At 22.4% G+C, this 137,099-nt stretch overlaps 34 protein-coding genes across 45 annotated transcripts in view; 17 read left to right on the top strand and 17 right to left on the bottom strand.

Annotated features, from left to right (window-relative positions):
* LOC122715883 (homeobox protein MSX-2) overlaps positions 1-12,754 on the top strand; it is a 33,933-nt gene extending 21,179 nt beyond the window's left edge. The window contains exons 2-3 of the mRNA XM_043938421.1: positions 3,674-3,902; positions 12,517-12,754. Coding sequence (XP_043794356.1) covers positions 3,674-3,902; positions 12,517-12,754 — 467 coding nt within the window. The remainder of the gene's footprint in view (positions 1-3,673; positions 3,903-12,516) is intronic.
* An 11,059-nt stretch (positions 12,755-23,813) lies between these two features.
* LOC122715891 (pro-corazonin) lies at positions 23,814-25,854 on the bottom strand. Its single transcript, XM_043938430.1, has 3 exons — positions 25,807-25,854; positions 24,026-24,244; positions 23,814-23,942 (listed from the first exon to the last, which is right to left on the bottom strand). Exons 1-3 carry the CDS (start codon positions 25,849-25,851, stop codon positions 23,838-23,840), a joined length of 369 nt encoding a protein of 122 aa, XP_043794365.1. The 5' UTR covers positions 25,852-25,854; the 3' UTR covers positions 23,814-23,837.
* A 2,548-nt stretch (positions 25,855-28,402) lies between these two features.
* Positions 28,403-30,180, bottom strand: LOC122715884 (mitochondrial fission regulator 2-like). Its single transcript, XM_043938422.1, has 5 exons — positions 30,043-30,180; positions 29,634-29,821; positions 29,386-29,522; positions 29,069-29,312; positions 28,403-28,824 (listed from the first exon to the last, which is right to left on the bottom strand). Exons 1-5 carry the CDS (start codon positions 30,049-30,051, stop codon positions 28,665-28,667), a joined length of 738 nt encoding a protein of 245 aa, XP_043794357.1. The 5' UTR covers positions 30,052-30,180; the 3' UTR covers positions 28,403-28,664.
* A 1,868-nt stretch (positions 30,181-32,048) lies between these two features.
* Positions 32,049-39,697, bottom strand: LOC122715850 (ER degradation-enhancing alpha-mannosidase-like protein 3). Its single transcript, XM_043938374.1, has 17 exons — positions 39,564-39,697; positions 39,439-39,484; positions 38,989-39,089; positions 38,686-38,725; positions 38,471-38,583; positions 38,211-38,364; positions 38,003-38,131; positions 37,741-37,912; positions 37,445-37,602; positions 37,279-37,383; positions 36,840-37,184; positions 36,551-36,715; positions 35,718-35,816; positions 35,303-35,620; positions 35,022-35,235; positions 34,804-34,916; positions 32,049-34,342 (listed from the first exon to the last, which is right to left on the bottom strand). The coding sequence occupies exons 1-17, from the start codon at positions 39,683-39,685 to the stop codon at positions 32,594-32,596; spliced, it is 4,143 nt and encodes a 1,380-aa protein (XP_043794309.1). The 5' UTR covers positions 39,686-39,697; the 3' UTR covers positions 32,049-32,593.
* A 971-nt stretch (positions 39,698-40,668) lies between these two features.
* On the top strand, positions 40,669-41,973 carry LOC122715851 (multifunctional methyltransferase subunit TRM112-like protein). Its single transcript, XM_043938375.1, has 3 exons — positions 40,669-40,891; positions 41,154-41,255; positions 41,662-41,973. Exons 1-3 carry the CDS (start codon positions 40,814-40,816, stop codon positions 41,854-41,856), a joined length of 375 nt encoding a protein of 124 aa, XP_043794310.1. The 5' UTR covers positions 40,669-40,813; the 3' UTR covers positions 41,857-41,973.
* A 2,998-nt stretch (positions 41,974-44,971) lies between these two features.
* Positions 44,972-50,298, bottom strand: LOC122715747. Of its 3 annotated transcripts, XM_043938172.1 has the most exons (11): positions 50,150-50,298; positions 49,679-49,823; positions 49,344-49,463; positions 48,840-49,039; positions 48,346-48,555; positions 46,693-46,858; positions 46,430-46,499; positions 45,941-46,100; positions 45,664-45,801; positions 45,450-45,563; positions 44,972-45,323 (listed from the first exon to the last, which is right to left on the bottom strand). In XM_043938172.1, the coding sequence occupies exons 1-11, from the start codon at positions 50,221-50,223 to the stop codon at positions 45,101-45,103; spliced, it is 1,620 nt and encodes a 539-aa protein (XP_043794107.1). In that variant the 5' UTR covers positions 50,224-50,298; the 3' UTR covers positions 44,972-45,100. The 3 variants fall into 3 exon arrangements, with proteins under 3 accessions (XP_043794107.1, XP_043794109.1, XP_043794108.1); XM_043938174.1 differs by lacking the exon at positions 48,346-48,555 and having other exon boundaries at positions 44,973-45,323; positions 50,150-50,292; XM_043938173.1 differs by lacking the exon at positions 49,344-49,463 and having other exon boundaries at positions 44,974-45,323; positions 50,150-50,289.
* A 651-nt stretch (positions 50,299-50,949) lies between these two features.
* Positions 50,950-53,075, bottom strand: LOC122715875 (HIG1 domain family member 1A, mitochondrial-like). 2 transcript variants are annotated; one of them, XM_043938414.1, is made up of 3 exons: positions 52,834-53,075; positions 51,440-51,582; positions 50,950-51,222 (listed from the first exon to the last, which is right to left on the bottom strand). In XM_043938414.1, the coding sequence occupies exons 2-3, from the start codon at positions 51,573-51,575 to the stop codon at positions 51,038-51,040; spliced, it is 321 nt and encodes a 106-aa protein (XP_043794349.1). In that variant the 5' UTR covers positions 51,576-51,582; positions 52,834-53,075; the 3' UTR covers positions 50,950-51,037. The 2 variants fall into 2 exon arrangements, with proteins under 2 accessions (XP_043794349.1, XP_043794347.1); XM_043938412.1 differs by having other exon boundaries at positions 52,891-53,074.
* Positions 53,076-53,768: 693 nt separating this feature from the next.
* On the top strand, positions 53,769-57,894 carry LOC122715784 (exocyst complex component 1). Of its 3 annotated transcripts, XM_043938233.1 has the most exons (12): positions 53,769-54,103; positions 54,162-54,476; positions 54,658-54,812; positions 54,889-55,116; positions 55,387-55,623; positions 55,756-55,996; positions 56,088-56,305; positions 56,395-56,585; positions 56,664-57,031; positions 57,154-57,299; positions 57,395-57,589; positions 57,663-57,894. In XM_043938233.1, exons 1-12 carry the CDS (start codon positions 54,097-54,099, stop codon positions 57,813-57,815), a joined length of 2,454 nt encoding a protein of 817 aa, XP_043794168.1. In that variant the 5' UTR covers positions 53,769-54,096; the 3' UTR covers positions 57,816-57,894. The 3 variants fall into 3 exon arrangements, 2 of the variants coding, with proteins under 2 accessions (XP_043794168.1, XP_043794167.1); XR_006346908.1 differs by having other exon boundaries at positions 53,769-54,476; positions 57,408-57,589; positions 57,663-57,804; XM_043938232.1 differs by having other exon boundaries at positions 53,769-54,476.
* A 315-nt stretch (positions 57,895-58,209) lies between these two features.
* Positions 58,210-59,095, bottom strand: LOC122715887. Its single transcript, XM_043938426.1, has 3 exons — positions 58,937-59,095; positions 58,462-58,631; positions 58,210-58,364 (listed from the first exon to the last, which is right to left on the bottom strand). The coding sequence occupies exons 1-3, from the start codon at positions 58,980-58,982 to the stop codon at positions 58,296-58,298; spliced, it is 285 nt and encodes a 94-aa protein (XP_043794361.1). The 5' UTR covers positions 58,983-59,095; the 3' UTR covers positions 58,210-58,295.
* Positions 59,096-60,209: 1,114 nt separating this feature from the next.
* Positions 60,210-64,886, bottom strand: LOC122715829 (GTP-binding protein Rheb homolog). Of its 2 annotated transcripts, none has more exons than XM_043938331.1 (7): positions 64,705-64,886; positions 64,506-64,623; positions 63,701-63,819; positions 63,262-63,333; positions 60,739-60,946; positions 60,525-60,654; positions 60,210-60,440 (listed from the first exon to the last, which is right to left on the bottom strand). In XM_043938331.1, the coding sequence occupies exons 3-7, from the start codon at positions 63,747-63,749 to the stop codon at positions 60,351-60,353; spliced, it is 549 nt and encodes a 182-aa protein (XP_043794266.1). In that variant the 5' UTR covers positions 63,750-63,819; positions 64,506-64,623; positions 64,705-64,886; the 3' UTR covers positions 60,210-60,350. The 2 variants fall into 2 exon arrangements, with proteins under 2 accessions (XP_043794266.1, XP_043794265.1); XM_043938330.1 differs by having other exon boundaries at positions 64,506-64,626.
* Positions 64,887-68,080: 3,194 nt separating this feature from the next.
* On the bottom strand, positions 68,081-69,000 carry LOC122715893. Its single transcript, XM_043938432.1, has 2 exons — positions 68,744-69,000; positions 68,081-68,336 (listed from the first exon to the last, which is right to left on the bottom strand). The coding sequence occupies exons 1-2, from the start codon at positions 68,998-69,000 to the stop codon at positions 68,081-68,083; spliced, it is 513 nt and encodes a 170-aa protein (XP_043794367.1).
* A 911-nt stretch (positions 69,001-69,911) lies between these two features.
* Positions 69,912-71,282, top strand: LOC122715869 (probable NADH dehydrogenase [ubiquinone] 1 alpha subcomplex subunit 12). The gene is made up of 3 exons (XM_043938406.1): positions 69,912-70,030; positions 70,241-70,323; positions 70,948-71,282. The coding sequence occupies exons 1-3, from the start codon at positions 69,936-69,938 to the stop codon at positions 71,187-71,189; spliced, it is 420 nt and encodes a 139-aa protein (XP_043794341.1). The 5' UTR covers positions 69,912-69,935; the 3' UTR covers positions 71,190-71,282.
* Positions 71,283-72,111: 829 nt separating this feature from the next.
* LOC122715774 (outer dynein arm-docking complex subunit 4) lies at positions 72,112-76,092 on the top strand. 2 transcript variants are annotated; one of them, XM_043938214.1, is made up of 3 exons: positions 72,112-72,135; positions 72,436-72,580; positions 75,708-76,092. In XM_043938214.1, the coding sequence occupies exons 2-3, from the start codon at positions 72,449-72,451 to the stop codon at positions 76,008-76,010; spliced, it is 435 nt and encodes a 144-aa protein (XP_043794149.1). In that variant the 5' UTR covers positions 72,112-72,135; positions 72,436-72,448; the 3' UTR covers positions 76,011-76,092. The 2 variants fall into 2 exon arrangements, with proteins under 2 accessions (XP_043794149.1, XP_043794147.1); XM_043938212.1 differs by lacking the exons at positions 72,112-72,135; positions 72,436-72,580 and adding an exon at positions 74,764-75,000.
* LOC122715776 lies at positions 74,419-74,769 on the top strand. Its single transcript, XM_043938218.1, has one exon. The coding sequence runs from the start codon at positions 74,419-74,421 to the stop codon at positions 74,767-74,769; it is 351 nt and encodes a 116-aa protein (XP_043794153.1).
* LOC122715775 (exosome complex component RRP42-like) lies at positions 76,089-78,263 on the top strand. Of its 3 annotated transcripts, none has more exons than XM_043938217.1 (7): positions 76,089-76,234; positions 76,648-76,649; positions 76,760-76,956; positions 77,198-77,363; positions 77,459-77,653; positions 77,810-77,965; positions 78,097-78,263. In XM_043938217.1, the coding sequence occupies exons 3-7, from the start codon at positions 76,805-76,807 to the stop codon at positions 78,196-78,198; spliced, it is 771 nt and encodes a 256-aa protein (XP_043794152.1). In that variant the 5' UTR covers positions 76,089-76,234; positions 76,648-76,649; positions 76,760-76,804; the 3' UTR covers positions 78,199-78,263. The 3 variants fall into 3 exon arrangements, with proteins under 3 accessions (XP_043794152.1, XP_043794151.1, XP_043794150.1); XM_043938216.1 differs by having other exon boundaries at positions 76,108-76,234; positions 76,478-76,649; positions 77,459-77,621; positions 77,832-77,965; XM_043938215.1 differs by having other exon boundaries at positions 76,110-76,234; positions 76,478-76,649.
* A 282-nt stretch (positions 78,264-78,545) lies between these two features.
* Positions 78,546-79,709, bottom strand: LOC122715858. Its single transcript, XM_043938388.1, has 4 exons — positions 79,558-79,709; positions 79,029-79,286; positions 78,834-78,935; positions 78,546-78,735 (listed from the first exon to the last, which is right to left on the bottom strand). The coding sequence occupies exons 2-4, from the start codon at positions 79,275-79,277 to the stop codon at positions 78,604-78,606; spliced, it is 483 nt and encodes a 160-aa protein (XP_043794323.1). The 5' UTR covers positions 79,278-79,286; positions 79,558-79,709; the 3' UTR covers positions 78,546-78,603.
* Positions 79,710-80,487: 778 nt separating this feature from the next.
* LOC122715931 (probable oligoribonuclease) lies at positions 80,488-82,253 on the bottom strand (the record flags this gene model as incomplete). The annotated part of the gene is given in 6 exon segments (XM_043938528.1): positions 80,488-80,602; positions 80,680-80,735; positions 80,738-80,906; positions 80,994-81,163; positions 81,231-81,263; positions 82,236-82,253. Coding segments are annotated over 6 exon segments (561 nt in total), but the record flags the coding sequence as incomplete, so codon positions are not given.
* Positions 82,254-82,313: 60 nt separating this feature from the next.
* LOC122715710 (phosphorylated adapter RNA export protein) lies at positions 82,314-84,329 on the top strand. The gene is made up of 4 exons (XM_043938094.1): positions 82,314-82,452; positions 82,708-83,323; positions 83,393-83,668; positions 83,753-84,329. The coding sequence occupies exons 1-4, from the start codon at positions 82,339-82,341 to the stop codon at positions 84,016-84,018; spliced, it is 1,272 nt and encodes a 423-aa protein (XP_043794029.1). The 5' UTR covers positions 82,314-82,338; the 3' UTR covers positions 84,019-84,329.
* A 1,536-nt stretch (positions 84,330-85,865) lies between these two features.
* LOC122715709 (GON-4-like protein) lies at positions 85,866-91,386 on the bottom strand. 3 transcript variants are annotated; one of them, XR_006346893.1, is made up of 13 exons: positions 91,072-91,386; positions 90,458-90,642; positions 90,110-90,309; positions 89,713-90,030; positions 89,455-89,647; positions 89,224-89,349; positions 88,507-89,136; positions 88,283-88,439; positions 87,637-88,192; positions 87,321-87,549; positions 86,439-87,161; positions 86,143-86,348; positions 85,866-86,065 (listed from the first exon to the last, which is right to left on the bottom strand). XR_006346893.1 is itself a non-coding variant. In XM_043938091.1 (12 exons), exons 1-12 carry the CDS (start codon positions 91,217-91,219, stop codon positions 86,298-86,300), a joined length of 3,516 nt encoding a protein of 1,171 aa, XP_043794026.1. In that variant the 5' UTR covers positions 91,220-91,386; the 3' UTR covers positions 85,866-86,297. The 3 variants fall into 3 exon arrangements, 2 of the variants coding, with proteins under 2 accessions (XP_043794026.1, XP_043794028.1); XM_043938091.1 differs by having other exon boundaries at positions 85,866-86,348; XM_043938093.1 differs by lacking the exon at positions 91,072-91,386 and having other exon boundaries at positions 85,866-86,348; positions 90,110-90,341; positions 90,458-90,589.
* Positions 91,387-92,834: 1,448 nt separating this feature from the next.
* LOC122715809 (ejaculatory bulb-specific protein 3-like) lies at positions 92,835-94,494 on the top strand. Its single transcript, XM_043938282.1, has 2 exons — positions 92,835-93,097; positions 94,151-94,494. Exons 1-2 carry the CDS (start codon positions 92,935-92,937, stop codon positions 94,300-94,302), a joined length of 315 nt encoding a protein of 104 aa, XP_043794217.1. The 5' UTR covers positions 92,835-92,934; the 3' UTR covers positions 94,303-94,494.
* Positions 94,495-95,800: 1,306 nt separating this feature from the next.
* On the top strand, positions 95,801-98,073 carry LOC122715808 (ejaculatory bulb-specific protein 3-like). The gene is made up of 3 exons (XM_043938281.1): positions 95,801-96,039; positions 96,180-96,311; positions 97,808-98,073. The coding sequence occupies exons 1-3, from the start codon at positions 95,922-95,924 to the stop codon at positions 97,999-98,001; spliced, it is 444 nt and encodes a 147-aa protein (XP_043794216.1). The 5' UTR covers positions 95,801-95,921; the 3' UTR covers positions 98,002-98,073.
* A 203-nt stretch (positions 98,074-98,276) lies between these two features.
* On the bottom strand, positions 98,277-100,639 carry LOC122715807 (cyclin-dependent kinase 10). The gene is made up of 6 exons (XM_043938280.1): positions 100,506-100,639; positions 99,811-99,965; positions 99,120-99,720; positions 98,745-99,041; positions 98,526-98,659; positions 98,277-98,460 (listed from the first exon to the last, which is right to left on the bottom strand). Exons 1-6 carry the CDS (start codon positions 100,513-100,515, stop codon positions 98,425-98,427), a joined length of 1,233 nt encoding a protein of 410 aa, XP_043794215.1. The 5' UTR covers positions 100,516-100,639; the 3' UTR covers positions 98,277-98,424.
* Positions 100,640-101,355: 716 nt separating this feature from the next.
* Positions 101,356-104,411, top strand: LOC122715805 (BTB/POZ domain-containing protein 9-like). The gene is made up of 10 exons (XM_043938278.1): positions 101,356-101,944; positions 102,014-102,166; positions 102,246-102,435; positions 102,535-102,790; positions 102,851-102,983; positions 103,067-103,204; positions 103,272-103,402; positions 103,531-103,659; positions 103,745-103,934; positions 104,049-104,411. Exons 1-10 carry the CDS (start codon positions 101,615-101,617, stop codon positions 104,250-104,252), a joined length of 1,854 nt encoding a protein of 617 aa, XP_043794213.1. The 5' UTR covers positions 101,356-101,614; the 3' UTR covers positions 104,253-104,411.
* A 559-nt stretch (positions 104,412-104,970) lies between these two features.
* On the top strand, positions 104,971-108,155 carry LOC122715806 (ankyrin repeat domain-containing protein 13C). Its single transcript, XM_043938279.1, has 9 exons — positions 104,971-105,689; positions 105,790-105,831; positions 105,946-106,050; positions 106,126-106,257; positions 106,341-106,552; positions 106,728-106,859; positions 106,959-107,120; positions 107,175-107,575; positions 107,703-108,155. The coding sequence occupies exons 1-9, from the start codon at positions 105,566-105,568 to the stop codon at positions 107,716-107,718; spliced, it is 1,326 nt and encodes a 441-aa protein (XP_043794214.1). The 5' UTR covers positions 104,971-105,565; the 3' UTR covers positions 107,719-108,155.
* An 867-nt stretch (positions 108,156-109,022) lies between these two features.
* Positions 109,023-110,210, top strand: LOC122715867 (thioredoxin reductase-like selenoprotein T homolog CG3887). Its single transcript, XM_043938404.1, has 4 exons — positions 109,023-109,258; positions 109,390-109,519; positions 109,595-109,778; positions 109,857-110,210. The coding sequence occupies exons 1-4, from the start codon at positions 109,125-109,127 to the stop codon at positions 109,967-109,969; spliced, it is 561 nt and encodes a 186-aa protein (XP_043794339.1). The 5' UTR covers positions 109,023-109,124; the 3' UTR covers positions 109,970-110,210.
* Positions 110,211-111,653: 1,443 nt separating this feature from the next.
* LOC122715963 (P2R1A-PPP2R2A-interacting phosphatase regulator 1) lies at positions 111,654-113,946 on the top strand. Its single transcript, XM_043938581.1, has 5 exons — positions 111,654-112,363; positions 112,478-112,541; positions 112,751-113,151; positions 113,228-113,368; positions 113,451-113,946. The coding sequence occupies exons 1-5, from the start codon at positions 112,248-112,250 to the stop codon at positions 113,746-113,748; spliced, it is 1,020 nt and encodes a 339-aa protein (XP_043794516.1). The 5' UTR covers positions 111,654-112,247; the 3' UTR covers positions 113,749-113,946.
* Positions 113,947-116,332: 2,386 nt separating this feature from the next.
* On the bottom strand, positions 116,333-119,353 carry LOC122715962 (anaphase-promoting complex subunit 7). Its single transcript, XM_043938580.1, has 7 exons — positions 119,294-119,353; positions 119,043-119,171; positions 118,196-118,519; positions 117,712-118,121; positions 117,160-117,574; positions 116,781-117,055; positions 116,333-116,647 (listed from the first exon to the last, which is right to left on the bottom strand). The coding sequence occupies exons 2-7, from the start codon at positions 119,109-119,111 to the stop codon at positions 116,425-116,427; spliced, it is 1,716 nt and encodes a 571-aa protein (XP_043794515.1). The 5' UTR covers positions 119,112-119,171; positions 119,294-119,353; the 3' UTR covers positions 116,333-116,424.
* A 751-nt stretch (positions 119,354-120,104) lies between these two features.
* On the bottom strand, positions 120,105-123,032 carry LOC122715964 (ubiquitin-like-conjugating enzyme ATG3). Its single transcript, XM_043938582.1, has 6 exons — positions 122,759-123,032; positions 121,841-122,029; positions 121,225-121,503; positions 120,912-121,061; positions 120,611-120,738; positions 120,105-120,456 (listed from the first exon to the last, which is right to left on the bottom strand). The coding sequence occupies exons 1-6, from the start codon at positions 122,828-122,830 to the stop codon at positions 120,294-120,296; spliced, it is 981 nt and encodes a 326-aa protein (XP_043794517.1). The 5' UTR covers positions 122,831-123,032; the 3' UTR covers positions 120,105-120,293.
* A 22-nt stretch (positions 123,033-123,054) lies between these two features.
* On the top strand, positions 123,055-128,680 carry LOC122715932 (centrosomal protein of 112 kDa-like). Its single transcript, XM_043938530.1, has 13 exons — positions 123,055-123,058; positions 123,788-123,967; positions 124,270-124,892; positions 125,200-125,682; positions 125,772-125,980; positions 126,084-126,246; positions 126,626-126,917; positions 127,230-127,462; positions 127,582-127,722; positions 127,826-127,990; positions 128,066-128,223; positions 128,364-128,499; positions 128,575-128,680. Exons 1-13 carry the CDS (start codon positions 123,055-123,057, stop codon positions 128,656-128,658), a joined length of 2,871 nt encoding a protein of 956 aa, XP_043794465.1. The 3' UTR covers positions 128,659-128,680.
* Positions 128,681-128,812: 132 nt separating this feature from the next.
* On the bottom strand, positions 128,813-129,980 carry LOC122715749. The gene is made up of 5 exons (XM_043938176.1): positions 129,717-129,980; positions 129,477-129,609; positions 129,213-129,336; positions 129,016-129,133; positions 128,813-128,870 (listed from the first exon to the last, which is right to left on the bottom strand). The coding sequence occupies exons 1-5, from the start codon at positions 129,847-129,849 to the stop codon at positions 128,851-128,853; spliced, it is 528 nt and encodes a 175-aa protein (XP_043794111.1). The 5' UTR covers positions 129,850-129,980; the 3' UTR covers positions 128,813-128,850.
* On the top strand, positions 129,918-131,339 carry LOC122715748 (ER membrane protein complex subunit 8/9 homolog). Its single transcript, XM_043938175.1, has 5 exons — positions 129,918-130,271; positions 130,635-130,711; positions 130,787-130,856; positions 130,929-131,023; positions 131,119-131,339. The coding sequence occupies exons 1-5, from the start codon at positions 130,062-130,064 to the stop codon at positions 131,288-131,290; spliced, it is 624 nt and encodes a 207-aa protein (XP_043794110.1). The 5' UTR covers positions 129,918-130,061; the 3' UTR covers positions 131,291-131,339.
* A 133-nt stretch (positions 131,340-131,472) lies between these two features.
* Positions 131,473-134,260, bottom strand: LOC122715933 (DNA primase large subunit-like). Its single transcript, XM_043938531.1, has 7 exons — positions 134,008-134,260; positions 133,603-133,934; positions 133,249-133,476; positions 133,033-133,170; positions 132,433-132,811; positions 131,924-131,980; positions 131,473-131,480 (listed from the first exon to the last, which is right to left on the bottom strand). Exons 1-7 carry the CDS (start codon positions 134,159-134,161, stop codon positions 131,473-131,475), a joined length of 1,296 nt encoding a protein of 431 aa, XP_043794466.1. The 5' UTR covers positions 134,162-134,260.
* A 419-nt stretch (positions 134,261-134,679) lies between these two features.
* LOC122715861 (nuclear receptor 2C2-associated protein) lies at positions 134,680-135,638 on the top strand. The gene is made up of 3 exons (XM_043938391.1): positions 134,680-134,815; positions 135,192-135,282; positions 135,360-135,638. The coding sequence occupies exons 1-3, from the start codon at positions 134,754-134,756 to the stop codon at positions 135,636-135,638; spliced, it is 432 nt and encodes a 143-aa protein (XP_043794326.1). The 5' UTR covers positions 134,680-134,753.
* Positions 135,639-136,835: 1,197 nt separating this feature from the next.
* The window catches only part of LOC122715750 (sterol regulatory element-binding protein 1), a 4,689-nt gene continuing 4,425 nt past the window's right edge, over positions 136,836-137,099 (bottom strand). Inside the window, exon 8 of the mRNA XM_043938177.1 lies at positions 136,836-137,099. This exon is cut by the window's right edge and continues 123 nt beyond it. Within this exon, the coding sequence (XP_043794112.1) occupies positions 136,869-137,099 (231 nt within the window). The 3' untranslated portion in view covers positions 136,836-136,868.

Below are 137,099 nucleotides of genomic sequence, written 5' to 3' on the forward strand. Positions count from 1 at the left end.
TCAATTAACGCTCCTTCACCGTGTATATTTATATTTTAATTGAGCAGGCATTATCGACGAGATTATTTCGTGTCTCGCAAAATTCTACGCTTCTACGGAAGACGGTATTTTTGGATAAGGGTGGAGGGCGGCCGGCGGAGGAGGGGATGTAAATGGCGGAGTAAGAGGGATGGATAATGGAATAATATCCACCTGATGGCCGTTTACCCTTTAACGATGATTCCTCGGTTTCGAAAGAGAAACAGAGAGAGAGAGAGAGAGAGAGCAGTTACGCGTCAAATTGAATTTCACGGGAAATTTTCCGCCTCCCGCCATTTTCTGCCTCTCCTCTTCCGTAGAAACGCCATTCGGATCATTATCCGTACTAATCGTTAATTTCGAAGCGATGTTCAATACCCACTCCATCCTGATTAAATTGGAAAATTTTGTTTTCTTCTCTTATCTACATACTAAAAAAATCTATATTCGCTTTTTTAGATATTGAAAAGAGGAAGAAACACTTTGTTCGATTATCGTGCATTCGTTTCGGTGTGAAATCGAAAAAAGAAAAAAAAAAAAAAAATAGAAAGTAAAAGTTGATGCAAATTATGATCAAATTATCTCGCTTACGCGCAAAATCCCCCCCTGGATTTTATCTTACGTACACTCGCGTTACAAGAAAACAAAGAAGCAAACGCGTGCGAGGGGGACGGCGTTTCTCGCGATTTCTCGTCTTCGATTATTAATTCGTTTTTATTACACGTGAAACGAACAACTTAATCGGGGGATATCGGGCCCCCTTTAATCGGGCCGCTATCTTTATTGCGTATCTGTGACAGAGGCCCGTAGCGGTCGTCAAGAGTGGTTTTCGCGGTATATATACCGAGAATGCGTAATCTTTTCCATATTTCAGCGACATCTGGGCCACGCTCTCATCTCAAAGTAGCTTCCCCTCTCTGCTACGTCCACGGGGTGTTTTAAAATTACAGATCGATCGAATAAATTCTCTTACTACAAACGATTCTCAAACGTGACTTTTTTCCCCTTTTCTTCTTAAATTTCCTCGACATAATTCTCCGGATGGATGGAAAGTAAGAAATAAGGGAAGAAGGGGGGAAAAAACGCGTTTAATTTAAAGCGAAAAAATATGATAGAAATATCTCGAGATCGGGAAAAATAACAGGGGAGAATTGATTGACTCGCACTTTTCAAACATCCTGTGTAAGATGGTCGACGTACGATATCTCATCTGTATTTGTCAGTTTATTTGCCACTTTTAATAATCTCGCCTTTGCACCTTTTCACAGTTGAAACGCGACGATTCCGCGTCGATAAACGTCGTTTGGACGCACGCGATTCTTTCATCGAATCGATGAAATTACACGTTTTAATCACACTGGAATAACGTTGATGGGGGAAGCCTTTTCTTTTCTTTCTTTCTTTCTTTCACGAACAGGCGAGAGATTTGACGCGATTGGCCGTGTTGTTTCTTTTTCTTTTTTTTTTTTCTTTTTTTCACGATCCAGCAATTACCTAGGAGAAATAATTGGAAGTCGTTTCTGCTTAGTTTACGCGTGAAAATGAAGATTTGATGGAAATGTGTCGTTGATTTGCATATCAGAGAGAGATGTAATTCGATTTGCCGCGAGACGCGTACAGTTTCGTGGAACAAATTTTCATTCGGGATTTGATGTAAGGAAAAATAAAGAACAGTCAAGTACAACAATATGAATCGGTGATCGAGTTTTATCGTTATAAAATTCGAAGATCGCGCGTTGCTCGATTAAATAATGATAACTAACGATGACTAAATGATACTGGAATTAATAATTATTACAAACGTATCGTTGTTTGCGTATCGATATTCTAACTACGTAATTTAACTACGTATAATTTTTATCGTACTCGTAATAGTCTCCAATTTACAAATGAAAAAAAAAAAAAAAAAAAAAAGAAAGAAAGAAAGAAAGAAAATGAGCGAGCGACGATTTCGTCTTGGAATCCCGCGTATAATGTATTTATCGCATTCTTCGTTCTCATTATTACATACCGCGTATCATGTTTCGAAGCATTAAATCTACCGGTATGCATATCGCATTAAATGCACTTTCTGTTATTCATGCGCTATTACTACGACAGATAAATGCTTAATGACGTCGATAGTCACGCTTCAAAGAGAACGAATTACGGAAAACGATACGACGTTCCGTATTTCGAATTATTTCGCTAACGAGAGTAAATTATGAAAGAGAGACAGAGAGAGAGAGAGAAAAAAAGAAAAAGAAAAAAAAATCGTAGGACGCAAAACACGTGTACGACACGTCATATACCTTATAAAGATGGACACCATCGCGTTGCAATAGTTTCGAAATTATTATTTTGCTTTCTGGTTCCTCCGTTCATTTTTCATCGAAAAACGAAGAAAACCAAGGAAAAGGATTTCTGTCACGTTCGAGCGATTCGGCTGCTCGGTGAACCGACTCTAATGCCCGTTCGATGTAAATCATTATCCAACTCGATCACCACTTTGTAACCCTACCAACGATAATAATTTGATTAATCATTCCGTGGCTCAAGAATTTATCTCAATTTTCTCATCCTTTAAAACCACCGCCCCAATCTCCCCTAATACAACGATTCTCGAATTATCTCGTTCGAATTCCCAATGCTCCGATCAACGCCAATAACAACGCGATACGAAGGAGAAACAGGTGAATAGGCGAACTTTTATTGTTCCAATTCTCTCGTACTCGCCCTATATTCCGATAATCGGAGTGTCGTTCCGATATCGACGCGACACGAAAGTTTGCCCGCGCTTTAAGTTAAGAACCACCCTTTTTCCTTAAATCTCCTCGTATTCCCCCTTCCAGGGGATATTTCCAGGATATTTCCAGGTCCAGGTATCGAATAACTCGCGGAATAATTAGCGAAAGGATGAACGTCGACCCGATAAGGCTGGAATCTCGTGCGCGAGTTTCAACCCCCCCCCTTCTCCTCGATTTACGCGGCTAGTTTCGCGTAAGTGGACGATAAAGCTTCATTTTGATTTCACCGCTCGTATTCGTGCACCGCTCGTTGGGGGTTTCTTTGGTAATGGAAGTGGGCGCGATCCTATCGGGGCTAACGGTAATTTTATTAATACCACCTTCCATCGAATCGCGAAACGCACCTGCTGGCGATCGGCGTTACAATTTGCACCCGGCAAATCGTTCCGTGTAACTCGTAAGCCCCGTTTTTTTACGATTCTATAATCGTTCCTCTCTCTCTCTCTCTCTCTCTCTCTCTCTCTCTCTCTCTTTGTCCTGAAAAGAGGGAGAGCGTGTGTAAGTAATTCTTTGAACGGCGTAAACTCGGCGTCGCCACTTTATCCTGGAATTTTAACGCTTGCTCGAAACGCGCCTCGCGTCTTCGTTCTTTTTTCTTCCTATTCGCTTTTTTTTGGAACTCGAATATGTGTCATTTTGCACGATGATATAAGAAAGATGTAGGGAGGATTGTAAAATTAATTTACAGTTTTATTCTTTTCACTTTTTTCCATCGAGTTGTTAATTTTTTGGCTCGAATTGCGATTGGATCGGCAGATGTCGCGGTTGCAACACTTTATTATGAACGTGAAATTATTACACGGTTATAAACGGTGGATACAATTTTGAGGTAGAGTTGTAAATTGTTGGATTTTTCGTTTTGTCGACAGTAGCCGGAGCGTTTCCAAGGAGGATCGGGCATCCTTATCAGAACAGGACGCCACCGAAGAGAAAGAAGCCGAGGACGAGCTTCACGAGGTTGCAGATCGCCGAATTGGAGAAACGTTTTCACAAACAAAAGTATCTTGCATCGGCTGAACGGGCAGCGTTGGCTAAAACCTTGAAGATGACCGATGCCCAAGTGAAAACATGGTTTCAAAACAGACGAACAAAGTGGAGGTAAGTTTCCACATATTTCCGATTCTGTTGATCCTTTCCCCTGCGAATTATTCTAAATCTCGCGCTGGCCGGAGACAAACGTAACTTTCCACTCTCTCCCGTGTTTTATCGAATCCCCCGTTCGAAAGAACGCAAGAAAGAATATTTAATAGACTAGGTGTCGATAAACTTGTAACTCGTGGCTCCTGTGTCATTCGTTCTTCTTCCATTCGGGAGAGAATAATAATTAACAGGAAAATCTCAAGTTCCTGTCACGAATCACCTTTCTCGAACGATTCATCGAATCTCTGGAGAGGAGTCGAAAGGGAAAACTCGAGGTGGAGACAAATTTTCCATTCTCTCCTAATTTATCGAATCTCGCATTCGAAATATAAGAAAGAATATTCAATAATCTCGATAAACGTAATAAATCTCGAACGATCTTTCCATTTTCTCGAACGATTCATCGAATCTCTGAAGAGGAGTCGAAAGGGAAAACTCGAGATGGAGACAAATGTAACTTTCCATTCTCTCGTAATTAATCTCATGTTCGAGAAAGAATATTTAATAATCTCGATAAACGTAATTTCTGGTTCCTGTGTCGATGAATGATTCTTCTTCCATTCGAGAGAAATCGAAAGAGAATAATGATTAATAGAAAAATCTGAAATTACTGTTAAAACTCTACCACGAATAACTTTTCCATTTTCTCGAACGATTCATCGAATCTGAGGAGAGGAATCGAAATACAAGAAAAAATATTTAATAATCTCGATATTTAACGTAATTTCTGATTTTTCTGTGTTGATGAATGATTCTTTTTTCATTCGAGAGAAATCGAAAAAGAATAATAATTAATAGAAAAATCTCAAATTACTGTTAAAGTTCTACCACGAATAACTTTTCCATTTTCTCGAACGATTCTCGAATCTCTGAAGAGGAGTCGAAAGGAAAAACTCAAGCTGGAGACAAACTTTCCATTCTCTTGTAATTAATCTCATGTTCGAAAGAAAGAATATTTATAATTATAATAATCTCGATAAACGTAATTTCTAATTTTTCTATGTATATATAATTTTTCTATGATGAATGATTTTTCTTCCATTCGAGAGAAATCGAAAGAGAATAATAATTAATAAAAAAATCTCAAATTACTGTTAAAGCTCTACCACGAATCGCCTTTCCATTTTCTCGAACGATTCATCGAATCTGAGGAGAGAAATCCAAATACAAGAAAGAATATTTAATAATCTCGGTGTCGATAAACGTGATTCCTGTGTCATTCGTCCTCCATTCTTCTTCCATTCGAGAAAGAACAGGATAATTAACAGGAAAAAAAAATCTCAAGTTCCTACGACGAACGATCTTTCCATTTTCTCGAACGATTCTCGAATCTCTGAAGAGGAGTCGAAAGGGAAAACTCGAGACAAATGTAACTTTCCATTCTCTCGTAATTAATCTCATGTTCGAGAAAGAATATTTAATAATCTCGATAAACATAATTTCTGGTTCCTGTGTCGATGAATGATTCTTCTTCCATTCGAGAGAAATCGAAAGAGAATAATAATTAATAGAAAAATCGCCTTTCCATTTTCTCGAACGATTCATCGAATCTGAGGAGAGAAATCCAAATACAAGAAAGAATATTTAATAATCTCGGTGTCGATAAACGTGATTCCTGTGTCATTCGTCCTCCATTCTTCTTCCATTCGAGAAAGAACAGGATAATTAACAGGAAAAAAAAATCTCAAGTTCCTACGACGAACGATCTTTCCATTTTCTCGAACGATTCATCGAATCTGAGGAGAGGAATCCAAATACAAGAAAGAATATTTAATAATCTCGGTGTCGATAAACGTGATTCCTGTGTCATTCGTCCTCCATTCTTCTTCCATTCGAGAAAGAACAGGATAATTAACAGGAAAAAAAAATCTCAAGTTCCTACGACGAACGATCTTTCCATTTTCTCGAATGATTCATCGAATCTCCGGAGAGGAGTCGAAAGGGAAAACGCGAGGTGGAAACCGCGGTTGGAATGTTAATAGCGGGTCACAACAACGTGCTTCGTATCGGTGAGGAGGCATCGAAAGTCCCCGGTATTGGAGTCTCTTCAAGATAACGGAGGACGAAAACACGTCATTTAGATAAAACGGGGCCCGTTCGTGGCGCGGGTCCCCCGATATCAGGGGCGTCTACGCGGCGAGACGGGGCCCAGAGGCATTTATCCGAGGGGGGGTTCCCCTCCCTTTCCTTTTCTCTCCCTTCAACCAATTTCTAAAACCGTTCCTTCGTTCTCGTTCCGGGAAGTATCATCCACCTTTGGATAATTTGACAAACAACAAAGTTTCCTCTCGTTTCCTCTCTCGTTTCGTTTCGTTTCTCAGCTCTCGGTGTATTTTTCCTCGGGAGGAAGTAGCCAAGATCGTGGACCGTGGTTTTTAGTAGGTATCTGGTATACTTTGGTATACCAGAGGTGTTCGACGAGATAGAATAGGCCACTTTTTCTTTTTTGTCGAAGCGTGTAAAGACCAGGTCGTTTAAAATTCTTGGAACGATTCTTTGGGATTTTGATCGGTTAACGATATTTTCTCAAGAATTTGTTCAAGATTGGGAGAAATTGGGACGAGACAACGAAACATGAAATACGAAATATTGTTTTTATAAATACAATGGTTTGGATTTTAAGATATATTTTACGAAGAATTATGTATTTCGAAAAAAAATATGAGGAAACGTTCAGCGACTTTTTCCTTTCCATCTCGGTTTTATTAAGAAAAAATAATTGATCAATCAAATGTATTTAAACTGCTAATGTTTGTAATGCGTTGTAACGTTTCTCTAAAATTTCGGAATAATTAGAGTAAATATTCCGTTTTATAGCATTTTCTTTCTCTCTCCCTCTCTCTCTCTCTCTCTCTCTCTCTATCTTAGTTTCGTCAAACTCAATAAAATTCTTTATCATCGAAAAGTATCGAGCTCTAAATTTCCCGCGAGAGTTTCATTTGCCTTTTTTATGGATAAGAGTGGACGAAGTTTAGCAGAGGCAGCGTGCCGTTACCTCTACTGCATTGTTCCACCAGCAATAAAGGGGCAAATAGGTAAAAACGTGGAATGTAAAACGCGGCCAATAAAAACCGGAAGAGAACGCCTTTAGAAGGTTGGTGTAACGACCTAATAAGAGATCGATAACAGGACTGGTCGCAAAAAAAAAACGGGTTCGATGCCGTTGCATCGGGATCTCTTGTCTTTCTTGTCGTTTAAAACTGCGATATTGCATTTGTCGTAAAGCGCGCAGAAATGAAAATTACGCTTCTTACTTGGAAACCGGCCAATGGTAATTTTCTTCTCTCGCCGAGTAAGATCACGAACGCAATATTGTATCTTCTTAGATCTATTCGAGCTAGTTAAAAAGAGAAAAAAGAAAGAAAGAAAGAAAGAGAGAGAGAGAGAAAGAAAGAAAGAAAGAAAGAAAGAAAGAGGAAGAAGAATTGCGTAAGAATTGATCAATCAAACGAGAAAAGATCGATGGATGAGTTTAAATTCGTTAAAAAAGAAAGAAAAAAAATTGGGGAAAAAATGTTATTATTTATAAGAGTTTGAATAAATTTTAAAATGGAATTTGGCCTGGTTTCGTCGTATTCGATTTCGATTCTTCCTTATTTTTCGACGATCTTGCGATCGTTTTTTTCTTCGAGTTTACTTGGAGAAGATACGAGCGTTTTTATTACGTAGCGCCGTGGCTCGAGAAGCGAGCGTGAAATTCGATTTGTACGGCGACGACACGTGTTATCCGTCTCAATGCGTTCAGAAAAGGAAATGCGGTGACAGGTGGACACGTTTGTCTAGATGTCTCATTGTCGAATTAAATTTCCATCTGAACGAATCGTAATCGGCGAACGTAAAAATTATTACACAACATCGCGTATTGAAAATCGAACAAATTTGACAACGACTTAAATTACACGATTTTTTTGCAAATCGATTTATCGGTTAAAAATTTTTCAATGGATAATAAATTTAATTCCCCTTTCAAGGAGAAGAAGTTTCTTCGCGATGCGCACCAACTTTCGTCGTGAAACGATCCTGAACGTCAATCAAATCAAATTTCAAAAGAGAAACGCTTTTTCCTCCGTTCCCCTTCCTATCTCGTGTTTCCAAATTTAGAAAACGAAATAACTTTCTTCCTGATGCGATTAAAGCAACGAAACATCTCCGTTTCAATCCGAATCGATCTCTCCACTTGTAAATTCGGGTCGAAAGCTGGGAAAACCTTCTATTCTCGTTATTATAAAACGATACGTCCAGTGATGTTTGAAAACTCGATATTTAAAATCTCGATGAGAAATAAGGAATGTGGAATCAAGAAAAGACAAAGATAGAGAGAGAGAGAAAAGTATACGTGATATAGAATAGAAAAGAGGAAGAGAGAAAAATACGCTTCCTTCCCTCGGTTCTGTACATCCGCGACGCGGTCCAGCGAGCAGCTGCGTTTAAAGTAACGAGATGACTGTAGGCAGAGATGAGATAACTTGGTCTCAATAATTCAGATACCTAACAGCTTAGCCCTGTCCCGTACATAATGCAGTCTATCCACCCCATCGTGCACCCTCGTCCGCCCCTGCTTTGACTGCCAACTCTTCTCTCTCTCTCTCTCTCTCTCTCTCTCTCTTCCTGCCTCCCCCCTTTGCCGGTTGACGGTGGCGGATCGCACCCCTTCGTCGTCTCGCGCGAGAACCAGTCCGGTCACAGACTCCTTCCTCTCCGGCCTTCTTGCCGCCGCTTTTAAAGTGTCAAACCCTCTCGAATCCGCGATTCCGGATTCCGTTTCGATCTACCGCCGTTCGCCTCGTTAAACATTCATCGTTCCCCCGTGTTGGATCACGGCCGTAACCGGTCGAACACGAGCACCGTCGCCACGCAAAATCAATCGTTCCTCCTTTCTTCTCCTTTTTTTCGGGGATGAAAATCCCTCCCTCCCGAAAAGGGAACCGCTTTTCTATCAAATTTTTCTCGGTCTTTTAACATGTTTCGGAACAAGAGAGGAATAAACGCGGAGATGAGAAATCGAGTGGAAACTTTCGTAAAAAATTCTATGAGAAGCTTATTATTAAAGAATATAATTTTAAATATATCGATGAATCACGGAGGAAATTGCCGTTATTGCAAATTTAAACGGATTCAGCACTTCGTAATTTAAATTCGTCTTCCTTTTTCGTCGAGAAGGAATTATTTTCTCTAAACGCTTCGTTTAACACTCTCTCCCTCTCTGTTGGATTAATCAAAATTCCTCCTCGAATTAGCGAAGGTAAAAATGAAACGGTGGTTAAAATACGGGCGGATAAATGGTAAATCGGTGTGCACGTATCGTGGATTGGAAATGAAGTTTAGAAACAGGCGGGGCGAGCGTTGGCCGAAAGTTATAGTTGACGATAGGGGGATAACGATAAGAGTAATGCGCGCGAGGGAATACGGTTGTGCCGAATGGGGAGGGGGGCTGCGTGGCGGGGGCTGCAAAATGTAATCGGCACGGCGCCCTCAATTATTAATTGGTAACCGCGTTAATTACTTGCACGGGTGTAGGCGCGCGTCCTGTCGCTCGAGCAACGGCGTAGCAGCGCGATACGTTTCCCGCGCGAATCGTAAATCGGCCGCCGTGTTACGATAAAACACGGCGAAATTAAATCTTATCGTCGCCTACCGAATCCTATATTTCTCTGTCCAACGGAGGACAAACGGAGTAAATGATTCGTTTTTTGTTTTGTTCGTTTTTTCCTTTTTCTCGTCGAATTTTTAAAAAAGGAATACACAGAGAAGAGAGGCAAGTGGCTACCGGTCTTTAATTCTTGGTTGTTGGTTGTTGCGCAAGGGAACCAGTTTCGAGAGATTTACGATCAAAGTGTACCCAGTTTGAAAGATACGAGTAATTATTCTATATAATTTTGTATTTAAATTAATATCTAATAACGTGTATCGTAACTCGGTGAATAATTAATAGGATTTGGATAAACGCGACGATAAAGATTGTGAAGAGAAATTTAATAGGGGAAGAAAGTTTATTTAAAATCTACAACTTGTTGTTGAAGATATGTAAGCGTATTAAACGGATCTCGAATTTGGAGTAATTGGAAATTGATACGAGGGGATACGAGTTGGATGAACCCTTCTTTTTCTTTCCTTTTCTTTTTTCTTATTTTTAATCGTAGCTTTATTTTCGACGCCGCGTGATCGATCGAACATGATCTTGCATCGATGGAGAGGAAAGTGATTCACGCGATCGTAATATACTCATTACCGATAACGAAATTTAAATAATTATAAAATATTATATCTGTACACGTAAAAATTTACGAAATACTGTTAAACGACACGCTCCGGTCATTAATTTTCATCGTTATTAAACGAAGCTGAAACTGTGCCTAACAAGTTTTTCCACTTACACTATCGGTATTATAGCTTCGAGATTAACTTACGATTTAAAACGCGACTACCTCGATTGCAATTAACCGTAACCAATCGCCATTCGTTTCCCCCTAGAACGATAATTCAACAACAATCTTAAAGGAAATCTCGTGCACACGATTAGAAAATCGTAGAGCCCCAATTTTAAACCTTGATAAGAATGAAATATATATATATATATATATACACGCGCGACGAAATATAGGAAAAAGTTGAAAATAACAAAACGCGATCGAAATCGTACGAAATCGAGAAGAAGGATAAATATCCAATTTATTTTCTTCCAAATCATACAATTGTATCTCGTCATCTCGATTCATAAACTTTTCATTTATAAATTTCCCCCTTACATCTCGAATAAATACCAGGAAAATCAACAAGAACGATAATCCCATCCTCTCTACAACTAAGAAAACTCCCTTTCAAAAATTCATCATTCTCCTCTCTCCCTATATCTCATTCTGCATTATACATCCGTCGAACGCAAAATCGTAAATTCTCATCTTCGTTTAATTCTCCTTCCGATATCTCAACAATTTAAGGGTGAAATCGTAAATCGGGGGGGCGCGAGCCGCGGAAAGATAACGCAGTCGTGTGCCCCTGTGCCCGCGATCTCTTCCTATATATATGTGTGTATATATATATATATATATATATATACAATTATCGCGACTCGGTAGTAACGAGGATAAAATAAACGAACCCGATCGAATGTTGATTGCGGGCCGGGGGGGATCGACCGTTATCTGAAATCTCTCTGCTCGACATCGTCGGCTGTTCTAGTCGTTAATCGTCCGACAACCGATCGAGTTGTGTCCCGATCGAATCCCACCTCGTTCCTTGATACATCGGGGGCTACCGAGGAGGAAGAGGAGGTGGAGGAGGAGGAGGAGGGGAGGGAGGCTTCCCCTCCTCCCTCGTCGCTCAACGGGGAAGGAGGAGGGAGGGGGAGAGGAAAGGTTGAAACCGCTCCACACCGAGAGATAAACAAAGGTACAACGAAACCGTTTAATTACCGAGGACCGGAGATTAACTCTAATGGAACGACGGTGTTTCGTGGCCCGTATGGAAACGGCTCGCTGATTGGCCGCGTTATCCGGTCTGGCGCCTTTCAGACTGAGCAACTTTTCGGCTCTCCCTCTCCTTACAGGACGAGGCCTCTAAGATTTCAGAAGTCTCTTTAACGCCGATCCAATTGATCCTTGATATAGGTCGTTGTGTTTTAAATTCGTGAGAGGCGTCGAAGATGTTACCATTCTTTCTCGGTGAGAAAAGCTTGGATAATTCTGAAAAAAAAAGAGAGAATTGTAAGAAAAATAGTTGCTTCCATTCGAAAGAAGCGAATTTCAAAAAATTCTCTTTAACATAGATCCAATTGATCCTCGATATAGGTCGTTGTGTTTTAAATTCGTGAGAGGCGTCGAAGATGTTACCATTCTTTCTCGGTGAGAAAAGCTTGGATAATTCTGAAAAAAAAAGGGAGAATTGTAAGAAAAAAAGTTGCTTCCATTCGACAGAAGCGAATTTCAAAAGTCTCTTTAACACCGATCCTCGATATATCGGTCATTGTGTTTTAAATTCGTCGAAGATGGAATGTTACTAGTAAAGGATCGCTTTCGGTGAATGAAATCGTTCTTTCGTAATCCTGAAAAAAAAAAAAAAAAGGAAAAAAAAGGGAGAATCGTAAAGTATTCGTGCGTAGGAGGGTAGAAAAAGCTTGGATGCGACAAAAGCGGATCTATCGACGTTGGCAACGGGTCGGCCATTTTGTGGTTCTCTAATAGACTTAGCGCTAGAAAACAGGCAGCCACGAGCCTCCCCTCGCCGAGCTAGCGCCGCGCCACGGACGAATCGAATTAACTTTATTACGTTTGTCTTCTGTTTTCCGCCCCAACAACCACCGGTCTCTTTCCACCCCACAGTTTCTCCCTCGTGCGCTCTCCGCCACACCTCTCTCCCGTGCCATTCAATCGAATGGACCTTGCGATCTCGTGACTTTTACTTTTTACTACCTGAAAAAAAAAAAACCAATAACTTTGATTTTACAATCCTTCTTTCCCTCGTAATTGGTTGCAATATTTACAAATTACTCGAAGCGGATTAATCGTTCTCCCTTCCGTCTCGAATAAAGAGAGCACGGTGGTTGATCTTCGATCCTCTTTCCATCTGTTTCCAGGAGGCAAACGGCGGAGGAGAGAGAGGCTGAGAGGCAGGCGGCGAATCGGTTGATGCTGTCTCTTCAAGCCGAGGCCCTCGGCAAAGTGGCGTACCCGACGACAGTGGCCAGCCATCCAGCGGGAACCACGGTTCCCAGTCTAGACAGGCAGCAACCACCCACCGCCCTCGCCCATCCTGTGGGTCAATGGGCCTCACCGTACGGCCCGCCGCAACCTCTCGCCGAACCGATTTGTTGAACGATTCGCAAAGATTAAACAACGAGACTCTGAATTGCCTGAGTGAAACCTGTATTAATTGCGTTTCCAAAAGATGGAATCGTTTGTTCTCGGCGCAGGAGCAGCAGTTATTTTGCGCTTAATAACGTCGAAAGAGAATCGAAGTGATATCTAATTGATTTGAAATCGAATTGGAAATTTCTGTTTTCTTTTTTTATTTTTTTTTTTTTTTGGAAATCTCTTGTAGCGAGATCAGAAGAATATCGATCGAGTGTTGATTTATTTAATTTCGAAGGAGGAGGAGGAGGAGGAGGAATCGTTTGATTTTACGCGTTATATTGGTTGGATTATTGCTTGCCTTTTCTCGTTCTCGCATCTCTGCTTCTCAAGTTTCTTTTTTTCTTCTTTTAATTTAAACCGGTTAAATAACTTTTATCGATACAATCGGTAAAAAAAAGAAAGAGACGCGAAAATTGAAGCAAAAGCAATTTCAGAGGGAAAAGTTTCTCAAATAGAATCTCGTTTTATACCAAACCACCGATATTAAATATTATCACCAATAATTTCCAGTAATTCAATTCTCGAGTCTAACGCGTCGTAATTTCTCCCTTTATTGTTATAAATCTACATTGTGGTGCACGTAACGTCGCAACGCGAAGGCAAAAAGAAGTTGTTTAGAAAAATTTGCCGCCGGGACGGCAGCTAATTGCCGAACCGTAATTTGACGTGACGCTATTGACAGCGAAAAAATAAGGGACGAGATGGGGAAGGAAAGCGAGGAGGGACGGAGACGAGAGACGGATTCGTCTTAATTGCTCTATTTCTAGATAATATCAACGTCTTACCGGGATGACGGCCAATTTTATCGACATGTTTAATTTAACGAACCGAGGGGGGGACCGGTGGAAAGCTAAAAAAGAAAAGTTAAATAATTACGGATCGCTCTCGTTCCTCCACCATCCCCCCTGAAAAACTCGAACGCTCGAGGAGGAGGAATTTACCCTCGTCAAAGCGGCAGACGCGATACGCAGGGAAGAAAATGGAGACACGGAGGGGGGATGGAAGGAAAGGCGAAGACAGAAGAGCGAAATCCGGACAGGTTTTCCAAGTTTGCGAAATTCTTCGATTTACGATCTCAAATTGACCCTTTCGACGACGGGTGACCGAACAAATCTTCGCGCTCTCCCCTTTCTCCATCCAAATTGACTTCGCAAATTTATTATACCCAACGTTATTCACCAACGCGATCGAGAAATGATTAACGAATATTTGAGAAAAGACAAGCGCCAAAAACTACGAAACCAAATAATTAATGTTAACGCTTTTCTCTCCTTTCCTTTCCTTTCCTTTCCTTTCCTTTTCTCGAAAGAGAGAGAAACAGATTTATATATATATATATATATTTTTTACATTAATATATATATAAAACAGAGAAGGAGAAAAATGAAAAGAGGCTCGTCGTTTGAAAAAAAAAAAAAAAAAAAGTTTGAAACGTGGTTACATAACCGAAGAATTTCGTCCCAACGTCGATTACAGCAATAATTCAAATACTATTGCAGATACTATTTCTCCAAATTCGAAACATCCTCCTCGAATGGTGCGACTCAATTCGAAAGATCGATACGACATATCTGTGTATATATTAGCGCGATAGTTTGTAATTAAAAGATATTACGATGTGTGTACGACGTTGATCCGTTTATCCTGCGATCGACTTGGCGGCGGGCGAAACGGTGTTTTCGTTTCGAACATTTCGCGCGTAAACGCGCGCACATACACACACACTTGACACACGAATCGGGTGAGAACGATCTTACGAAGATCGCGAGAGAGAGAGAGAGAGAGAGAGAGAGAGAGAGAGAAAGAGAGAGGATTTATTATTTTTACGAACGTCGAACGTCATTGAAAATTCGATGATCATTTTAATCCCGCTCGAATTTTTACTCTTTAACTAATCTTTAAATTCTCTCGCGATCTTGGCGCGAACGTTACACCTGCGTACAACGACACACGCATACACCATTTTGTACATATTATTCTCTTAGGCGTGACAAAGGATCATAAAGAGTAATTAAGGGTATGTTAACGCGAGAAAAAAAAAGATATTGATAAGTTATAAATATTGGTATAGCTAAGTATCGTTAAGATTCGTGGTCGTCATCATCGAAATAAAGAGCGTGTAAGTCTGTCTCGATTTACGCATTTATTTAATTTAAGAGCAACCGTAGAGTTATCGATCCTAGAAAGAACGATGTGATGTTATGTAAGTACGTGTAACGTTGTATATAATTGACAGATGGAAAAGAAATAATGCATATATATATATATATACATAAAAATGATTTAACCGGTACTTGTATACGTTGATTGTACGAAACTTCACGAACTCATTATAGACGAACACACGATAGGATATCACGAAAATCTTTGGCTTATTACTATTTATTCGTTGAACGAATGATTTTTATCACGTTTGTCGATGATAATATTATCGTGTAATGTTTTCATTCTATTTGTTTCAAACGTTGATATCGGTATATTATATCCAGTTAACAGTCCTTTCGATGTAAAATAAGAGAGGGGGGGGGGAAGAAAATAACAATTGGCGAAACGATCTTCGAACGACAACAACCTGGAATAAATCCATTTCTCTTTTCGCAAGAATATCTTTTCTCAGTTGAACAAATTTTTTCGATCCTGATACATTTTATAAGGCACACTGTATATATTTTTTCAATTGTATCGCACAGAATAAATTTATATATGGCCCAACATGAACAAAAAAAAAATAGTTCTCTAGTATTCTTCATCATCATACGTATTAAAAGACGGTGTTGAATTTCTCGATCGAGAGTTTCGCAGCTCTTATATCGTAACATCTCTCTCTCTCTCCCTTCGACAATTTGAAGATCGGCTTTGAAAAGAAAAGAGACGGAGAATAGAAAATGACAAAGTCGAATTCCATGAAATTCATTTCCCAGAAAAATCGAACTATCGCAATTGTACCGGATGCGAGAAAGATTTAGAAACTTTTTAGATCCTTTTAGTTCAAGTAAAATACTTAATTCTACTCTCTCCCCTTTTTTTCTATTAAATTTCATTCTTTTATCTTGAAAATTGACCAAGTTACAACTACATAATTTTCTGATGAGCACATTTTTCTAAAGATACAGAAACTGATTATCATTGAGCCTCTTCTTGCATCCAATCGTCCTCGGTTGATTCCTTAATCAGGAAGCGTATGGAAGAACAAACGAAAAAAAGAAAAAAAAAAAAGAAAAGAAATATAAGGGGAAAAGATGCTTGCGATATCCAAGTAGAGTAGTGTCTCTCTTAAAATCTCGATCCTTCTTCTTTCCTCTCTTTCGTTATTTCGTTAACTAAATACGCGGGGAGAAAGAGAACGGGGAGAGTCGTGTTCTCTCCCCCTTCGATCGCCCTAATCGTTGTCTTTCCGCAGCGAATTATCCCACTTCAGCTAGGAGAGCTGCTTGTGCCGGATGTGGCCACGTTTACTGCCTATAATTGCAGAGAAGACGCGGCGCTCCGTTCCGCCCAATTATTTGGGGACAAATGCCCGCCAAAAAGGAAGCCTTCCTAGGGACACCCCCTCCCCCTCCCTGCCCCTGGATCGTCAAAATTATTTGTAAGCAGCGAAAGGTAAGCACTTTTTCTCTTCTTCTTTCATTCCGGTTCTCTTCTTTGCTCCGTCAGACTCTGAATACGTGTCTGTAATGTATTAGAAACGATACTTTTTATTTTATAAGAAACATTTCTATTTTCTATTTTTTTATTTTAAATAAATCAATAAGTATTAGAAACGATACTTTTTATTTTATAAGAAGCGTTTCTATTTTCAATCGATTGATTAATTATATTTATTTATTTTTAAAAAAATCACGTGAGTATTAGATACTTTTTATTTTATAAGAAACATTTCTATTTTCTATTTTTTTATTTTAAATAAATCAATAAGTATCAGAAACGATATTTTTTATTTTATAAGAAGCGTTTCTATTTTCAATCGATTGATTAATTATATTTGTTTATTTTAAAAAAAATCACGTGAGTATTAGATACTTTTTATTTTATAAGAAACATTTCTATTTTCTATTTTTTTATTTTAAATAAATCAATAAGTATTAGAAACGATACTTTTTATTTTATAAGAAGAGTTTCTATTTTCAATCGATTGATTAATTATATTTGTTTATTTTAAAAAAATCACGTGAGTATTAGATACTTTTTATTTTATAAGAAACATTTTTATTTTCTATTTTTTTATTTTAAATTAATTAATAAGTATTAGAAACGATACTTTTTATTTTATAAGAAAAGTTTCTATTTTCAATCGATTGATTAATTATATTTGTTTATTTTAAAAAATCACGTAAGTATTAGAAACGATACTTTTTATTTTATAAGAAACATTTCTATTTTCTATTTTTTTATTTTAAATAAATCAGTAAGTATTAGAAACGATACTTTTTATTTTATAAGAAGAGTTTCTATTTTCAATCGATTGATTAATTATATTTGTTTATTTTAAAAAAAAATCACGTGAGTATTAGATACTTTTTACTTTATAAGAATCGATTAATCATTATTTCTTCGTTTCAAAGAAATCACGATATCGCGCGCCAGTCGTCTTATTTACTCCGTCCTGACAGAGGAAATTGAAAGTGAACCCGTTTCCGGCCGGTCGACGTTCATTCAGTCCTCCGAAACTCTGATGATCGTCCGTCAAGCGCCCTGTAATCACCGTCGACCACCATACTCCTGCGGTTTTTCTAGTTTCCAACGTAGTTGCCGGTGTCCAATTACCAGACGAGTCTCCAGCACAGTCTCCATCAAAAAGTTTCGGCATTCGGTTAATTCGGCTTAAACTTTGAACCGCGCTTGAACATCGTGACACGTGAAAAAGGAAAAAAAAAAGAAAAAAAAAAAAATGAACAACAATTTAACAGAGAACTGCGAATATAATATAACGCAAGGGATAAACGTAACTTCTTCTAACGTGGTAATAAATACTCACTCGATCGCGTGAATAACATTCGCAACTGTACCCTTCTTTGCGGCCAATGCGTGCATGTGTACGTGTGTACGTGCGCATATGCGGCGGCGGAGTGGGGAGGAGAGGGGGGAGAATGGTTTTCCATCGTGCGTGGAAACACAGCGTAGAGGGAGGAATAATTGTTGAGCATCGTATCGCCTCGCCAGACCGAAGCTAATATTGGATTAGTTTTTAATTCGAGACGACCCTCCAATTTCGTCTGTAAAACACAAGCAAAGTATAATATATATACGCGTGTAAATACGTGCGCACGTGTAATATTCTATACTTCTAATTTTCTCCAAGGAATTAACAATCACGAATGATGGATTTTTTTAATTACTTCTTCGAAGAAGAAGAAGAAGAAGAAGAAGAAGAAGAAGTGATTAAAATTAAATCTCTTCTTTGCTTCGAACACGAAGGAGATAATCGATGAGCGATGAACAGGATCGATACAATGATCTGGCAAAAATCTGTCACCTGCGTATTCGAGATGAAATTCTCCGGTGGGTTTGAAATTTTGATCGTCCATCATCCAATCTCGCTTTTTTTCTTTTTTTTTTTTTCTTCCCCTCTCTCTCCATTTTTTTCATGGTGGAGACCATGCATAGATCATAACGGGCACGCACATATACCTGGCGAAACCTGGACGGAACACAACATGTTTATAAAATCATGAGGAGCACGGTGTATCCTGGATATTTACGAAACCGGCATAAATTTATCGCGATTGCCCTTTTAGTCGAGTTTCCCGGAAACCGAATCGGAAAACATCGCTTTTTTTCCCCCTCTCCTTCCTCTGGTCGTCGAGGGAAATGCTCGATCCCGAATAAAGTTGATGGTGGTATCCATAACCTCGATGAAAATTCATGATTTTTCGTGATGAAAAATAAATTCAAATCGGCGTTGAATTTACCTGTGACGCGCACAATCTCCAGAATCGTTTTATTTAAATTTTCTTATATTTACTTATATTTATTATATTTATTATTACTTATATATATATATTATATTTATTTATTTATTTATACTTACTTAGGTCTGATTCATACTATACGAGGAATACAATTTTTCATATTTCGCGTAGGACGAAGGAAGGGTCATTTCGTTTTCGTTACAACAGGGTTAACTATTGACAGTGGTGGTAGTTGGATACCACCGGTTTCGATCAATTTTCGTAGTCATTAAATGTTCCATGCGTTTCCTAAAACACTGTGCCTAAACGGAGCCCGTTTCCTGTCTGTAAATACGACCTGTTCTTCGTGGCCATTTCTCCGCCTGTATTTATATTTTTATTTCTGATCGTTTGCGGTCGACATCGTAGACCGAGACCGAATAGAAGGTGTGTTCGAAAATCGAGAACACGTTCCGTCTTCTTTTTCTTCTCTCTCTCTCTCTCTCTTTCTCTGGATAACAATGTTTCCTGTTTCGTTCAAACTTTGCCCTTTCTTTATCTCGTTGATAACACGACGTTCGATAGATTTTGAGAAGAAAGAGAAAATTCTCGAGGAGAGATCGTAAAAAGCGAAGATTCGAATGTAATGTAAGAAAATTACTGTAATCGTAAGTGATTACATTGAGTATGGAAAGTTGACGATCGATACCTGCAAAAATGATTGATTGATGAAATTATAAATTAAATTAATTTTGTACAGTAAGTGAGTTTTTTTAAATGACAAAATTTCGATGAGAAACTCTTAAAATTTTCCGCCTGTCACTTTTTCACGAGTTATATTTTTCTAATGTAAAATCGAAATTTTTGAGAATTTTTTTTTTTTGTCCGAATTTTAATAACAGAAAAATATGATATTGAAAGGGAAATGGCATTCAAAATTTTGTTTCAATTTTTTTTCGAGATAAACAAATATTTTATACTAACATATATCTTTCTGTAATGCGATATAATTTTATATTCATTTCTTTTTTTTTTTTTCTTCATTATTCCAAATCAAATTATAAAATTTAATATATTTATCTGTTTGGTATTTATTCTTAAGCTGCAATATGAAAAAAATATATATAAAATATATATACGACGTATAAAAGAATAAAAATATGTGTAGAATGTATATAGGACGTAATAGTATGGTCAAAATATTTCCATTTTGTCTATTAAAAAGAGTTCGGAAATCAACGCCATCTCGCGTTTGGATCCGCGAAGCTTCGACTTGTTACTAGCATAGCAGAATATGCAAGGAGGTATTCGTGACGTCACATATCGGAGAAGGAGAACAATATTGTGGGAGAAGGATAAAGAAGACATGCCACTATTTTTGGTTATGCAGCTCCTAATACCTCCCACTATTCCGAAAGTATAGGATTGAAAATTAAACAATTATTAATTTTCTATTAAAAATTTCTATACCTTTAAGCTTGTATCTTAAAGTTAGAATTTTAAACAAGTTTCTCGTGTGAATTTTAATGTGAAATTCTTTTTAATTAATTATATATTAATGATTAATTACGTCGTATCGAACCGACGCCATTGATGCGCAATAAGTTTTTCATTAATTTCTTATTAACGTAGGATTTATTCTTAAATGTAAATATATATATCTGAAATGTTATTTCATCCTTTACTTTCACGTATAATTTATATTCATAATTTTGCTGTTGTTTAAACGAATAAATAGATTGTTTATTAATCGATTACGAAGCGAGAGTTTGCGATTGCGATTTCTCTGTAATAATCGTATTAATAAATAATTAATTAGAAAGAATTTCACAATAAAATTTACATGAGAAACTTGTTTGAAGTTTTAATTTCAAGATGCAAGCTTAAAAATACAGAAATTTTTAGTAAAAAATTAGTAATTAATTAATTTTCAATATAGTATTAAAAATATTCGAAAATATTAGGAACTGCATAACCAAAAATAGTGGCACGTTTTTCTATCCTTCTCCCACAATATTGTTTTCCTTCTCCGATATGTGACGTCACGAATACCTCCTTGCATATTCTGCTATGCTAGTAACAAGTCAGAGTTTCGTGGATCCAAACGCGAGATGGCGTTGATCGAATTTTTTTCAATTCTTCTATATCATATAAGCAAAATGCATTGAATCTACTTTATTGACAGTTCATAGAACTGTTAAAGAAGAAACGGTGCAACAATTTTACGATCTTTAGAAATAATTATTTCAAGAGCATTATAAAGGAAACAGTGATATAAATTTTTTAAAACGGAGAAAACAATATTGGGAAAAGAAAAAGAAAATTTGGAAAAATTGGGAAAAGAAAAAGAAAAAGAAGAAAAAGAAAAGGAAGAAAAAATGCAAAAATAAAAAATAAAAGGTAAAAGTATATATAAAATATATTTCGACGTATCGAAAACATATAATGATATATTACATAGAATAGAAGTAAGTACATACACGTGTACATTTATAATTAGATCTTATAAAATAAAAATCTCCAATGTATGTATATATTGAAAGAAATTGTTTTTCATTAGCAGTAATAATACAAAGATCTCCCACAATATGATCGAAACATCGTCCAAAAAGAATCTACTCAAACTAGAACCGATAATACGATCAAATGTTTCAAGGATCAAGAAAAACAATCCATCCAATGTGAAAGTAATAAAGGCAACGAACAAATATGATGTCGAGGACGGAATTATGCTCGTCAAACGGTTTGTTTCGTACTTTTTCGTGCTTGGTACCATACGAGGGCTCCCTTGTCGCGCGACAAACGACAGCCGACAGACGACAGGTCGAAAAAGACGACGTTCCTCGCACTAGGAGGCTTCCCCATTTAGGATGATTGCCCGATTTTATGTATTTATACCGGTGTTATGTTGCAACCTTCTTCTGTATAGTTGATATTCGTTTTCGTGTCGCGAGCTAAACGTAAATTTAAAACTCGTAATGCGACGTGATATCTCGGTGAAATATTACCTCGGATTTTCTAGTTGCCATCCGCGGAACAAACCGATCTGAAATATGCACGCGGCACGAGACCGGAAATCTGGACGCAAATGCTATCAGAGGACTCTTTTACGTTTACGCTATTTTTACCAGAAAATGTAATTGGTCCTCTTACGATTGAAAATCACTGCTTCCAGCTAAATTTTGAGAGTAAGTTGCGCATCAGAGATTCGTACATCTATTTATCAATATTTTTCAGGGGAAACAAATATATTTTGAAACAAAAATTTCGATCGAAATAAGAATTTTATATGTTAACAGGAAAAAGAAGAAAAGGAAAGAAATGTATTTAAAAAGGAAGAAAGAGAAAGTGTGATGATATACGCACACGCAGGCGTATAAAAGAGCATTATCAGCAAATGCAGTGGTCGTGCATGCGTATTGCAGGCACGGCAAGCACCACCCTATAAAGGACATTGGCGTAGGGTTGTTCGGTTATTCCCGGGGGTATTAAGGCAGAGAAGCGTTTTCGTACGGGCACGTGGCGGTGTGTGGTTGCTCCATGACTGGATGGAGGAAGAGGGTCACCTATGGTTGTTGGTGCCAGTCCCATGGCACGGTGACGACGCTTTAATATTTAATGCGATTAAACTCATTTCGTCCCGCCTCCCGTAATTGGTTTCTGATTAACAGCCAAGTTTTAAGTGCATTGCCCGTGCATGATAGTTATACGCGTCCTGACACTATCAACTAATAACCATGAGTGCTTCTCTTCTCTGTAACGTGAAACACACTCGCACGTGAACCGCCATTATTCTTGCATTTATAATTAGCACCGCATTTTATCAATTGCATCGGTGGTCTCCCGTTCCCATCCTCGAAAATTAGCAGCCAATTCTCGATCAACGATCTATTCTATAATCGGGCAAAAACGAATCATGTTATTGGACAATATTGGAGGTATACGACGAAAATGAAAAACTAATATTATCTCAAATATATTTATTGATAAAAAAATATTTTCTTCGTTCGACGGAAAAGAATTCGAAAGATTATATAAACTTGGCTTTTGATTCAATTTCCTCTTTCAAAAATCGTAGAAAATATTTTTTACCCCTTAATCTTTTCCTTAATCGTCGTAAACATAAAAATCATCCCCACTCCGATAATGATTGGTTATCAAGCGTACAACCGAAATAGAAAGTCTTCGAATTTCAGGCGGCGAATTGCAGTTGGAGATAAGTTGTCCTAAGGGATAATCCATGGACTCAGCAGGTGTCTCTATTCGCCAGGGTTTCACTCCATCTTCCGTTGACAGACAAAATCCCCTACGGCGTGCAGTACCAACCCGCCGCGATCTATCCTATTGACCGTCTGTCCAATTAGGACAGCGAAAACTTAATTAACCGTTCGGATGGACCCGATGAAAACTGGATGGGCCGCGGATACCCGCGAGGAGAACTCGATAATTAATACAAATCCAGATATGCTGGCGATTCCGATAAAAACAATTTGCCCGTTAACCATGATTGATGAACGATTACGCTTTAAATCGAACCTGTATTATATATACTGGTGGAGGTGAACTATACACGGGATTGAATAATTGATCACGATCGACGATAGGAACGTGGCCTGTAATTGAGCCGACGAAAATAGAAACGAGTGTGGGAAATCAAGCGAAGACAAGTTGTATCGGAAACGAAGAAGAGGCGAAAGAAAAAGCGTCACAGAAAAGTTCAGTGACACTCGATGCTGCTATTGTTTTTCTTCAATCTCCAAGATGGATCAAATTAAATTTAAATTTCACTCGAATGTAAAATGCGTTATCTTTTTTTTTCTTTTCTTTTTTTCCTTATTTTCTTCTTCTTTATTTTCTTCTTTCTCGTTTTTCGCGTAGCTTGAAGAATTTTAGCATTTGATAAAATTTTTATATCTTTATTGAAATTGAAATTACCGATATATAGATATATAAATATCGAACTATATATATATTGTACGTATATAATATATAATATATAATATTGGCTGTAATATTTTAATCTTAACACGAGTTATAATAATAAGTGATAAATAAACGAGATGGTAAAAATTTTCGTTGAAGATATTCTTTATTTGGTGATAAATAAGGCGTAATCGATTAAGCTTTTACGACTAAAAATTACAATGTTGATATTATTAATAATTATTATCGGTAGGAGCAGGTTGTCTATGATCGTTGATCATATTTTCGGAGAAGCTTCTTTTTGGAAAGTTAAGCAGTTCACAAGGCATTTGAAACAGCTGTAAAAATAAAAAGTTTTCAATTACAATGCGAAAGAAGAAAATATTTTCTTCCCATTTTTTTTTTCTTTTTTTTCATTTACTTGATTATTGATATTTCCTTGAAGCAATAATCTCAATTTCTGTAACTCGCAGTTGGCAAAAACATTGTCCGATTGAATTGGATTCCTATTCACAAGTTCCTCCAACGATGTGGATCTTTTTCCATTTGTCCAGCCATGACTATACGTAAACATTTGACACATAACTATCGTTATAGTCAATGATAAGATGAACAAAATTAGGATTTGAGAGTTAACCATCTGAAATATTGAAAAAAATATGTTTATTTTAAAATGATATACTATCCGTTTAAAAAAGGGAAAATATATAGAAATTAATTCTTCTTTTCTTAATATTGAAAAAAAAAATCATTACATTTCTATTCTTGATATGATATTTCATCGATTATAATTTTTCAATAAAATTTAAAAGAATTTAAATAATACCTCTATAAAGAATCTTAAACATTTTAAAAAATATAGAATGGATGCCAAAAATTCTTTGTTGATTCCAAATAGACAATTGATACTTTTTCAAAGTTATGTAGAAATCATTGTGAACTTAATTCTTCTTGTCATAGAAATTGGTATCGTGCGTATTTATCAAGTACTGTTACGCCATAAATCAAAAAGAAAAGTGTATTGCGAATTCCGATCAGGCTTATTTTTCACCAGTTTGAATTCATATCTTTTTCTGTGGTCGAACGAACGAAAAACGCAGTTTTAACTCGTGATGCGCAACGAGTGCTAATATAAAACAATGGATTGTTCAAGTGTCACGGTTGACTTGCTGGATCAATGATCCATTCCAACAATTTAAGATCTCATAAGCCAGGCTATTCGATTTCTCGGTCACCTGTTTTACTTTTATTTAACAATGTAATTTATTTTAACAATGTAACGAGTGCAATCTAACTTGTAACTGAAAAAAATTAGTTTCTAACTAAAAACGTAATTTTTTTCTTAATAATAATAATAAAAAAAAAGATTTCACGGAAAAGAAATCATCACAAAATATTCAACTGTAAGAAATCCAAGAAAACCATAACTTTTAATTATTTCGTGATTTACTGTATACACTGCTCTCTGTTCGATAATGATATTATAATGATATTTCTTTGCGAAAAGACTCGTAAATTGCTCGTTTGCATTCTTATCCAAAAAAAATGATTTGCAAATGATTTCACAAATGTTAAAATGCATTTATTTAAAATTCACGTGGCCCAATCGAAGCCGTTTTAACATATTCAATTTGGATAATGTCTTAATTAAATAAAGACTATTCCTCTCATTTTCATGAATATTTTAAAATCATGATTCAATGAATAAAAAAAAAAAGACAAAGAAAAACTATACATTTATCTCCGCGTTCACTGACACGCGGTGCCACATGAGATTTTTTCGAAAAATTTTAGAGTATCTTCGTACATTTCCACGTGCTAATTTTAAAAGAACCATTAACTCTACACGCATCCCTGGTCATTAAGATAAAAGTAAGTGCTACTAAGTGTCTTATGGATAAGAAACGTGACCAGCATCTTTGTCGCATAGAAACGAGACGTTTTCAAACTTATTGTTAAAAAGTTGCAAAATGCTTCTTCATTATTTTACACTGTTTTATCTTGAATAATGAAAATCACAATCTTAACAATGAAATTAATAAAATGAAAAAAATTGAGACTTATGATTATTAAACAATAGTTTAAATTTACAATTTAAAAAAAAACGAAGTCACAAAGAAAACGCAATTTTATATACGTGTATATAAACGTGTATATAAAAAATATATATAAATATTACCTTAAAAATATACATAAACATACCTTATACCTTAATAGCTTTATGCAACAATACTTAGAATACAACATAAAATGTTCAATGTTGTGATTTCAAGATACTGTCAGCCATGATCCTTTGAAACAGCTTTATATAAGGAAATCCTCTCATACCCTTTATTCGTAAAACTCATTAAAAGTTTCCCTCTCTTAGTCCTTTATACTCTTATACAATATCAAAACTTTCAACTTATTAATAATAACTAGTAATCAACAAAAATCAACAAAAGCATTAATAATTATTAGACAAAAATTGTAATAAGTTCAGTAGACCATGAGAAATTGTGTAATAAATTTTCATTGAGCTATTGGAAGTTTCTAGAGGATTATTAAATGTTCAAAATGATGATCTATACAAGATAGAAAGATGTCTCTATATATTTATAATTATTAAACAATTGATGCATTAAAAAAAATTTAATTACGTCGTAAAGAATTAATTAAAATTTCTTATCTTTCTTAAAATTTTAGTTTTTATATTTTTAAAAAATTGTTAGATTTTTGAAAAAAATAAAGTTTAAAATATTTTTAAATATATATATATATATATATATATATTTAAATATATATAATATACATTTCATATATTTAATCCAAAATTTATTAATAATTCTATTTCAAAAATATTGTTAAATATATTTCTTTAAAATTAATTACATTAAATTGCAATTGATATTTTTTGATCATTGAAATATTATATTAATATTTATTTAGATAAACTATCAACAATCGTTTTTTAAATAATCAAAAATCAATTTTAATAATAAATTCAATATTATATATAAAAATTAATATAAAATATACAAAACATTATATTAATATTTATTGTTATTTTTCAATTATTTTTCAATTATTTTTGTGGTAATAATATATAATATATAATATATATTGTTTTTTTATGTAAATAAATATAATAAAACAATTAAAAGAACATCATAATATTTTGTGTGTTGAAGATAATTATTATGATTTTTAATATTTCATGTTTTTATAAATAAGGTAGAAAAAAGCTAGAAAAAAGTATATTGTTTATTGTTTAACAATAACATTTATTTTTTAATCGTTGATAAAAGCTTCATGTATAAAACAGATCTTCCATACAATATTTTTAAAGTACACTCAGTCTCTGCTATAATATCTTTTCTAATTGAGATTCTTTACATGCATTCATATGAGAAAATCAAAAATATAAATTTTATGTTATTTTTATAAAGAATATTTATAAATTAATTTAAATGATAACTTGAATCAATCAAAAATTATTATAATCTTCATACAATATTATAGTTCTTAAATTCTTTATAAAAGCAAAGTTGAATAAACTTAAAATTTATCACAAAATATGTATCAAGATCTTAATATTAAAGAACAAAGTTCGTGATCTTCATTATGCATCTTCATTATGCGTGCACATATTGAATATTCATTTCTTTACAATTATGAAAGCATATTTTAATAAAGTAATCACTATTATTAATTATTATATTAACTAGCCTGTGCTAATGATTTTATATATTGAGAATATTCGTATAGCTTTCTATGGCACAATATAAAATATGAAATGATTTTTTAATATCACAATAACCTTGTTTAAGAAATTAGATAAAATTTAAATGAACTTAATGTTAAATGACATAAGTTTGTTACACATTAACTAACTACATCTTAAATTAAAATCTATTTCTTTTTTATTATAATAAAACAAAAATAAAATTTTTTCTTAAAAAATAAATCTAAATAATATTGAATTGTAAACTGTACATATATATAGCAGAAAATTTTATAATTTATCATTAATTTTTTTACAAAATTAAAATATGTAACTATTATAATTTTATTATATATTTATTATATATATTTCCACAACTTATATGAAATTAGTCTATAATAAATAATTTTAAAAAAAATTGTGCTTCATGAAAAAATATTTAAATATTTCTATTTACAGAATATACATTAAATAATTTTTCATTACTAAATAATTTTCTCTATTAAAATTATTATTATTTAAGCAATAATTATTTTACTTATATTATTACTTATTATTAAAATATTAATATTATAGAATAATTTAAATATGCATTATTTTTGTTTTCAAAAAAATTATAAAATTATTATTAAAGCAAATTAAATAAAGTTTTGATATAACTATTTTACATTTTATATTTTATAAAACAAAAAAATTCTAAAATAATATTCTGTAAATTTAAAGGTTTAGATAGAATGGCAAATGGTTGTTCATTGCTCTTCATAAAAAGAACAAATTCTAAAACAAAATCATAAAATAAAATTCTAGATTTTATGCTAAGTTCAAACATAATTTACTGATGTTTGGTATAATTATTTAAATTTGTAAAAAAATATAAATTTTTAATATATAAAATATGACATACATACATTTTAATAATTTTTTTTTCCACAACTTCAATAATATGCTATATGTATTATATATTTATTGAAAGAAAAAATAGTTATATTTTATGAAAATTTAAAAATATCAATTTCTTTTTAACAGTTTACAATCCAATATTTTTATCAATGTCAATATAGAATATATTATCTTTGGTTATATATGTATACATATATACGTATATACGTATGTATACATAATAATTTTTAAAAAAAAGATATTAATTTTTAAAAATTAATTTCTGATACTACAAAATACCAATAATCATAAGTTCAGAAATGTTCGACAGATTCATTTTGTTATTTATATAATCTATAACTACATATTAAATATTGCAACCAAACTGATTAATCAAACTCATTATCTTATTATTAATATCATTCACAATGTCCCATGATACCTTCATTCCACACATTGATAAACATTCAATCTACTTTCACACATCACTTGAGAAAGAGTCATTCAATGTCAAATTAGCTGAAGAGTTTCTACTATCAGTTGAATTCATTGCAATGTAACGTCTTCTAAGTATTTCTTGCAAATCATTACATGGACTGTTGTCTCGTTTTATACGAAGAGGTCGTCCTCCAGGTGATCTAAAAAAATATATATAAATGCAATTATAAACTAATGTTCAGGAAATATTGTATCTAGGATGAATGATGACTCAATCACAAAGATGATTCTAATAAAGAATTAAACTTCAAAAGAAAAAGTTTTTATATTTTTGATATATTTTTAAATGTTAAATCACTTCTTTTCTACTTATATCATCAATATATTATATAATATATATATATATATATATAAACTATATTAATAAAATAAAAAATAATTTACCTAGCAATTGGTTTTAATTTAATACTATCAATATCTTTTAATACATCTGTCATAGAAATTTGAGAAGCAAATGGACCTCTTTTGCGATCTTCGACTTTATGATCTTGTAAACTTGCTCTTCTTGCAATATGAGGAGTCGGAGGTGGTAATGGTGGTGGTGGTGGTGGTGGTGGAGGAGGTTGTTGTTGTGACTGTATTATGTTTTCACTATCCATCCCATTTGTTAAAGAAGCAACAGATGTATCTAAATAGAACTTAAGTTAAAATAAATTTGAAACATAAACAATAAAACAAATAAATATCTCAAATATACATACATCTAGATTGTTTATTACTTTTAACTATTGCTGAAACTTGTTCCCTAAGTTCTTGAAGCTCTTGTTCTAAAGCAAGTAAACGAATTTCAGATCCAAAACTAATAGGCTCCAATAAATCTGGTCTGACATTAGACAATCTATCAGTAAAACACATTGTTAAATTATTAAATATAAATTAGTAAATGTATTGAATTAATACAAAAAAAATTTAATATGTATATGTATATATAATATGTATATATATAAACCTTGCAGATCCATATCCATTTGTATCAATATAATCACCACTAGTTTCTTCATTAATCATAGAGCTTGTCATTGAATGCAAGGGTGTAACACTAACATATATTTTTGGTGGTGGTTTCAAAGGTAACATTGAACCAATTCTACGAACAATGCTTCTTCTTTTTCCATAATATTTTAATGGTTCATTCATCTACAACAAATATCAAATTTATATACATTTAAAAATTAATAAAATTATTAACAAATAAAAAAATGTAAATAAAATTCTTTTTTAATTTAAAATAATTTATTAATTTAAAATAAGAATATATATTTCACATAAATTTCTTAGATATTAATGATTTGAATGGTTAGTAACACATGGTAATCATATATTACATGGTTTGCATACAAGTAAAAACAATTTCTTACCTTTGACATTTTTCGTTTTTTTATAAATTTTTTATTTTTTTATTCACTTGTTAAAACGAGATACATATATCGTACACTTAATAGAGTATATTAAGGTCATCCAAAATTCAAAATTAAAATAGCTTCTTCCCATTGACGCAAAGCCAACATCTGACGACAGGTTGTCGTAACACAAAAGCGCAAACTCCAATGAAAAGCGGCTTTAAATAAAACAATTATAGCTTTAATAACAAGAATCACTAAAATTTTTGTTTATATTTCTTTTACTTTTTATTGCAGTTATAAAACTTGCTTTGTATTATATATATATATAATACATATAATATATATTATATTAATATTATTATATTATTATTATTATTATTATATTATATATAATATATTATATGTTATATATTATATATGAATTAATATAAATTAATTTTTAAAGAATATTATATTGTTCATCAAATATTTGTTGGTATTATTTATTATTTATTTCTATTATTTTTCAATGTTAGTATTTATTCATGTATGACATAGATAAAAAATTGATATAGATAAAAAAATTATTCTATAATTTAGAGACAACATCAAATAAATAATTATTTGCATTTGTTAATTAAATAAAGTAATTTATAAAATAAATAAAATCATTCATATATTATGATTGTAATAAATAATTTATATATTTTTGAAAAAAATAATTTTTCTTTAAAATCTATAATAATTATATCTCTTTTCTTTTTCATTAAAATTATAATTCATTAATACTAAGAAAAATTTCATATTTTATTTGAGATTATAAAATTTTTATGGGAAGAATTAAAAGAAAATATTACGAACTTAAATATTGATACGAAAGAAATTAATAGTTTAATTTAAAAAATATTTACATGAATATGCATTTTCAATACTTAATCGTTCAAAAAATTTCTTCATTTCAACAGTTTATTCACATTTTTAAATGTCACGTTCTATTTACGTACCAAAAACTTTTAACAGATTTGTATCATATACATACATTCGTTCTTCTTTTTCATTTTCATATAATAAACAACAAATTATGTGTGTATATATATACATATATAAGTTTATGTATGTACGTATACATACTATACACACACACACATACATATATATATACATATTAATTCTATGCAAAATAGTAATTACTTTAATTACAATAAATTTTGCAATGTCTATTTTGGCTTTCATCATACAAACTTTTATATATTAATTGTAGAACACATACTTAATATACACTTATTTATATAATATTTACATTCATAATCAAAGTTACATTCTACAAAGTTGATCTAATAAATTTAAGATATATGTACATGATATATATTCTATCCCATATATCCTAAATTGATTTGATTTAAAACATATGTATTTCTTGTGCATTTTATATGGCACATAGTAAACCTAAATTGTTATATGATAAATTTGAAATTATTTTACAAAATATAATTTGTATTACAAGCAAAAAAGAATATATAGTGTAATTTTCAGAAAACCAAAATTTTTACATAAATCCTATTTGATATATTGCCACTTTCATTGTTATTATTTTTCCTATATATCACATAAATATATATGTACATTGTCGTTTGTACAATTTTTTATATACATATGTAAGGCATAGATTAATAAACAGATTTACATAAACAGAAATTGCAATTATATCACTTAATATTCAATTAAAAATATATTGTATCTTTAAAATTATCAAAATAATTATAATTATTATAATAAAATTATTATAAAGAAAAAATTTTTTTAAAATTGTATCAATAATTTATACATTTGTTTCTTTGTTTAATAAAATATAACACATATTTTAATAAAGTTAATATACTACTATTGTATTTAAAGAATATCAGTTTTATACAATTATTTATAGTTTGAAACTATTTAATCATAATATCATTATCTATATTTTTTTAAAATAGAAGTTAAAATTATACTGTAAATGAATAGCATAATATTCATTATTTGTTGAAATATTAATTTATATTGTCGATCATGGCACATATTTGAAGTACAGAAACATAAAGAAATAAAATTCTAAATATATATAATAGTAATTAAAAATTCTTTATCTGAAAAAATATGCTGTCACATTATACTGTAATGTGCACAAGAAATATATGTTTAAATTGTACATATAAAATTTACATTCATTAGAATTTTAACAGAATATTCGGTCACAACCTCATTAGAATAAATGTTTTGTGCAAACTGTTATGTATTATATGGCTTTTTTATAATTTTATTAATTTATTTGAATAAAAAGTAAAATTGAATTCTTTTATAAACACCTGTTCTATAGACTTAAAGTATTGTTCTGGTCATTTGTATCACTTTCTTTTATTTGATAATTAATATTTTTCTAAATTAAATTTCATATGTATAAAATATTAAAGTTCACTGCATATGTTTAAATTTAATGCAAAAATATTAGATGCAGTGTGATTAGAATTGCCAAACTTGTTGTATTTAAAAATTTGCACTTAACTTTTTATTTAATATTCAATATTAATATTTTAAAACTTAAAAACTTTCATTATAATTCATCATCGATATGTTTGCTTTTGTGTTTCTGTACATTAACTTTCTTATTTGTAAGTTCATTTATATGTTTTTCATTATGTTGTAGTTTATTTTCATCTATAGAATTGTAATTTATATTGATAGTTTCAAATTCTTTTGGAACACTAATAAAATCTTTATCTTCTTCTTTAGAAGTTGATATATGATTTTTATATTCTTTAGGCAGTTTAGAGGATATAATTTTATAATTATTTGTATTTAAATGAATAGAATTTGGATTATTTTCCTGATTATATTGTAAATTAACTATTTCTTTTCCAATCTTTTGGAATACATTATTTTTATCTTTGTCTATTGTTCTACTGTTTGTATTTATTTGTGCATCTTTTACTTGAAAATCATTGTCAGATAATAAGGATTCTTTATGTATTTGTTCATCAGCACTATTATTATTAGTAATTGTTTCTTGAAATTCGATATTATTTGATTGTACATTTTCTAGAGAGTTTGTAATCTTGGTAAAATCTGCTAAAGAATCTATATTTTTTGTAAGATCTTTAATTTTATTTTTTATAAATTCAATTTGATATTTTATTCTATTTTTTAATGTATTAGTTTTACTTTGATTTTGAGAAGAAACATTTAAAACTACTTTATTTGAATTAGCAGCTTCTTTACTTATATTATCTGTTACATCTCTTGAAATTTCAATATGTTCTTTATATTTTCGAATATTATTTTGTTCCGAATTTTTCATAGCTTTTTCTATTTCTGCTAATATAAAATATTCAAAATCTTCAAATTTTCCCACTTTAAGATCATCATTTTTCTTAGACATTTTAGAAATGTCTTTAGATTTTATTTCTGTTTTACTATTTTCATTATCTACCATAAAATCTATAATTGTAGAATCTTGATCTTTAATTTTCTTTAATACATCCAATTTTTCAAAATTTTTCAAATCATCCTGCCAATTATCAATTATCATATCATAATAGAAATTTTTATCTATTATTGATTTTTCTAAATTTTCTTCTGTTCCATCAGTTAATATTTCACGATATTTCTTATGAACACGATCTAATAGAGCAAGATGTTCACTTATAATTTCATCTTCCATGTCAAAAATACCTGGTAACAATTGTTTCAAAAACTTATAATTACCAGCTTGCGCGATATTAAATTCGAAAATTTTGAACAATTGTTCAGTATTTGGATTCTCAGACCGTATTGTTTTTAGCATTGTTGTGACTGTTTTCATATTTAAAACCATGATATCCATTTTTGTTAATAAATATTGTTTTAATAATTTTTGCTTATTAATATCCATTAATTGGTCCATTTTCATAATGGACGGATTTGGTACGACTACAGCTAATTCTTCTAAAAACCACGCAACTTTATCTCGTAAAGATATTTTTAATATGTTACTATCCCCATTTCGTGACTTTATTATCCAATTGTAATAACTTTCTAATATAAAACTTCTGATTTGTAAGCTTGTCTTTTGTTTAACATCCAAATATATATGATTAACAAAAAATTCTTTCATCTGTCGCCATTGTTTTTCTATTAATGTGTTATCCTCTGATTCTTTCGTGAGTGGAACAGATATGTAAGACGACGTAATTCTTACTTCCCCGCCAAGTGCATCTTTGATAATTTCAGCGCGTAGATTGTAAAAAAAGATTATGTCCTTATCATCTTCTTCATGTTTAATCACAGGAACCATATCCAAATTTGTGCCACTGCTTGGAGATGTCTGTTATAAAAAAAATATCTCTCGATGTTTAGGTTTATTTTATAATTTGTATAAAAAGAATTATAAAAATTTGATTTTAAAAAATTATTTATCTAATGACCTGAAATATATTTGTTACAAATATACACTAAATTAATACATAAAATAAAAAAGGAAAAATAAAAATATAATAAAAACATAATATATATAATNCATAATATTCAGTATGAATAAAAAATATATCTTTATATCGTTTCAATATAAATATCATAAATATTAAGAAATATCTATGTTTTTGTGATTGATTTTGAAATAATATTTGACACTGCCATCTTATATCATGTAACATATTTGTAATAAGAATAAAAGATTTTATCCATAATAAGTTATAACAAAATAACTTAGTATTGCTTCATATGAATTAAAATCCAAAGGAGAATGTATTCAATAAAAATTACTGCAAAACACCAAGCAATACAGACCTGTGGTGTCATTTGTCGCGTAAGAAAAGATTTTAATGATCCCTTCAATCGTTCAAACATTGATAAATCAGTAGGTGCTTTCAATTGAGCATCTTCTTTTGAAAAAAAATTTCCTAAAAAAAAATAACAAAATAGATGAAATATTTGAAATAATAAAATATATATAAAATATATATAAAAATATATATAAAATTAATGTAATCTTACTAATATCTTACCAAGAGTAACTGTAAGATCACCATTTGCCATGGCAATTGCTTTTAATAATTCAGAAGCCTCTATACTAAACAAAAATACAACTGGAATAGCTACATCATCTACTTCTTTTCCATCTCCTGACATTGCAAATATAGGTGAAGTTGCGGCGCTGGAACCATCTATATTATCCAATACTATTCCAGCAACAGCACCTGCTTGTTGAATGCGTCTCGCCTATCATATTTAAATAATTAAATAAAAATTCTTTTACAATATATTTTTTATAATATTGAAAATTTACCTTTTCAATAAACATACAACTACCCCGACCCATTATTGCTATTTTGCCTGTCAGTTTATCTGCATTATGAAGATCAGTACATGCAGTTGATGGAAATGTAAAAACAACTTTTCCGATTACTTTGTTCAATCCTTGTAATTCTAATCCAAATTGCGCTGGTCCAGCTAATAATGTAATTATTTGAGGTGGATTTGTGTTTGGTTTTACAAATGTAACAGCTTGTGGTTTAGTATCAGATTGTTGAGATTGCATTTTACTTATTTCAACCATTTCTTGCATAAATAATAATCCTTCTTCTGAATCTTGTGGTGTTTTTGCCTATAACAAATTAAAAATTATATAATTTATAATTCTTAAAATTATAATAAACAAAATATTTAAATATGTTAATAAATATAAAAAAATTTTATTTTACATTAGAAAATGTATGCAATAATTGCACACGTCCATCTGCCAAAGTTAAAGTTGTTATTCCCATGTCACTCAATAATTTTAAATGTTCCAAATTATTTGCCTATAGTAAAAAATAATAATTTTTAATATGTATTTAATATTTAAATTGTATATAATAGAGATTTAAAATTATTAGAGATTAAAATTCGAAACTGTTTGGTTGAAATGAGAATCTTGTTTTTTTTTTTTGGAATCGGATCAAATTTTCGGAAGTATTTTATAACTCGAAAATATATTCATTTAAATTAAATTTTGGAATTAAGTTTAAGCGCATATTCAATAACATTTTTTATATTAATATATCGTTTTTTGATTTTTTTTTTATAATTTCAAAGTTTTTTCACAACATATAATTTTTCTTTATTTCAACATTAAAATGATATTTTTTCAAATAATTTTTTTTTATTGCTAGTAATATTTTAACGGTAAATAGAATAAAATTTGATAAGCAATATTGAAAAATATTAAGAAAAATTTTAATAAACTTTTACATATGAATTTAAAATCTATTTATAATTTTATGCATTATTTTTGCTTTATATTTTTATCTTTCATTATTTTATTATTTTACATTGTTGAAAAATAAAAATAAAAAATATCTAAAAGATAGGAAATTCGAAACTATAATCGTGGCTGACTTAATTCTGAAATAATATTGAGTTCTCGAAATTTCCGATCTTCTAAAATGCTAATATATTATCCAATTCCATATTTTCAAATTCACTAAATATATATTGAAATCCTAACATTTTTAAGCTCTTTTGCATAAACATCTATACAATAATATTCCTTCACCTGAAATTGTGCAGCATTCAATCTTCTTTTTATTGCACGTCTGGGATATACATCTTCTACCATGTTTCTTAAAGGTTGTCTTACTGATGCAGGAAATAAATGTAGACTGTTAGGACAAGTACGATCCATTTCGTCCACATGTACAATATCTCGTTCAAAATCTTGCTTTATTTTATAAATTATAAATATTAAAAAATATCTGAATCATATCAATCTTATATAATTTTTTAAAAATTGATAATTTATATATTTTGATACAGATTTAATTAAATTTATTTATTATACTTACCGAAGAAATATTAGTTCTTATAGAAGCAAGTGTTAATGGTAATAGGTGTCCCTCAGTTGTAAAAATAAATTCATCCAAATCTAAAAGTAGTTCGCCTGGCTCCGCAAATAACAGAAATAAATATTTAAAAGTTTCTGATAATACGAAGCTATCCATTGTATCATCATGCTTATTAGTTCTAACATCTGATACAGCTGCATAACCACATGGTACTCTGGCATAAGTTTGTAGACTTTTGAGTACCTTACGCCCAACTCCTAAATAATAATGATCGCCAGTAGCACGATATAAGAAATATGTTGATTCTAGAAATTCTGGTCTTAATGGATGATGTCCCCAATGTACCTAATTATATAAATAAAAACATACATATATTAACATTTAATTAAGATTTATTTATTCATCTTAAAAAATATAAAATATTACAAATATTAAAAACCTGAAAATCAGTAGTAAATGCTTCTGGTATAAAATTATGTCTCTGCATAACTTGATACAACATTTCATGTGTTTCTACAGCTGGTTTAATATCGCCTTTTAATACCTAAAAAATAAAAATAAAAGAATCAAATAAATATAAAAAAATCAAATAAATTAATATTCACCTGCAAACCAGGCCAAAAGGCTAATAAAGCATCCATAAAATTTTTTGAATTTGTATTTGGTCTATGCATATGTACATCCAATAACATTGGTCCTTGGCTTACATATTTCATTACAGCTTGATAATGTTTATTAAAACGACCAAGATATTTTTCATCACCTATATTATAATTAAAAATTTTTATTTTTAATTTTAATTTTTTATTTTAATTTAATTATATCTTATTATATCATTAAAAATTTTATAATAAAATTATAAAATTATGAATTTTAATATTAAATGATAAATTATAATTACCTAATAAAATATATGCTTTAAGACAATATTCATAGTAGGAGTCTATACCTGCTCCTACACCAGAATCTCTTCTTACCCAATCACCGGAATGTACATTTAACACAGACCCCATTAAATCAGTACCACGATGACGCATTCTCCATAAAACATCCATTGCTTTTTGTGCTTTTTCCTATTTAATATACAATTATTATTATATTAGTTTTATATTATATTAACATTGAAATTCATTTTTATGAAATAATATTACAAAATATTATACTTCAAAAATTGGTTCTCCTGTTAATCTTGATAATGCTGCCATTTCTAAAATCATACTACCTGCACAGGCAGTACATGTTTCTCGTGATACTTCTAAAGGTACATCTTTCATACCATATTTTAAATTTATCTAAAAAAATTATATTGATGAATATATTTTGAAGAATACAAAAAGAATATTTTATTATCAAAATAAATTAAAATATTACTCTGCCATAGGGTATTCCTGTAGTTGTATTAAATGCAGGTAAAAATCTATATCCCAAATCTTTGGCTAAATTTAAAAGTTCACCTCTATACCATGGCATTATATCAGCTCTTTGCTGTAAATATTCTGCTAATATATGACCACTTAAAAGACCCCTATCAAATAAATTATTTTAAATTAATAATAATAATATTAATTATTAAAAAATTAAATAATTGTATAAACTATAATAATATATTTAACAATCATAAAGCATATTACCCAAGCATTCTAATATTAGTTTCAAATAGAGAAACAATAACATCAGTGTCAAAGCTAACATCTCTGACAACAAGTTTAACTGCATGTTCAAATTCTTCCAAATCTCCTAATACCTAAACATTAAATACATAAAAATGAATATAAATTATATTTTGTTATATATATTATATAATATATACATAAGAAACTTATTAATATAATTTCAATATTCTTACCACAAGTGTATCTAAGGTATCAACCAATGTAAGAGAAAAACTGAAAATATACATATATATGTATATATATATATATATATATATATCTATAATGTATTTCTTTATTATAATTTTTTAAATAATAAATATTAATAATAATAATAATAAATAATAATCATTTAAATATATATTATTAAAGAATTTATTAGTATTTAAAAGTATAATAAGCTATTTTTTAAGTAAAATTTATAAAAACAATTGATTTATTAAATTTAAATTTTACTTCAAATATATAATAAATATATAATAAATTTTTTTCCTTACTTTCCCAATGTAGAATCTATATCACCTCTATTTGGTTCTGATCCTCTATATCTTCCTTTACAACTTAATGGCATTAATTCATCAGCAGGATATGCATTATCCTAAATATAAATTTATTATTTATTTGAATGTTTTATTTGAATTTGAATTTGAATGTTATTTGAATTTAAAATGATTTTAATCAGAAAATTATAACACTAATACTATATATTTTAATATCTTATAATAATTAAAAAATTATATATCTGATTCATAGTATAATAAATTTTATTACTTTATATTTATATATATTCATAATTTATAATTTATAATTTATAAATTCATAATTTTATAATTTTATATTTTATATTAGTTTCATTAAATTTTTTTAAATATTTAATTTATATTTATTATATTATATTATATTTATTTATATTATTTGAAAAATAAAATTTTTTGTACAAACTTTACCATATAAGCATTGTATGCATGACAAAACATATCTCTAGCTTCTTCTCTGCAAGTATAAAAATATATGCAAAAAATACATATAAAAATGTTATTATTTTAATATAAAATTAAAAAATGATACAAACTTTAATGCTTTCCGTTCTTCTTTACTCATATATTCCAATGGATCATCTTCAGATGCAACTAACAAGGCTTGTATGCTGCATCCAAACATTAGTAATCCCCAAATAAATAAATCACAAGCCATTTTCTTTATATTTGAAAATATATTCCTTTTGATGTCAAGATCTTGTATTTGTAATAGCACACATGTTTTTTCTATATACTTTGTAATTTATTTTATCAAAATATCATTATTGTATAATAACAAAATAATATATTAAAGTGCAAATTTTATATGCACTAAACGTTTAACACGTTTTTTATTGATATCTATCTTTCTGTGTCTTCTGTAGCATTTTTTGATAATTATCACAAATATCATAAATTTATTAAAAATACATATTATTACAAATAAAAAGAAAATTTATAATATTTAATTATTAATATCTATTAGATATATTTTTAAATGTGTGTAGAAGAATTAGAAATTGAAAAATCAAAATATACTTGTTCTAGGTTATACAAGTTTTTAATTATTTTTTCGAGTAGGTTGGTGATGTGTCAAAATATGATGGCAGATAATAGTAGAAATATATTTAAATATAATACATAAAGAGATAAACGGCAAGAATAACAGCTGATTGCGTATTTTCATCAAGGCCAGATGATGTGGCTAGTGTCAGTTTGCTGTTTAAACTATTTTTCACTTCGGACTATGATATATACGTGTCGGTTACACCATATGTTTTGTAATTTATTATACTTTTGTATCGAATAAAATTTTGTTTAGAATTAATTCGATATAATTATTTTAGAAATATTTGAGAGAACCTAATAAAATATAATAGATTATTCCCAAATAATATAATAGTATTTTTCCTAAGAAACTAACCTCTCAAAGAAAAGTGCAATTAAATAGAAGAAATCACGTGATCCTGTCAAATAATTTATTGCAATAAATATCAAATTTAAATTCTTATAATCAATTTTTTCTATTTAAAAATTTAATTGAACAATTTTTATTTTATCCTATTTTTTTTTTATTTTAGATATAACACAATTAAAATATAAAAACAATTATGAAAATATCATTTTCATAATAAAATATTAGTTACATTGAATTGCGTCTTGAAATTGGAACGTGCATAAGCGAGGAAAAGCCGGCATTAAAAGTATCGTGTAATGAACTTATAATATAAAACTTTAATAAACGAAATCATAATTTTTTCGAATTATTTCAATTAACAAAATAATTAAATAATATAATAAAAAAATGAAGCTTTTAACGCATAATATGTTAACTTCAAAATGCTTAAAAGGTGTAACTGTTGGATATCCCCTTGGAATTGTTGTAAGTTTTACATATATATATAAATATATATTATATATATTATATATATATATATATATATATATTTTGAGGTTAATTTAAATTAAAATTGAATAAAATATTTTGTAAAAAAAAAAAAATAAAATATTTTAACATGTTTATGTTAAAAATCGCATATAACATACTATTTATGATATATTTTGTTTAATATAAAGTAAATATTCAATTCAATTTAAAAATTTTTTAATAAAGAAAGCATTACATTTCTTATATAAAATTGTAGGCAAAAGATATTAAAGTCTCAGAAGTAGATTTCAATTCAGAATTTATCGCAAGAATAATTCCAAAACTTGATTGGGCTACACTTTGGAAAGCTGCAGAAAGTGTAAGTTTTTGTATTTATTTATATAAATAATTGGAAATAAAGATTATTGTTAAAATTTTTAACGTATTAAATATATAAAAATATATAAAATAATTTAAAAATTATGAAATATTTTAAATATCATTTAAAATAAAATATTTTTATTTATAGTCTTTATTAAATTTTTTATTAAATGTTAAATATATGAAAATTTGTTTTAAGTACGAACTAATTTTTCTGTAATTATTTAGTATTATATGAAATAATTATGACTTAGATTTAAAATCATTCATTTTTTTTTCTTTTTCAATTTAAAATTTTCAATATTATCAAAGTATATTTATATCTTTTTTTAAATGTAAACAATAATATTAAAAATCTGAGTCACATATACCAATGAATAATAATATATTATATATCAATGCAGATAGGACACGTTGGAGAATTACCACAGACTCTGATTCAAGATTTTGAAACAAACGAGGAATTTTTAAAAAAAGTTCATCATGTATTACTTGAAGTTGAAATCATTAATGGAGATCTATTATGCCCGGAATCTGGTAGAAAGTTTCCAATCAATGATGGTATACCAAATATGCTTTTAAATGAAGACGAAGTTTAAAAAATTAATATTACAATACATAAATTAGACACTATCTTTATATTTTTTTTTTCAATCAATGATAAATATTTATATGTTGTACATAAAATGTTTCTTTCTTTTTTAAAATATACATAGTTTAATTTTATATCTTTGTTATTGTAATTAGTGCAAAATAATGTAACATAAAAACAATAATTTAAAAACTATATATAAAAAAATAAATAAAAAAATAAATAAATATATATTAAATTAAAATTATATTGCATTTTTTTAATATTTTAGATTTATTTAGTAATTACATTATATACTATACACTATATACTAATTACATTATATACTTATTTAGTAATTACATTATATTACTTAATATTTTATGGAATAAAATAACATATAATCATGTAAATAGTATGATTATATATATATATATATATATATATATATATATATATATATAAAAGAATTATAAATAAATTATTACACAAAATTGGTTATAGAGATTTTTATTGTACAGATATGTGTAAATACAATGTAATATAATTTGCATTATTGCAATATTTCATATATAATATTTGTATGTATGTAATATTTATATTTTTAATTATGAATTATTTTAATTCATTTTAAAATGTATTAATTTTTTAGTTTAAATTATCTAGGACAAAATTCTTAAAGCTAAATATGATTTTAATATAATTGTAGCGAACTATATTAAACACAAAATAATTCTGAAAATATCTAAATATATAGTTTTTTCATGTGTTCACATTGCATAAAGTCTATTAAAAATAGTTTTGTTTCTGCAAATAAAATAACATATACACGAGAAAAATTGCATGGAACTTGAAATCTTAATTGTGAAATAGAGTAACTTCATTAATATATAATGTCATTTTTTGCATATATAGCAAATATCTTATGCATTAATACAAGAAAATCCATATCAGATTAACAAATCTCATATGATAAAATACATTTATTATTTTAGGGACAGATTTTACTAACATTTATTGCATACAACCTTCTATTTAATTCATTTCTATGTAATTTAAAATAATGAAAGATATTTTACTTTTCATTTTCTATTTCATATTAATATTTTATAATGAATTTATTGGATGGAAGAATTCAAAGAAATAAATTTGGCATTTTATATTATTGACTAATAGTTACTTCACAATACATAATTACATAGTTCATAATACATAAGTTTAAATACACAGAATACAATATCTAATTGCATTTGAGAGAATGTCTTTCATATTGAAATATCAAATTACAATAATTATCTAATTAAAGAATTAATTTATTTTATTTTTCAGCATATGTATCAATACTCAAAATATAATTAAAATAGATTATTTTATCCCTCCTAATTTCTCCAAGTCAAAAAGCTATAAAAATAGCCCTAATGTTTCAACCACAGCCCATCTCTTATTAATTTTTATTCACATATTAAATTTTCTCAAAGGCAGGATTATTTTAAATTAAGCTATGAAAATACTTTTGTACATTTATTTAATTATAGCATATATAAAGTTTTATTTTTCGTTTAATTTATCATTAAAAATCCTATTTTGGTTATGGCCTATCATATGTAATAATTATCTTGGAATTGCATTTTGGATATGCAATTTATATCTATTGTATATTGTAATATGATTTAGCATATAAAACTAATAATTTTTCAAATATTTGTCACATAATTAAATTTTTTTATATTTTAAATTACCTCAAATATTTTATAATACTGAATGTATCAGTTGTGATGCTAAGAACTAGGTCCTTTGGCAATTTATGATTTTTACAAATAGAATTTAAGTATTAGAGTGGTAAAAATTTTATAATCTTAAAAATTTTAATATGATAATATAGTATAGATTATAAAGACTTCTAAATTATTTTTATATTTGTTAAAAAGAATTTAATATTCTTTTATATTTTATAAATTATTTTAACAAAAATATAATATAAATGAAATATAATATAAATTTCACTAATATATAATAAAATTTTTTTTCTATTTTTATAAATTAAGAATTTAGGAGTTAAAAATTAATTTTTTAAGTTTATTTTTTAATTTTTTAAATTATTGCAAAGAAAAAAGAATATATATTAATTAAAATTAACAATATATGAATTATATTAGAAAATATTTTTTTAATTTGTATTTAATTTTTTAAGATTTCAATAATTTTAAAAATACTAATAATTTTAATTTTTTAAAAATAAAATTCTTGCATAAATTTATTGAAATTAATCAATGTATATATTACAAAAAATTTTTAAATAAAATTAATATTATAATAAATATTTATAATATTTATAATAAAAATTTATAATATTATATTAAAATAATATTATAAAATATTTTATTTATAAAATTAGTTACTACTATTAATATTATACTATTACAAATATTAAATAAATTTCATATTATATTTGAATATAATATGTTATATTGAAATTATTAAAAACTTTGTTTATATTTTGAAAGAAGTTAAGTATAATTTTATGTTTAGATATAATCAAATAATTTAATTTAATATTAATAATTTAATTTAATTTAATATTAAAAGTTTTTTTCAATTATCTTTTGAATATTTCGAAATTTGGTCATATTTAGAAATTTTTGTTTATATACATGTTAAAATGCACAAGATATGTCAAAAATGGAAGCATCATGATTTTTCCAAATTGATAATATATAATACTAGAATGATAATTATATACTTTTTTAAATTATTAAAAACATGTTTATCTAAATAAATTTTTGAACATTCATTTAAATATTATTTTATCTTCTTTTTTATCTTGTAGATAATTTGTTATTCATTCTTGGTATATAATAAAATTAATTAGTATCTCATGAATATAATATAATGAATATAAAACAATTATTAAAATGTAACTAACTAAAACAAAATTAACAAAATAATATTTATGTAATTATGTAAAAAAATATATATAATAAACATTTAATGAATGAATTTGAATCTAATTATAATATGGAATTAACAATAATTGTTTACTTAAATTAATATTATTATTGGAAATTTTAAAAAATTAAAAAATAAATATTTTGATTAAATAATTTATAAATAATTAATTTTCAACTATATACTTATATACTTACTTATTTATAACTAAAAATCTGTATAATTTATTAAATGAAATTATTAAATAAAAAAAGTAATTTATACAAAACTGAAATATAAATAAATTAACAAACATAAAAATTGACAAAAAAGCAGTTGCACATATTTCATTTACCACGACTTTCTGTGTTTGAAATATTTCTTTGAGAATAAATAGATCCTTGAGTTAATTCCCTCAATGGGCCTTTTCTCAATTCTGGATTAGGTCCTTTGGCAACATAACGATTTCCAAAAACCAAACTTGCATCATGTCCATTAGCTATTGTTTTATTATATATTTCTTTACTTAATAAATTCGGATCTGGTCCTGACCAGGGTGCATAATCAGGTCTAAAAAATTTAAAATAATTTTATTTATTATTTATTTAAATCATATAATAATTATAATCATATAAAAAATACAAATTTATTATAATTTATTAATTATTAATATTAGAAAAAAAATGTTTAACTTACAAAAGTAAATCATTATTAGCTCCTTTTGGTAAATCAGGATTTGGTCCAACTGATTTTGTCAAATATGGAGATTTGTATTCATTGTCTTCTGTTGTACTGGTTCCTCGAGAAACTCTAAAAATATTATTGAACATTATATTTTTATAATGAATATTAAATATAATTATTTTAAAAAATCATAGATATGGCAAAATATAATAGAATTTCGCCTTACTTTGGTATTTCTATTTTATTTTTAGATCGTTTAGATTTTTCCGAATCTGCATCCTTAACTATTTTTTTAATTGGTGATACAGTTAATTTTACGGCTTCAGTTATTGGTGGACTATCTTTTCTTTCATCACTTTTACTACTGTAATATTATATATTTTTATTTAGATAAAACATTTGCATGAAGTATAAAATTGAAATATTGTTTAATTAGAAAAAAAGTTTAAAATTTCCATTACATATATAAAAAATACGAATTTCTTTATTTAGATATATATTACCTTTGACTACTTGATGTACATAAAGGTCTTGTAGCTTCTTCTGTAACCATGATGTCTAATATGTGTATTGCTCTTTCTTCATCATAATCAACGCTATCCATAGCGAGCATTATTACTCTTTCTGGCACTGATTTATATTTTTCCACTAATCGCATTTTCACTAATAAATCATAATTTAGAAAAATTAAAATATTGAAATTAATAGTTTAATTCTTTGTGATCCGAATCATATTTGATGTTTTATCCTAGATTTATATTTGTAAATTTTAAATTACTTTTAAAATTTACTTCATAATTTAATTATATTTTCATATTTTATACTCAATACATATATTTTATACTAATAATTCATCAATATTGATATTATGTCTATAAAACTAAATTATAATATAAAAAATACATTAACAATAAAACAAGATTTTCATATGAAACTAAAAAGAATTAAAATATTGATATTATTAACATTATCAAAATATTAAATATATTTACTTTTATTTTTTTCTTCTAAACTTTTCATACGTGGTGGTGGGGTAGGTGCAATTTGTTGTTCTTTTTTTATCTGAAAAAATATATAAATATTTTATCTATAATATTATGAAATATTTATAAAATAAAATATATTAACATTATAAATATAAAAAAATATAAATATATAATTATAAATTATACAAAAATATATAATATATAATTATAAAAAAATATTAATTTTTTATATGATGTACAATTAAACATAAAAAGATTTGATATATTACTTGTTCTTCTTCCTTTTTTCGTAATGATTTAGGAGCTATGGGATTTCGTTTCTCATAACCCAAATCAATTAATTTTTCAGAAGCTTTTTGAACATTGTTATCACTTTGTTCCAAAATATCAAGCAACATAGTTTCTTCTACTTTTGGAAATACATTTTTCAGGTACCTGCAATGTAGTATTTTAGTACGTAATATTTATTAAAACTATTTTGTAATACACATGATATAAATATAAACAGTCTACAATATAGAATGAATATTGTGAAGATTTACTTATAAATTAAAAAATAATAATAATAATGATTATTAAAGAAAAATGTATACATTAAAATATCCATTTAGTGATTAATAACTAAAAATTATTAAATTATAATAATTAATAATTAATAATTAATTAATAAATTATAACAATTGTATGCACATATAATTGATAATTTGATAATTTGAATAAAAATATTATTTCGAATTTATTAAAATTAGTATAATAATTAGTATAATATAAATCTAAAAAAAATAAAATTATATATTTTAACTACAATCTCAAATATAATATTTCAAATTATAATATAACGTGCACATATTATCATGCTTTAAACCACATTTTTGTTCAATAAATGTGGTTTATTGTATATATGGTTTATTGTATAAATGAGTTTTATTATATTTATATAATAAAATTATATAATAATTATATAATAATATTATATTAATATTTTTTTTCATTTTGTTTGATAATATTTATTATTAATTAAATATTTAAATAATTGAAACTTATATTATTGTTATTTTTCTTAATTTACATGTATAATACTGAATATTTTTAAAAAACTCATTTATTATTATGAAATTTTTATTATAACAAACAAATAACATAAAAGGAAAATATGAATTTTTATTATAATTATTAAAAATTAAACAAAAAATGCATTGATGATATGAAACCAACCTATCTATGATCTGTGTAAATTTTATATTATCCAACATATGGTGTATTGTAAACCAGGAAGAAACTGAAATGAAAAATGAATTCGAAATAACATTATATATAAAAAAATTAAATATAAAAATAAATTAAATATAAATTATAATAAGAAAAAACGAAACATACAAATTAAATTATTCAATAATTTAAAAAAAATTACTAAAAAATTATTGGTTTTTTAATATCATTCTTTAAAAAACTACTCAAAATATAGATTTATCTACTATATAGGATGTAAATTTTTGCAACATATTACTATTATTGCTTAGTCAAACATTTTGCATTCTCACATTGATTAATTGCAATATTATCACTTATAAAATTATACTTAACAAATTTTAACACATTGCAGATAAATAAATTTATAATTTCTAATTCTAATTTTTATTTATTAATAAATTATAGAAGATAAAAATTGAATTTGATTAAATGAGAAATATTTGATTGTATAAATAGTCTGCAATGTGTAATAACACATGCTATCACTACACAGCATTGTATATACTTATGTACAGAAAATGTACAGAAAATACATCAGATATTCAAAATAAACTAATATGTATAATGTTTTTTTTGCTATCTGATATATTTCTTTGCAACTATCACAAGATACAATATCAACATCTAGCATCCATATCTGGTAAAATTTAAATTATTAATATAGGAAAAACCTAAGTTTCATTTTTGGGGAGTTAGGGGCTGGCCGAGTCCCACGAGGTGGACTCAATGTTAAAGTTGCATGTATAGCATGTGGTGGTAATCGCCATCTTGGTATTGCATAGTTAGAATGCACTCCCATAGGTGTGCATGGTCCTGGCGCACAAAGAGGATTCTTTTCCACTTGTAAAGCGCTGACAACCAAAGCTGCTCTGTTATGGTATCTGAAAGATATCAGCTACCACCTTAGCACTCTAATTGTATAGTGCTAATGAAACTCAATGAAAAAAACAAACTAATATATATCAATACATATCAGAAATATAACTAAATATAAAAAATGTGTATATTAATATAATTCAAATTTAAGGATATAAAAATTTATATTAATGGACATAAAAGAAGTTAACCAAAATTTTTGTTAATAATGATATATGATAATATAAGGATTTAAATATATATTATAATTTATACATATACATATATATTTATGTATATATTTACTTACTTTTTTAAAAGAAGTCGAATATGAGTATCAGAAACTGTTGGAAACATTGCATTGATTTTAGCAACTTGCAATTCAGAATCTGAATTCTGTGTTAAACATGTTTCCATATTTTTTATTGGTGTTGAAGATCCCAATGTCATATCTCCAAGCCTATTTGTCATTGCACTAACTGATTTTAGAGATAATGGAGTTTTCAGATCCTACATAAATTATTTCCTTAATTAATTATTATATTATAAATTAAATATTGTTAAATATTTTATATTTAATATTAAAATATATAAAATAATATATTTAATAAATAGATAATAATAAAATTAATATAAAAATATTTAATATAAGTTTCATATAAAATAATATTATTTATATCATTATTTATTTTTATATTGATAATTTATATAAAAAAATATAAGAATAATTAATTCAAAATTTGACTTGATTTTAAGTTAAATATCAAAATATCAAATAATATGTAATAATGCATATAAATTACAAATTACTTACCTGCAAACTAGGGGGTAAAAATGCAAGTTGTGGATTATGATAAGGAGACGGTGTAGGATAGATTTGAGGAGCTCTATGAGCTCCTGCATAACCTAAATGTCCACCTCCGTTTCCTCCAGTCTATTTATTTTAGTTGTACATATTATATTTTATCCAAATGCAGCATGTGTATATGATAAGAATACATATATTGGTAGTGCAATTAAAATTTTAATATATGCATGAATATAATTTTAAAAACTCATATTTTTTCATATATAAAAATATATATGTTCATTATATGATGATTTAATAAATCTAACATATTTAATATATAATAGAAATTATCTACTAACCTGCATAGGTATATCTTGGGAAGTAATAGTTGTAGCAGAACTCAGTGCCATTGAATTTTGTGATTGTATATACTGAGAATACTGCCAATATCTTACTCTTGGATCTTCCCATGTTGTTGTACGATTAAAATGATTTATAAAATATCTGTAAATATTTTATATATATTTATATATTAATTAATAATTAAATTATGTTATTATACTATTTATCATGTAATAATTTGATCATAATTATTTATAATTATTAATATATTATTATATCCCAATAAAACAAAAAATATTAATGAAGAATAATTATATAATAATATTCTTTTTTATCAATTTATATTTAACAAACAGTTAAATGACGAAACAAATCATGATAATTGCGTAATATTAGTTATTTATAATAAATAAATAATTTCATTAATATTTGTTTTTTCTAATATCAAATAATAAAATAACATAAGTTTTTATAACAAATGTACATACGGACGACCACTTCGAATATCATATCTGCATTCCCAACCAGGTGGCAATTGACTTCTATCACTTTCTTCAGCCATCTTTACGTATTTTGATAACTTAAAATAAATTGTTCCGCACCTAATATTGCATATTTATTATTATAGTTAGAATTGATTTTAATTATATGAGAATACAAACAAATTAATTAAAATTAATTATTATATATAATATTATATTATATAATATTATAACATATTTTACCAATCATTAAACATAAAAATTTGAAATATTATTAATTCTAAATATATTTATATGTTAAAAATATATTATTTGACACTAAATAATTGAAATTTATTCTATATTATATATTCAGATAATATTTAATAATATTTTAATATAAAATAATATAATTAAGTGCTTTTAATTTAATAAGATTTAAATAATTTTCATTCTTCAAACATATATATAAATATTTATTAATATTCATTTTATATAAAATATAAAATATTGATTTAAATAAGTAGAATTATTTTATAAAATACATAATTTAAATTAAATTTTAAATTTTTAAATTTAATTTTTCATATTGATTTATTTTATTAGATTTTATTAATTCTTACATCATTTATATTCTATTTAAAGAACAATAAATTATACAACAAAAAATTTCTTTAATAATAGAAATATTTTAAAAAATATCAAATTATTATTTCATATAATTACATAACATTTTTTTACATTGAATATAATAAAAATTACACAGATTGTTTAAGTTTGATATTTATTACATATACATTTATTACATGTTTTTTGGATATTTTATTAAATAATAAATATTGCAATTTGTTCTTTAAAAATAATTAAATTTCTAATATTAAATATCTATTTGTTTTTAATGTCACATAATGAATATCATTCCTTTTTTTTCTTCAGTATAAAATCATTATACATACTATATATCATTCCTAAACCAATAATACTAAGAGCTGTAGCTTGAGCTGCAACTCTTAGCTGTGTTAAATATATAGAAGGATTTACTGTTTTTGTTTTCCATTTATATACACCTATTCCACATATAATAGATAAACCTGTTAAACCTATAAAAAAAATCTTATTTATTTTCATAAAATAATATTAAATTTGAAAAATTTATTCAGATTATTTATATTTTAATTATATTATAGTGAAAAATAAAATAATTATTATTAAAAAATACTGATTTTTATTATTTTTAATATATGTTTTCTTTTATATTCTTAATTTATTGACAGAGTAAATAAACATACAATAATGAAATAATAATTAAAAACATACCAGCTACAGCAAATGGAGATCGTTTTACTAGTGCATATAATTTTTCTGTCATGGACTTTTCATTTTCTAATGTTTGTCTAAGAGCTTCTTCTGGAATTTCCATTAATTTTGTTTGTTTCCAAATATTTTCATCCATTGTTCACCTATATAATATTATTTATAAATTTAATAAAAAAAATATAATGCACATATATAAGATATTTTATATGAATATTATATATTACATATAATCATATATATTTATCTATGTTATTATATATATAATATAATATATAAATATATATAATGTTTTTATAAAATGATATTAGTAAAATGATTTTGAAAGTAATATTTTTAAAACATATATGTATAATTTATTTAGATGTACATGTAATATTATTAAATAGTTATTAATTAATATAAATTTATATAATAATATAATTTATAAATAGATATATGTAGTACATATAATAAAAAATACAATAAAAAATAAAACTTAAATAAATTAATAAAAAATAATAATATATATAATACAATGTTTAATAAAAAATAAAATTAAAAATCACTTATACTACATATTTATATTCATTCAATTAAATATTTTATTTTAAATTTTAAAAATTTTTTTTAAAAATAAAAATATTAATAATATATAATTACAATAATTCTTTTAATGAATTAATTTTGCATTTTGTCATATAATATTGCATATCTTATATATAAATTTTATATTGAAATATAATTTTTTAAATTTCTATTATAAAACGTTCTATTATTATAAAATATATATATCCGTTCGCCTATACATATACATATATTTAAAACGAAGACAGACGAAGGTGATAATAAACAGAACAGTTTCACTTTATCTATATCTCTATCTAATCATTTTCAATTGCTTTTAATTTAATAAATAAATTTTGATAAATTTTTGTACGATTTTTGAACAATTTTTGTTTTGGTTTCTCTTTCATGAATATATTAACATATATATATATATATTTAATATCAGCATGTATATAAACCAAATACTCTGATGATATTTAAAATGTTTCGAAATAAGAATTTTATTTCATAATAACTTTAAATTAATATTTACTTTGTACTAAATAATAATTTGTACTAATAAAATTCATATTGATATTTTAAGATATATATAAAAAATGATTTATATTATTTATAATATATATTTATATATCTTTGTTCAATTTTTTAAGAATGAAAAACAACTTTAATATAAAATCATTTTGGTAGATATATCATATTTTACATTATATTTTACATAAAAATTAAATTCATTTAATTATAATAAGTTGTGATTATTTTTTATAGTTTTTATAAAAAATAATATTTATCAAATATATAAATTTCGTCTTAAATTTATCACTTATTTATATATGAAATAAAGATTTTACCTTTATTATTTAAAAATACATTCACAAATAATTTATAACATATGTAAATTTCCTCACCGTTCTATGTCTTATGACTGTCATGACGCAACTGCACTTATTTCATGTATGAATACCCTACCAGACTGTGAATTTCTCTATTTTTTTATATATGTTAAAGATATTACACATTTTAAATAGCACAACTCTTTTTAACTTTATAAATTTTTTAAAATTTTATAAAATTTAATATACAAACATTACATACAATACACTATCTTAAATAAAGTATTTACATAGATATATTATAAATACCTTATAAAATCACTAATAAAATTCTATATTGACAATAATTATATAATGATTAATTTTTATTAGATTAATATTTATAATTTTTTAGTAATTATCTATTTTTATAATTTATTAATTTTTAATTAAAAACGAACTTGTATTTTATAGATTAATTTAATGTTTAAAGAAATTTTTATACGAAATTTAAACTTTTTAATTTTGATTTTATTAAATATATTATATATTTATTATATATTAAGTATTATTATATATTTATATATTAAATAATTAATTATAAAGTTTTAAAATTATTTGTAATTTTTGTAAAAATTGTTTTATTAAAAGCTTAAGTTCAATGATTTAAAATATATAACAATATTATATGCATTAATATTATATGCATTACTATTATATCCATACAAATTCAAATTTAATAATCATAATATATTTGTAAATTTATTTTTATTTCTTGTTTAATCATTTTATATTTATATTAATATTAAAATTATACTATATTTTTTATTAATTAACAATAAAATAAAGATCATATATTAAAATTTCTTTATATATATGGATTTATATAAGTATATTCATGTAAGTTACTTATATATATATCTATATAATACTTATATCAGTAAAACAAGAATTTGTCAGATTTTATTTTACAGGATTTTAACAAGTTAAATAAACTGTGATTAATATTATGATTTGAAATGAAATTATATTCTCCTAAATTTATAATAAATTATAAAATTAAGAAATATGTATTTAAAATTAAAGTATACTAACCTGTTAACTATCATATTATGAAAGTATTTAAAAAATATTTATTATTAAGGCTTTTTAAAGTTAATAAACTTACATTTGTTATTATTTTAAAGTAACATCTTTTATATTTTATTCAAAACATAAAACTTTAATCATAATTATGGCTGCAATAAGACATACATTACAAAGAGAAGTATTCACACCTAGCGATGAAAAATTATTAAGTATATGTTATGTAAGCAAGGCATATAAAAAAAAGAAGATGAGTTTTTTATGTTTAATTACAACTACAGATTCACCAGCATCTTTACTTTTATATCAAGTAAAAAAAAATGACAAAAATATATTTAAGAAAAAACAATCTTGGTCTTTAAGCGATATACAAATTGTGGATGGTGTAAAAAATGATTCTATGGATATAGAATTACATATTGATAAAGTATATAAATGGTCAGTGACAACAGCACAAGAACGAAGAACATTTATAAGTAATTTATATACTTATTCATGTAATTTAGCTCAAAGACCACAATTTAGAAATATTCCCAAAGAATGGCTCATAGATCCTAGTTCATTAAAAGAAAGTGATAGTATCACTTTCACTCCAGGTAAAAATAATATTTTTCTTTTTTAATATTATAAATATTATTATATTATAATATAATATTATATATATACATATTTTGTAATCAATTTATTATTTATTTGTGTTACAACAATTTGCATTTTTTTATGATTATATATATATATATAATAATTTTAATTAATTTAATATTGCAATATTTTTAGAACTATTAACGTCCCCTATTTCATCTGATTATCAACCTATCACTGAAAAAGAAGCTGCTGATTTAGAACAAATGATGGAAGATTGTGAATATGCAGTTTCTAATGCTGAACTTTTTATGGAAACTCTTTCTAAAGATCTTTCAATTCTTGATGGGGTAAAATTATAATTTTAATAATTTTCAATAATCCATTATATATTTTATTCAAAATCTTTTTTATTAATAAATATAGGAAAATGTGCAATCAGTTTTGGCATCAGAAGCTCGTGTAACTCAATTAATGAATAGTATAGAAATAGCAATAACTGAAGCTTCTATTGTTGAAGCTCGTCTAGCTGCTTATGATGAGGCCCTTGGTAGGATTAGAGAAGTTATGGCACGTGTAGGTCAAAAAAATCAAGCTATTCATACAGCTAATAATAATGCACGACTTTTATTAGATCAATTGAACACAGTCATTGTAAGTAATTTTCATAAAATTTATAATTTAATTATTTTATTCTAAAAAATTAACTATATATAATAGTTATATTAATTTTACATTAAAAAATTTAACATATATATACACAATTATCATTTTATATATATATTAAAATAATATATATTTTTTATAATAATATATTTTATTATATATATAAAGTAAATATATTTTTTAATTTTTATATTATATGTAAAATTCTAATTTTATAATAATTTTAATTCTAATTCTTTTATAAAATAATTTTATAAGTCACAATTAGATATTTCATCAACTCATCAACATATTTTGAGTGAAGCTGAGCTTCCAGGAGAAAAAGATGTACTTAGCCAAGCAGGTGCTGCTCTTTTAAAAGCAATAACAGCTCCTCTACCACCAGGACTTGATAAATTAAGTGCAGTAACAGAACAAAAGAGACGACTTGATAAACTTAGAATAAAATTTTCTGTGATTGTAGCTAGACATCTAAATAATCTCTTTATACATTTGGTATATATATATTTATATAATATATATAATAATATAGATTTAATTATTATATGAATAATTAAAATATCAATAATATATAATATAATATTAAAATATATAATAATATAATATTAAATTATAGTGTTTTTATAGGGTAATGATATTGGAGATATGTCAACATCAATGACTGATTTAATTCTTCCAACACATCAAGCAGTTCATTATGAACTTGAACCATATACAGAATTAATGCAATTATTAAGAGCATTAGATAATAAAGCTTTTGTACAATTAACTAAAGTTTATACAGATACAATGAGTAAACTATATAAAAGAGATTTGAAAAGATTTTTTGAGGAAGCAAGAAATAAGCTTATTTGTAAACGTTTTCAAGGTATATATTATATTTTTCTCTTTTCTATTATATTTTAAATTTTTATATTATAATATTATATTATAATTTTTAACAAAAAATACTTTTTAAGCAAATACATCAAAATCTAGTGGTCAAAAAGTAGAAGATTTATTGAATCCTGCACCTATTTGTTTATTAAGTGGTGAAATATGGACACCTGTAGGAGAAGGAAATCTTTTAGATTCAGTTCTTGATTGTATGCTTTCTCAAATGCAACCAGTTTGTCTTGCAGAACAAGCTTTTTGCATTTCTTTTCTACAATTAGATTCTGTTCTTTCTCCATCAAAAGTATGTAAATTATTTTAGTAGAAATTTATTAAAATATTTAAAAATTAATTACATCTATTTGTGTTTTATCTAAATATATATCTAAATAGAGTAGTGAAATGGAAGAAACAGATAATGTTAGCAATGGGGCTGCAAGTCCAGGATCAGTGACTTCTACAGCAAGTAAAAAATTAGAAAGACAAGTAAATGAAGAAGTACGTGCAACAATGGCAGCTATATTTCCATCACTAGAAAGTGAATTAAATAATTTTATTGCCTTTTTGGATAAAATAGATAGTTTGTAAGTCTTTATAAATTTTGATTTTTAATTTTTTTTTTAAATTTATTTAAAGAAAACAACTAATGAAAAAAATTTCAGTTGGTGTATGTATGTCTTAGTACGTTTATCACAACATGTTATGTCAGCACAAGATATTGGTTCATTTTTATCTATGACATTTGCTTCTGCTCTAATTCAAGTTAAAAGAGCTTTTGATAAATTCATGCAAACACAATTACAATCAATTCTTTGTGATACTAAAGTTAATCGTAGAAATAAATGTGGTATATTACCATATGTAGAAAATTTTGAATCATTTGCACGAACAGCAGAAAAAATTTTTAAAAATTCAGATAGAAAAATTGATCTTGAGAAATGGTATACTAAATTAGTAAGTACAATGTTTGATGCTATTGTTATTCATAGCAGGGAACATCATAAAACTCCACAAGAAGTTATTAAAATGGGTAAGTTATTAAATATATATTAATTTTATTTTTTGATGAGTTATTAAATATATATTAATTTTATTTTTTAATTATTCAATAAATTATTCAGTAAATTAAATATTGTATTGTATTATTTTCAGAAAATTTTCATCATTTATATGATCTTTTATCACAATTAAAAATATCTGTTCTTGATCACGAACGAAAGGAAGCTAAACAAAAATATCAGGATGCTTTACGGGCATATGTTACACAATATTTTGGAAGACCTTTGGAAAAACTTAATGTCTCTAATTTACATTTTTTAAATTTATTTTACATTTTTACATTTATAATTTCTTTTTATCTTTATATATTATAATATATAACATGTATTTATAGTTATTTTTTGAAGGCGTGCAAGCAAAAGTTGGTGCTGGAGTTAAAGAATCTGAAGTTAGTTATCAAATGGCCTTTAGTAAACAAGAACTTAGACGTGTTGTAAAAGAATATCCCGCCCGAGAAGTTAAAAAAGGTTTAGAAAATTTATATAGAAAAGTTGAAAAACATTTGTGTGAAGAAGAAAATTTATTACAAGTAATTTTAAAATATATATATGTTATTTTTCTTTTTCTGTACTTAATTATTTATTATATATTTATTTATTTAGGTCGTTTGGCGTGAAATGCAAGGTGAATTCATTGCACAATATATTTATATAGAAGAATTAATTCAAAGATGCTATCCAGATAGTATGGTAACTCTTGAATTTACTATACAAGATATTTTAGAATTTTTTTCAGAAATAGCTCGATCTCACTAAAAAATTTGATAATTTAAAAATTGTGAAATTTTATCTATTAGAAACAATTATATTTATTAGATTTAAATAACATATTAGCAAAATAATAATTTTTTCTATAAATAAAAATGTAAATATTTAATTTTTATTATTTAAACTTTTGTTAAATTTAAATCTTTTTGATAAATAAGGACATAATGAATTTATTTATTTAATGAAATTTAATTTAAATATTTTATTTCTTAATAATTTCTTAATAATTTTTCAATATTTTTCAAAATGCATTAAAATAATTTTAAGTTATACAATTTTAAATACAAAAATGTAAACAAAATAAAATATATATTTTAAATCACCAGAAAATATTTCCCTTTTTCTTTTTATATATATATATACATATAATAAAAATTAAATATACTATAAATAGAAATATTTTATTAGTTTTTACAATACAATAATTATATTTGCTATATGTGCTATAATACTATATTTAAATTCATTTTATTCAGAATCTTTATCTTTTGGAGTTGGTGGAAGAAAGTTAAGCCAAAGTACACCAGTTATTCTACCCTAAAAATTAAAATATGAATATTTTAAATATTTTAAAATTAAAATATAAGAATAAATATAATTTAATCAAATTTAAAAAACTTATATTAATACATACAAATGCTATAGTTGCAACAAGTATAACAACACCAGCTATAAATTGTATATTATATTTAGTTCGAGCTTTAGCATTTGCTTCTTTCCATGAGCCACATGGTACAAGCACTTCATCCATAGATGGTGGTTTAACATTATCAGGAATTTTATTACCATGATAAAATCGTATATCTTAAAAAATTTTTAAAATTAATATTTTAAAACTTTTATAAGTAAAAAGTTAGTATAAGTAACTTTTATAAGTAAAAATGTTTTTTGTAAAATTATAATTTTAATTGAAAGTATTAATAAATTGAATCAAATAAAAAAAAATACATATATATATAAATTAGATTTTAAAATTATTTACTATATATTTTTAAGCAATATCAAATAGAAGAAATTAATATTATGTAAGGTTTCTTTAATAATAAATTATTTCAAATTATTTAAAATATAAATATTGTTATATAATAATATTATAATTATTAACTTACTACTTCTTGTGTTTCGAGTAATTGATTGGAAAAGATATCGTAACATTTTTATTCTTTATTATTCAACTTTTAATACTTAATACGTAGATTTTCGGACAGCATTAAAGAGAAGGTTGATGAAATAAAACGTTCAATACTTATTGCGCATGCGATTGTTATTAACATACAATAGCTAGATAGAAAAATCACTTGATAATTCTGTTTCATAGAATCATAAACGAAGAATAAAATAGATGTAACATTTGTCTCATAGGATATTAGGATTCCTTTTCAATTTTATAGTGGATGATTCTCAATGATTTGATTCAGATTGAAAATATAAATATATTAATAATAATGATTGGAATTGAAAGTAAATTTCAATAAATAAGAAATAAAAAAAATATTTTGTTACATGATTATATTTACATAAATTATTATATTACTATATTATAACTATTATATTGTAATACATTATAATGAGACTAATATCTTTATTTTTTACATTAAAGATTAATATATATTCTAATTAAAAAAGAAAATAATAAAATTATATTTAATGACATTTTATAGTATGAATCAAGAGCTTCAAAGACAGGATAAGGTAAAGTAAGAATTGAGAATCAATGTCATTTCAGTATCATTTTTGAAATTTTAAAGAAATATTTTTAATACTCATAAAATGATGCTGATGATGATCAATTTTTATTCTATCTTTATTCCTCTCTTGCTATCTTTATATTTTTATTATGTTATCTTTATTTTATAATTTCATTTATGATATTTTAGACATTTTAAATGTATAGCGCTTTTTAATTCATTTCTGTCTATTTCTTCTCCTTATCTATATTTCTGCAAAATTTATCCTCAAGAGATACTTCCGTTATCATATAATAGTAATAAAAAGTTAACAAAAAAAAAATAAAAATATTTGCGATTCCCATATATTTTTATTTTTTATCAAATATTCAATTAATTTTTGCTTTATTATATAACATTTATAATTACATATTAAAAATTGTTTGTAATGAAAATTTTTCAGCATATTTCAACAGATATAAATGTTTTAAACAATTACATAAATTTAAGTCAATAAGTATTTTATTTTTAAAAAATTGTATCTAAAATATTAAATTTTATATTTATACGCAATATAAATAAACATAGATAATTCTATTTTTTTTTGTTAAATAGTGATTACAAAAATAAATAATGAAAATACTTATAATTGGATATTTCTTCAAATAGACGATATTTATAATATTTTTAATTTATATAACAAAAAGAGACATAATTGTTTTACATGTTCTATTTTATATTTTTGATATTTTTTACATTTAATTTGTTTTTGGACGTATATTAATACAATGCCAATTTTGTTATTTGGTTTTATACATTTACATTATATTATAATGTATGGTTTTAGCAATATAGTTCAAGAAATAATGCAATTTGATTTTTCTTGTACATTTCCATCTGCTTTTTCAATTTCAATTAATAGTGTATGAAAAATATCTGCAACAGACTGAAGCAATATTAAAAAATTAAATTAAAATTTTTCTAAATAATTCAGAAAAGAAAAAAAAAGAAACAAATAAAATAAGCTTACCTCATTTTGTTTTGCACTTGTTTCTAAAAAAGCTGCATGCCAAGAGTCTGCCAATCGCTTACCTTGTTCTGTTGTTATCATTCGGTCAACATATAAATCTGTTTTATTTCCTACTAATACAATTGGAACACTGAAATTTATAAAGAATATTTTTAAAATATTATTATTACTAATTTTTTTATAAATTAATAACATAAATAATAATATGACATACTGGACTTTTCCTGTTATATCCAATAACTTGTCATAAATAATTTGTACAACTTCAAAACTCTTAGCACTGGTTATGCTATATACTAAGACATAACCATGAATGTCCATAGAATACTGTGTTGGAAATATACTATATTCATCTTGACCTGCTGTGTCTACCAATTTAACTTCATAATCTTGACTATTTACTCGAGTACTTTTTGTAAACGCTGGAATATACATTCAAATTATTTGTATAAGAAAATAAATTAAAATAAAATAGTAGAACCCCCACATCTTTTAAATCTTTATATCAAATTTTTAATAAATTGAATTAATCTTTATTAACAAAAAGCTTACATTTTTTTTATTATTATATGTAATTTGAAGAAAAATTTAATGATAAGATGTAAGGTGCTACTATATTACATATACAATTATAAATAAATTTTGTATAATTTTTAAATCTTATATAGAATAAAAAAACTAATAACTCAAGAATTCATGCATATTGCTAATAATATATCATGCTGTAACAATATTAATTTTGTAATGTTAATAGTACTTCCTAAATTATATACAAATCGCACATAATGTAAATTAATTCAATTAATAAAATATTTTCTGTACTTGAACATTACTTGTATATAAAGTACAATAAAATAAAATTGACTAGTATTTCATGAAAACCAAACAAATTCATGAAGATCTCCAAATTTTTATATTATAATTCTATATAACACAATTAAAATTTTTAATTTATTTGTTTGTTTAATGTGTAATGTTAATTATGAAATTATTAAATAATATATCAATTAATTATTAAATAGACAAAGTATATGTTATTTATGTTGTATAAGTAATATATTTATATATATTTTTCATTTAAATTATATTTATTTTTTAAATGAAAAATTATTAAATCTACATAATCTGCACATATTTTATTTAACTTACTTATTTTGCAACAGTAAAACATTTGAAATCACAATAATGCAAAAAATATATAATATTAATTAATATTTACAATCAATATTAATATTAATATCTTAAAAAACAAACAAGAATTTTATATATATATATAAAAAATATTTTATATATATATATAATATTATATATAAAAAAAAAGTTTAATTATTGCAAAAAATTAGAGTTAACTTACTTAATAATAATTTTAACTAGTTTCTTTGAACATAAGAATTTTGAATAATTAAATAAGCAGAAATTTCATTAATAATTTATAAAATAAAAATGAAATATAAGTAAAATATATAATAATATATAAGTAAACACTTTTTAAAATAATTTTTTAACTTTTTTTAATTATTAATTTAAAATATATAATAATAATATAATAAAAAAATATATATATAATAAATAAAAAAAAATAATTTTAGTTATTTTACATGTAAAATAATCTTATTAAAAGCAAAATTTTTAAATACAACATAAATATTAAATCATGAATGTTATATATAATATTAAATTATTACCTTAATTATTGTAAACAACAGTTACTAAAATATATAAATTAATATGTTCATATATCATGGAGAAAAAGTATTGTATATAGCATATGAATACATATATAATTAAAAAAATGTTATCTATAAATACAATTAAATTTTAAATTTTAATAAACTAAATATATTATAATTTATATAGAGTGAATTTAAAAGAATAAAATTTATATATTTAAAAAAAAAAAGAAAAAATTCTATTATATTTTTATAATTACTTTTTACTATTATTAATGTGTAAACATTTATATATGTTATAAATATATATATATATATAAAACCAAATTTAAAAAAATCTTATTATAATAAAAATTATAAAAATATTAAAAGAGATATATAAGGTTATATAAGAAAATTTTTTGCAAGAAATTAATACTTAAAATTAATATATATTATTAATATATTTTATATTTTATATTTATATTTTATATTATATTATATTTATATTTTATATTTTATATTATATTATATTTATAATATATTATTAATATATTATTAATATATATTATAAATTAATTTTTAGAGAAGGGGGGGGAGGAAGGGAGAGAGAAAGAATCTTTTAAAAATTTATATTCAATTTTGAAACTGAAGTATTAAAAAAATATATCTTTGAAATATAGAAAAGTAAACTTTAACTTTGTCTTGCATAATTTTCTTATCTGAGTAAAATTTCTATTGAATAAAAATAAAATGGATTTAATATATTCATCAACTTATCAACAAATTATCAACTTTTTATAGATTCTTTATATTATAAATAATAAAAATTAAAAAGAAATATTAATTTAAAAAGTTGATAATTAATTTTAATATAAATATATTAAAGATTTTTATTTTTATTTCAAAAAATTTTTTTTACTCATTAAAGTACATTCAATAAAATATTTACTCATTCAATAATAAGTTTTCATGAATCTATTGCTTGTTTACAGCATGAATTACTAACAAAATGTGCAGAAAATACTACTAACAGTGTCATTAGAAATCTTTGAAGTAGCGTGTAAGACGATACAGGTACTTCTTACTATTTTCTATAGTAGGATCATATGAATCCACGAACTGTCCCTCGACGAATTGTATACTCAGTGATGACTTGCCTATTAAGATTAATAAAAAAAATTGTTATTCAAAATATATTTTTAAATATCATATTGTATATATAAATACTTTAAATATATAAATATATTTATATAAATATTTTTTAAAATTGAAATATAATTTTTACTTTTATGATATAATAAAATTTCATTTTTTATTTAATTTTTAAAGATATATACAAATTTAATTAATTATAAATAATAATTATTAATAATAAATTTAATTATAAATAATAATTATTAATAATAAATTTAATTAATAATTAATAATTATTAATTATATAATTATTTATCAAATAAATTAGCTTTATTTACATAATTTATTAAATTATTAAAATAATTTAATTACAATAACAAATTATATTACCTACGGATCTATAACCCATAATAGCTATTTTTCTTTGTTTTGGTGGCATTTTTTAGCATTTATAAATACAAACGCTATGACTGTAATCCATAAAGTCTGGTACATGCTCCAATTAAAATCTATATATAAAATAAGAATAAGAAATGTTAAAATAATATAATTTTAATATAAATATATAAAAATATATTTTTTGTTAATAAATAAATGAAAATAAAATCCATTTTTATAAATTATTTTAAAAATTATCAGATTATAGCATTGTGATAAAAAAATTCTAACAAACCTATATATATATCATACATAGTCTACAAATATCATACATAATATTCTTAATTCATAATCTTAAATTCATATTAAAATAATATATATTATAAATATTATATATTTATTAATATATTTTATTTATTATTAGAAAAATTTTATTTCATAAAAATAATTAATTATAATTTAAATCTCAATGATAAATAAAACAAAGAAATCATAGACATATATATGTATATATTTAGAAATCATATTTGATATATGAAAATAGTTGATTACTTTTTTAATAAATATTTTTCAAAAAATTATTAAATAGAGAAAAAAGGGGGGAAAAAATACATATAATTTACATAAATATATGCATATATATTCTCTCATTATGGAGGTATTATAATGGATAATAGACTTATTAATTATATTGCAAAATTACATACTTTTATTTTGTAATGGAAGAATTGCACTCATCATAAATATATTTTTTATCGAATTACTATTTTATTATACGAATTATTATTTATTATGCATATACACATGCACTACTCACCAAAAGAGAAGAAATACATTAGATGCGTTTCATATTAATCAACATATCGACTTCTATTATATATACATCAAATAATTAACCAAATAAAAAAGTTGATATTTATGTGACGTTTTAAATACTACTGGAAAAAAAAATATATGTATATGTATATTTATATTATTTTTGTATATACTACGATAGTTTTAAATTAGTATCTTACATAGAAATGTAATTTTTGTAAGAGGAAGTTAGAAGCAAACGATGAACTACGCACTTTGAATATTATGTACAAAGAACTTCACACTTCGTTTAACATTAATTACCATTATATATTTTAAAACATAATCGCTAAACTTTTAAATATTTAAGAAAAATATGCTTATAACGTTCTCTCATTTATCAAATTATATTTATTAAAAAATATATAATAATAGATATGACTATGAATGCGTACTAGCGGATATTTCAAACAAACACGCCATCTATTCGAATAATATAGAAATTAATAAATTTAAATTTTTTGTATTTCATTTCTTTTGTAATTATTTTGTTATTTAATTTTTATAATATATTTTTTTGTAAAATATTTATTTATTTATTTATTAATAATAGATATTATTTATTATTAATAAATTTATTTATTTATTTATTAATAATAAATATTATTTATTATTAATGAATATTGTGAAATAAATTAAAGTTGTAAATTACAAATTTTATTAAAATGAAATTCTTTAATATCTACAATAATTAGAATTTTTTATTCAGTAAAATTTTTATTTTATTCGGTATTAAAATTATTAATTAATTATTAATTAATTATATTATATAATTTTATATATTTATTAAATTAATCAGTAATATGTATTTCAAATCAATTAATGCGTATTTTAAAAATTGATAAAATGTATAAAATTTATTTATATATATTATGAAAAATCAAAGTAAAACCGGTTCAGATTATATATAATAACAAGCCAATATCAATGAAAACTTTCTCTAGAATAAAGAATCTAAAAAAATAAAATAAAATAATCTTGAAGAATCACAATTATAAAATATAGCAATTTAAAAGTATATAAGTTTATAAATATAAATATTATAATTTTCTTTTTTTTCTTTTTCGTTATATATAAACTTTAATATTTTACTTATTATATTAAAAGATGTATTTATTGTTACTATATATTTCTTTCTTATTCTTTTTTAAAACAAACACATATTTTTATTTTATATATTTATATATATATTATATTATATTATATATTATAAATTGTATACAATTAGATGAAAGTTGATTTCATAATCAGTTTATTTTTCTATGTGAAAATATTTTTTTATTAATAAATATATTTATAAATTAATAGAAAATAGTCATAAAATATATAATTTAAAAAAATCAAAGAAATGAAAAAAATTAGAAAAAAGTATATAATTCAACATAATATTATTTGTATAAAATATTTTATAAATTGGAAATTCCGAATAACTAAATATCCAAATTAAGATGCATTTTTGAAATAATTTCATACAGTTCTTTAATTTAATACAATATAAATAATTAAAAATATAAAATCATTAATATAAATAATTAAAAATATAAAATCATTAATATAAATAATTAAATTAAATAAAATTAATTAAATCATATAATATAAATAATTAAAAATATAAAATCATTTCATTTAAAATTACATATTTGTTTTTATTATAAATTAAGATTTTTATCTTCTAAAAAATAAAAAAAAATAAAATTATATTTCAATTTTGTAGATTAGAGACAAAAATTTGAATTATAAAAATTATAATATTGAATTAAATAAATGAATATTTATTAATTATAATTAATACTTTGTAGTTATTATTATATTAATTATTCTATCATTATGATTTTAAGAAAAAAGATTATTATTTCATTATAGTTTCATAAATTGTTGTTACTAACTATTTTAAATAAACAATCAAGTAAAATATTAATTTTTTTTTTAAGCAAAAGATATATTCTAATTCGAAAGTAGAAATCGTTAAATAATTATATACTTCTACATGTTTATACTTTCCTTTGTAATAACAAGAAATCTAATAAGAATATCTATGAACAAAAGAAACGAAAAGAATTCCGAGATTCGAAGAAAAAGAGAGTAGGTAAGCGGATAGATATAAGGACAACCTACTTTATTGGAATTATTAGTTTGTTCTATGATCCACATCGGAGACAACTATTAGAATCTACAAATTGACGTTTTATCATGAAAATAAAATTGTCACAAGTAAATCATAAATATTTTAATATATAATAATATGATTATTTTACATTTTAATCATTGATATTTTAAAAAATCCATATGGTGATAATTTTTCTTTTTATAGATATCTCGTGCATAATTTAAAAGTTGTTCTTCAAGAAACATAACTTTTGTTTTTAAAATTGTAGTGATAATTTTAATAATCAACGTGTAAAATATATGTTTTTAATTCAAAATTTAACAAACATAAAAATATTTAAATTTTAATAAATTTTATAAATTATATAATTTTTTTTAATGATTTTTAGCTTATTTTAATTTTAACGACATTGTTGGTTACTATATCTCAAGGACTTCTCTTCGGATTGTAAGTAAAGTTAAATTTTAATTTTGCAAATCTTGAAAAATTATTTTTCAAATTTATTATTATTATATTTAATATTATATCAAATTAATTATTATTTATCAAATATATTTTATTTATATTTCTTTTAGATTTATATCAAATTATATTAAATTTAATATTTTAGATTACTTTGAATTAGCTTAACTATTTATATTATAGATATTTAGTAAAGAAAATATATTATACATTGACAATTTATATTTTATAGTCCTAGGAATGTATTAAGAGATTTTTTGCAATTATTAAAGGAAAGGAAAGAAGTAAAGGAAAATCTTCATATAGATCATTACCATATGTATTATTATCCAATAGAATATTCAATATTTGAACCACGATTAAAAGCACCTAAAAAATACGAATTAGAAGAAATACATAAGTAAATTTGAATTTTTCGTATTTTTGATATATATATATATATATATATATATATATCATATTTATATAAACAATAAATAAACAAATAAACACTATTAATAATTTTTTAAATAATTATTAATAATTTTTTTAATGAAAAACATCTTTAATTTTTAGCAATCATTTGGCAACACTTGGATGGTCTAATCATGAATATAAATATATTCCTGAACCCAAAATTAAAATTTCTTCTAGTTTATATGATTTGTGGAAACAATCTGTGTTCTGGAATCATGAAAGTTTTGATTGATACACGTAGATATATATACAATATTTACAATATTTATTTTATTTTTCATTATGTAATATATATTTTTCATTATGTATATTCAATATGATATAAATAAAATTTTATGTAAGAAAATAATAATTTTATAAATAAAATAATATAAATAAAAAATAATAAAAAAATTTTATGTAATAAAAAAACAAATATATCAGCATAATTAATATTTTTAATATTTATTATATAACATATTATATTTAATTTTACCACATTATACAAATATTACCATAATTACAATTATTTTTTATTCATAAAGTTTTAATTTACCATATCCAGATTCTTGCATCTTTTCAAAAAGTGTTTTATAAGAAATTTCTAATAATCGAGACATCATCGATGGCAGTGGCAACTTTCTCTTCTCGATACGAATATTTTGTTGTTCTACATGATCTTCATAAAGTTTAGCCATAAGAAGTATCATATACTTACGATCAGTTAATCGTACAATATGACTTCCCATCACTTTCTCTAATCGAAATTTAACTGGTGGATAATTTATTCTATAACAAATGTGTCGATAAAATTTAAAAAAAATAGTAATATTTTATTATTATAAACATTATATTATAAATTTTATTATTATGAAATGAAAATTAAATTAAGCACATATTTATATATACGCATCTACGTAGGATTTAGAAAGGATTTAGAATTTATAATTGTATTTAATATTATACAAATAATTTGATAATATTATTTAATTTTTTTTTGTTTTTAACATTTTGCTTTTTTTATTTTGTTTTTTATTAAATAATTTTTATTTATATAATTATTAAAATTATCAAAAAGCATGTCTTGATTTATATATAAATTTTTAATGTAAATATAAAAAATTGAAATATAAATAATAAAAATATATAATATAATAAAATAAAAAATTATGTGAGCAATAAAAATTATAACTTACGCATATCTTATATGTTCGGTTTCCCACCATTGTAAAGGAACATCATAAGGATCGATGGCGGAGGTAAATACTGTTACATCTTCAGCTGGTTTTTTAAGTTTTTTTTGTGTTTCTTTTTTTTCATCATCTTTTTTATCCTCCTCTTCTTTATTTTCTCTTTTAATTTTAGTCACTTTATCTTTATATTTCTTCTTTTCTTTATGATTATTTTTTTTCTTATTATATTTATTTTGCTTTTTTTTTATTAACATTTGCATAATGAAATGATTATTTTTATCCTATCTTATTTTTGTCATTTGAAACGAAAATTAATTAAAATTAATATTTACAAAAAATATATTAATTTTTTAAATTATTAAATAATATGATTATTAATTGATATTGATATAGTTAAACTTAAATTTTGTAAATGAATATAGTAAATATATAAAAAACAAACGCATTCAAAATTACAATCTAAGAAATTTAAAAAGATTTATTTAAGAATTTGAAATAATGGTATTTATAATAAATTAAAATAAATAATTTTAGATATAGATAAAATAAAATAAGTATTATAATTATTATAATAAATAATTAAATAAAATTTATTTTATTTAATATTTTTTTAAATATTAAATAAATTAAAATATATGTATTGTAATATGCAAACATAAAAATAAAATATTGTTTATTAATATTTGATACATATAAAAATTATTTAAATTAGTAATTAAAAGTAAATTAGTCTTAAAAATAGATTTATAATTAAATTTAATTATTTATATATTTCTTTAAACTATTTCCTAATACGAAATATATATATGAAATATATATAATATATATAAATATATATAAAACTTTAAAATTTTATAAGAAATATCTATTTATAATTTTCTTGTATTTAAATATATAATATATATATTTTTTTAAATGTAAAATCAGACAAAAATACAATAAATTATTTTAATTTATATTTTGATAATTTTATACTCTATTTTCATAAGATTGATTATATATTTATAAAATAAAAAAGACATTTTGTTATACATATTATTGTAAAAAAAACATTTATATTGTATAAAAAGTATATGACATATAAAAATTCTTATTAAACTTAAAGTAAGACATCTATAAAATTTATATAGTTAAAGTCACATGTTTGTATGAATATATATATGTAGATGGTGAATGTATATCTTTAGAAACAAATATGGCGAAACAGTTAGGAGTGGATAAAATTTATAATCTATGGAATATAATAAAAGCAAATGGTGGTATTTTAAATTCTGTTTATACTTTATTCAGGTTATTATGATATTATTTATTTAAGTAGTATTTATATCAATTCTATTTATAATTGCCTTATTAAAAAATTCTACACTGGCAAATCTAATTTTGTAGATATTTATAAATATAAAATTATTGATTTTAATTGAATATTGCAAATTATTTATTATATAAATATATAAAAATAGTTTAATGTGAATAATCATGTTACATTCCAAATATTTTCAGAATGGATACTTTAAAAGCAGGTACGTTAGTGGGTGAAGACAAATATGGAAACAAATATTATGAAAATAATTCATTATTCTATGGTAAGTTGATGATTAAATGATATAGATTATATGGATTATATGATATAGGTTCATTTATATATAGATCATATATTCTGTAGTCTGAAGAATATATCAATGACTTATTAAAATATTACATTAATTTGTCTTTGTATTGTTTGTTTATTTATGAAATTTAAATTTTTATATTTAATTATAAATATTTAATTATATTAATTAATTTATGATTATAATTATTATTGTTTATTTATATATATATGTTTATTTATATTATATAAAAATCACTATGTTTAAATTTGTTAAAAATAATATTTATCTATTTGAATTTTTAAACTTATGAATTTCTAAACTTATTTTTTTTAAACGTTAAAAATATACTAAAATATTTATATATATTATAATATTGTATATATTAAATTATTATTATATCATATTTTCTTATTTCAATTAAATAATATATATTTATATTAATAATATTATATATTATATTAATAAATATATTTTTTTTATAACAAGATTTAGTTAAAAAAAAGAATATTAATATTATTGATAATTATTGAATAAATTAATTATTGACATATTATTGAGTAAATTTCTTGAAAAATTATTTATAATCAAAATTTTTATTATTGTTATATATAACAGGTAGGAATCGATGGGTGATATATTCTGAAGCAGTTTATTTGGATTATGATGGATCTCAAGTCCCAGCAGAATGGTTTGGATGGTTACATTATAAAACAGATTTAATTCCTTCTAAAGATTTAAGTCGGCCAAATTATAAATGGATGGCAGATCATAAACCAAATTTAAGTGGTACCAACAAAGCTTATATGCCTTATAGTACTACAAAACCAAAAATTATACCATGGAAACCATCACAATAATATATAATTTATTATATAGAGTTGCTTAAAGTAGTTATAATGAAAACAAAGATAATATGTAATTAAATGTAAATAAATTATTTATATAAAAAATATTATAGTAAATCTTGATATTTATAATCATTTAATATGTTCTTTTTATTATTGATTGTGTTCTATATTCTATTATATATATATATGTTCTATTTATTACTGATTAATTAATCGTTATTAAAATCTTATCTATTAATAAAATTTTGTTATATACTTTTATATATATATATTATTATATATATATTTTATATTGAACTTAAAACTTCAAATTATTTATTTTTTCATTAAAATTGAAGTTCTTGTCAACTAATTTTAAAAATAAAAACTATTTTATTAAAAATTTCTTACTTTATAAATTTTAATTCTATTAAAACTATTATTACATATGCATAGTTTTTTAATAATAAATTACAAACTATTTTAATTTAAACATTTTTAAATTTATGAAGTAAAATAAGCATTATTTATCTATAATTTATTATTTATTTTAATAATTATATTCTTAATAATATTCTTAATAATTAATTATATTCTTAAATATTAATTACATTCTTTTAATAAAATTAAAAATTTAAAGAATTAATATTAATTATTATTTAGTTTTATAAAAATTAAAAATATTAAAAATACTATATATTATAAAAAGTATAATTTTATTAAAATTATTATAATTTATAATATAAAATATACTACAAAAATAACGAAGAATATTCGCGTTTTATTTGTTGATAAAACGTCGTAAAAAATATTTATCTTTATCCTCTATTACTACTCTCATATTGATTAATCCTGATTAGCAAGAGTAGGGAGACATAAAAAGTATAGACAAAAAAGTTTGGAACGTAAATTAAAGTTTATATCATCTGATAAGAATTCATATCAAAAAAATAAAAAATATGAAAATTTGTTTTATGTAAGTAAAATTATAAAAATCACTTACTTAAAAAAATTGTTTTTTATTTAAGAATAATTTAAGGATGAATGATATATCAAATGTCTATAAAAGATAATTTCTTAAAATATTTTTTTTTCTATAAATGTATTTTTGTATTAAAATATGTTTTGATATTTTGAACATTCAATAATTATTTTTTTTTTATTTAAGTGCTTTATTCAATAATATATATTAGATATAATTACAAAAATGTTGAATTTTTATGATTAATATATAAATATATTAATTACATCTATAAATGTTTGACAAATATTATAGGTTTTAAATCAATATGGTAAATCATGGCAAAGTAAAATCGCAAGTAAAGTATTTCATTTCAATAGAAAAAAAATTATTTGTAGACGAAGCGATGGTCCATATAAAAAATGGCAATTATAATAAGGCTATATATCTCTATAATAAAGTAAGTTTTAATTCTTAAAGCATTTTTATTGCATATTTACAATCATAAAAAAATAAAAGTACTTCTCTCTTGATCTTCATAAAATACATAAATATAATAAAATATAAATAATGAATATAAATAAAAAAAATATAAAAAAATATTATATTTAAAAACAAATAATTAGAAATAATTAATTAAATTATAGTAAGAAAAATATATAAAATATAATAAATATAAATAAATAAATAATAAAAATAGAAATATAATAAAATACGAAATTACATAAAACAAAAATATAATTATATAAATATTATACGATTTATAATTATTTAAAAATATGAAAAACTTATATTAATTATTAATTTTCATATAAAAATTTATTTTTTATTTTTATTTTTATAAGAATTATAAATATATATAATATATTTTATATTATTATATAATTAAATATATATATATATTTATAAGAATTATATAATATATTTATATATTATATTTAAATCAAATTTAAAATATTTAAGACAAATATTTACTTTAATTTATATTGTATATTATAATATAATATTATAATTATAATGTAATAAACTGAGAATTATGTATTATCAATTATTTTTTCAATATACTATAGATATATTATTATTTTATATAAAATATACTATTAAAAGATATATATAAAAAAATATTATAACAATGATGAAATGAATATTAATTTATTATTGATTTTCTTAAATTTTTATTTTTATAATGTTAAATAACGTAATCATATTACAAATACCAGCAAAACATTCATAATAGTTTATTTTTTAGATTTTACTATAAATCCATAATATAAAATCCAAAATAAGCAGCTCGTTTTTTTATTAATAAAACATTACGAAATAATCATTAAAAAATATTTAATAATTTATTCTATAATAAGATATTTAAGCATGATAAAATAAAACACTTAATGTATTATGATTAAATTTATTTTTTTATTTTTTGGTTAATTTTTTTATATTTATCTTATCTATTATATATATCCTTTATAGTATAATATAATATAATATTTTTTATATAAATAAATAACAATAAATAAAATATATTTTAATATAATTAAAAAAAATGAATATTTTTTATATATATTCTATGAGAAAACGAAAAATAAATAAATTTTTTTTAAATATCTTTAAAACTTCATACCATAAATTAAGAATCAATTTCTATCGAAGAAATTTTTGAATGTTGACAGCTAAACTAAATGGTTTCTAACAAGTACTAAGATTCCTTGAAATTCTTTTGTACATATATGATCAGAAATTTTCGTATGAATTGTTGATTGTTTCTAAGGAAACAAGACGTCTTCACAAAGGTGTCGATAACCACACGTCTCTTCCACACGCAATACACGAAACTAGTATCTTATTTCTTTATCGTGAATACATCAAGTATATTCGTTTTATCAATTACAATTTATAAAAAAAGACCAAACAACTCTAGTGATATTTTTAAATATTTTCTAAATAATAATTCATATATAATATATATATAAATAATAGTTAAATACTTTTTAACAATAAAATATTTTTTGAAAAAAGAAGATAAATAAACTAAAAAAATATATACAAAAGTATATTAAAAGTATAAATTTTTCTTTTTATTTTTTCATTCAGCAATCTTTTTTTTTTATATTTTATTTTATATATTTACTAAAAAGTTAAAATAAGATTTAAGAAAAAATTTAACTTCATTATATTACCATAACTAAAAAAAGAAGAATAAAAAATAAAAGAAAAATTTAAGATTATAAAATATAATTATAAAATAATAATAATAATTATAAAATAATTATAATTATAAAAATATAAAACCAAACGATGAGTGATATAATTGTATCAGAATTTACGAACACCCACAACGCCATCGATGCGAAAATTATGGGTTTCTTAAATCCAATTATGCACCATCATGATTTATTACAAAGTTACGTGCGAGCGCTCGCGGAAAACATTTCAAATTCAAAACAGTTTGAGGAATCGGATTCAAATTTCAGTAAAATTTCATCTTCTTTAGAACTTTATCCCAATATTGAGTCTACCGATGATAAACAGAACTATATTAATAATGACAAGAAAAAGAAGAAAAAGGATAAGAAACAACAAAAAGGAAATAAGTCTAATAAATTATCAATCGAATCAGAAATGAATATTCAAAAAAGAAAGAAATGATATCGACAGAATAATGGTACTCGGCATCAAGAAGAAATATATACTGATAAAGATCGTGCCGCCGCAGTAAATATGGGAACTAAAGATATTAAACAATCATTGAAAATAAAGCAAAAACAAGATCGCAATTTACAATTGCCAGAAGATACTGAACCGACAGCTATATTAGCTTTAGGATTGCGTGAGATGCGAATTGGTGATGTTAAAATAGCAATGAATTGTATTAATAAGGTTCTTGTTGATTCTCTTTTCTTTTTAATAAAATATATTATTTTTATTTTTTCGATACAATTTCGATACAATTGTTTATCAATATGTAATTGTATTTAAAGTTTATTTTTAAATATTCAATTATTTATTATAACAATTTTTTTTATTAAAATAGTTTATTTAATTTAATAAAATACTTTATTTTAATAGAATAAAAAAAAAACATTATCAAATAAAAATCTATTTTAGAATAGGAAGTTAATTAAGATAATTTAATGAAAAATTAATTGTATTTGAGAAATTTCAATTGATATTCTTTTATTAATTTGTTTTATTACATAAAAGAGTAAATATAAGCAAATATTTAGCAAAATATAAAATTCTACTTTTTTTAAACAAATATATTTATATTAACCATTTATATTTACATTTATACGCATAATTTTATATAAATTTTAAATTTTATTATTAATGAATATATTTATTTATTAAATTAATAATTATATATATATATAATATATAATATATATATACATTGATTAATATACATATATATGTATATGTATATTAATTTATTAAATTTTTTGTAATTATACAATATAAAATATTAAAACAAATCATTTACAAAATTATTTCTATATAAAACAATTAAAATTAATATTTTAAATATAATGTATTTAATTATATATAGTATAATTATAATTAATATATACTATTGTTTTCACTAGGCATTGGATCTTGAGCCAAATGATAACAATGCATTAATAGCACGAAGTAAATGTCACCTTTTATTAGGAGAACCACAAAAAGCATTGCAGGATGCAGAAAATGCATTACAATATAAAATGAAAAATGCAAATATGGCTAATGCAATATATTGTAAAGCAGAAGCTTTATATTATCTTGGTGATTTTGAAATGAGTCTTGTATATTATTACCGTGGCATGAGAATCCGTCCAGAATACGGACAATTTCGTCTTGGTGTGCAAAAAGCAAAAGATGCAATAAAAAATATATTGCATAAAAATTAAATAGTTATTTTATAAAAAAATGATTATATAAAATTTTTTTAAATTGATTGAAAATTTTAACAAATTATTAATAAAATATAATAAATATTTTTAAAAATATGTATGTTTATATGGAAAAGACATATTAATCTTAAAAAATTATATCTTATAAAATATAGTGTAAAAATTTAAGAAAAATTTAAGAAAATTTAATAATTGTGTGTATATACACACAATTTATTTACGTACGTAATGAATGTTTTTTGTTCATAATATAATCGATATATAATAATTCATATTTATAAATGCTCACATGTAAAAAGAATTTATTGTAAGATTTATATTCTATAAATAAATTAATTTTTATTAATAATTAAATATTATTAAATATTTCAAATATTTTTACAATTAAGAATAATATATTTATGACATTGTTATAATAATGTTATTAGAATAAAATATAATATGTATTAATGTATTACTTGCAGGTTAAATAACCTCAATTGCATATTTGTAATAACATTGTTAAAATTATTTATTACATTTGTTTTTTAAGTTTAAGATTAAAATTAGTTTAAATATTTAGAAATTAAATATTTTATAATGGCAGAAGTTATTTTAAGTTCTGGTGAAAAAACTTTCATTCTTCATGGAATAGATGTAAGTTAATAGATATAAAAATAAATTTGTATAATTTGTATAATTTATTCTTAGCAAAAATTATTTTATAATTACTTATAATTATATAATTTTTTAATTTTTTAATAAAGGCAGACTTTAGAAATGATGGTAGACGACAATGTGAATATCGATCAATGGAGATTGAAACTAAATTAATGCCACAAACTCATGGATCAGCAAGATTACGTATAGGAAATACAGATATACTTGTTGGCATCAAAGTAGAACTTGATATACCTCATGCTGATAAACCAAATGAAGGAAAATTGGAATTTTTTGTTGATTGGTAATAAATAACATTTCTCTTATAATTGAATATCTTGGATATATTTAACATTTCGTATTAATTTTTAAATAATTATTTTATTATTTTTTTTAATTAAGACTTTAAATTTAATTATTTAATTTTGAATAACCATACATTTTTCTTAATTAAATAATTTTATAATTTAATATATTAGTTAAAATAATAAGTATATTTATTTTGTTAATTATTTTACATTGATTATAATACTATAATATTTTAGTTCTGCTACTGCAACTCCAGCATTTGAAGGAAAAGGTGGTGACGATTTAGCAACTGAAATAAGTAATATTTTAACAGCTGCTTACCAAACACGCAATGCTTTTGATTTGAGAACATTATGTATTTTACCTCATAAAAAATGTTGGAAAATATATGTTGATATCTTGGTAAATAAAATTAAGCTTAAATATTAACATTTTTTAACATTTAAATAATTTACAATAATAAGAATAATAATTTTAAAAATAAATTATATATGTAGATTCTTCAGTGTGGTGGTAATCTTTTTGATGCAGTAGGAATTGCAGTTAAAGCTGCATTAAGTAGTACAGAAATACCAAAAATTACAGCTGCAACTCTTGATGGTGGAGAACCAGATATTGAATTATCAGATGATCCTTACGATTGTATTCAATTAGATACGAGTAATTATCCAATTATTGTAACACTATGTAAAGTACGTTTTTTATATTATTATATTATATTATATATTATTATATAATATATTATTTATATTATTTTATATTATATTTTTATATTATGAATAATTTGAAAAATATTCTATTTTATTTAAAAACTATCTCCATTTTAAATTATTTAAATTTTATTATAGATTGGTGATAATTATATTATAGATCCAACTTTAGAAGAAGAAGTATGTAGTGCAAGTAGCATAATCATGTCAGTATTACCAAATGGTAAAATCTCATCAGTAATTAAATTAGGTTATGGAAGTATTCAACCTAGCACTTTCAAGAAAATGTTACAAGTAATAATATTGTCCTATGTTAATTTAATTAAAATTATACAATAATAATAATAATAATAATAATAATAATAATAATAATAATAATAATAATAATATATACATATATATCAATAACGAAATTATATTTTCAGATGGGTGAAAATATAGGATTAAATTTAAATGAAAGTCTTATGAAAGCACTGAAAGAAGAAAGTCAACTTGGACAAAGACAAGTAATAGGATTTCTTAGATAAATGTATATGTATAACAGATATAATTAAATATTTAATTTCAAATATAATTTAATTTTAAATATAAATTTAATTTTCAATTTTTGTCATTTATGTTGTTTCTATGTTATATGTAAAATAAATGTTTTTTCTTTATGCCTATTTTAAATTTATTAATTTAATATCTAAACAAATAATTTTGTTTTAACTAAAATTATAAATATATTTATAATTATATATAAATATAATTTTTATATATTATATATTATATAAATATTATTATATAATTATATAAACATATATTTATAATTTTATTGAATTACTACTTTATTGTAAATAAAGTATATAAAATAAATAATATATTCTAAATATTACTTAAAATATAAATAATATATTCGAAATACTACTTGACAATAATTACAATAATTTTTATATAGGAGAATTTTCAAAACCATTTGTAGCAAATGTTTTTGGTTTTTCTAAACCTTTATAATTTTTTGTTCCTGGAATTGCTGCATCACGTGTCTTTATTATTCTCCAACCAGATTGTTTCATCCAAGTCTATAAAAAAATATTTTAATATTATGTTCAAAATCTTAATAAATCTATATTAATAAATTTCTTATTAATATATGTATTAAAAAATTTTTATGACATACACATGTATTATATTTAAAATAATACCATCCACAATAAATTCCAACAATAGTCATCATAAGTTTGGATGTTGTGTTACGTATAACAGTTGCAAATGTTTTACCCTATAATTAAATAAAAATAAAAATAAAATCAAGTAATATTTTTTTTTTACTAATATTACATAATATAATAAGAAAATGATTTTATCTATTTACTATAAGAGGACTTAATAGTGCTTCAAATTTGTTAAAAGGTAATTTATAAAGCCTTCGAAATGGATTATACAATTGCTTGTAATATTCCTTTGTCATTAATGGCTCATCTGGTGCAAGAATTTGACTTTTAAGGAAACGTGCTCTCCATTCACGTTCTTCTTCTAACATCCCAATCAAACGTTCTCTTTCACTAGTTACACGACCACCAATTGACATTATTTTTACACCACATTTAGAATAAGGTGCCATTGTGATTAACTAAAAATTATAATAATGTAATTCATATTAAATAATTATTAATAATCATATATATATTAATCATATATAGTATATTGATATTATAATTTATACATATATATAAAAATAAACAACTTTTTATAAAATATATACTTATATATATATATAACTTATATATACTTATAAAACATATATTTTAAAAAAATAATAAAATAATATTAAAATTTTATAATTTTTATATATAATATATATACATAAAATATATATAATTATTCATAAATTTGATACTTGCAATGTAATGATATAAAATACACAAAATAATTAAATGAAATTATATAAATGTTAAAACAAATTATCAAAGCCAGTTACAAAGATTGCGTCACAGAATATATATTGAATATAACCTGTAATTTATTTAACAACCATGCGCATTACGTGTCTATTAGCCGCGAATATAAATTCACCAGAAAAGATTTTCAGAAAGAAATGAAATATTACATAATACTAGTAATAATGAAATTATTAATATTAAATTTTTTACTTCAATTTTTTTTTTATTTAAAAACAATTATTACGATTAATAAAATATTTGTAAAATAATATATATTATTTTTTATTTTGATTTAAATTTTATTGAATATAAAATTTTATTAAGATTTGAATTTTATTTATTGTATAGACTATGCTTGTGTTTACATTAATATTTATTTATTTTTTTCTGCATAAATATTTTATAATTTTTTAATTAATTTCTTATAAGTAATAAACTTGTAAATATTTAAATTAATTATATATATATAATTAAATTCATAATATTATTTCATTTTGATTAAGCTAAATAATTCAATTAGAAAATATATAAAAAAAATTATTTTTTTATAAAAGTAAATATAAATTGATCCTAATAAATTTATTTTTTTAATTATATTTTTTTTAATCTTTAAATTGAATAAGTTTAATTTAATAAAAAAAAATTTTTTCCTTATTTTATGGTTTTTAATATTCACTTTATATACATACATATATATATATACACATACATATATACATATTAATTCTAAAATTTGTATATATTTCAATTTGAGTAAAAAGATTTTATAAAAAAAAATTATTTTAAATATTAAATGTAATAATTAACAAATGTTATTTATTATCTTGGTATTATGAAATTATTGTTTTTATAAAATTATATTTATAATTTCATATTATCTTGTAATATATAAGAATTAAATATATTATTTTTATAATATTATAATTCTTTTATACTTTCTTTTATATCAGATAATGCTCTATGATTATGATCTTTTTTTAAAATAGATATATTTATATTCCACCTCCTGAAATTAATACAATTATAATTCATTGAATGTATAAGATATAATGCATGAACAAATATATGTAAAATATACATTACTTAATTAATTTTTTAATAGTAGAAGTATCAATAATTCTATAATGTAAATAGTTATTAAAATTATAAATGGCATATATTTATATAAAAACATATGATCTACATAGACTGAACTTTCTGCTAATGGACATATTACTTCTTTTACATATATTTTTAAATATTTTAGTAGAATTTGCTCAGCATCTTGTATAGTAATTTTATTTAAACATGATTCATAAATTAAATCATATCTAAAAATAAATATAAATATTAAATATAAATATAGATTTATATATTATTATATTGAAACTATATATGTCTGTTATTTATTTATATACAAAATTACTTTTTGATGAGTTGCTAAACACCAATCATCCATATTATTTAATATTTCATCTAAGTGATGTATAATAATATTTAAATCTTTGCTTACAGTTTTTAAATTTTTGTCAGTAATTATACAAGCTATTTCTAAAATTTGAAATGTATTTATATCAAGTCCACTCATCTGAAATATACATAATAAATTAAAATGTATTCTATTATGCGAAATATATTTAATAACATGAACATACTTCCATATCTAACCAAATAATATAATTATTTTTCTTTTCACATTTGTGGAGAATGTAGGTGATTTAGTTGTTTAAATAAAATTTTCAAGATTTAATATATATATATGCAGAGAATAATAATATAATATATGCAGAGAAATTTAATTTAATTTAAGTGATAAATAATATTTTTTAGATAGATTTAAATTTATTGTTTTTGTTATAAAATTTTAAATGATTTTTTTTATTAATAATAAAAATGATAAAAATGATAAAAATGATAAAAATGATAAAAATATAATTATAAAAGTAATTGTAAAAATCTAATTAAGATTTATCTTACAAATATGTATATTATTTTTTAAAATAAAAACATTAACAATTGTAGATATATATTTATACGTACTTAGTAGTACTAGTTATTAAATTAATTATTTTATTATATATTTTAAATATTTATTATTTATAATGAATATTTAATATTTGTAATATAGTTTAAACAATGTTTTGTTTAGTAAATTATTTTTAATTTATTTTTATATTATAATATAATATATTTAAAAAAATATAAAAGATTTTTAATAAAAACCATTATTTAAATAATGTGAAATAATTAATTGAAAATAATTTTTCAACCATTTTAAAAAAGATATAGAAATCATTTTTGTTTGTAATAAATTTAATTTTTTTTTCGAAAAAATTTAATAATTATAAAAAATATACGAAATTGCAATTTAAATGCAAAATTCAAAAGATAGGATATGAGAACTACATCTATAAACTATATCAGTGTCAAAAATTTAACGATAATAAAATTCACTATAAAAAAAATGATAATACAATACTATAAATTTATATATATTGTTATTATAAGTTTATAATTATTAATAAGTTTATAATTATTAATAATGTAGTATTAATAATAAATGCAAATTTTTTAATTAAAATTTAAATTTATCTTTTTATTGTGTATAAAAATTTATATTAATAACCGAAAATCAAATTGATCTATAGAAATCACTAAACAAAATGTAGAGAATACATAGCGATGGTGGTGGCAATGATGGAATTGTGAAAAAAACTGTCGTTAAGATTGCATAGAAAAAAAGATCCTCTACGAAGGTAGTGTATGATTATAGTTTCATTCAATAATTATTTATTGAAAAATATCGTAATTTTTGAGAAGAGAAATATGGAAGCAGAACCTTTAGAACTTGAAGATGGTGAAGTTATAGATAATGAGGTAAAGAAATATTGTATAATTTTACATTTTATATGAATCTAACCTATTTTAATCATAACGATTATCGTATTCTAATATTAAACTTTGTAGTTAAATTAGAATTAATTTAATTGATGTATTATTTGAATAAAGTATTCTTTTATATGTTATTTAAAATTTATAATATTGCAAAATTTTTTTATCTTGTAAAATTAAATTAATTTTTTATAATTTTTTATAAGCTATATTTATTAATTATAATATACTTTTATTTAGACAAGCGATATTGAAACGTATAATGTTTTAAAAAGACCTCATGCAATTTCAAATAAAGAAGAAAATATAAAAATGGGTTATAGTGATGAATCTGATGATTCTGCAGATTCTGAAAGTGATTCTGATTCAGATTCTGAACATATTAAAAGTAAAAGACCTAAATTAAAATTAAGACGTTCTAGAAGTATGACAAAAAATTGGTCGGACAAAAATGATAAATATAAAATATGGTGTACTCAATTACAAGAAGAATCTTTAACAGAAGATCTAATATTATGTGGTGTAACAAAAAAGCGAAATCAAGAACGTAATGTTGAGAGTTATAATATTCCACATCATTATTCTTATAATGGTACATGGAATATGGAGCATCACAATAATAATAGTTCAGAAGATGAAAAAGATGGAGAAAAGAGACTGACAAATAAAAGAACAAATTCAGATAGAAGTAATATTAAATTGAGATTAGGAAAGAAACGTAATTCAATGGATATAGATAACCAAAAAGGAATTGCACGTAAAATTGCGGATTTAAGTACAACAGTTGAATCAACTGATGCAGATGTTGCTACTGATATAACATCAAAACTTAATGAGAAAAAAGATCTCCTTATAAGTAAGAAATTTTTTGCTATTTTAAATTAATATATGTATATACTTAGTTATTTAAATCTCTATTTTATAGGAAGAATTGTAGATATAATTGGTAAAGAAAAAGCTATTGATTTTTTTCAAAAAACTAAAAAGATTGAAGAAGGAGGTGGTATGTTAATAATGAATGGATCTAGAAGAAGAACTGCAGGAGGTGTATATTTATGGTTAGTGAAAAATGATGAACATATCCCACGAGAAAAAATAAGGGAGATATTTTATTATGATAAAAAAGAACATGCTGAACAAAGAAAAGCTGATGCTGCTGCAAGAAGACAAAAAGCACAAGAATTAATAAAATGTCTAGAAAGTAAGTTATTTTATTATATCATAATAGAAAGAATAAAAATTTTTTAAAATATAAATATAATAAAAATATGTTTAATGTTTATAGATGGTTCAGAAAAAGATCTTCCTGCTTTACTAACAAAAGCAGAACTTTCTACAAGAGAAATTGCAGAAGAAGCAAGATTGAGGCGTGGAGAAGGTATGGATAGAATGCCACTGGATTCTGATCGAACAATGACTAATCCACCACCAAGTCCTGTAACAGATGATCCAGATCATTCAGAGCATCCACTTGTACAAAGGCATGTTCAAAACTATGGAGATGATTTCCTTGATATTGGAATAGACATAGACAGTATGGAAGTACTTTAAAATATTACTTTGGAATATGTATTGCGCAGATAATTTGTACAAAATGAAGTTCTTTACAAAATATCTATACACATATATTATGTGAATATATTTTACATAATTTGTACGTTTGCCTATAATATATACAGATAAAAATCATGGATGATCAAAAATTGATCAATCCAAATCTATTGCAACGACGTTCCATATTGTGATAAAATAATTTATCAAGTGTACATATTATGGTAATATACTTTATTATTTTCTCAAATTTTGAAAAACAAAAAATATTTGTATACTCTTTTTTTTATGTTTCATTTAACAGGTTTCTATTTATTATTAAGATAGATGTAAAAAAATGTAAGAGACGTAACAAGTATGAAATTTTGTAGAAATTATAACATAATATATACTTAAATATTATATATTGTGTTGTTATTTTTATGAAATTTTCATTGTTGAAAATTGTTTATGTATATAAAAGTCACTATGAAAATAAATATTAGACTATTTGTACTTTGTATAATATATTAAACAAATTGTCTCATATATAAAATTTTACTTCATATATTATGTGCGTAACAATTTATTTTTTCAGTTATGAATATTATACAATATATAAATTTGAAAAAATTTAGTTAAATAAAAAAATCATTTTATAGTTTTATTAAAATTCTTTTATATAATAATTAAATATTTAAAATAATTATTTCATTATTTTATCATTAAAATAAATTAAATTCATTTAAGTAATTTTTCACATACTAGAAAAATCCAGTAAAATAAGACTGAATTGTTTCAAATTTTTATATATTTGGTTTTTAAAATTTTAAATCTATATTAAATTTATAATGAAAAAAACAACAATATAATTTTAAATATATTAATAATTTTTTTATTTTTTGATAATTTTATGCATTAATAATTATGCAATAGAATTTCACATATTTGTTTTATATATCTGTTACTAAATCATACAATATAAAGGGAACAAAAATTTATACATTTAAATAAATTTTGAGAAATCAATAAAAGAATTTATTTTTCAAAATTATTTTTTAAATAAAATAAAAATTATTAATATTATTTAATATATATTTTATATTTATTTTTTTTTATATACATATATTTTTTGTATATGTGTGAATGTGTGTCTATATATATACATATATATATATGCATATATATAATACAAGGAGAAATAATTTTATAATTAATTCAACAATTTTTTAATTTTAAATTATTATGAAATAATCTAAATACGATTAAATAAATTTGTAATGTAAATCTTTTTGTAAATGAATTTTGTATATATGTATATTGTATAAATATAGATATATAATTTGTGAAATGCAATAGCAATTGTTCTATATATTATACTAGTAAAAAATAGTCAATTTATAAATATTATTCTTTTTATCATATTAACATTATATTTGTATATTAATATTATATTGTTATGTAACTTTAATATTTCATAAATTCAAATACAAACCTATGAAATATATTTTTGTACATAATGAATGATAGCAATTTATCTCATATAGAGCCAATTGTTTTTGTTTCTTCTGTAAAAATTAAAATAAAGATGAAAATGAAAATAAAAATAAAAGAAAATATTTAAATTTAAATAAAATTTAAATTTAAAATTAAAATTCCAAGTACTATAAATATTTTATATTTTGCTAATGTTTATAAGATATCTTGTAATAAAAAATATAATTAATAAAAATAAAAATAAATTTATTACAAAAATAGAAATAAATAGTTTATATTGTAAAAGAAATATTTTAATATTTTCATTATAATTAAAATATTTAAATATTTCATAAATATTTAAAAATTTATATATATATATATATACTTACTCAGTAAAAATTTGACATGAGATTTAATAATAATCGCATGTATATATATCGCAAAAATAACAAGTTGATTAGCAAGATGACAGAATGAGAATATTTTCCATTTAATACTTCTCTATTGCTCATCACATACAATTAATATTGTATGATTTTATTTGAAGACTTCCGATCAATATATATATTTTTATGAATGAATTTTAGATCTATCGAAATTAATCAATTAGATCATATTATTTTCGATTTATTCAATTTATCAATAATAACTACAATAAGTATATACATTTAAATACTTATATGAAGAACTGATAACTTAAGATCATTGTAGCAAAAGAAAAAAGTACTCTTTTTGTTCTCTATATTGCTTTGATTGCCAACTTATCAACTTATCAACAATAAACAACTATATATATATATATTTCTTTTTTTCTAATACAATTACATCATTTTTTCTAATAAAGAAAGAAGAGTTTCACATCTTTCTTTAACCTATAAAAAAATATATATTTAAAGATATCTTATTTATATATTAAAGATATTTAAAAAATTATACATTATACAGCATATAATTTTACTTACTTGATCAATTGTACGATTCCCTAATATTTTACTAACCATGGCAAGTGAATTTTCAGAATATTCTTTTTTAATAGCTTGTAACAGAATCATATCTTCTTGTCGTGTCCATGATTTAATATTTACATTTGTATTTAAATTAATATTTTTTATTTCACAATTTGAATCAATTTTTCTTATATTATCATTCGATATTTCAATTTCTATATTTTTCACTAATGTTTTTTTATCAGAATTTTTATAGTCAATAGATAAATATTTATTTGATTTTATATGATTAACATTTGAATCTACATATTCTAATTTTGCTTCTAGTTTATCAACTTTGTTTTTTCTTTTATTTTTACATTGGGATATGCGTATTTTTTTTGTATTTCTATTCTTTATGTGATTTATTTCATTTCCAGATCTTTTTAAATTTTTTTTCTGATCTGTTGATTTTGATGGAGATTTTATAGTTTTTTTAGATTTTACAATTAACTTTTCTCCATCTTCATTTTCTTTAATAGGTAAACTTTTTGATAAACAAGATTGTTCATCACTATGAAATTCATTTTTCGAAGATTTTCTTCGTTGTTTAGATGAAATAGATGAAGTAAATTTATCAGTAATTTTTAAAGATACACGAGCAATATTTTCCAATTTTTCTTCATCAGCTCCAGGAAAAATAATTTTTGCAGGTCTTAGGCCTTCAGATGTTTGAAGATAAATTTTTCCATTTAGAAACTGTCCATTTTTTAAATATATATTTAAAATTTTTATGATGAAAATTTATTAAACAATTTCAAATAATGTATATAAAAAATAATATATAAAATATATAATAAATATATAAAAATATATAATTTTTATTAAAAAATTAAAATAAGAAAAAATATGACGTACCCTTGTACCACAAGAAATGCAATGTTCAGAAATATTCTTACAAGTGGTTTCATCACCATTGTGACAATTGCACTTGCAATTTTCTCCACCATAAGGATCTTCTTGAAGTGATAACACTGGTAATTCTATATTTTCATATAATTCAGGTGCATCTTCAGTATAAATTTTACTTTTATCATGTGGTCCTACTGGGCATGTTAAATTTTCAAACATATGTGATGCAAATAAACTACAAAATAATTAAATGTACAATTAAATATTTATAAATTTATTAATTAAATTTATATATATGTAATTAATAATAATATTGTATTACCTGTCTGGTGGTTTAGCAGTAGGTAATATTTGTAAAAATAAATCCATAACTAAAGGATGTCCCTTAAGTATAGGGCCCATAGTTGCATGAATATGTTCTAATGTTATCTGTGTATCAGATGAAAGCTGTGTAATAGCTTGCATCATTTTTGCTATTCGAGAAGGTTGTTTAGCAAAATATATTTGAGCTACATTAACAAATTCGTTCATCTTTTGAAGCATTATATATTCCACTGACTTATCTATCATTGCAGCTTGATGTGGTTTTAAAAACAATAAAAAATCCGTACAAAGTTCAGGATATTCTCGTAATTTTTCACATACATCTTGATACAAATTGATAGTTATTGTATCTTTATCTTTTGCAGTTTTTTCCATAATTTGTTCATTTTGAGAACATCTTGATCGATTAGAAAATGATAATTCATTCTCCATCTGATTAATATTATCTAATTTTTCATAATAATCTAAATATAATTTTATAATAGATCGTAATGTTGCTGGATTATTAGATTCTAATGTTAAATGTAATTTTTGAAGATATGATGCTGCAAATTCTATATAAGATAATATAAGTTATTTAAAATTAATTTGAATGTATATTGTTAAATTATTACATAGCGAGAAAAAGAGAAAAAGATATGTACTTGAACCTCTTTCTTCTTCATTTAATGGATTTTCAGATTCTAAAAGTCTTTTAATATTTTCTAATTCTCTAGCTTCTTTTGCTTTCTTTCTACTAATAGAATCTTTCTTAATTGTTGTACTAGCTAACATTAATTCTGCTATTTCATCTTCATTATCCTGTAATAAAATTTAAATTACAAATATTATTTATTTTATTTTATTAGAAAGTTATAATTTTACTCACTATCTTAGGTAAAGTTGATATTTTTTCTAAATTTGTATCTATTTCATTTTTTTCTCTAGACTTTAAAGTATTATTATTAGATGATAAAGCTTTTGGTCCTAAAACTTGAGCCATTAATTTCATGTTTTGAGCACTTCTTGTTTTTGCTAATCTAGGTGTAGTTTTTCGTAATTGTGGTAATTCTTGTACTATTTCAGAAGATTTTTTACGAAACTTCGAGTGTGTTGATATAAGATTTGTATCATTTTGAATTTTTTTAAATTCATTTCCATCTATCTTTTTCTCTTTTTTTTCTTGTGATGTCATGATTTTTAAAGAATTGTTGCGCTCTTTATTTAATGTATGTATATTATGTAATTCAATATTAGTTCCATTATTTGAAATATTTTTCAAAATTTTAGAATTAGAATTTTCATTTAAACACAAATTGTCTTTTGATATATTTTTACTTATCTTCTGATTTGCAGGTAATATTTTTGGTAATATATTAATAGATGAATTGTATAAGAGAACAGTATTAGAAATATGATTTCTATTTCCATTTGTAAAACAATCTTTTTTTATAACATCATTATGTGAATTAAGTATATATTTTCGTTTTAATACATCAACTTTTTGTTCTGTGTGTATCTATATAAATAAATGAAATGTTATTATATGTATTATAATATATTATAATATATTATAATATTAAAAATAAATATATTAAATACTTACATTACTAAGATAAGTCTGCCATACTGAAGGTAATAGATTTATTGATTGATCTTTGGGAGCTTTGAGATCACATTCCAATGTAATGTAATGTATTGTTCTTGGAGCAGAACCTTTTTCGAAGTAATGCTGTAGAAATATTTATTTAATCAAATTTTATTATAATAAACATATCTTTTTCATTTATTACATATTATTTATGGATATATTTATATTTATAGATATATTATTTACTTTTATTGGATTTGCATGTTTTGCGCATCGACGTTTTCGAATATGATATATTAATCCATGAGGTTCTCTACATGGTATTAAATATTGAATAATTAATTGTACTGCATCAATTAATTGAAGTTTTTTACTCTTAAATTTTCTTGGTTTAGATGCAACAAAAGGAAGAAACTGTTCCAAACCTAATGCAATTAAACTGAAAAAATAAATATTCAAAAAATGTATCACATTTTTTGTAATACACATATATTATATACTTACTTTTCTTCAGATTTTAAATATGGAAGTCGTACAAATTTAATTGATTCAGGTCTAAATGGTATTTCAGGTAAAAGTTGTGGATACATTAAAGCTTTACTTTCCATAAATAGTTTTTTTAATTCTGGATGAAAAATAGATGCACCTTTATGTTTTTGCACAAGATATATTTTCTTTATTGGATCTTCATCTATAAGAGCCTTTTTAAAATCTTCAGAAAATTCATTATCCAAAAATTTTTTTTCCCAATCAAATATTAATTTTAAAGCATCTGGTAAATTTATCACATTAAATGCAGAATTAGGTCCATTACTTAAATATCTAATATAAATAATATAAATTTATTAAATTATTTATTTAATACATTCATAATTTATGAATTATTATTTTATAAACTCACTTTATACTATTTAAATTTTGTTTACATGTTTGTGATTGAGAATGTAAATCTGGATGCATATATGTCATAGCAAAATGTTGCACCATTAATTGAACATGTTGACGAAATTGAACTGCTAATAATTCTTTTTGATTTGGATTTATTAAATTGGAATGGTCAGTTTCTTTGTAAGTAGATAATATATCTGTTACAGATTCATTCTAAATTCCATAATTAAAAATGTAATAGAATGCTAATTAAAAATTATTTTGCTAATTAAAATTATATTTATTTATAGAAATTATATATTAAAAAATTATATATTATTATATATTATTTATAGAAATATAGAAATTATTTTTATCTTACCACAATATCATTTCCAATTTGTATTTGTGGAAAATTTGTATTTTCTAAAGATTTTTTCTTTTTTGAACTTTCTTGTTCTTGTTTAGAATATGTATCTGTAAACTCAAATAATTCTGCAATCAAATCATTTAATTCCTTGCGTGAAACTTTTACAGCTTTATCAGCTCGTAACTCTTCTTTATCCACTATAAATTTTTAAATTATTTTAATAATTTATACAAAAATTATATATATCTATATTTATAAATTTGCTAAAAGTAAAGATTTTAACTGAAGTATAAGACAAAAAGACAAAAGAATTTATAAAATATTTTCAAATATCAATTGATTAATTATAATATGAGATTTCTATGACTATAATTGTTTAATGAGAAGAAATAAGAGAAAAATGTTAAATTAAAAATATAATTATAAAATAAAACATACATATAATTATATCTAACATATCTATATAACAAAAATATATATAAAAAGTGTTTTAATTAAAAATATATAACAAAAAAATTAATAAATTGATATATATCTGTATGATCAAAAATGTTAAAACTTTTACTTTGTTAAACAATATATATATGTACATAAATATATATATTATTTCTATTTATCAAACATACAAAATTCTGTTTCTTCATCATCTGAAACATTATATTCTGGATCTGCTTCTGGATCATCTTCCACTATAGGTTCTTGAGTTAATGGTTGAGTGAATTCCTTTAAAAAATTCACCCAATCTTCATCTACTTCACAATCCCAATCACACATATTAATAGTTATAACATATTCTTAGCAAAATCACGTTTCACAAATTATATGTTAAACATTAATCGATATGCTTAGATTATATAAATATTAAAATTATTCCACAATAAATTATTATTATTAAAATGCTGCATTATATTATACATTATCATTTTTATACTGTGATTGAGTTTTCAATGATAGCAGCCATATTTATTGTATTTTAAGCCATAGCTTCAGCTTATATATTAATTAATACTAATCGATTCTCAATATTGTACTTTATATATTAGTCGAATCTTTTTTTATTTTCAAAATTACATTATTTAATTTTTATTTAAAATTTTTTGAGTTTGAAATATTTAATTTAAAAGATATAAAAAAAAATAGTAACAAAAATTTACACAAATATTTCATAAGAGATGTTTTTTTTATTAAATAAAAAAGCAAAAATAATTCTTATCATATTGATCATTTATTATCATATTATTTATTAGCTAAATATTATTCGATGAGTTTAATCATCGGAAATAAATTCAATCACATGGAGATATTACGAATTTAACTATTGGCTGAATCGAAATCAATTTCAGAATCGAATATTATTGTGTAAAATATAATTGTGTAAATATAATTCATCGATACAATTTCTTTATATTTATATAATAAATAAGTAATTTCATGAATAAATTAATATTTATGAAATTACTTCAAGAAAATAAAACTTTATTTTAATCCTAACGATTATAAATCAACTTTTGATTTTTCTATTTCTATTGATGTAAGTATTATTTAATATTTATTAATAAAGATCGAAAATACGAGATTACTAATTCAAATCGAATCATAAAAATCGGATAAACATGGATATTTAACTATTTATATTTACCTAAATATAAAAAGTAAATATAGAAAATGGTTTAATAATTCAATACTTTGAAATTGATTCTGATATTATCATATTTTAATTTTATTAAAATATTTTCAATCCGAATAAAAATAATAATTTGTAACAAAATATGTGTATAATATGTAATAACATAATTTTTATGTAAAATTTAAATAATAATAATAATTTCTATAAATTTATATAATAATTTATTTTTAAATTTATATATTTAAATTATAAAATTTTTAATGCTTTAAGTATTCATAAAAATTTGAGATTTAGTTATACTATATAAACATATTTCTATTAATTAAAATTAAATTAATATATTTAGAATGTAAATAATATTAATTTTTAAATTTGATCTTGATGTAAAGATTAATAAAATAAAAAAGATAAAATTTATCTTTAACAAATCTTTAACATAAATTATTATTTATAAATTTATAATATTATTTATAATGTTATTTTTAGAAAAGTAAAAATCAGTTTTGTCATGAAAAATTTTCCGTTATAGAAATTATCAAATAAAAATAATTATATATATATATATATATATATATATATATATATATTATATGTAGCTTTATATAATTGCTATATAATTACTATATAATCGATATATAATTGCTATATAATTGCTATCTAATGTTTTGAAAGTTACTTTCCACAAACGATTTAAAATTTGAAATTTGCAGAATCATTGTTTATTTTATTATTACCCTCAAACCATATAAGGACGAGTTTTGACATTTAAAATAATCAGTATTACTTACATTGCCGTTTAGTTACGAAAGAGTTAGAACGTAGAATCAAATTGTTTCTTTCTTCTTCAATATTTAAATCAAAAATGAAAATAAAAATTCTTCTTTTTTTCACTATTCTCGCATTAATAAATGTTAAAGCGCAAGATGATATTTCAAAATTTTTAACGGATAGACCATATGTACAAAAACAACTTCATTGTATTTTGGATCGGGGACATTGTGATGTAATTGGAAAGAAAATTAAAGGTAAGATTTAGAACATAAATTATTTATTAATTTTATTTATTAATCATTAAATTTTTTAATGTTATTATTTATTTATTAATTTTCTTTTTCTTTTATTTGTATGTAATTTCTTTATAACTTAAATATAAAATATATTCAAAATATTTGTCATAAAAATTTAGTGAAAATAACTGATTTAAATCATTTTGCTTATATCATGACAAATTTTATTTAATATTTTTAATTTTTTAAATTTTTAAATAAATTCAAGCTAAAAATTATTTTATTAGTTCTTATTAATTCTTAAATTATTTGATATATTTTATCCAATTAAAAATTATTTATTATATATATATTAAATAAATAAATATTATATACAAATTAAATAAATAATACATATTTATTTAATACATAATTCAAGTTAATTAAATAAATATAAAAATGATTACTCCCACTTTGTTTTATTTGTTTCTATATTGTATACATCTATCAAATCAAATAAATCTAATATAATATTTGTTAAATCTGTTTATAATAAATTTTCAATATTAGAATAAAAAAAAAAATAAAATGTTTTTTCTATATTTCATTATTATGTAAATACGATCATTAGTTTTGAATAATAAATTTAAAAATAACAAAATTATATTATTAAAAAATAAATAAGTGTTAATAAATAAGTATTATTAAATAATAAATAACTAATTTGTTAATAAAATAATATACTTCTTACATAATAATTGATTAATAAAGAATGAAATATTGAATAATATTTTGCTATAAATAATAATATAATAATAAATAATCTTATTAAAAATCTATTAAACAAATAAAAACAAATGAAATAAAAATAAAACGATTTTACCAAAATTCACTTTCAAACATTTTATTTTATTGTTTCTTCAATAGCAATTACGCATTATTAATAAATAAATTTTGTTATGATTTATCGACAATATTTGCCAAACAATATATTAAGCAAAATCAACAATTTTTTTTCTTAACATGCAAATTTAGGTCGTAAACAGATTTAATAATTCGTTCATATTATAAATACTGTTATGATTCTTGCAGAATTGTTGCCAGAAGTGTTGAACAATCATTGCAATCGATGCACGTCACGACAAGTTGGAATTGCAAATACATTAATACCTTTTATGCAACAAAATTATCCCTATGAATGGCAGTTGATTTTACGACGTTATAAAATAATGAAATATTATTAATATCAAAGATATTAGTATGAAAATTAAAAAACTCAAGATAATAACAATTGACGATGGAACAACTCATTGATAATATCATAAGATGTTCTTAAATTTTGAAATGACGTTAAATAAATTTTTCATAATATTAATAATTTTAATATTAAAAATTTTAAATATCGTTAATATCTATAATATTACTTGTAACTTTGTTTGTAAGAATTATCGAATATCACATATGGATAAAATATAAAATAAAATCATTATGTCTATTAATATTGTATATATTTTTAACACTTTATATTTTAATATTGTTCAATTATTGTTATATGTTAATATTGTTCAAATATTCTTTATGCATATTAAATGATGATAGTGAAATATAATTATCTATTCAATTTAAACATATAATTGCGTAAAATAAAGTTAAAGAATAAGATAGAAAGCTTATATACATATAGATTCAAACGATAAAGCAAGTTGAAATCATAATATAGTTTGCATTTTAATTCGTACGATGATTTTAATATTGAAACAAATATAGATACAATATAAACAGAATATTTATAAACTATGGATCAAATAATAAAAAATTTTATAAAATAAAAATATAAAAAATATATATATAAAATGCGACATATTTTAAATTAATTTTAACATTTAATAATAAAAATTTCCTATTTAAATGAATAAATTACTTTTATTTCTTAAGAAATTTATTTTTTTAAATTTTTAAAATATAAGATATAAAATTAATTGATTAATAGATTTAAATAATTTTATTACTAATATATAATATTTGTTATTCGATGATAAGTATATAAATATTTGATATTTTTAAAAATTATTGTATTGAAAAAATTTATTTACTTTTTATTTCTTTATCGAATATATATTAATATATAAGTTATAAAATTACTAAATATTATAATAATATATAATATAATATTATTATTGATAATAATCCTTGATAAAATATGTAACATAAATGTATGACAGTCATCTTTTATATACGGTAAAGAATAATCTCTTCATTATTCTTGATAGCATGTAGTATTGGTTACGTATAGCTCACTATCAACTATTTCTATCATATTATATATATTTTATATTTTCTTCAACCTTTATATAAGAAGCATTTTAGATTTAGAATTATTAAAGTAAAAAATATTTTTTTTATAAAAAAAATTAATAAAATTAATAAATTTAGATAATAGATAAAATAAATTGTAAATTCAATTTATTAAATTATAATTTATATTTAAAAAGTTTCAAAACAAATTTGAAATATTTATAAATCTATTTTAATTTATACTTCTGTACAAATATTATATTTAATTTTTCAAATAAAAAAAAAATTTTATCAATTAAAATTTTTCAATGAGAATCAATTAATTAAAAAAGATCTATAATCATTTATATAAAAACATTTAAAAAAATAAATAATGAGATTTATGATAATTAAAACAACAAAAAATTTTAACAAAATCTCTTCATTTATTTTAAATTATTTTTAACATTTCATTTTTTATTACATTTTAATATATTGATATTCATATTTAATGACTCCTTCAATTGTATATATGTTTCATAAAAGTGCATGTAAAATACTCAACTAACGCGTTTATCCACTCCCTCCAATGTCCTCTGTATTCGACTATATAATTCGTCAGCTTGTTTCAAGAGTTACAAAGAACATTTTACTTTCCACTGCAGAGGGTAGCTTTGAAATAAGATTTCATTTTACACTATATTACGGTAATTCTCATAAGTTTCAACTTTTTTGATACATCATAAACGTTTATTTTTTAAGATTAAAAATAAAGGAACAAGTTTCAATTACAATATGAAGATTTATCTTTTACTATTTGTCTTGGTCATAATTACTTGTGTAATAGCGGAAGATTATACTACCAAATATGATGATATGGACATTGACAGAATTCTACAGAATGGTCGTATCCTCACTAATTATATTAAATGCATGTTGGACGAAGGACCATGTACTAACGAAGGTAGAGAATTAAAAAGTGAGTATCAATATAATTTTTATAAAATTATAACTAAATGTTTGAACAAAATTTTTTATTTCTCATTTTTTCAATAATTTTCATTTTTCTTTTTTGTAATAATAATTTGTAATAAGTTCAATATAGTATAATAATATTATATTTTGATTTTAATTATATCATGCAATATAATTTTATTAAGATATCTGAATTTGAATTTTGTTTGAATTTAATGTTTAAAATATGAAAATTATATATATAAATTATAATATAATAATATTTAAATTTTTCATTTAAAAAATAAAAATAAAAATAAAAAAATAATATAAAAGTATTATTATTTATATTAAAATATGATTTTATTGCAAATAAAATAAATTATTTGTATCATTTATATATAATATAAAAATAAAATAAATATAAAAGATAAAATTTATAAAAGATATAAATATATAAAAAATATAAATTTATTTTAGTATTATTTTTCAAATATATGTATATATATATATGTATATATCTTTTACGAATCTTATCAAAAAGTATATAATATTAATTTATATATATATTATGTATCATTGTAAATATATTGAAAAGACAAACAAAAAAATATATCATTTTCAAACATTTTTTTTCCATTTATAATTGTTTTTAATATTTTAATTTTTTAAATATTTAAAAAATAGATAAAATAAATAAATTATACGAAAGAAAAAAATAAAAAAATTATACGAAAAATTATACGAAAGAAAAAAATATCTATTTTATAAAAATTGATTTAAAATATTTTAGAAATATTTTTGTTTTTAAAAATATTTTTTTTCATAACTGATCATTTTTAAAATCAAATAGAAAAAGAAATAAAATATTAAAATTTAAAATATTTATATATAATAAATTTTCTTATTAAATTAATGATGTAGTTTTCGAGTACGTTAAAAATTACGCTGATTTCTTTCATAAATTTCTACGTACATTTGCTGCAATGATTACGACAGAGTTTCACTCTCCCTCTTTGTATTACGTAAGTTCCTTTAAACTTTCTCGTTTGTATTACATCGAACTCTCTTAAGTAACATCTAATGTATTATATATATACATGCGATACATTTAAAGAAATATATCACGTTAAGAAAAACGCAACACAAAGGAAAATAAGTTAAATATTCTATTAAATTTTTTAAAAATATTGCATTATAGCAATTATATTAAATTTAAAAAACATAATTTATTTTATATTTATTTTAATCAAATAGAAATTAAATTAAAAGCTAAGAATAATAAAATTGTTTAAATATTTATAAGAAAATTTTCAAAAAAAATTGAAATATATCTAATAATAAATTTATTTATTATAATATTATATGTATTATATATATTATATTTAATCATATGTGATTTAATTATTTAAAATTATGTTGCAGTTATATTATTTTGTGGTAAAAATCTCTTAAAATAATTATAGATTTAAATATAATTGTTTAAAAATTATTTAAATTGCGTATTGTGTATTGTTTTAGAAATATTACCTGATGCTCTATCTACAGGTTGCAATAAGTGCAATGAAAAACAGAAACGTACAGCAAATAAAGTAGTAAATTATTTAAAAACCAAGAGACCAAAAGATTGGGAACGACTTTCCGCAAAATATGATTCTACTGGTGAATATAAAAAGCGTTATGAACATGTATTGCAATTTGCAAAAAATAATTAAACTTATAACATCTAAAGAATAAATTTATGAAGAAATTTATATAATGAAAATATAATAAATCAATCTAATTTACGTATAGACACTTAATAATAATTTTGTTATTTTAAATTGATAATTATAATATTCGTTAAAAATTTCATCTTATTGCATTTAAATGTTTGATTAAATAGTTTCGTTATATTATATATACTAAATATATGTATCTACATGTTTATAAAGTAAATATATATACATCTTTTTTTACAAATACATGTTTTTTAACTATATTTTAAATATTCGTTTATAAAATTCATTTATTTATTAATCTATTTGTGAATGAATTCATACATTGTGAATGAACGGTATACATCGCAATGAAATATTTATAAGTAAAAGACATTGAATTTTGGATTGCATTTAAATCATAAATAAAAAATTTTTAATTCATTCAACTCGCCTTTTCTTGACAAGTGAACCAAGCTGAAAAACATTAATTTTAGTTTGATATCATTTTAATAATATTATCAAAAATATAAAGAACTTACAAGATCTGATATTGCAGGTAAATTGTTAGTTTGATCTGTAACTGTTGTTTCTGGTTCTCTAGTTTCCTTTGGTGGAGCAGCTTTTTTCATATTTCTATGTTGTGGAAAAGTAGGCATCAGTTTGGGATCACATGCTATAAAGCAAATTAAAATATAATAATATTAAAAATATTATATATATATTTATTATATATACATATATATATATATTGTACTTACGCAAAGGAGCTTCCTTAAAATAACTACTTTGTAAACATTCTTCTGCAGTTGCTCTTTTTTTTGGATCATACATGAATAAAAAATTTAATAATCTCAAACCAGCAGCACTTAACCATGGAAACCTTTGTTTTAAATTATTATATGGTTGTTGTTTTAATGTAAAGTTTTGTAATGCTGGAAGTGTATTAAATTCTGGCCAAATTGCTTCACTTGGTGTTCCTAATAAATCAACAATTAATTCTAACTGTGCAATTTCTGATCTTCCAGGCAATAAAGGCCGATGTCCAAGTAATTCTCCTAATAAAACATAAAATGGAAGTTAAATTATTGTATTACAATTTTTATATGTATATAAAAATAAAAAAATGTTTATACCTAGAATGCAACCTGCAGCCCACATATCAACAGAAGTTGTTTGAGTTTTTGCTTGTAATAACAATTCTGGTGCTCTATACCATAATGTTACTACTCTAGGTGTCATTGGTTTTAAAGGTAAACCAAACCACCTAGCTAGTCCAAAATCAGCAATTTTTACACATCCTTTATCTGTCATTAGGAGATTTGAGACTTTCAAATCTCTGTGTACAATAAAATTATGATGCAAATAACGTAAACCTTTTAGTACTTGTAAAACAATACATTTAACTTGACTTTCTGAAAATGGAGCTTGCATATTGTCTAACAAACTTGCTAAATCTTGTTCACAATATTCCATAGCAAGAAATATGCTTTCTAAACTTCTTCCTACTACTACTTCTCTTAAATGTACAATATTTTCATGACGACAAGATAAAAGAACAGATATTTCTCTTAAACCACTGACTGGAAGACCATCTTTTTCATGTTCCATTCGAACTTTTTTCAATGCTACAACTTTGTCATTTTTAGTGTCTCTTGCTCTATAAACAATTCCATAAGTACCTTCTCCTATACGATTTAATTTTTCAAATTCAGATACAAATCTGCATTTACCTAGCTATAAAAAAAATAATATTTATCACATTATAATAAAAATAATTGAAATCATAAAAAAATAATCATAAAAAATTATAAATTAAATTTTTACAATATCTTGTTCTGGTATTTCCATTGGTTTGCCAGTCAAAAATGATGTTAATACTCCTCTCCTAGTTATTGGTGCTGATGGATCAGGGCCTGATTCAGATGCAGTCTTTTTATCAGTATCATTATTTTCTACTGATTTTTTCTCTAATGTTTCGTCTGAAAGATTATTAAAATTTAATATTAATTATTTATTAGTCATTTTGATTATTATTTGATATAATTATTTAAATTAGTTTTTATAAAAATCATTAATATTTTTGAAATTATTTTTATTAATTCTATTCTATTTAATATCATTATCACTTAAGTAATAAATTAAAAATTGAAAATATTTAAAGATTTCAAAAATTGGTTATATCAATTACATAAAATTTTTAATTAAAAAAATATATTTTTTACAAAATAGATAAGATCATTAATAAACATTTAAATTATATATATTTAATTATTTTTTAATTTTTAGAAATCTTTTTCATAAATTTTAAATCTAAATTATACTTCGAAAAAAAATAAAAATATTAGTAATAAATTTAAATTTAAGATTATCTGTCAAATAAATTTTTAAAAATCGCCAAAAAAAATAGAATTATTTTAATATAAAAATAATATATAATAAATGATGAAATATTTAAAATGTAATTACTTAACCTAACATAATAATATTTATATTGTAATTATAATAAAATAAAAGTATACCTTTTGTCATCGTGTAATTTTTTTAAAAAAATATTTTTGAAATTATATTTATTTTTCTTTTTTACATTCGTGTCTTAGAAAACGTAGATGAAAATACTATCGACTACCAATAATTACTTGGTCGAGTACAACAGTTTTCAATAATTTTCTATAATTCGTTTGCACCATTGAAAATATAATATGTAGATTCGATAACAACGATGATAATAAATATCATTGAAAAATGCGCTACCTTACGTTATTTTTAAAAACAAAATGAATGAAAAATTAATATTTTTAAGTTTGTTATAAATATTGTTATAAATATATATATATATATATATATACATGAATAAAAATAATAAAGATTACATTTAATTTTTATTACTAATTAGAACATTAATAATTGTTTTGTATTTTTAATTTTATGATAAATTTGCATATTTTTTTTCTTTAAAAAAATATTTTATATATTAATGGAATAATTATAGAATTTATTTATAAATATTATTATTTAATAAAGCATTGATTTATAATATCGACTTTTTATTTTTTATTATTTACATGCATATTATATTATATATTTTAATAATATATTTTCTAATTTTACATATGTATATATATTTTATATATATTTGTTTAACTTTAGTACTTGTAAGTTTATGATATTTATATTATGATCGATATAGTATAGTGATAAATAGTACAACATTTATAACATAAAATAATGTATTTCTAAAGGAAATGTGGTTTTGTTTTTCATAGTGATTTCCTTAAGATTTTTTTTAAGTTTATGTAAATTTACTTATACTGAAAATTATTAAATTTGCAATTTGAATACGAAATTATAGTATATTTCAAGCATGTAAACTAAAAATTAGAAATTGATCATTAAAAGTTAACCTTATTTTTATTACCAACGGTTTTTTGTAAAATTGATATATTTTTGTTTTTTAATTAATATGAATGAATATATGACAATAGAAAAATCAAATATATTGAACTATTATGTTATCAATGGTGTTTGATATTGATGGAGTATTTATCAGATAGAACAAATTTTTAGATAAAAAGACAATTTTCGTGAAAAGAAATTATAATTTTATATGTAAAATATTAAAATCTAAAAAATGAGTTCTCATCATGAATTGAACATATCAATTGAACATCCAATTTCTGGTGATATAGATCATATTAAGACACTTTCTGAAGATATTGGTGCTCTTTATCTTTCAGATGATTATTCAGATGTTACTTTAATTGTTGGTGGACAAAGATTCAATAGTCACAAAATTATTTTAGCTGCACGTAGCCAATATTTCAGAGCTCTTCTGTTTGGTGGTTTAAAAGAATCCACACAACATGAAATTGAATTAAAAGATGCTAATCTAACTGGATTTAAAGGTTTACTTGAATACATATATACAGGACGAATGTCTCTTACAGACCGACGTGAAGAGGTATTAATTCATAATTATTAATTTTTATTAATTTTTTTTTAATTATTATTCAATTGTTATTGTTTTTAGGTTGTATTGGATATTCTTGGATTAGCACATCTTTATGGATTTTCAGAATTAGAAACGTCCATATCAGATTATCTTAAAGAAATATTGAATATAAAAAATGTTTGTCTCATATTTGGTGCAGCACTTCTTTATCGATTAGAATTTCTTACTAAGGTATTAATATGATGTCTAATAAAAAAAAAAATTGATGATGATATTAGATAAAATTTATATCTATCTGTATCAAATCTAGGTTTGTCATGAATACATGGATGAACATGCATGTGAAGTAATTCAGCATGAGAGTTTTTTACAATTAAGTGCTGATGCTTTGAATGAATTAGTATCAAGAGATTCTTTTTATGCGCCAGAAATTGATATCTTTTTAGCTGTAAGAGCATGGGTGAATGCAAATCCTGATACTGATGGCAAAAATGTTTTAGGTGAATATAAAAGTATTAAAAACAAGAATTTTATTAAAAATATATTTTAAAAATATCATTTATAATAATACTATTCAATTGATTAGACAAATTTTGTAGATAAGGTACGATTAAACTTAGTTTCAATCACGGATCTTTTAAATGTTGTTCGGCCAACTGGATTAATTTCTCCAGAAGCAATCTTAGATGCAATAGCTGCAAGAACACAAACACGTGATTCAGATCTTAATTATCGTGGTCGGTTACTTATTGATGTGAATGTTGCCCATCCTATGCATGGTGCTCAAGTTCTACAGGGTGAAATGCGAAGCTATCTTTTAGATGGAGATACAAATAATTATGATATGGAACGCGGGTAAATTATTAATTCATTTTTATTCAATTATTCATTTAAATAATATTATTTTTTTACCAGATATACTAGACATACCATTACTGAATCACGAGAACATGGTATTTTAGTTAAATTAGGAACTCAGTGCATCATCAATCATATTAAAATGTTGCTTTGGGATAAAGATATGCGTTCATATTCTTACTATGTAGAAGTAAGTTAAAATAAAAAATTGAATATAAATTAAAATATAATCTTTATATTTAATTTTTTATATCATAATTATTTTTTTTATAGGTTTCTATGGATCAAAAAAATTGGGTTCGAGTTATTGATTATACAGAATATTTTTGTCGCAGTTGGCAATATTTATACTTTGAACCAAGAATAGTTCTTTATATTCGTATTGTTGGAACAAATAATACTGTAAACAAAGTAAAGTCGTTATTAAAATATATTTAATTTTTTTTATATTTATATTTTACAACTTTTATTTTTAAAGGTTTTTCATCTTGTAAGTTTTGAAGCATATTATACAAATCATACAGAAAAACTTCATAATGGTTTTGTTATTCCAACACGAAATGTTGCTACTATGGATCAAAGTGCAACTGTTACAGAAGGTGTTTGTAGGTATGTATGTTTGTATAAATATATAAATTTATTATTATTATTATTAATTTATTATAAATATATAAATATAAAATAATATATAAAAATTAATAAAATTATAAAATTAATTTATAAGTTTTTAATTTTAGATCTCGAAATGCACTATTAAATGGTGATACATCTAATTATGATTGGGATAGTGGATACACATGTCATCAAGTTGGATCTGGTTCTATTTTAGTACAACTTGGACAACCATATATTATAGATTCTATGCGGTATATATTATTTTTTTTTTATATATAATAATTCAAAAAATATGAAATTTCTGGTATTTATATATATATATATATATAAATATAGATTATTACTGTGGGATTGCGATGATCGTTCATATTCTTATTACATAGAGGTATCTGGTAATTCTTGGAGTTGGGTTCTAGTTGCTGATAAAACTAGAGAAGCTTGTCGTTCATGGCAAACAATACATTTTGAACCTGCTCGTCCTGTTGTTTTTATACGTATTGTTGGAACACACAATACTGCAAATGAGGTAAAAACATCATATTTATTATATGTTGTATTATATGTTTAATAACAAAATTTAATAATAATAAATTTAATATAACAAAATAAATCAAAATTTGTTCATAATTAAACATATTAGGTTTTTCACTGTGTTCATTTTGAATGTCCTGCTCAAGTAAATGATAAAATTGTAAATAAATCTATGGTAAACAAAGGAAAGCAATCAAAAAGTCATGATTCTGTGCTTTGGTCATATGTATCACAACCTCCAGAAACGGCTACAGAAGCAGTGAATATCGATCATGAAGAAACAAATTCAACAGATGTTTTTTGGGACAATTAATTAATTGAGAATAAACCATTGTGTAAAATTTTGTTGATACTTCAAAGACTATAAAATTAAATTTTTGTTTGTTTTCTGTAAACTTTCTGTATTAAAATGCTTGTATAGTAGTAGTAGTAATGATTGTATAAATAATTGTAAAATAAATTTTTAATTCAATGAAACACATTTTAATTCATTTTCATATGAAAAGAAAATAAAAAACTATGCGATACTTAACTGTATATAAATTTATTTAAAGCATTTAATAATTACTAGTAGAGATTTATGGATTAAAAATAGACTTGGAATAATGTAGTAATATTTTAACAATCATTAATTTATAATAATATATGTACATTTTTATAAAATGATATAATTTAAAATAAAAAATTGATGGAAAAAAAAAGAAAATTTATATGTAATTTCAATATTTAAATTATATTTTATTATATATAATATTTGTATATAATTGAATATATACGTTCAATTAGTATTAAAAATGTCCCTAGCAATTTTTTTTATATCGCTTGATAGTATAATTTATATGGTAATACATAAATTGTAATAAATTTAATGTAAAAATATAGTTACTCTTGTAATGTTAAAGTTTTTAGCTTTGACTTATATATAATGACTATAATATTTTCATAAACAGAAACTATAATCTTATTTACAAATCACATACACATATATATTAGAATATATAGATAACACTAGTTTACAAGTAAATACTGTTTTAATGTGGTGGTATTAATGCAATATATATTTATATATCTTAATATAAATAATATTAAAATAAAATAAAATTTAATGAATTAATTTTGAGAACATATACTTTTTAATAGTGTATCATAAAAAAGATAACTAAAAATAATGAGGTGACTAACCTATTTTGATTACAAGTACGACCTAGTACAAATACAAATAATATAGACAATTAAAAACAGCGGTAAAAAGTAACAACATCGGTAAAAACAACGATAATATTAAACATAATTTAGAAGTTTTTTATAAATATATGAATCTCGTCGTCTTTATCTTTTGAAAAATATAAAAATATCGATGTTTGAATGTAAATTACAAAAATATTTAATGAAATATAAAAATCATTCATTGATTTTATTAAATATTAAACATACAATTTTAAATAGTGAACTTTTGTTCATGAATAACTTCCATATAATGGAAGTTTTGATATGATTGTTCAATATAGTATGCTATATTTTGGAAATGGAATACAAGAAAATTATTATTATTATATTAAGAGGGATTCGATTAGATAAAGAAAAGAATTATTGCTATTTTGGCAATTATTTTCTTAACAAGGATAAATGGCCATGGCTGAAAATTCAGAAAGTGAAAAATATCCTTTACACAAATGCATATTTCAAGGCGATGTTAAAACTTTAAGTTCTTTAATCAGAACTTGTAATATTGCTGAAAAAGACAGACAAGGTTAATAATTATTATAAATTTATTAATTTTGTACAAAATATGCCAATAATTATTTGTAATTAATTATAATTTATAAAATAATTTCATTTTTTTTAAATAGGAAATACTCCTTTACATTTAGCCGTCATGTTAGGAAGAAAAGGTAAAAATATTAAAAATTTTTAATATATATATATATATTATATATGATATTATATTTTATATATATATATATATATTATATATATTATATATAAAATTCTAAATAAAATTTCAGAATCGATCCAATTGTTACTTGCACATAGTGCACCAGTAAAAGTAAAAAATTCAGCTGGGTGGAGTCCACTTGCAGAAGCAATCAGTTATGGAGATAGACAAACCAGTTAGTATAAATAATCTTTATTATTATAAAGAAATTATATATATTTATTAACCTTATTAATTGCATAATTTATAGTATCATCATTACTAAGAAAATTAAAACAACAAGCTAGAGAGCAGATGGAAGAAAGAAGACCAAATTTAGTTGCAACATTACATGAAATGGGAGACTTCTATATGGAATTAAAATGGGATTTTCAAAGTTGGGGTACATAATGTTATATTTGAATTGTGATTTTAGTTATAATTGTAATTATAATTATATCAACTTACAAATGTTCAACTTTATAGTGCCATTAGTTTCTCGTGTTCTTCCTTCTGATGTTTGTAAGATACACAAAAGTGGAGCATCCATTAGAATGGATACTACTTTAGTAGATTTTAATGATATGAGATGGGAAAGAGGTGACATCTCATTTATTTTTAATGGTGACCAAAAACCAAGTAAATCATTGGCAATACTTGATAATAAAACTAAACGTTATCAAAGAGTAGGATGTGAGGTTAAATTACTTTCTTATTAATCAACATTTATAATATATATATATTATATTATATTATATATTATATTATATTATATATAATATATTATATTATATTATATATAATATATATTATATTAAATATCTTTTATTATCAATTGTAGCAATGAATTTGTTAATTAATTAATTTTTTTAGGAAACGGAATTAGAAATAGAAGATGAAGTTGATATTCTTATGTCAACTGATATTATGGCAGCACAAATGTCAACAAAAGGTATTACACTTTCAAGAGCTCAAACAGGCTGGATATTTCGTGAAGATAAAAGGGTAAGGCCAGCATTGTTGGTTTTGCCTATGATTCTTCTCCTCCTTCTCCTGCTCTTTTCTTAAAATTTTTTTGAGATATATCTCAAATATTTAATAAAGGAGATGGTAGGGCCTTTCCATGCGGACTTTTACCAAATCAACGGATTGGTTTTGGAAAGTAGAAAACGAAGAGAACATTTAAGCGAAGAAGACCTACAAAAAAATAAGGCTATTATGGAATCACTAATCAAAGGAAGTTCACAAGGATTTGCCAATGGAAAGGTAAAAAAAATAATAGAATCTTTTTATTTTATTAGTTAATTTATTAATTTTTAGTCTCAAGTTAGAAGAGCTTCTTTAAATCCACCACCAGACTCAAATATTACTTGGGAAGAATATATTATGGCTCCACCTGGTCAATGTCCACTTCTTGGAAGAAATCTTGTTTATAAAGAAAGCAGTAAATCATTTAAAGCAACAGTTGCCATGAGTCCAGATTTTCCACTAACTGTTGATATGTTACTCAATGTTTTGGAAGTAATAGCACCTTTCAAACATTTTAGCAAATTACGAGAATTTGTTTTAATGAAATTACCACCTGGTTTTCCTGTCAAAATTGATATTCCTATTTTACCTACGGTAACAGCAAAAATTACTTTTCAAGAATTTGCTTTTAGAAACGATATAGATCCCAAATTATTTCAAATACCACCAGATTATCTTGAAGATCCTACAAGGTAAAAAATTTTTTTAAAAATCATAGTTTTCTCTTACAATTTATATGATTAAGTGGATTATTCAATTACGAACAATTATGTTATGTTTTTTTTAAATATTTATTAATAAATTCTAATTTTTTTTTAGATTTCCAGATTTATGACAGATTTATGACATATCTTCTATGTGCTGAAGAAAAATAATTCAAGTTAATTATCACAATAAAAAGAAAATTAATTTTTTGGAAAAAACTATTTAAATAGAATTATTTGATTTCTAAATTTTTTAAACATATTGCTGCCAGGAAGGCCTCCCAAAAAATACTCTTTAAAGAAAGATTGTTCTTTTGAATACATGTATTCTTGTTGATAAAACTACACAATAAATTTAAGAAATCATATTTACAAATACTATTACTATTACTCTATTTACAAATATTATTTGTATGCTAAATCTCTTAAAGAAAAAAACATCTTAATAAACTTATGCATATTATGACATGTTGTCTATGTTACATGTCTATATTACAGAATGCATAAAATGTAATTATTATGCATCTTATTTTTCCTTTGCTTTAGTTTTAAATTTTTCTTCTTTTTTATAGCAATTTAAGAAAATATTTGTGAAATAGAAATGGTCATAATATTTATTTATAAAAAAATTTTTTTTTAGAAATATTTTTAAATAGTAACAAATATAAATACAAAAGCGTGTACAAATAAATTTTTTTTTTAATAATGATCAAGTAATATTTATAATTTTACTTCATTATATCGTTTTTAAAGTTCTTAACAACAAAGCGATTTAATGGAATTGCTTTAAATTTATCATTTTACACATATCTAGTATTTCGTTAGCTAATTTAAAATTATAATATGTAATACATATATGTGTGTGTTAATTTAAAATTTTATAAATAAAAATTATAAAATCGTAATTTTATGTTTTTATTTTGAATCATGTTCATTAAAAATATTTGTTTTAAATCTAATTCGTAATACGTCACTAATTAATAAATATCTAGATAAACCTTAAAAAAAAATATTTCTATCACTAGATATTAATTTATTTTATTTCTTATAAAATATTGAATAAATTGCAAAAATTGTACGAATATTCATTATAAATTATTAAATAAATTAATCTATTTATAAAATATTTAAAGTATTAAAAATTATTTTATTTTTATTTTTTGAAATCTAGAGTATTGATATCTTAAAATATATTTATATACATTAAAAAATTTTAATAGACAAATAAATATTTCTGATTTTATTATAAGATTTGGAAAAAAACAAAATGTATATAATAATATATAAATTAAATTTATTATATAATACTATTTTGATCCATTTCGATGAATCTAATAAAATCGTGTGGTTATTTATGTTTTAGTTTGACTTGATTTGATTCGGAACTGCACTGCTTATTTGCTTAGCAGCAAATAGTGACTAATCAGTCTAGACTATAGGCAGGTATAAAAGATTATTAGTCGGCGTCTTTTAGAGAATAAAAATATAACAGTTTTGATTAAAATTTAAATTGATAAAATTTCAATGACTTAAAAAAATGCTGCGTCGTATGAAATTAATTTTGTGTTTTTGCATCATTCTGTGTGCGATAGGCAATAAAGCTGACGACAATCAAGTTTCATTAACCAAACTTGGTACAAAAACAGGACCGACTTTAAAATTCTTCTATTGGTAAATTTTATAAATTTAATTGCAAAATTTTATTATTCAATCTTTATTTATTCAATTTTTTAATATATATATATTATTTGTATATTTATAATTTCATCTAATGATATAATTTTTGTCTTTTTATTTTTTAGTTACTCTTGTGGGTATAGAAAAGTTTTTGAAGAATATGTCAATATTCTTAAACAAAAGTATCCAGAATTACAAATTAATGGAGAAAATTATATTCCTTCTCATACTAAGATGCTCATTGCTAAATTATTAGTAATTATAATTTCTTTTTAGAATCTATAACATTATAATTATTAATATAACATGTTTTCTTTTTTTTGTATTTAGAGTTTTGTAAAAATTTCACTGATAGTTTTAATAGTAAGTGGACTTGATTTAGGACAGCCACCAGCATCATTGTGGCAATGGTGTCTAGATAATCGATTCTATTCTTGTATAATGATATTTTTTATTTTTAATGCCATAGAAGGACATTTCATATCATCAGGAGCTTTTGAAATACATTTTAATGGTAAACAATATTTTTGTAATTACAATAAATATATTTATTCAAAATTTTTAAAAGTATATTTATGTCATTATATTTTAGATGTTCCTGTGTGGTCCAAATTGGAAACTGGAAGAATACCACAACCATTTGAACTATTTCAAATAATAGATACTCATTTGAGTATGCAGTATGCAGATGTAGATATAGGATAGATTAATAATTTTAATAAGAGATCAAATGGCATTTATTTGTACCAAATGTTAAATCACTGTGGTTATGGAGCTTTCATTATTGCAACTCTGTAATTGTTAAAAACAATTATTATCATTTCTATGTCTTATATATGTATTTTATTATGAATCTTGCTATCTTCTCAATTCAGTTGAGATAATACATTCAAAACAGAGTTTGCATAAAGAAAGCAGAAATAAAACCTTTTAATATTGCTCAAAACTATTTTTCATTTTCCATCTTGATTTAGGAATTGGGGAAAAGATAATTAGTATCAATTGAAGTTTATAGGTACAGAAATAAGTTTTTAGAATCCATATGATACATTTTAATTAAAATAAATACTTTTATTTGAAAATATAAAAAATTCATAATTATTGTTATTATTTTTATTAAATATATTTCATTTTTGATAATGATTATTGTTTTCAATATTGATTTTAATAAAATTTAACATATAATAAAAAAAATTTTTTATAAATATCAATGTACTATTTTTATAAATAGTATAAATTTTTTATTTATATTATTTCGTAAAACTTATATTCTTGAAAAAAAGTTATGTTTATATTTCTGTCATATTTTAATAATATAAATTTGAAATATATAAAAATATAATTATTATTATTCTGTTAATGAAAACTTTTATATTATATTTAATATATAATATATATATATATATTAAATATTACTTTTTATTATTTTATTCTTTATAATATTAAAAATATTAAATATTATTATATTAAAAATATAAATTTATTTTCTTCGATTTTTTGAAATATATTTTTAACTATCAAATAAAATTTAACTGATTAAAAAAATAAATAATACGATTTTATAATTGTACAATTAATATATAACTATATATATGTACGTACATAAATGTGAAACAAGAAATATATATTGATATGTATATATTTATCATTAAAAAATAAAAAAAATCTATTTTTAATTCTTTAGTTTATATTTATAAAAAATATGTTTTAAATTTTTATAAATTGTTATGTATCTTATATAATTTGAAATAATAATGATTGGCATCTATTTACTGTAAATGTATAATATAAGAGTATTGAACTAATATGATATTTAAATATGTAATTTAAGAATATTGAATTAATATGATATTTAAATATATATTATATTATATTATGTTTAATATTAAAATAAATACATATTATATTATATTTAAATATAAATTTTTAATATTTTTCTCTCTTTCTTACTTTTTCTCTTTCTGTATTGAAAATGCGTCCGTTAAACAACCCTTTTGTTTCATGTATAAATTCGTAATTAAGAAAATGTTAAGAAAATTTAAAATTCGATTATATATAATTATTACTCAATTTTAAAAATATATAAATATGTTATTATATTCAAATTATTCCATTTTTATTTATAGTAAAATTTAAGATAATTTAATGTATAAATATTATTCAAAATATTTAAATATTGCACTTTTTGAAAAAAAAAAAAATAATTTTAGGATCATTAAAAATAATATAATTTTCTTTTTTTATAATAATAATTTATATAATAATTAATTTTACAATTCAATCATATAAATCTCAGACTTATAGATTTTATGAAGGTCCAAGGCTACCAACAAATTCAGTGTGTTTCTTAATCACGAAAGATTTTTTCTAAGGAAGCAAAAGGATCATAGCTAAGTCTGACATACGCATGTTTCATGATAAGAAACGATAGGTGTTTGACCGTCAAGCAAAGAAATTATAATTTAATTGTAGTTAGTGATATCGTTGAAGAATTAGGGGTTATGAAATTAAATCAAATTATAATCTATAACCCGGTTTCTGTAGAGTGATTCAAGTGGAAATTGAAAATCAGGATTATCCGAATTCATTTCTGTACTTTACAATTTTATTCTCTTACTATGCATTCTTTCAATTTAATGAAAGCTATATTTTAACAAATTTTTTATTTTATTATTTTATTTTACGAAGCGAAAGGTCAATTATAAATATTTCGCGCTAACAGCGCATCAAAACGTGAAACAAAAATCGGAGCGGCAGAGTTTAAATGAAAGCTCAAATGCGGCATCTTTTTAGTTCTCGTATTAGAAATCAAAATTTGCTATTATTGAATTATCGAACAATAGAAAAAGATATACTATAAATTTATTTTGTGCCAAAAATTTATTGTTGATTTATTTAGTGAACCAATGTTGTACATTTTCAATGTATTCTGAGTTCTTAAAAAGTATCTCCAGACAAATGTATCAAAAAATAGTCAGTCTGGATGATCATGGATGTTGACTACACAGTAGTCAGTTTAAAACGATCTAATAGTGCACCCATGATCAATAAGATCACTGCAACAATGTCTGTAACATCACCTTCCGCTTCTGCACCAAGGTATCTTTTATAAAATTTGAAATCAATATAATCTAAATATTAAATTTAATTATAGTTAATTAATCAAAATTATATTATATAATTTGAAAAAAAATAATTTAATTATTTTTTCAGGAATGTTCCTTCAAATTTTAACATATTTTCAAATTCACCTCGTATACGACGCTTCAGCACTAGTGTAAGAACAAATCTTTCTTTATAAATCTCAATGTCTATTATATATTATTTTAAAATTATAAAAGAATAACTGTTTAAAATTGAATATAAGTAATAATTATATAATAATTAACTTTATTGATAATAAGATAATTATTTCTGATGTCTAATTTAATGATATTCTATATCATTAATTGCATTTTTTTAATTAAGAAATAACTTTTATTTTAGAATTCTGGAACTGTTCCTAGATTAACACCACGTGTAAGTCAATTGAGACAAGAAGAATGTATTGATGTTGCTGGCCGTGAAGCAGCACATGAAAAAGAAATACATAGTGCCATGCAGATCTCTCAATCATGGGAAGATCTTACTATAGAAGCTGAAGGATTGTCTTTTAAAGATTCAGAATCAGCTTCATTGCAATTCAAAATAGAATCACGACCAATTACTAAACGAATTCTTGATCCATTGAGCATCAATTTATCTGTAAGTGGTCCAACTATGTATTCTTCACCATCACCAACAAGAACTGGTTTTGGTCAAAGACAATGCTATTCACCTGGTGTTCATGCAGCTACATGGAAGAATAATTTATCACCTAGTCCCACTAGAAAAGCTTTTGCTACAAGGTATACTTATTTCTTTATATTTAACAAAATCTAGTTTATTAATATGACTTTGTTAATTAATAAGCTTTATATTTAGACGAAGTCTAAGTCCTATTGCAATTCGACCAAGTTGTTTAGCATCAGTTAAGAGAAAATTTGAATTAGATGATTCTGGAATGGATCAATTACAACGTCCTGCAAAACGTATTTCTGGTTTGTTAACTTCTGCTGCATCTAGGTAAATTTGTTATTTAAAATAGAAAATTTTTTTAAATTGATAATACAAATTAGTATTTATTATATTTTATTTTTTAATATAGATTGGATGTGGCAATATCTAGTCTACATCCAGGAACTATTAGTTCAGCTGGAACTCCAGAATCTTGTTCCAGTCTTGATTCTCTTGGTTTTTCTTTCCGACCTGTGCATAGTCCGTCACCCGGTTCAGGTGTTTCTTCAATTGTTAATGATGATCCATCTTCCTCATCATCTTCGTCTTCCTCATCTTCTTCCATTATCTCTTCTTGCACCACTATTTCATCAGAGGGATCAAATATACAAGCCAAAACTTTTAAAGATATACAAGATAAACTGACTTCACAAGAAAATAATGAATAAAAAAGTATCTAAGATAGATTACTCTAAAAGAGGAACATGCATCATTAAAACGATAAACTTATTCTTGTAATACAATAATAGTAAAAAGTAATCATTAGAGCGACTAAATTTACATATTAAATTTATTGATAGATCGTTTTTTCACATTTAATATCTATTTGCATTCGGATCATTTCTATTTATTAATTTTTTTATTGTATAAATTGTTAAAATATGAATTAGTTGCATAAATGATGCTTTCATTTTTGTTAAAGTATTTTTAATATTTATATCGTCAAATTAGGTTGAAATGATAAAATACATATACAGATACATACATATGTGTAATATAAACGCAGTTCTAAGACCAAAGCGAATTATTTAGGAAAATATGCGTGCTTCCTACCTTTAAGACTGAATTCTGCGTTTTCTAAATACATCGAATCCAAAAGCTTTTTTTTGCTTAAAAAGGATACATATATATAATATCAATTATCATTTTTATGACATTTAAGCATACATTATTATAATTGAGACTTTCTTGTCAATGAACAACTTTGTTAATGTATCCTTTATGCGATTCTTTTTTTCAAAATAAGTAGATAAATAAGCATAAGTATAGTGTACATCAATAATTCGTGCATTAATAGTATTATTGATTCTATGAATCTCCAATCCTGTATAGTGTGTAAATAAACTACCCATAGCATGTACTTTTATTCTATGTATACAATATTTCTGAGAATGAGTAATGTACAAGATGAAAAAGTACTTTTTGGGCGAAATAAATATGAAAAATTAAATAAAATACTTTTGTATTTATTTTGAAATATATATACAATGTAATTAACTTAAATATAAAAATATAAAAATAATAAATAAATATAGCCAATATTTTGTTAAAATAAATATAATAATTTATATTTCTTAAAAGATAATAATAAATTTATTATTGCATAGAAAAATTTAAATATCACAAGTTTGCAGTAAAACAAATATAATATTTTTTATTTATTATTTATTATTTTCTTTAGCAAAGTATTAACTAAAACAGAGAATTCTAAATTAAAAAAATATGCGATCAACATTTAGTAAGCAAAAGTTTATTTTAAAATTTAAGAGGGCATAAGTTATAAAAAAAAAAAATATATTTTTTCAAAAATTTATCTAACTATAACTTGTAATTGTAAGTTACAAATTATTTTATTTGCATGTAATATTTATATAATATATAATTTAAATAATATATAAATTAATATCAAATGAATATTTTCATATATCATTTATTATATTTCATATATTTATAAATATTCTCTTTGATTCTATTAATTGATGTTACTATAGCCAATACTATTGATTATGCATCTAATTTATAAAAATGATATATGATATATATTATCATATATATGATATATATGATAAAATAGTAAAAAAAAATTCCTTTTTATAATTTATATTTATAGTTTTTGGATTATGGAACCAAATTGAAATATTTATATTATACATGAAAAAATGAAGCTAAATATTTAAAAAAATTTCTATAATTATTATATATATAATTATATAATTCGATATAATTTTTTTTAATATTATATTCAATATTATTATTATTATATTCAATATTATAATTTATTATTATTTATATTATTAATTTTATTAGCTTATTGCTTTTACTTATATATTAAACTTTTTTATGCAAATTTATATTAAATTTTTTATTTCTAATTTATTTTGCAAGTTAAGCAATCATTTCAATTTTAGCTTAATTTCAGTTCTTTTTATCGTTTTTTTTTGAAAATCTCACAATTTACATTTTTCATTTAATATTGTCTTTAATATGATTAAAGTATAATAAATTTTTTATAGTTTTCAGAATAATAGTTCATTATCACTGAAGTAATCAATTTTTTAAATCTTAAAAATTCAAATACATATATTTTCATTACAAGTTTCATTCAGATACTTATATCTATATTTAATCTATATTTAATTTTATATCTATATTTAAATCTGTGTATACATTTTATAATTTATTTACTACTAATTCTATTAATGTTAAAATGGAACAGATCATAAACAATCATTATATTCATCACTTGCATTAATAGCTTATAACTAACATGTTAAATGTATTTTAATACAATTATAATTAAAAAAATTTCGATATAATTATTTGTGCGTTATTTTAATACTTTTTGAACTTATATTTTTGAACTAATACTTTTAGAACTTTCTGAAAAAATTTATTTGATTTTTGCCTTATATCCTCTTAAAATATTATTTGTCAACATAATAAATTTTTATGAAATATTATAATATAATATAATAATATATATTATATTATTGTATACATAAATAAAAAATAATGATAAAACCAATTGTAATAAACGAATTAATACTATAATATTTTTAATATAAAATTTTTTCATATGAATGATACATATTCATATAAATATTAGTTATAAAAACACTAGTAATAGTCAATGAAGACAAAATTTTGAATATTTTTTATATATAAAATTCTAATAATGAAAATAATATTTTTTCATATTTCTAATTATTGAAAAGATATCAGATTTCAAAAATACGGACATTTACAGATAAATAAAAGCAACAAAACTTCAATATACATAAGAAAAACTAATTACAATTCTTAATTATATTGAACTTATTTAATATAATAACAATTTTTTTTTGTTATTGACTATTTGCTTCAAGATCCATATCTGACCACACAGCTTCAGTTTCACTTTCATCAGGTGCTTCATCATTATCAGTATCTGGCAAACCATCACCAACATCATAGGTTGTATCTGTTTGTTCTTCACCCACAGTCATATAATAAGTTGAATCTAGTTTATTCGAAGAGTTATCTAATCTGTGCATGCCTTCCAATGCTCTCCTATTGCTTGGATCTAGACTAATTTGAGATATTATATCGATTTATATAATTTTCAAAATATGTATTAAATTTTATATTATACATTATTTCTGATAAATTTAAGTAATTATGTATGTATATAAATATACAAAAATGTTATAAAAAATCTTACTTTAAAGCAATTGCATAATGATCCAAAGCTTTTTCTTCATTATGAACTCTTGCCCATAGATCTCCAAGCATCTGATGTAATTTACATGCTGTTTGTATTTCTACTTGTCTTTCAAGTAATGCAATTGCAGCTTCCAAATTCATTTCTTGTTCATATATTTCAGCTAATAAATATACAGCAGGTAAATAAATTTCATCTTGAAGCAATGCTTTTTCCAAAAGATTTTTTGCTTTTCCAACAGAAACTGGATCTTTCATGAGTACAGATGCGTAAAGCTACACAAAGTTATTTTCAATTTGTAATTTATAAATTATCTTTCAAAATTATATATTTAATTATATAGTTTATAAATTTATAAAAATTTAATTTGTATAACTACCGTGAGAACTCTTGCAGTATGCCCAAGTTGTTTACAAGATCCACTGGCAATATTGAGAGCTTCTCGCAATCTATGCATTCCTACAAGACAATCTACCAAACCCTTATGTGGTTCATAACGGTATGGTTTTAATTGGACAGCATGCCTAAAGAAGAACAATGCACCTTGATATTTTTTTTGTTCTATCAGAATGTTTCCTCGAAGAATTGTTGCTTCTATATCATTTGGATTTAAATTTAAAGCTTGTGCTGTCAATGTATTTGCTCTACCAAGCTTTCTAGAAGCATAAAGAGAATATGCCATGGCAACATATATTTCTCCAGTACACTCATTGCTTGCTGTTATTATTGGAATCAGTCTTTCAAGTTCCTTAATACTGTGTGTTTTGTACAATACTGCAGCATAAACATCAACTCTATTAAGAAAAAAAAAAGATTTGAGAAATGTAATAATTAGAAAAAAAATTTTTAGAGCTAATAATTATCTTAATTTTCTAACATTATAAATTACAATGCTATTATATAATGCATTATATATTTTTAAATATTTTACCCTTTCATAACATCTGGTTCTATAATTCTGGCTCTTCGTAAGCATAATAAAGCATTTTTATCATCTCCAGCATAATAATAGCACTCTCCCATTGTTGTTAATAAATTAAAATTATCTCTTAGAAGGTTAACATTATCCAGAGATCTTAATGTTGATACTGCATGTGTATATTCTCTATTATGTATATGTGCATGAGCTTTAATCCATGTATTCAACCAATCTAAATTTGATAGATTGGATGCACAACCTACTATTAATGAATTTACTTCAATCCCTTTTACTCCAAGGGATAAAAGACCTTCTGCAGCTTCTAAAGCTAATGGACATTCTCTTAAAACTTCCTTATAAGTAGTAATTGCAGAACGTTCCATTCCTTGTTCTTGAAACATTTTTGCAAGAGCCATATTTACCTTAAAAATTAAATTTAACAAACAATGTCAATATTTTATTAACATTAAGATTAAAATATATTTTCATAAATTACCTTTGGAGTTCTTTGTTTACCAGGAATACTTTGTAGTACTTGAAGTGCTTCTTGAGAATTTTTTAATTTTATTAAGCATAAATGAATTTGAAATTTTATATCAACATCAGTTGGTAAATCTTTTTGACCTTCTAAAGGTTTTGTAGCACCTTTAGATTTTAATAAACATTTACGAAATTGCAAAGCTTTTTTATAGAGTGCTTCTGCTTTTTTATATTTTCCTAAGTAAAAGTGAGCATCTGCATAATAAACATAAATATGGAATTTGCCATATATTGGCAATAAATCTGAATTATGTTCACTTAATGATAATATTAAATTTGCCTAAAATATAAGATAATTATTTATTAAATTTTATTATTTTTTTCAATTATATGAATCAAATATTAATATAAATTATAAAATATTCATTAATTATTATTTTTACAACTACTACAAGTACTACAATAAAACTCCATCTATATGATCTTAATGAAAAACAAGCAATTTTTAAAAATTCACATAATAATAATTCAACAATTTTCTTTACAATATTTAATTTTTTTTTTAAATTTTAGATATTCAGATATTTAATCAAATAAGTATTTAATATCTAACTCATTTTTCAAATTATGTAATATATTAATGTATCTAATATAATCTAAATTACATATTTACTTTTATAATAAACATTTTTCTAATTAAAATGATAATCATCACTAATTCAAATAAAAAAACTTGACTAAAGTTCATTAATTAGGCATTGATGAAAATTTTGTTCTGATAAATGGAGATCTACTGTATTTAAAAAATTTTTATTCCATTTCAAGAAAAAAAATATTTTAAATCATTTAATTTATTCACTTACAAGTGAAATAACATTTGAATATAAAGATTGTTCATAAAGTAGTTTTATCTGATCATACAAAGTCGACATTTTCTTTAAAATATTCTTTTAAATTACAAGATAGAAGTTTTACCAAAAATTCTTCTTAACCTAGAAAAAATGAAATTGTAAAAATAATATAATCAATAACATTAACTGTAACATCAGTCTAAATATAAAATCAATAAATTATAAAATATATAAAAAAGATCTTGAAAAAAATTTTTACTTACAAATATCCAATTTGTATTGTATTAAATGACATTTAAATATAAAATGTACAAGTACCGCCATTTTAAAATCGAACAAAAACAACGAACTCTGACGTAAAAATTTTAAATATTTATTATATATTTATTATACAATTATTTATACAAAATTTTAAACTATTTATTATACAAATATATTAATTTAATTAACATTGTTATATAGAAAAATTTAATGAATCGCTTGTTTTTCATGTAGTTAATAACATAAATGGAATAGATTATTTTAGTCATAAATTTTTTATATGTAAAAAAAATATAATTATTTTTGCTAAAACTTTATTTCATAATTTTCTAATTAATATTATAAATAATGATTTTATTCGAATAAATTTTATTGTATTACAAATACTAGTTATGCAAATAATGAAAAATTAATATGCAAAAATAAAAAAAAATAATTGGGAACTTTATTTCTAGAAATCCTCTTAAATTTGTTACATTAAAATTTTTTATTGTTATTACATTCATTTATATTAATAATTATTAAATAATAATTCCTTAATAGTAGATTTAGCAACATATTGGCAATTGGATATTACACAATACTATAGATATTGTGTCAAATTCAAAAAATAAAAAATAATTTTAATAAAATTCAAATTTACTTCGAAATTCTTTTTATTCTTCCTTAATATGTATATTTTATATATATATAATTTAATATTAATAATTTAAAATAATTTTTAACTTTTAATATCAAAAATAAAATTTTTATTATTTTTAATTATTAATATAATAATAAAATGAAAAATAAAGATTTGAAATGTAGTACATAAAATCAGCCAAATTTGATTTTATATTTAAATATTTTATACATGTATAGACATAATTTTCTGAACTGAAACATACTTATTATTATACTTATTATATATTTCACACAATCCTTTTAATACTATTACTTATTATGAGCTTATAAACTAAAATCACGTTCATCCTTAAAATATAATGAAAGTTCATAAAATTCTTAACCAGAAGCATTTAGCATAAAATTTTGTGTATAATCATATTCAATTGTAGGAATTACAGATTGCACAAATTTAAGAAATATTATAAGATACATATGTACTCCAAGTTCACGACCACCTTCCATTACAGTTTCAATAATTTTCTTCATTACTTCAGCATGTCTGCAATTTTATTTCATAAAAGTTTTATATTAAAAATTTTTATATTAAAGAAGTTTTATATTAATATAAAAGAATTTTATATTAATTTATTATTTAATATTATTAATTATAACAAAAATATAAATTTGTTTTAATTAATTTCAGTTAAAATTACCTGCATGGATGAACTGAAGCCATTAATGGTCCAGGTATATGAGGATGTATCTCCATTGTAACAGTCTTTTTAGCATGATCCTGACTAACATCCTCATACATCTCTTCTACTGTCAAAGGCTTACGATTCTTATAAAAAAATTATAAGTTAAAATTTTCTTTCATATTTTATAAATAATATTTTTAATAAACTCATTATTGTTAGTAGATGTTAGTAGAAATAATAGAGTTGTTAGTAGTTGTTAGTTGATGTTAGTAGAAATAATAGAATACAAAAATAATAGAAAAAATAGAATACAAACCTCATCATATCCTGAAAGCCATAATCGAGGTGTCTGATAATATTTATCATATGTAATATATAAATCGTATGTACGTGTGTGAATAATTTCTCCTTCAGAAAATGATTCCCATTTATCTTTGATTGGTTTTTTTGTAATTTTTGCTGCATACTATTTAATTTAAAATTTTAAGTTTATATATAAAATTAAAATATTTTTAAAATTTAATATCAAAATCAAAATAATTAATGCAACTATATTGATATTGAATAATTATATTCATTATAATTATTATATAATATATTATAAATATATTCAATAGAAACTAAAATACCTTATCTTCTTCATCTAGCATTCCACTGACTTCAAAAGCTTCCATATCTGCAGCATCTTCATCATCATCATCATCATCATTATCATCATCATCATCATTTTCCTCTCCATTATTTTCCTCTGTACCAATTGATTGAGAAAGTTGTGTTTCGTCTAATGTCATTTCAGTTACTCTTTCTTCAATTCCACTAAGACTCGTGTCATAATGATGTGTATCAACCCAACCACCTTCTGGATCATCTGCTTCTATAATGCATTCTTGTTCTTTGCTGTATTCAATCTAAAATTCAATCTGACATTAGAAATTGATATTATTATATAATATTATAATTATTAATCTTATAATAAATTATTTGAATATTTATTATATATATTTTTTAGATATATATAATATCTTAAAATCAAGTCAAATATTAACATTTTTAGATTTTAATTTTAACATTTTGTTGTACAAAGTAAATATTTATAATTGTTATACTTTTTTTTAAATATTATATATTACATATTAAATAATATTTAAAATTAAAATTATAAGAAAATTTGATAAAAAAAATTTTGTTTATATTTTTAGAATAAAAAATTTTAATTACATAATAATTTATTGAAAGTAACAATACCTGTTTGCATCTGCGAGTACAAGGAACATTACGTGTTAACAAAAATTGTTTTTTTTTGGGAAGATATGATTTCACTCTATCTTCATCACCAGTAGCCCATTGCCATGTTGGACAATGATGTACTAAATGATCACCTGCTGCCACAAACTCCTCTGGTGTTAATACTCCAGTTTCCCGAAATTTACTTTCCTTTAATATTACAAACAATTTGATATGAAAAAAATTTTAATTAAAAATATACATAATATAAAGATTAAATTTATTTTATAAATAATATTTAACAACAATTTTAATTTTAAAAAATAATGTAACAATATATATAACAAAAAAAAATAAAAAGATTTATATTTAAATAGAAAATTATTTAAAAAAAGTTGGAAAAAAATTGAATTTATACATTAACTTTTAAAAAATATAATAAACAGAAAAAATATGGAAATATTTATTAAAATTTATATACGGAATTATCCTGAGAATACTACAGAATAAAGGCCTATATACAACAAGGAAGGACATTTTTTAAAAATCAATTTTATTTTGATTTATCAATTTTTTTATTACATAGAGAATTAAATTATGAAATATAATTGTATAATTATGATAACAATATCACAAATAATCATTAATTTTATATTATTTTTATATATATTTTTATATATGACAATTGCATAATTATAAAAAAAATATATTGAATAATTGAAATTATTATTTTCAAGTTTGATTATAAAAATCATATAACATACATAAATTTATTACAATATCATAACATAATATAAACAAATGATAAATAGTATATGATGGCGGCATGTTCATTATAAAATTATATAAAATTATATATGATTTATAATATATTTTATTTGCTTATTACTTTTTCAAATATTTATTTTAAAAATATCAGATTTGTATGGTCAAGCATACCTTTAATACAGGGGTTAAGTATTCGGCAACACCAAGCGCAGTACCTTTTACAGAATTAATAACACTCTGCATCGCTTTTTTGCAGAACAGAAAATTTAAATTTATTAAAAGTGAAAAAGATCAGAGAAAATAATTGTTTACAGCAAACATTCATATGATATCAACAGTTTCCAACGTATTATCGATTTGGGCGAATATAGAGGAGTCATATATGTGATACCAAAAAAACTCCCCTTTCCATTAAATTCCCCTACCATCTTTTACTATTTCCCCACTTTTTGAAATATTTAATGAGCATGCGTATAAAAATTGACAATAATTTGCTAAAATCGTACTAAATCTGTAATGAACATATAAATAATTCTATAAGCATGTACAAAAAAAATATTTTAAATTTATTTGTATAAATTTATTAATATATATTATTATATAATATAATACTAAATATATTTTTGATAAAACTTAAAATTCTTGTAATTTGTATAATCTTTATTAACTTAAGTTAAATTTCAATAATTCGTTAATTCTAAAAATACTTTTTAGTTTATATTAAAAAAGATAATAAATTTTGTTATATAATTTAGAAATTATATTATTTTTTAAAAAATATATCTATGAAGAAAACAATATAAAAGAATATTTTCTTTAAATTGTTTTACAAATATTATTATCTCCATAGAAACCTGAATATGAATCAATTCAAACATTCCTTTTAAGAAACAAACAAGGCTAATGACCCATGCAATACACAACATTAAACCTTTAAAGTGCAAACAAGAGACGATTATTTTACAACTAGTGATCTACAATAAAAAAGTTAAAAAAATAAAATTTAAATAACTTAGATTTTTTTTAAAAATATCAATATTTTTATTTTAAATATTATAATAAAGAATAATAAAGAAATAGAAACAATTAAAATATATAGAAAAATCTATTGAATATTAGTTTCTATATTATAATTATATATTATAATTATTTATATAATTTTTGTTTAATTTCATATGTAGATTGTTGATTATATATATAATAATAAAAATAAAACATTAAATACAAATTTAAATGATATTACAAAAACATTAGAAGATATGGAGAGTTTAGATATGGAATTATTTAATGATTCATTTAAAAAATTAAAATCTACAAATGCTCTTAAAGATTCTAATATACAATCTGATGGAGAAATAAAAAAAAAAGTTATATTTAAAGGTGCTTTACACACTTAAAATATAAACAACATAAACTGGTGATTTATTTTTAATAATAATTTGTTATTAAAGAATTTAAAAAATATTTTTGGATTTAAAATTTTTTGTATTTATTTTTTTATAATTTTATAAAAAATATATTTCTATATAGATACAATATTTATTAATTAAATTTTTATTTATATTATAATAATTAAATAATTATAATAATAAATTAAATAATTACATTTTAATCAATTATTTAAATTATTATTTTTTAAATTATAATTTTTATAATTATTTGAGAATTTTCTTAATATATAGATTCTAATGAAGATGATTTATTAACTGGATTATTATCTGATGAAGAAATTTCTGCAAAAGAAAGTAAGAGTTTATTTGCATCTAGTAGCAAAAGCAGTTTGATGGAAGATATTTTCAAAATCAAAAATCCAATTACATCTACAACGAGTATTAAATCAAATAATGGATTAGAATTGCATTTAGAGCAAGAAGAAACTAATCAATTATTTTCACAGAAATTAAATGGTTATTCACCTTCTAAAAGTAATTTTATTATATCACAAAATGAATTTAAAGAAAAAAATATACAGAAATTGAAAACTATATCTAAAAATGAAGATATTTTAATGAATTTAAATGATAAATGTGATATAATAGATAAAACAAAGAGATCTTTAAGAGAGCATTCATTTGAAAATCAATCTCATTCACCAAATGTTGTGGATTCTATTATTCCTAAAAATAATAAAAAAACAGAATTAGAACAATCTACAAATATACAAGAATCAAAATTAGATGCTATTGATTTATCAACTAAATTCTTTGCAAAAGAATCTCGTAGAGGTAGAAGAAATACAAAAATTATAAATGATCCTCTTGGTTTGTTATCTGTTGATTTATTATCAAATCAAAATCTTGAATTGGTAATTATATTTCATTTATAATATAAATAATTAAATATAGTATCAGGAAATTAAAACTTAAATATTTTATATTTGTAAAAGTTAATATAAAATATAATTTAGATAATAAGTAAATATTAAAAATAAAAATTAAAATAATGAAATAAAATTATTAATTTATTTATAATAATATTTATTATGTTTATAATTTACATAAGTAAGATTATGTTTATAATTACATATTTATTATGTTTATAATTACATAAGTAACAATAATTAGAAAAAAGGGAATATTTCCAATTTTAAATATATTTTTTTAATTTTTAAGATGACAAATGAGAATGTTTCAACTAAAAATTCTGTTATACAAAATATGAAAACAGAAAAGGATTTACCAGAATGGTTGGGTGGTCCAAAAAAATTAGCAACAAATGAAAAAATAACTAAAATTGATAAAACAGTTACTTCTAAACAAAATATTGAAATTCAAAATACAAACAGTACAGTAAGTTCAAAAAAATCTGGTACAAATGATTTAGAAGGTACATCTATTTTCCCACTCTTATTTGGCACACAATTACATCAAGAAAATGCATTTGTAAATATGCAACAACAAGAACATGAATTAAGAACAGCAACAATATTTTCTCTACAAAATGAACAATTAAATAAAATAACAAATGCACAACATTCTGCATTACATAATCAAGAGAAACAATTTAATGCACTTTTAAAATTACAGTTTGAAAGACAAACTTTATTGGAAAAACAAATAAAAATTCAACAAGAACGAATTAATCAATATATTAATGTAAAATTTTTCAGATATAATATTTACACATTATATTTATACAGAAGTATGTAATAAAAAAATAAATAAAATTTTGTTTATTTTTTAAGGTTTTAATGACACAGTCTGTATCAATACCAAATACTACAATTTATAAATTGGATTTAGATGAAGAAGAAAAGAAATTTATAAATGAAATTAAAGAAATGAAAGATAGAATAAAAAAATTAGAAGAAGAAAAATCAAAATTGGAAAATAAATTATCCTATATAAATGAAAAATATGATAATGAATTATCATTTCAAGCAGAATTTTATGAGTATGTTTTTTACATATTATTATAATATTTTTATTAAACCATTTTTAAATATAAATAATATAATAATATAATAATGTAATAATAAAAATAATTTAATTTTTAGAAGACAAATTTCATTTTTAAGAGAAGTAATAACAAAATCAGAAGGAAGAATTAAAAGAGAAATAGAATATTTAGAAACAGATTACATAACAAAATTCGAAAAATTAAAAAATGAAAAATTACAAATAGAAAACGAATATAAAGAAAAAATTCACAATTTAAAGGTTAAATATTTTGCGTTATGTACATATATTTTGTAATAATATATATGTAAATTATTATTATAATATATTTATTTTTATTTGTAATATAAAATTATTTGTAAGATAAAAATGTAGATATATAAAAAATATACATAATAATAATTTTATTTTAATTTTTTGAATATTAGTTTTATTATTAGTTATTAGTTTTATTATTTTAAATAATAAATTTTTTATTTTATGATTTTATTAATAATGTTTTTTAGTAATATTTTAAAATGCTTTGCTATTTATTCTATAAAATTTAATCTATAATTAATAATTATAAATACATTTATATTTTTAACATATAAATCTTTTAAATAAAAAAGATTTTATAATTGCAATATATTTCAATTAGAATGAACATGCTCAAAATATAGAAGATCTTTGTAAATTACATTCTGAAAACATAAAACTTTTACAAAAACAATATAATAATGTAATAGAAAACATATCTAAAGCTAAGCAAATAGAAGATCAAATGATACAAATTATGACAACTCGAACAACTGATATAGAAAATATATTACAAAAGGCTAATGTTATTATTGAAGATATAATAGAGAATAAAAAAAAATTGGAAATTAAACATAAAGAAATAATGGAATCTCATGAAAATACTTTGAAATTACAGGAAGATGATATAAAAGGTATATTTAAGTAATAATATATTCCACAAATATATTTAATGTATTTTATTTTTTATATTTTTCTTAAATATAATAATTACTATTCATATATTAAATATATTATATGAATTCACATTTATATATGTATATTATATATATAAAATTATATAATTTATTATATAATATTATTATATGGATTAATAATGGATAAAAAATATTACAATTATGCAAAAAGAAAATAAATAATTTTTTAATTATTTTATAAATATCTATATTTTATACACTCTATAAATTATAAATTAAAAAATTATTTTTATTGAATAATATTTATAGCTCAGAGACTTGAATTAAAGCATCAAAATAATGTCCTAGAAGAACATCGTAATAAATTTATAGAAACAACGGAGAAACTTGACATTCGTCTTACAAGTATTATAACTGAACTTCAAAAGCAAAGTACATTATGCAATCAGGCAGAAGAAACACTTGAGAAAAAAGCAACAAATCTCTTAAGAGAAAGAGAATTATTTGAAGAAAAAATGAAATGGGAACGTGATTATATGGAGGTATTAAATATTAATTAAATTATATTTTTGAATTAGAATTAAAATTGTTGTTATATAATTTGAAATTATATATATATAGAAATACTAAATAATAAATATTTATATTTATATTTAATTAGACATTGAAGGAATCTTGGATGAAAGAACAAGAGAGACAATTAAAATTACTTGCAGAAGAAAAAGAAATAATAACAATTGAAAAAGCAGAATTACAAATTTCAAGTAAATTACAAAACAATAATGAAATTGATAAAATAGAGGTATAAACAATTATATATACAGAATTATATACAAATATTATAAAAAGAAATGATACATAATTATTTAGAAAATATAAAAACTTATATTTTAATCATTATATAGTTGGAGACTGCTGTTAAAACTGCACAAGAAGCAACTATATCTGCTAATCGAAATAAATTAAAATGGCAAGAAAAAATTAATGAACTTGATATTCATAAGCAAATTCTACAAGATAAGGAGAATTTACTTATTTTACGTGCTAAAGAACTTGAATATCTTACACAAGTAATATTTTAAAATAATTATTATATTATTAATTCTTTCAATTTCTAAATCAATTATTATTTAAATATTTTATAGTCTGCATTAATTAAAAAAGAAGAAGGAATGAAAGCTTTAAAAAATGCAAAACACTTAGAAAATCAAAATAAACAAAAATTTAATCAATTACAATTACAAATTCAAGCATTAATGGAAAAAGAAAAAAAAATTGCAACTGAAAAATACAATGTTACAAAGTAAATATTATAATATAATTATTATTTATACACACACACACACGCGCACACATATTAATAATAATAAGTTTTTTCAAAAATATACAATACTTTGTTTTTCTTTAAATTTTTTATTATTATTATACATATCTATTTTAAAGGGATAGAATTAAAAAAGTTTCTTCAATTTATGAAACTGAAAAACCAGAAAGAGATCTAAATGTTTCACATAATTTTCAAAATGATATATCATTTTCTGAAATACAATCAAAATCTGAAATCACTACAGAATTAATGGTAAGAAAATAATTTATTTACAAAAATACTTTTACATATATAATATTATTTATTTAAAAAACTTTTTTGTTGCAGAATATTATAGATCCAAACTTAATTATGTTAAAATTAAATCTCAATGATGAGTTTAATACTATTGATAAATATATAAACTTCTAAATAGACATTTAAAAGGTATTTTAAATAATGAAAATAATTTTGAAAATAATTCACAAAAGATTTTAATGTTTGCTGAAAATATTTCTTAAATCTAGCATTAATATTTAAAAATAAAATTAAATAAAAAGGATTACCTTATCAATAAATAATAATAAAATGTAATTTTCTTATTCAAAATATAATAATGTTTGTTTAGATTTTAATATCTTCATCTATAAATAAATAATACTATTGCAGTTAAATTATTCTTAAATTTAAAATTCTTTCTCATAATGTATTTTATATAACTTAATAATAATTTAAATATTTGTAACAAAATAATTATTAAATAACATTTTACATATTGAACAAACTTACCATCATTAACCAAACAATATTCTTGCAATATTTCTGTATTTTTTTGTAATGTTTTTATATCTGAAATTAAGGACTTTACTTTACAAAGTTCACTTCCTATGCTTTTTGTACAAAATGTCTGAAAAAATACATATGTATAAAATAAAATAAATTTAAATAATAGCAATTTTTATTTTGTTTTAATAATATGAACTTACAATATCATGAAGCATATTCATAGAATTAATATTATTTTTTTTATCAATATTGTCAAAATTTTTAAATATATCTTGTAATTTATTTATAAAATCAATTCCTTCAGATAAAAACATTATTGCTTGCCTAAAGAATATTTTAATAAATAACTTTAAAAATATTTTTTATTAGTATTAATTATTATTATTAATAATATAATAAATTATTAATAATAATATTACTAATAATATTAAAAAGTATTTTTAAAGTATTTATTATCATAATACCGATGATAATCATGAGAAACTGGTAATCCTGATATATTCTCTGTATTATAAATTAATTTATATATTGAATGTTTATGCATTGTTAAACTTTGAAGATTTTTAACAATACTTTCTTTATAATTGTTCCGTTCATCTGTATAATAAATAATATATAATAAATATATAATAAATAATAAATATATAATTGAATTTTAATTTTATAAAATTAATAATAATTTTTTTTGATTTAAAAATAAAAACCTTTTATAGTTTGTAATGTATTTATCAAATTACTATATTCAGTAATTTGCTTTTTTTCTTCAATTGCGAATTGTTCTTCACGAATAGTTCTTCTTTTGTGTAAAAGATTGATAACTTTTTCAATACTATCCATTTTAAATTATTTTAAAAGATAAATAAACAAAAGTACAATACGTAACTTTAAAAAATATTTCTTTGCTTATTACCAACTTGATAAATGAATCATCATATGTTAAATGTAATCAATGATCAGATTTGGTCTGATCTAAACTCTTAAAGTAGGCTAATTTATATACAGTACTATATACTTGAAGTAGATTGTAGTAGTATTTATTGTAAAAAAAAATGGCAGATATTTCATTTTCTAGTCGTGCATATTGTAAGATTATTTTACACGCAGCTAAGTATCCACACTGTGCAATAAATGGTTTATTGTTAGCCAAACAAAGTAATAAAAATGATGGTAAATTCATTGAATTACATATTGAAGATGTAATTCCACTTTTTCATATTTGTCTTCATGTTTCGCCTATGGCAGAAATTGCTTTAACCATGGTAAATATTTGATGTGTAATGAATTCAGAAACTTAATAAATTTTGTAAAATTTTATTAATGTCATTTTTTATGATAATAAGTCGTATAAAATACAGATATAATTTATAAATTATATTTTACATGTTAAATAATATCATTTTATTATAAGAAATACTTAAAATTTTCTGTTTTTATTTGTAATTTTTAACCTATAAAATATATTAAATATATAAATTTATAAAAACATTTTTATTTATAACAATTTGTAACATCATTTTCTTACGTAATTGTAAGAAATTATTGAATTATTGGAAATTTCAATTATGAAATTATATATAATTATTTGAATTTTGTAATATAAACATATTTAAAAATATTTTCAGGTTGATCAATATGCTAATAGTAAAGGTTTAGTACTAGCAGGTTATTATCTAGCAAATGAAAACATAAATGATTTAAGGTATTTTATTCTTTATTTAGAATTTTTGACAATTTTTTTGTTATTGATCTTAATTATAAAAATTTAAAAATATAGTACAGATAAACCTGCTCATAAAATAGCGGATAAAATAGCAGAGAATTATGGTAATACTTTACTTGTTGTGGTAAGTGTTTTAACAAATTAAATCAAAATACTAAATCAAAATTTTTGTATTATTTTTTTTTCACATTACTAGGTGGATAATAAAGAAATTACACTTGCTATGAATTCAAATCCTTTAAGAGTATCACAATTTATAGATGGCAAATGGAAACTTAAAGATATAACAGAGTAATTAATTTAATATATCACAATTTTTTTTTAATGCTTATTGCTCATTTTTTGTGCTTATTGTTCATATTGATAAATTGTATTGATTTTTACAGTATATTATATGACAAAGGAGTGATACATACAGATGTATTATATTCCTTACTTAAAGCAGAAGAATATAGAAATCTTATAGATTTTGATAATCATCTTGATGATATTTCTCTTAATTGGCAAAATCAAAAACTTAATAAAATCATAGAAGAAGTTATGGAAAAATATAAATAAAAATATGGAATTTATAAAAATAATTTATGAATATTTTCAAATGCATTTAGGAATATTTAATGTAAATAAATTAATAAATAAGAATATGCATTTTAATTTATTAATATAAAATGATTTAAAATAGTAAATTGAAATGAAGAATTATATTCAATATAATTATCAATGTTATTACAAAAATGATACTATCCAACTGCTCTTTTAGATTCAAAATTATACAATAATTCTTTAACTTTTTATAAGTATTTGTTAAAATAATAAATAAATAAAAACAATTTAAAAGTAAATATTTTTCATTGTTATATTTTATGAAAAGATTTTAATTTTGAAACTTGTTAAAATTATATTTTTTAATCTTCCATACCTAAAAAAATTAATTAAATATAATTATTATATACATAATTGTATTATAAAAAAAAAAAATAATTAATTTCTTTATTGTTCATTTTTTTTTTTTTGAATCATTACTAACTATTATAATTATGTAATATATTACAAAATATTATAGTAATATGATTTTATGAAGAAATTTACCTGAAAATATATTTTCAAAATGTTTATAACTAGAATTAAAATATATATTTGGATGCTTAAAGGTATTATCTATAATACAATTGTGTGTAATTTCATAATAAATTTTGCATGCTTCAAGATAAGATTTTTTTTTTACATGTTGAATTATTGATTCTATATCTGAAATAAATTTAATTTTTTTAAAAATAATATAATAATTAAAAATAAATAAAATTAATATACTAATAAATTATTATAAATTTCTATAATTGAAAGAATTGATTTCATTTTTTTGATTGTGCATATATTAAAATTCTATTTATTAGATATTTATTAGATAATTATAGCTATAAATTATGAAATTAATAAATAAAGTATTGCATACAAATTTATATAAATAATATTAGAATTAATTACATTTAATAATAATTTGATAAGTCCATACATGATATATTAATTCAATATGAAAGAATTAAATATATTATTATATTTATAATAATTTATATTTAATAAATATATTATTATTAAATATTTAATTCTAAATTTTTTAATTATTTTTTCATATATTCCATTTTATTTTTTAATATAATTTAATATGTATAATATTATTATAAGTAAATATTATTATTTACCTAAATGAATTAATCCATAATTTGAGAGTGTCTGTTTCAGTAGATCAAATGTCATACATTTAAATGGACAACCATGATTATCTCGTAAACCAACATTAGAATTAAATATCTTAAAACAATGAAATGGTTCATAATCTGCACGTTTTCCTTCCTGTCCATATAGAAATCGTATGCCATATTTATATTGTTTTTCAAAAGTTTTTTCATCCATTTTTTTTGTAAATTCATCTTTCCAAAATTGTATTGCATCATGTAATTTAAGACCTATTCCTTTAAGAAACAAGCCATATTGAACTCTACCACCATTTGTGAGATGATGATTTTTTTGTAATGCTTCATGAAGCAATCTCATGCACAATGGAAATGATTTTTGTGATAGCTTAAAAAAAATATTAAAATAAAATTGATATGATAAAATGATTAATTAGTAAAATTTTTTTATTTTTTATTAATTTTATTTTAATATTTAAGTTGTTAATATTTTAAAATAGAATAATTGTTATATATTTTATATTATTTTATATTATAATACTTAAGTTGTTAATATTTTAAAATAGAATAATTGTAAATATTTTAAAAATAATTATAACTAAAATATACCTCATCTAATTCATCAATAGATATATATTTATATCTATTATGTTCAAGATATGGTTTATTAATATAATTTTGAAGTATATTAAATATTTTTGTTATTCTTTCATCACCATAAATATTTGATATTGTTGTTCTTGAGTACTAAAAAAAAAAATATACAATATTTCAAAAAATAATATATATTTTTTAAATATATTTAAATATAAATTATATACTTACAGCAAAACCTTCATTTAATTTTTTTTTAAATTCAGAAAAAATTATCCAATAAACTTTTGTTTCAGGTACATAAGCAATTCCATTTTTCAAAAATACTTGTCGTTTTGCAATCAGATTTATTACATTAGTAAAATATACTTTATAAAAATTTATAATATTAATATTTTCATTGACAAAACAAAACATTTCTAAGTCTTTTTTAATTTTTTGTTTTTCCTCTTCAGAAACCTAAATGAATATATTAGCAATTGTAAATAAAAAATATTCTATTAATTATAATAAAAATTATATAATAGAATATTATATAATTAATTTATAGATAATTTACATATAATTATTATATTTTATACTAACAGAAGGAAATTGAATTCCATTAATATAATTAAAAAGTTTTATGTCTTTTTTATTCAAAAAAGAAAGTCTCCATTTAAATAATTTTACTTCTTGTTTAAAGAACCATTGTCTTTTCTTATGTTCTAAAGAAAATGCTGATCTCAAAATAAAGTGTGATATAGAATCATTTTTTCTTAGAAACTGCTTTTTACTTTGTGAAATTTCATAGTTAGACATATTTATAAGTTTTGCAAACTTAATTAAATCATTTTTTTCCAATTCTTTAATTAAAGCAATACGACACTGCCTCGCTTTATAATATTGTTTTGATACTTTGTTTACTAATTCTAAAACTAGAAAACAAAATTTGATTTTATTTCTAAATATAAATATTAATTATTTATTAAAAAGAATTACAATAACTACCCTTTAATCTATCAATACACCATTGATATAATTCTTCTAATTTAATATATCCAGATGGAGGTATAATATACATTTGCAAATCATGCAAGTATATGTAATTAGGAATTTGTTTAATTTTCATACTAGGTTGAAATGTAATTGGTATGCATGCCATACCTATGAAAAATTGTAATGATAAAATAATAATTATATATCATAAAATAATATAATAACCAAATTTATATCATTTAATTTTTTATATAAAACAGCATTTATTCCATTATTCCATGTGAAATTAATAATGTGAAAAAAAGATTATTTTGTATTTATAAAAGTATCCATATTTTATTCATATTATATATATATATTTTATCATTTTATTTCATCAATTTATTTATGATATTCAATGTCAAAATTCATTATTAAAATATTATTGAAATAAATGATTATACAATTATTACAATATAAAAGAATTAATTAATTTTCAACACAAATATTTAAAAAACGTCTTTATAAAAATTATTGCTACTGTTTTTAAGATATAAATAGTTAAAAATAGTTAAGATATTTGTTTTGTACAATTAAATTATTATATATTACTAATAATTACTTAATTAACTTTTGATCTATTTATAATTTTATTGTATAATATTTATTACAAAAAAATATCATTGAAAATTTAATAAAATAATTTTTATTGCACGACGATAACATAACCATACATAACAATGTGATTAGTATAATTTTAATATACGAGGTTAAATTATATGTCAAACATTTTTTGTCTTATTATGACTTCTTTGTTACAACAATATAAATTTGAATGTCGGTAAGTTATTTAAAATAAGCATAAATATAATAAAATATATATATATATATATATTTTATAAGTATATTTGCATTATAATTATGGAAATATATAAATTTTTTTATGAAATTCTAATAAAAATTAACCTTCGATATAATTATAAAATATAATTAACAACGATTGAAATATTTAATTATTAAAAATAAAATTATGATATATTTATAGTATTTGAAATATTTTGAAATTACATAAGAATAATTAAGAATTAATATTATTCAAAATATAAATTGATACTTATATTTTTATTGATACTTATACTTTAATATATATATATATATATATTATTTTATGTAATAAAATTTAAAAAAAATTTAGTTTATATGTTTGTTATGTTTAGAGTTAGTTCGGTTTTAAATAAAAATAATCAATCTTATGGGAAAAATTATATGTTTGATAATTGTCCTGAAACATGTTGGAATTCCAATTCGGTAAGGAAATTTTTGTTTTATTTTTCACATATAATATTAAAAGAAATATTTATTATTATTATATACATATATTATAGGGAATTCCACAATGGATAATTATTCATTTTGAACAAGAATGTGAAGTAAATTCATTTGAAATTGAATTTCAAGGTGGATTTGTTGGCAAAGATTGTCATTTAGAAGTTGGTGACAAAGAAACTAAATTTTATGAATCATTTTATCCAGAAGATAAAAATACAATACAAATGTTTAATTTGAAAAATTCAATCAAAGCAAAAACATTTAAATTTGTATTTAATGAAAGTACAGATTTTTTTGGCAGAATAATCATATACAAATTATCTTTATATTCATAACATATTATGATAATATTTATAATATGTAGATTTTATTATATTTTAAATAAAATATAATTAAATATTATAAGGAAATAATAATAATAATAATAATAAAAGTAGAAGAAATAAAAAAAATAAAAAATAAGCAAATATGAAATAAAAAAAAATTCAATTTATTTCATTTATTTTTTTAAAGTTATATATATATAATTTATATTTTATATTTAAAAACAATTTATACATTTAATTAATAAATATTAAAAAAGTTAAATTGTATAATTTTTAAATTATAATAGATTTAAAATATTAACTTTAAAGTTCAATGCTATTACAATGTTTTTATCTTCAAATTTTAAAAATGTTATTAACTATAAAAAATTAATATATTATAAAAAAAAAATTTTTAGCTATTTTATAGAAAAAAATATGTACACAATCTTAAAATAATACAAAAACTAGAAGATTTTTATTTTGAAGTATATAAAAAATATAATTTATATATTTCAATACCATTATGTTAAATATATAAACATGTAGTAATGATAAATGAATTAAATAATATATAAAATGATTATATAAATTATGATAAATGACATATTAAAACATTATTTTCAATCAAACAATTATTAATAAAAAGATATAAAATATAATAATATTATATTATTACATAATAAAAAAAAATTTTTGTAAATATTTTAGAAATTTATATATAGTAATGTATGTATTAATATGTATATAAATTGTATATATATATATATATATTGTATATATTAATATATATAATGTATACATATTAAAAAAAATTAAATTAATGTCCATTCAATTTAAGTTCTTAAAATTTCTCTTTATCTAATATTCCACTTATAATACAATATGTATTATATATGTATTATCGCAAGTAACGAAAAATCTTGTGGGATGAATAGGATTAAGAAGAACACTTTTTTTTTTTATTCAACAATACATAATGCTATATGATTTTATTTATTGATATTTATAAATAATACTTTTGGTTAATATATATCTATTTTTAATACGTATTAAAATCCATTAAAATCAACTAATCATATTATTGCATTTTTTTTAGAAGACTTTTTGTTAATCATTTTGTTTGTTCTTTGTTTTAATGATAAAATAGTAAAAAAATGAAGTTATATTAGATCTGCAATTTCTTTTTAAATTTGTATTGCTTATATGAAATAAAACAAATTCAAATAAAAGGCAGAATAAAGATTTTTATTTAATATATCAGTTAGCAGAAATAGCCGATCCGAGTTGTCTCATTAATTTATAACATTCTTGAAGTCTTTTTCTATCACCTACTCTTTCCAAAGTTTTTGCAGCTTCTGCAAGCATACCTGCACGTTCTCCAGGAGTAGCTAGTAATAATGAAGGTAAATGTCGACATGCTAAACATAAAGCTACTGCGTGTTCTTTTTCTCCAGTATATTGATCTTGTGAACGATCTTTACCACAAAT

The sequence above is a fragment of the Apis laboriosa genome, unplaced genomic scaffold (genome assembly GCF_014066325.1).
Source record: "Apis laboriosa isolate Shangri-la unplaced genomic scaffold, ASM1406632v1 scaffold40_cov151, whole genome shotgun sequence".
Classification (NCBI taxonomy): Eukaryota; Metazoa; Arthropoda; class Insecta; order Hymenoptera; family Apidae; genus Apis; species Apis laboriosa.

Bases quoted from the DNA above. Each gene is read 5' to 3' on its own strand.
- LOC122715891 (XM_043938430.1), bottom strand. From the start codon at position 25,851: ATGTTGTATTCTAAGTATTGTTGCATAAAGCTATTAAGGTATAAG. The intron at 24,245-25,806 runs GTATGTTTATGT...TCAATATTTCAG, and splicing joins TAAAGCTATTAAGGTATAAG to ATGGTTAACTCTCAAATCCT. The intron at 23,943-24,025 runs GTAAATGAAAAA...TTATTTTTACAG, and splicing joins AAGGAAATATCAATAATCAA to CTGTTTCAAATGCCTTGTGA.
- LOC122715805 (XM_043938278.1), top strand. From the start codon at position 101,615: ATGAGTTCTCATCATGAATTGAACATATCAATTGAACATCCAATTTCT. The intron at 102,436-102,534 runs GTGAATATAAAA...CAAATTTTGTAG, and splicing joins TGATGGCAAAAATGTTTTAG to ATAAGGTACGATTAAACTTA. The intron at 102,984-103,066 runs GTAAGTTAAAAT...TTTTTTTTATAG, and splicing joins CATATTCTTACTATGTAGAA to GTTTCTATGGATCAAAAAAA.
- LOC122715963 (XM_043938581.1), top strand. From the start codon at position 112,248: ATGATCATGGATGTTGACTACACAGTAGTCAGTTTAAAACGATCTAAT. The intron at 112,364-112,477 runs GTATCTTTTATA...TTATTTTTTCAG, and splicing joins CCTTCCGCTTCTGCACCAAG to GAATGTTCCTTCAAATTTTA. The intron at 113,369-113,450 runs GTAAATTTGTTA...TTTTTAATATAG, and splicing joins TTAACTTCTGCTGCATCTAG to ATTGGATGTGGCAATATCTA.
- LOC122715784 (XM_043938232.1), top strand. From the start codon at position 54,029: ATGGCTGCAATAAGACATACATTACAAAGAGAAGTATTCACACCTAGC. The intron at 54,477-54,657 runs GTAAAAATAATA...CAATATTTTTAG, and splicing joins TAGTATCACTTTCACTCCAG to AACTATTAACGTCCCCTATT. The intron at 55,624-55,755 runs GTATATATATAT...GTGTTTTTATAG, and splicing joins ATAATCTCTTTATACATTTG to GGTAATGATATTGGAGATAT.
- LOC122715809 (XM_043938282.1), top strand. From the start codon at position 92,935: ATGAAAATAAAAATTCTTCTTTTTTTCACTATTCTCGCATTAATAAAT. The intron at 93,098-94,150 runs GTAAGATTTAGA...TGATTCTTGCAG, and splicing joins AATTGGAAAGAAAATTAAAG to AATTGTTGCCAGAAGTGTTG.
- LOC122715776 (XM_043938218.1), top strand. From the start codon at position 74,419: ATGAGTGATATAATTGTATCAGAATTTACGAACACCCACAACGCCATC.
- LOC122715933 (XM_043938531.1), bottom strand. From the start codon at position 134,161: ATGGCATGCATACCAATTACATTTCAACCTAGTATGAAAATTAAACAA. The intron at 133,477-133,602 runs GTTAGTATAAAA...ATATTCATTTAG, and splicing joins ATGGAATTCAATTTCCTTCT to GTTTCTGAAGAGGAAAAACA. The intron at 133,171-133,248 runs GTAAGTATATAA...TTTTTTTTTTAG, and splicing joins AATTAAATGAAGGTTTTGCT to TACTCAAGAACAACAATATC.
- LOC122715964 (XM_043938582.1), bottom strand. From the start codon at position 122,830: ATGCAGAGTGTTATTAATTCTGTAAAAGGTACTGCGCTTGGTGTTGCC. The intron at 121,504-121,840 runs GTATTGTTACTT...ATTGAATTTTAG, and splicing joins GTACTCGCAGATGCAAACAG to ATTGAATACAGCAAAGAACA. The intron at 120,739-120,911 runs GTTTGTATTCTA...TTTTTTTATAAG, and splicing joins GGCTTTCAGGATATGATGAG to AATCGTAAGCCTTTGACAGT.
- LOC122715875 (XM_043938414.1), bottom strand. From the start codon at position 51,575: ATGGATGAAAATATTTGGAAACAAACAAAATTAATGGAAATTCCAGAA. The intron at 51,223-51,439 runs GTATGTTTTTAA...TTTTTTTTATAG, and splicing joins ATCTCCATTTGCTGTAGCTG to GTTTAACAGGTTTATCTATT.
- LOC122715710 (XM_043938094.1), top strand. From the start codon at position 82,339: ATGATTATAGTTTCATTCAATAATTATTTATTGAAAAATATCGTAATT. The intron at 82,453-82,707 runs GTAAAGAAATAT...ACTTTTATTTAG, and splicing joins GTGAAGTTATAGATAATGAG to ACAAGCGATATTGAAACGTA. The intron at 83,669-83,752 runs GTAAGTTATTTT...TAATGTTTATAG, and splicing joins ATTAATAAAATGTCTAGAAA to ATGGTTCAGAAAAAGATCTT.
- LOC122715807 (XM_043938280.1), bottom strand. The intron at 99,042-99,119 runs GTATAAACATTT...ATGTTTTATTAG, and splicing joins GGCTGCAGGTTGCATTCTAG to GAGAATTACTTGGACATCGG. The intron at 98,461-98,525 runs GTAAGTTCTTTA...AATGTTTTTCAG, and splicing joins TACCTGCAATATCAGATCTT to CTTGGTTCACTTGTCAAGAA.
- LOC122715887 (XM_043938426.1), bottom strand. From the start codon at position 58,982: ATGTTACGATATCTTTTCCAATCAATTACTCGAAACACAAGAAGTA. The intron at 58,632-58,936 runs GTAAGTTAATAA...AAATTTTTTAAG, and splicing joins TACTCGAAACACAAGAAGTA to ATATACGATTTTATCATGGT. The intron at 58,365-58,461 runs GTATGTATTAAT...TTTAATTTTTAG, and splicing joins TTGTTGCAACTATAGCATTT to GGTAGAATAACTGGTGTACT.
- LOC122715893 (XM_043938432.1), bottom strand. From the start codon at position 69,000: ATGCAAATGTTAATAAAAAAAAAGCAAAATAAATATAATAAGAAAAAA. The intron at 68,337-68,743 runs GTAAGTTATAAT...CATTTGTTATAG, and splicing joins ACCGAACATATAAGATATGC to AATAAATTATCCACCAGTTA.
- LOC122715808 (XM_043938281.1), top strand. From the start codon at position 95,922: ATGTCCTCTGTATTCGACTATATAATTCGTCAGCTTGTTTCAAGAGTT. The intron at 96,040-96,179 runs GTAATTCTCATA...CTTGTGTAATAG, and splicing joins TCATTTTACACTATATTACG to CGGAAGATTATACTACCAAA. The intron at 96,312-97,807 runs GTGAGTATCAAT...GTATTGTTTTAG, and splicing joins CGAAGGTAGAGAATTAAAAA to AAATATTACCTGATGCTCTA.
- LOC122715806 (XM_043938279.1), top strand. From the start codon at position 105,566: ATGGCCATGGCTGAAAATTCAGAAAGTGAAAAATATCCTTTACACAAA. The intron at 105,832-105,945 runs GTAAAAATATTA...ATAAAATTTCAG, and splicing joins CGTCATGTTAGGAAGAAAAG to AATCGATCCAATTGTTACTT. The intron at 106,051-106,125 runs GTTAGTATAAAT...CATAATTTATAG, and splicing joins TTATGGAGATAGACAAACCA to TATCATCATTACTAAGAAAA.
- LOC122715747 (XM_043938172.1), bottom strand. From the start codon at position 50,223: ATGGCTGAAGAAAGTGATAGAAGTCAATTGCCACCTGGTTGGGAATGC. The intron at 46,101-46,429 runs GTAAATATATTT...ATGATTTATTAG, and splicing joins TTTAGAAGAAAAAAATAAAA to TGAAAATGCGATTAGTGGAA. The intron at 45,802-45,940 runs GTAATATATATC...ATAATATTACAG, and splicing joins TGTACATCAAGTAGTCAAAG to TAGTAAAAGTGATGAAAGAA.
- LOC122715850 (XM_043938374.1), bottom strand. From the start codon at position 39,685: ATGGCTTGTGATTTATTTATTTGGGGATTACTAATGTTTGGATGCAGC. The intron at 38,132-38,210 runs GTAATATTTTAA...TAATTTTTTTAG, and splicing joins CAGGAATACCCTATGGCAGA to ATAAATTTAAAATATGGTAT. The intron at 35,817-36,550 runs GTGAAGGAATAT...TTTTTACTATAG, and splicing joins TGAATGCTGCACAATTTCAG to GCAAATAATTTGGAACATTT.
- LOC122715709 (XM_043938091.1), bottom strand. From the start codon at position 91,219: ATGTGTGATTGGGATTGTGAAGTAGATGAAGATTGGGTGAATTTTTTA. The intron at 90,310-90,457 runs GTAAGATAAAAA...TATGGAATTTAG, and splicing joins AAATTGGAAATGATATTGTG to AATGAATCTGTAACAGATAT. The intron at 87,550-87,636 runs GTAATACAATAT...ATTATTTTGTAG, and splicing joins ACTGCTAAACCACCAGACAG to TTTATTTGCATCACATATGT.
- LOC122715749 (XM_043938176.1), bottom strand. From the start codon at position 129,849: ATGGATAGTATTGAAAAAGTTATCAATCTTTTACACAAAAGAAGAACT. The intron at 129,134-129,212 runs GTAAGTTCATAT...GTATTTTTTCAG, and splicing joins TGAATATGCTTCATGATATT to ACATTTTGTACAAAAAGCAT. The intron at 128,871-129,015 runs GTAAGTTTGTTC...ATTTATTTATAG, and splicing joins ATATTGTTTGGTTAATGATG to ATGAAGATATTAAAATCTAA.
- LOC122715748 (XM_043938175.1), top strand. From the start codon at position 130,062: ATGGCAGATATTTCATTTTCTAGTCGTGCATATTGTAAGATTATTTTA. The intron at 130,712-130,786 runs GTATTTTATTCT...TTAAAAATATAG, and splicing joins GAAAACATAAATGATTTAAG to TACAGATAAACCTGCTCATA. The intron at 130,857-130,928 runs GTAAGTGTTTTA...TCACATTACTAG, and splicing joins GTAATACTTTACTTGTTGTG to GTGGATAATAAAGAAATTAC.
- LOC122715869 (XM_043938406.1), top strand. From the start codon at position 69,936: ATGGCGAAACAGTTAGGAGTGGATAAAATTTATAATCTATGGAATATA. The intron at 70,031-70,240 runs GTTATTATGATA...AAATATTTTCAG, and splicing joins TCTGTTTATACTTTATTCAG to AATGGATACTTTAAAAGCAG. The intron at 70,324-70,947 runs GTAAGTTGATGA...TATATATAACAG, and splicing joins AAATAATTCATTATTCTATG to GTAGGAATCGATGGGTGATA.
- LOC122715861 (XM_043938391.1), top strand. From the start codon at position 134,754: ATGTCAAACATTTTTTGTCTTATTATGACTTCTTTGTTACAACAATAT. The intron at 134,816-135,191 runs GTAAGTTATTTA...TGTTATGTTTAG, and splicing joins CAATATAAATTTGAATGTCG to AGTTAGTTCGGTTTTAAATA. The intron at 135,283-135,359 runs GTAAGGAAATTT...CATATATTATAG, and splicing joins CATGTTGGAATTCCAATTCG to GGAATTCCACAATGGATAAT.
- LOC122715867 (XM_043938404.1), top strand. From the start codon at position 109,125: ATGCTGCGTCGTATGAAATTAATTTTGTGTTTTTGCATCATTCTGTGT. The intron at 109,520-109,594 runs GTAATTATAATT...TTTTGTATTTAG, and splicing joins TGCTCATTGCTAAATTATTA to AGTTTTGTAAAAATTTCACT. The intron at 109,779-109,856 runs GTAAACAATATT...ATTATATTTTAG, and splicing joins TTTTGAAATACATTTTAATG to ATGTTCCTGTGTGGTCCAAA.
- LOC122715932 (XM_043938530.1), top strand. The intron at 124,893-125,199 runs GTAATTATATTT...TTAATTTTTAAG, and splicing joins CAAATCAAAATCTTGAATTG to ATGACAAATGAGAATGTTTC. The intron at 127,723-127,825 runs GTATAAACAATT...ATCATTATATAG, and splicing joins ATGAAATTGATAAAATAGAG to TTGGAGACTGCTGTTAAAAC.
- LOC122715884 (XM_043938422.1), bottom strand. The intron at 29,523-29,633 runs GTTTATATATAT...TTTTACTGATAG, and splicing joins AATGGATATGGATCTGCAAG to ATTGTCTAATGTCAGACCAG. The intron at 28,825-29,068 runs GTAAATTATTTT...ATATTTTTTTAG, and splicing joins AAATTAAAACCAATTGCTAG to ATCACCTGGAGGACGACCTC.
- LOC122715829 (XM_043938331.1), bottom strand. From the start codon at position 63,749: ATGCCACCAAAACAAAGAAAAATAGCTATTATGGGTTATAGATCCGTA. The intron at 60,947-63,261 runs GTAAGAAGTACC...TGTATATTCCAG, and splicing joins TGATCCTACTATAGAAAATA to CGTTTACAAAAAGTACTCGA. The intron at 60,441-60,524 runs GTAAGCTTATTT...ATATTGCTTCAG, and splicing joins CAAGTGCAAAACAAAATGAG to TCTGTTGCAGATATTTTTCA.
- LOC122715858 (XM_043938388.1), bottom strand. From the start codon at position 79,277: ATGGCACCTTATTCTAAATGTGGTGTAAAAATAATGTCAATTGGTGGT. The intron at 78,936-79,028 runs GTAAATAGATAA...ATTTAATTATAG, and splicing joins CACTATTAAGTCCTCTTATA to GGTAAAACATTTGCAACTGT. The intron at 78,736-78,833 runs GTATGTCATAAA...ATTTTTTTATAG, and splicing joins ATTTTAAATATAATACATGT to ACTTGGATGAAACAATCTGG.
- LOC122715775 (XM_043938215.1), top strand. From the start codon at position 76,593: ATGGCAGAAGTTATTTTAAGTTCTGGTGAAAAAACTTTCATTCTTCAT. The intron at 77,654-77,809 runs GTACGTTTTTTA...ATTTTATTATAG, and splicing joins TTATTGTAACACTATGTAAA to ATTGGTGATAATTATATTAT. The intron at 77,966-78,096 runs GTAATAATATTG...TTATATTTTCAG, and splicing joins CTTTCAAGAAAATGTTACAA to ATGGGTGAAAATATAGGATT.
- LOC122715851 (XM_043938375.1), top strand. From the start codon at position 40,814: ATGAAGCTTTTAACGCATAATATGTTAACTTCAAAATGCTTAAAAGGT. The intron at 40,892-41,153 runs GTAAGTTTTACA...ATAAAATTGTAG, and splicing joins GATATCCCCTTGGAATTGTT to GCAAAAGATATTAAAGTCTC. The intron at 41,256-41,661 runs GTAAGTTTTTGT...ATATCAATGCAG, and splicing joins TTTGGAAAGCTGCAGAAAGT to ATAGGACACGTTGGAGAATT.
- LOC122715774 (XM_043938212.1), top strand. From the start codon at position 74,842: ATGGGAACTAAAGATATTAAACAATCATTGAAAATAAAGCAAAAACAA. The intron at 75,001-75,707 runs GTTCTTGTTGAT...TGTTTTCACTAG, and splicing joins CAATGAATTGTATTAATAAG to GCATTGGATCTTGAGCCAAA.
- LOC122715962 (XM_043938580.1), bottom strand. From the start codon at position 119,111: ATGTCGACTTTGTATGATCAGATAAAACTACTTTATGAACAATCTTTA. The intron at 118,122-118,195 runs GTAATTTATGAA...TTAATTTTTAAG, and splicing joins GTAAACAAAGAACTCCAAAG to GTAAATATGGCTCTTGCAAA. The intron at 116,648-116,780 runs GTAAGATTTTTT...ATCTCAAATTAG, and splicing joins CATTATGCAATTGCTTTAAA to TCTAGATCCAAGCAATAGGA.